General features: G+C 35.5%; 12 protein-coding genes and 1 non-coding gene across 44 annotated transcripts; 7 read left to right on the top strand and 6 right to left on the bottom strand.

Moving 5' to 3' along the window:
* Nucleotides 1–16,399: 16,399 nt before the first annotated feature.
* Nucleotides 16,400–21,349, top strand: LOC130747367 (uncharacterized). Of its 4 annotated transcripts, none has more exons than XM_057600293.1 (7): nucleotides 16,400–16,529; nucleotides 17,310–17,774; nucleotides 18,006–18,385; nucleotides 19,247–19,284; nucleotides 19,368–19,572; nucleotides 20,147–20,249; nucleotides 21,101–21,349. In XM_057600293.1, the coding sequence occupies exons 2-6, from the start codon at nucleotides 17,327–17,329 to the stop codon at nucleotides 20,147–20,149; spliced, it is 1,074 nt and encodes a 357-aa protein (XP_057456276.1). In that variant the 5' UTR covers nucleotides 16,400–16,529; nucleotides 17,310–17,326; the 3' UTR covers nucleotides 20,150–20,249; nucleotides 21,101–21,349. The 4 variants fall into 4 exon arrangements, with proteins under 4 accessions (XP_057456276.1, XP_057456275.1, XP_057456277.1 ...); XM_057600294.1 differs by having other exon boundaries at nucleotides 16,508–16,529; nucleotides 17,310–17,402; nucleotides 17,477–18,385; XM_057600292.1 differs by having other exon boundaries at nucleotides 16,401–16,529; nucleotides 17,310–18,385.
* Nucleotides 21,350–23,182: 1,833 nt separating this feature from the next.
* TRNAT-UGU (transfer RNA threonine (anticodon UGU)) lies at nucleotides 23,183–23,254 on the bottom strand. The gene has a single exon. It is a non-coding gene; the product is annotated as a tRNA-Thr (tRNA).
* Nucleotides 23,255–24,911: 1,657 nt separating this feature from the next.
* LOC130747362 (eIF-2-alpha kinase GCN2) lies at nucleotides 24,912–41,989 on the bottom strand. Its single transcript, XM_057600276.1, has 29 exons — nucleotides 41,573–41,989; nucleotides 41,415–41,483; nucleotides 41,262–41,321; nucleotides 41,078–41,183; nucleotides 39,606–39,710; nucleotides 38,559–38,948; nucleotides 38,144–38,272; nucleotides 37,973–38,059; nucleotides 37,790–37,876; nucleotides 37,595–37,703; nucleotides 36,115–36,226; nucleotides 35,008–35,062; nucleotides 34,606–34,775; nucleotides 33,645–33,826; nucleotides 33,008–33,153; nucleotides 32,645–32,894; nucleotides 31,278–31,557; nucleotides 31,076–31,169; nucleotides 30,082–30,162; nucleotides 29,781–29,837; nucleotides 29,292–29,423; nucleotides 29,131–29,214; nucleotides 28,876–28,984; nucleotides 28,652–28,788; nucleotides 28,355–28,462; nucleotides 27,442–27,527; nucleotides 26,762–26,864; nucleotides 26,564–26,686; nucleotides 24,912–25,365 (listed from the first exon to the last, which is right to left on the bottom strand). Exons 1-29 carry the CDS (start codon nucleotides 41,713–41,715, stop codon nucleotides 25,255–25,257), a joined length of 3,705 nt encoding a protein of 1,234 aa, XP_057456259.1. The 5' UTR covers nucleotides 41,716–41,989; the 3' UTR covers nucleotides 24,912–25,254.
* A 2,287-nt stretch (nucleotides 41,990–44,276) lies between these two features.
* On the top strand, nucleotides 44,277–45,442 carry LOC130747370 (tetrapyrrole-binding protein, chloroplastic). The gene has a single exon (XM_057600301.1). It carries the CDS (start codon nucleotides 44,419–44,421, stop codon nucleotides 45,235–45,237), a length of 819 nt encoding a protein of 272 aa, XP_057456284.1. The 5' UTR covers nucleotides 44,277–44,418; the 3' UTR covers nucleotides 45,238–45,442.
* An 809-nt stretch (nucleotides 45,443–46,251) lies between these two features.
* LOC130747369 (uncharacterized) lies at nucleotides 46,252–55,837 on the bottom strand. Of its 3 annotated transcripts, none has more exons than XM_057600299.1 (10): nucleotides 55,542–55,837; nucleotides 55,386–55,461; nucleotides 55,156–55,280; nucleotides 54,929–54,990; nucleotides 53,690–53,753; nucleotides 53,213–53,270; nucleotides 53,031–53,117; nucleotides 52,576–52,669; nucleotides 46,891–46,993; nucleotides 46,252–46,661 (listed from the first exon to the last, which is right to left on the bottom strand). In XM_057600299.1, exons 1-9 carry the CDS (start codon nucleotides 55,699–55,701, stop codon nucleotides 46,901–46,903), a joined length of 819 nt encoding a protein of 272 aa, XP_057456282.1. In that variant the 5' UTR covers nucleotides 55,702–55,837; the 3' UTR covers nucleotides 46,252–46,661; nucleotides 46,891–46,900. The 3 variants fall into 3 exon arrangements, with proteins under 3 accessions (XP_057456282.1, XP_057456283.1, XP_057456281.1); XM_057600300.1 differs by having other exon boundaries at nucleotides 46,252–46,642; XM_057600298.1 differs by having other exon boundaries at nucleotides 46,252–46,645; nucleotides 55,542–55,836.
* A 1,004-nt stretch (nucleotides 55,838–56,841) lies between these two features.
* LOC130747364 (protein SEMI-ROLLED LEAF 2) lies at nucleotides 56,842–66,571 on the top strand. 8 transcript variants are annotated; one of them, XM_057600282.1, is made up of 21 exons: nucleotides 56,940–56,954; nucleotides 57,066–57,322; nucleotides 57,458–57,651; nucleotides 58,316–58,390; nucleotides 58,644–58,759; nucleotides 58,964–59,078; nucleotides 59,197–59,325; nucleotides 59,780–59,827; nucleotides 60,085–60,281; nucleotides 60,375–60,571; nucleotides 60,657–60,949; nucleotides 61,021–61,170; nucleotides 61,265–61,564; nucleotides 61,777–61,926; nucleotides 62,449–62,524; nucleotides 62,874–63,001; nucleotides 63,147–63,341; nucleotides 64,131–64,271; nucleotides 64,357–64,485; nucleotides 64,609–64,827; nucleotides 66,094–66,571. In XM_057600282.1, exons 3-21 carry the CDS (start codon nucleotides 57,517–57,519, stop codon nucleotides 66,241–66,243), a joined length of 2,943 nt encoding a protein of 980 aa, XP_057456265.1. In that variant the 5' UTR covers nucleotides 56,940–56,954; nucleotides 57,066–57,322; nucleotides 57,458–57,516; the 3' UTR covers nucleotides 66,244–66,571. The 8 variants fall into 8 exon arrangements, with proteins under 8 accessions (XP_057456263.1, XP_057456262.1, XP_057456268.1 ...); XM_057600280.1 differs by lacking the exon at nucleotides 57,066–57,322 and having other exon boundaries at nucleotides 56,842–56,943; XM_057600279.1 differs by lacking the exon at nucleotides 57,066–57,322 and having other exon boundaries at nucleotides 56,854–56,954.
* Nucleotides 66,572–68,208: 1,637 nt separating this feature from the next.
* LOC130747363 (ATPase family AAA domain-containing protein At1g05910) lies at nucleotides 68,209–75,649 on the top strand. Of its 2 annotated transcripts, none has more exons than XM_057600277.1 (11): nucleotides 68,209–68,379; nucleotides 69,072–69,357; nucleotides 70,727–70,837; nucleotides 70,930–72,774; nucleotides 72,863–73,051; nucleotides 73,200–73,342; nucleotides 73,936–74,181; nucleotides 74,288–74,474; nucleotides 74,630–74,695; nucleotides 74,803–75,052; nucleotides 75,179–75,649. In XM_057600277.1, exons 2-11 carry the CDS (start codon nucleotides 69,139–69,141, stop codon nucleotides 75,556–75,558), a joined length of 3,636 nt encoding a protein of 1,211 aa, XP_057456260.1. In that variant the 5' UTR covers nucleotides 68,209–68,379; nucleotides 69,072–69,138; the 3' UTR covers nucleotides 75,559–75,649. The 2 variants fall into 2 exon arrangements, with proteins under 2 accessions (XP_057456260.1, XP_057456261.1); XM_057600278.1 differs by having other exon boundaries at nucleotides 68,211–68,379; nucleotides 75,182–75,649.
* Nucleotides 75,650–76,606: 957 nt separating this feature from the next.
* On the bottom strand, nucleotides 76,607–88,127 carry LOC130747365 (uncharacterized). 4 transcript variants are annotated; one of them, XM_057600288.1, is made up of 11 exons: nucleotides 87,739–88,127; nucleotides 87,127–87,301; nucleotides 85,645–86,170; nucleotides 84,653–84,809; nucleotides 84,023–84,133; nucleotides 82,600–83,230; nucleotides 79,990–80,235; nucleotides 79,687–79,756; nucleotides 78,651–78,811; nucleotides 77,269–77,335; nucleotides 76,607–77,017 (listed from the first exon to the last, which is right to left on the bottom strand). In XM_057600288.1, exons 2-11 carry the CDS (start codon nucleotides 87,262–87,264, stop codon nucleotides 76,869–76,871), a joined length of 2,256 nt encoding a protein of 751 aa, XP_057456271.1. In that variant the 5' UTR covers nucleotides 87,265–87,301; nucleotides 87,739–88,127; the 3' UTR covers nucleotides 76,607–76,868. The 4 variants fall into 4 exon arrangements, with proteins under 4 accessions (XP_057456271.1, XP_057456270.1, XP_057456272.1 ...); XM_057600287.1 differs by having other exon boundaries at nucleotides 87,127–87,270; XM_057600289.1 differs by having other exon boundaries at nucleotides 78,651–78,808; nucleotides 87,127–87,270.
* Nucleotides 88,128–89,383: 1,256 nt separating this feature from the next.
* On the top strand, nucleotides 89,384–94,449 carry LOC130747368 (endonuclease III homolog 1, chloroplastic). Of its 2 annotated transcripts, none has more exons than XM_057600297.1 (10): nucleotides 89,384–89,669; nucleotides 89,917–89,977; nucleotides 90,524–90,583; nucleotides 91,141–91,259; nucleotides 91,734–91,800; nucleotides 92,673–92,764; nucleotides 92,973–93,110; nucleotides 93,189–93,293; nucleotides 93,674–93,757; nucleotides 94,097–94,449. In XM_057600297.1, exons 1-10 carry the CDS (start codon nucleotides 89,406–89,408, stop codon nucleotides 94,247–94,249), a joined length of 1,143 nt encoding a protein of 380 aa, XP_057456280.1. In that variant the 5' UTR covers nucleotides 89,384–89,405; the 3' UTR covers nucleotides 94,250–94,449. The 2 variants fall into 2 exon arrangements, with proteins under 2 accessions (XP_057456280.1, XP_057456279.1); XM_057600296.1 differs by having other exon boundaries at nucleotides 89,902–89,977.
* A 562-nt stretch (nucleotides 94,450–95,011) lies between these two features.
* On the top strand, nucleotides 95,012–98,436 carry LOC130747371 (gamma-secretase subunit APH1-like). The gene is made up of 6 exons (XM_057600302.1): nucleotides 95,012–95,173; nucleotides 95,298–95,453; nucleotides 95,616–95,701; nucleotides 96,943–97,068; nucleotides 97,385–97,512; nucleotides 98,036–98,436. Exons 1-6 carry the CDS (start codon nucleotides 95,061–95,063, stop codon nucleotides 98,174–98,176), a joined length of 750 nt encoding a protein of 249 aa, XP_057456285.1. The 5' UTR covers nucleotides 95,012–95,060; the 3' UTR covers nucleotides 98,177–98,436.
* Nucleotides 98,437–98,970: 534 nt separating this feature from the next.
* LOC130747366 (calcium-dependent protein kinase 24-like) lies at nucleotides 98,971–103,078 on the bottom strand. Its single transcript, XM_057600291.1, has 8 exons — nucleotides 102,323–103,078; nucleotides 101,483–101,606; nucleotides 101,230–101,373; nucleotides 100,966–101,118; nucleotides 100,486–100,601; nucleotides 100,237–100,404; nucleotides 99,689–99,922; nucleotides 98,971–99,556 (listed from the first exon to the last, which is right to left on the bottom strand). Exons 1-8 carry the CDS (start codon nucleotides 102,875–102,877, stop codon nucleotides 99,410–99,412), a joined length of 1,641 nt encoding a protein of 546 aa, XP_057456274.1. The 5' UTR covers nucleotides 102,878–103,078; the 3' UTR covers nucleotides 98,971–99,409.
* A 5,547-nt stretch (nucleotides 103,079–108,625) lies between these two features.
* Nucleotides 108,626–116,261, bottom strand: LOC130747361 (probable E3 ubiquitin-protein ligase ARI7). The gene is made up of 15 exons (XM_057600275.1): nucleotides 115,826–116,261; nucleotides 115,490–115,614; nucleotides 115,046–115,151; nucleotides 114,837–114,927; nucleotides 114,502–114,674; nucleotides 114,015–114,119; nucleotides 113,833–113,921; nucleotides 113,272–113,379; nucleotides 112,916–113,006; nucleotides 112,702–112,791; nucleotides 110,401–110,448; nucleotides 110,050–110,121; nucleotides 109,712–109,811; nucleotides 109,492–109,621; nucleotides 108,626–109,368 (listed from the first exon to the last, which is right to left on the bottom strand). The coding sequence occupies exons 1-15, from the start codon at nucleotides 115,991–115,993 to the stop codon at nucleotides 109,095–109,097; spliced, it is 1,770 nt and encodes a 589-aa protein (XP_057456258.1). The 5' UTR covers nucleotides 115,994–116,261; the 3' UTR covers nucleotides 108,626–109,094.
* An 8,071-nt stretch (nucleotides 116,262–124,332) lies between these two features.
* On the top strand, nucleotides 124,333–126,418 carry LOC130747359 (uncharacterized). 15 transcript variants are annotated; one of them, XR_009022376.1, is made up of 4 exons: nucleotides 124,351–124,749; nucleotides 124,935–125,012; nucleotides 125,362–125,510; nucleotides 126,052–126,410. XR_009022376.1 is itself a non-coding variant. In XM_057600268.1 (2 exons), exons 1-2 carry the CDS (start codon nucleotides 124,620–124,622, stop codon nucleotides 126,225–126,227), a joined length of 306 nt encoding a protein of 101 aa, XP_057456251.1. In that variant the 5' UTR covers nucleotides 124,373–124,619; the 3' UTR covers nucleotides 126,228–126,407. The 15 variants fall into 15 exon arrangements, 1 of the variants encoding a protein (XP_057456251.1); XR_009022377.1 differs by having other exon boundaries at nucleotides 124,352–124,749; nucleotides 124,951–125,012; XR_009022371.1 differs by having other exon boundaries at nucleotides 124,355–124,812.
* The last annotated feature ends 2,543 nt before the right edge of the window (nucleotides 126,419–128,961 follow it).

Genomic DNA, 128,961 nt, shown 5'->3' with positions numbered 1-128,961 from the left:
TTGTAAAGGTACTTTTGAGGATTTCCCCGAGGACCAACACTTTGAGTGCGAGGAAGCACTAGTTGATCATTCTGGAGAACTTTCAGGTGAGGGCTTCTCACTGAATCTCTAGTTAATGCTTAGGGTCGATGTTTCAACATTGTTTACTGTTTATGCACTGGAATTGTGTGTGATTGGAAAATGTTTTCTGAGGCTTCGGCTGACAATGTAGATGATTCATCTACTGAATGTTTTTGAGATTGACTTACATGCTATGTGCTATGTGGGTAATCTAGGATGTGTGGTGCATGCTTTATATGCTAAGTGCTAAGTGTTTATGATGCGATTTATTGATATATGACATGTTGTTGATTGTGATGATTTAAATATGCTATGTACTGGAATCTGAGATTCTGAATGGTGAGAATAGCGGGCAGGTCATGCCGATTTTATTTTGAGAGTTTTGAGAAAGTTTGATAGGACGAATGAGATTCGGGCCTTGTATAGGGTTTATGGATCGAGACATTCTCTGGAGTCATTTGGGGATTCGAAGATCCCGAGAACTTATAGGATTCGCGATAAGACTAAAGGGATAATTATTTTGTAAAGAAAACTCATAAGACATTAAACAACCTGTAAATCTTTAAGTAATGGTATAAATCTCGAAAGGAGGCTTTGGATGCAAATCATAGTTTTGGAAAACGAGAAGTGTCGTCGGATCCAAGTGTTGAGTCTGTTGTTGATGTGCTGTTGGAGCAGCGTTGGTTGTTGTGCTGTTGGAGCAGCTATGTTGTGGGGCTATCCTGGGGATAAGTCCGGGGAACCGTTAGTTCCCGAGTATGTGATACTCTTGTGCTGTTGGAGCAGCTATGTGTGTTGTGAAGTGTGTCTTTTGTCGCAGAATCGACTTTGCCTTAGGGTAAGATTTTAGAGACTTTAATTTACCTAGAACACGTGGCGACGTGTCGAGTGAGGACGGAGACGTTGTTTGACTAATCATCCTGCATTCATGCAACATTAATGGGGTATTAACACAGGACGTACTCTGGACCTCGTCGGATTCCAAAATGGTCATAAGACCCGGATTTCCGTGATAGAGCGTCTGTAGACGTCTCTTGTAGCAGACCGAAATGGCAGACCTACGGGTTACGGCTGATCTGACTACCGTTGTTGTTGGAGTAAGAGGCACGCGGGCCGAAATGGCACCACCGTGGCTGGTGAAGGGCTGATCCGTTGATGTCCATCCGTTCCGGATTGCATATTGGTTGACTGGGTTAACCTGCATACATATCACGCAACATGCATACTGACTTAGTTGATGAGTGTGGTTGCTATTTGATAAACTTACTTGGAACATGCTAATTGTTATTATTGTCGTTATGATTTTGTGGAACATGCAACCCTAGGAATGATATCTCTAGTTATAAGCCTAAGTGGCTATCTATTATTTGTACCTATTGGGTTTATTATCTACATAGTTCTTTAGAGTTGACCCTCGCGTCTTCTGTGTGTGTTTTGGCGGACAACGCCTTTTGTCAGATGAATATTGCGGATTGGTTCACCATGGTCCACCCTTCGGGGGGGATTAGATATGAGATGATCGATCAGGACGACCCCGGGTCGTGGGTGGTTGACCCCGCGAGCCATCGAGCGACGTATTCGGGGCGCATCATGGAGGACCACGTGGACAGTGGAGGACTCTTGAGGTCAGGAGTGTTGAGGCGATGCTCTATCAGCTTCAACTTGCCACCGGGCGTTCACTGCGGACCAGGATTCGGAGGAGCACCGCCGCCACCGTCATCTTCAGAGGAGGAGGATCCCTCAGAGGAGATTCCAGTGGGAGTGCCTTCGGCAGGGTCTAGTGCACCCACCGTTGCGATCATCGATGATCAGGGTTCGGGCCCTAAGCCCGTGAGTCCAGCATCGGAGCGCACTGCGGTTGCGAGGGGAGGACGGATAGGGTTGGTCGACTTGGTCGTTCTGGATTCTGATTCAGACGACGATCATGCTAGCACATAGTTTTGAGTGTTGGTATAAGCTCCTCGAGTTAGGATTAGTGTAGGAGTAGAGTTTTAGCTCTGACAGTCTTGCTTCATTTGTTACTTAGGGGACAGGGTAGATCCGCCTATAGCTTTTTGTGTGGTTTCCTTACGGGAATCACAGAGAGTTGGTTGGACTTAGGAAGTCTTATTTTCAGGCCATTGGGTCAGCTGATTTTCAGTTTTGAGGGATGGTGTTGCGAGCACTTCACCCTTTTCATTTGGTTTGTATATATTGCCTACGGGCGTTGCACTTTTCCTTCCGTCACTGGAGGTTACTCGTGACGAGGTTGCTACTACAGCGGGGGCTGTTTATATATTGTATATTAGTTCTGATTATTGTTATTGTTGGGTTTTATTTAATTCAGTCTTGTCTTAGTTATTATCAAAAAAAAAAATATATTCACGTTTTTCCGCATTAAGTTTATTTTGGTTACTAAAGTGACGCCACCGAAATCGGGGTGTTACAGCTATGCCCTTCCAAGGTGAGAATCTTGACATGCTTTTAATTTTGCCTATGCTTGTGAGACATTGGCCAAAAAATTGTGGTTCCAACCCACAATGTTATCAAGGTTTCATTAAACTTGATCTCACTATCGTTAGTGAAAAAAGGGAGTCGCATATCATATATATGAGTGTTTCTTGATTCACTTGTTTGTAATATATAGAACTTGTTCTTTAAAGGCTTCCAATTTTTTGGGTGGGGCTAGGGCCCCTGTGGGTCACCCTTGAATCCAATACACCTACTTAATTGCACCTGCCAGAATTTCAGTGACTGCAAGAAGAGAAAAGGTTGGGAGGTCATTCAAATAATGAGTAGTGACCCCCCCAATTTACCTTTGACCCACAACCATGATCTCCAATTCATCACCTCCAAAATTGACGGGATATCCACATCCCCACTCCAGAATATTATATCATTTCACACTAACCAAATTGATCACACAACAGATAGGTAGATTGACATTGCATTCTTTTGCTGCTGCTGATTCCAACCAAAACTGAACTGAAGAAATGGTCATGACGATTCATGGGAAACGCGGTGAGAACACCCAACCACCAGTAGAATCCTACCAAAAGACAAAGGAATTAGCATAAAACAATACAAATGTTATGTGATTCAACTTTCAATATCCAATTAGGTGCTTGCTCACAACCCAACAATGGTCTGGGCTTTAAAAATTTGAAACTTTTATGCCAAATAACTTAAACAAAACAAGTAGTCGAGTGAGGGAAACCTGGGAGAGCCCGAAAACGATACAACAGACAAGAATGTGAGCGCAGAGGAAGCTTTACGAATATGGCGGAGTAGCAAAGAAGCTGCCATGGTTGAAGCTAAACACGAAGAAGAGAAAGAAGAAACATCATTGCTTATGGAGTGTGTGCTATTTCTCTTAATGTGCAGCACCTTCATTCGATCGGCTCAGTTATAGAAAATGCATGTTCTTAATCTTACGGGCCTATGTCAATGTTGAAACTTGTGCTAGAAGAAAAAAAATTGTCAATCTCACTTGGATTAATACCTAATTATTGTCCAATGGCAGTTACATTAGTATTAGTGGTTGATACTATAATGCAAACAAATAAAAGTTAAGATGTAAACATGATCACTCATGTTTATACAAGTAATTAACATACTATAAACCATACAAAATCTTTCTAAACTCTTATGAACTACCGTGTACCAAACTATTTTTTACGGGCAATTAGTAATTTGTTACTTGGTTCTTTGGTAATCTATTATCAAATTTTTTTTGTCAACAATCTCATAATTACAACAAAGGAAACTGATTTTAGCTAAATCAGGCCATGTACATACTCCACAATATGACAACGTTGCATGGTGGTGGAACTAGAAGTCACGGCGGAGCATTGAGTTCCATGGAGAAGAGGGGATCCCTTCAGAAGACACTTTGACACTCAAGTCAGAGTTTGTGTGAGAAAGGTCGTAATGAACTCATATAGAAATCCAAGTATAAATACTCATAATGAATTGCATGTTATGTAAATAAATGATAGAACTTACACTTATAGGGCTAGAGCCCTTGGCAGTTGTCTCTGCAAGTGTAAGAGAAGTTCCTTAAACAAGGTGTTCGGGCAAACAAGTGGCCTTGAGTCGGCTTGCCTTGACTTATGGATCTCAATCCTCTTATGGGCTGGGCAGACATTGTTGGGCAAGGTGATCCTTCCCGAGCCATTATGCCCAGTGTTGTGGGGAACGCTTATTATGAATATATTAAGCTAAGGCATCCTCAAGAAGATGACAGAGAAGCCGACTAGAACAAGACAAATTAGAAATAATGAATATAGAGTACCAATTTATCAAGAATACATAAAATCCCGAACTTTCAAAAACCATAAAATCAAGGAAAACTTGAAAATTAAAGGATAAGAGAATATCACACCAATGAACTTTATCCTTATTTATTTTCTCCTATTTAAAGGTATATTCCGGCCCCAACGTGCAATGAGATTTGCCGAACATTAGTTAACAAGTTAATAAATGGACCTAATAATCGGTTAATAAGTTAATATATTGAATAACAAGTTCAAACTCTAAATAAAAAACAATCAATAAGTTCTGAAAAACTAGCCTTTTTTAAAATGAAAAACTAGCCTTAAAATACTATATTGTTTGGTGTCTTGCATTTTCATATAAAAATATTATTAGTCTATTATTATTCAGACAATTGTGATTGAAACATGCACAAGTCGTGACAATCTAAGGTCCAACGTATGTTTTCTTTGTCACGTCCTCTTTCAAACATGAAAATGGGCCAACGTTTTCATACAAAAAATAATATGCACATGGGAAGCCTGCTGGGCTCATGAACTCCAAAAAAACGTAAATAAAAAAAGGACCATCAGTAAACATCTCACTAAGGCCACAAAACCAAATTTTGCAAGGATTTGACAAAAAAATATTGGTTTCACAAAATTCGACCTATCAATGATTCAACTAAAAAAACAATAGTTAATATTTTATCAATTACTCTCTCTAATCCAATCTTGATCTTCTGTTGTTTTGCAAACCCAATACATTTTTTTTCTTAATTTATTCAATGTATACCCTCATTTATTATTATATCTCTTACCTACCACTTTTTATTTTCACCAATCAAAATCATGGCAAGTTTAACCAATAACTATAAAAGAACATGTACCAAAAAATAACTATAGAAGAACTACCTAAAATAAAAGTCTTTACTTTTTAATTTCTTCATTACTTATTTTTTTAAGTGATGAACTAATTTTATTTTTTTAATGAGATGAATGAAACACGACACTAATTTTAAGTGATGAACTAGTTCTCGACATGTTACTACTAACTTGATTGGGCGAACCAATTTTTTTAGGGTGGGTTGTAATTTTTATCACCACCCAATAGATCACCCAAATGAATAAAATTCAAATGAACATAAAACCCAAGTTTTAGAGAGTGAAAACTGAATCATCCTTTTTTGTCCTCACACTCATCTTAAATAAATTAACCCTATTCTCATTGCTTTCTTCCTTATACCCCTCAACAATAACAATGACCAAATCTTTTCTCATTAAACAAGGTTGGCTATATGTGATATCTATACATAAGAAATAAAAATTGAAATTTCACTACTGCTCATTCAGGGGCAAGGTTTATCGGCATAATATGAGATGAGATGTGATCCGATATGATATGGGTGCGATTCCTCATGATGTTGCATCATACCATATCCTAAAGTCACCAAACTTTATGTACAATTGAATGAATTGAATTGAAAGTTTTGAAATCATTAATTGCTATCAAAGAGCACTAAAACCACTCATCTTCATCATTCTCTCAAACTCCTCGTAATCAACCATCCCATCCCCATAACATCCAGCTTCATAATCATCTTCTTGCATTCTTCCACTCCCTGTTTGAGTCCCAGAGAGGACAGAACCACATTGAGTTCCTCAACAGCGACGAAGCCATCATCATTTTGATAAAAAACATTGAATGCTTATCTCATGTCCTCCTCTTCATTATAACGCTCATTCACGATTGACTGGTACAGCTCCCCGAACTCCGCGCAGAGCCGCAGACCATCAATAGAAAAAGTAAGAAGAATTAATTTACAAAAAAATTGAAAAGTAGCAAAGTACCGAAGGAGTAGAGAATTGGACAATTCTAGTGTAAACCATTCAAATAATTAATATCCTAGTTTCTTAATCAGAGAAAAAAGTCTACTAAAGACAAGGTTGCAAGACAATCTAATTGCTAGCTAACCGATGCCTATCAGACCTCTCCTTTATAATTGAAAGAACAATTTACAACCAATAAAGTTTGTTAGATGTATCAATAGGACAATATAATTAAGGACATGTATTATTCTGTTAATATGCTAGCCCATCAGAGCAACTCCAACGCTGGTTTCTTAACCAAGCTGGAGTTGCTAAGATACGGTTTCTTATTTTTTTCAGCATTGGAGCTTGCTCAGTTGGCAGGTTCAGTTTCTTAGCTACAGTGCATGGTTGCTTCTGCAAGCAACTATGCTTTTTGGTTTCTTAGCATTAAAAATTATTATTTTCTCTCACTTTCTTCAACCGAATGCTCCAGATTTCAGAGGGAAAAAAACAGATTGAAGGAACTTGGAAGAAGATGAACAACAGAACTCCAAAACAACAATTTGATTACAACAAAATTCAAACTTTAAAATAAAAATTATTACTTTACAATAAAAATTAAAACTTTACCCTCAAGATCCTGATTACATGAAAAAAAAATAATAAGGAAGAGGGAGCAAAGTGAGCAGCAAAAATTTCTCTCTTGGACCACCGATCAAGCACCTTGCATGTCTGATCCAGAAGCTTGAGGGGCGATTTGGGTCTTGATTGAAGCTTTGGTGGCGGCTGGGGTAGGTTTTAGCTGCGGTGGTGGGTGTTTGGTGGTGGTGAGGTGGGTTTCGATGGGTGTGAGGTGGGTTTTGGTGGCGGTGGATGCTGCATCGTGGCCGGTGGTGGGTGTTTGTTGGCGGTTGAGGTTGTTTGTTGGCGGTGGTGGGTGTTTGTTGCGGTGGTGGGTGAGAGGAAGGGGAAAAGGAGACGCTGCAGGTCCTGAAAGAGGAAGGGGGAAAGAGGAAGGGGGAAAGAAGAAGGTGAGTGAGAGCTTGAGGAAGAAGGTGAGTGAGAGAGGTTGAAGAAGAAGCTGAGCGTGAGAGAAGAGAGGAAGAAGAGAGGAGCGGCTAGGGTTGAGGGTTGGGTCTGAGGGTGAGAGTGAGAGTGAGGAAAAATAGATTATATAGTGGGTGACCGGCTGAGCCGGTCATCCCACCGGCTGGAGCCGGTTTTCTGCCCGTTTGGGCTTTTTTTTTTTGAATTTTTTTAAATTGACCGGTTTTCTGACCGTTTTTTAATTTGCAGCTTCTTTACCGACCGTTTTTTCAATTCTCAGCTTCTTTACCTTATATATAGTGCAGTAGACCATTTGAAACACCAACATTTACTCTCACAATTTCTCTCTTGTCCAAAAATTCTCAAATTTCTCAAAATGTCTAATCCTTATGAGCAATATTATCCACTGCTCGACAATGAAACACCTCCTACAAGTGAAGGTTTGCAACCTTCGCCTATGTTTCCGCCACAAAACCAACCTCCGCAGATGATTCACCCGCAAAGCCAACATGTACTTTTTTATTTTTGTTTCAAGTTAACATGCCGATATTTAAATTTAATTGTTTTAAATATTAAGTAAAATTAAATTTAAATTAAATTCGTATTAATTTTAATTAAATTATTTTTAAGTTGAAGTATTGATTTAGTATTAAATGTTAAATCTAAATTGAGTGAAAATAAATATTATTAATTTATGTTGTATGGTGGGACACGGGTGGGACCCTTCATATAGTAATTTAAGAAACCATGGGTTGGAGCAAAATCTGGTTCAGTTTCTTAGGAGTTTCTTAAGTCTGATGTGGCAGTACGGGCCCACAGAAATAGTGCTGAATAGTGCTGAATAGTATGTTAAGAAACCAGATAAGAAATTGTGGGTTGGAGTTGCTCTCAGTTAGGTTAGAAGTTTGATAGAAGGTAAATAGGTAGTCAAATGGGTTTGGTTTGATATGAAACTTTGTATGGTCAAATATTTGATATCTTGATTGTTAAATACACTTGTAATTGGGTATGTCCATAAACTTTCCCGTATCACTCAATCAAGAGGCACAAGATACAGCTCATGTTGCGTGGGAGAGGCAAAACTTGTCTCATTCACATCTCCCTACACACTATTTATGAAAATCCAGTAACCACCTTTAGGCATGGCATTTTATCACATAAAGCACACACATGTTGGAAACATAATGACATCAGGTTGAATGCCCACTATACCGTTGTTGATATGAGAATCACTTATGCACAATATCTATCTACTGATCTTATGGAGGATCAGCCCAATATACAATTAACCCCTTGAGAAGTGCTAACATCACATTCTTATGAAACTCATTCAGTTGAAGAAGAAACATCTGATAAGGGCTCTCAAAGAGTTGAATTGGAGCAAACAAAGACATACTTATTAAACTTTTCTATCAAGCTAACTCTCATCTAACCATTTTGTATCCTTAAAAGGATACACCATCATGCATCTTTCCCAAAGTCGCAGTAGTATTTTAACTAAAACCAACTCATAGTTCCACACACACAAGGTTCAAAGTTCAAACAGCCACTAAACACAATAAAATTCTCCGATGAATCACTTGGCTTAACTGAAAATAAATAAGGATTACTAACAATACTAATCACTTGGCAGTGGCAGCAGATTTTGCGTCCCTGAGGCTCTTCCTAGCTAAGAATTTTTGCCAGATTTCAACAGTAACAACCCTCCCACGAGGGAGTTCCTCCTCACTTCGATCAGCAAAACAGTTGGGGCCGAAGCATTGACCTCCTGGAGAAAAATCGTGGTTGCGACGAGTCGAAAATTCAAGCGCTTCCCTGAAGCAACCGTACCTGAACAGTTTCTCTTCTTCGGAAGGGTATGTTCTGCGATATACCTTGCACCATACTTGGAACATTCCTCTAGCTTCCGTTTCAGAATGGTAATACCCATCTGGGTGGATTCTGGGTTTTGTCCACCTTGTACGGGTACAGAGACGCCGGACGCCGACGCCGACGCCAAGGCGTCTGGACGTGGCGGAGACGGAGGACAGTGAAAGCAGCACCGGCGACCACCATATTTTTTACAACAACGGCTTCTCTGTTCTTTTCTCCTAACCTAACATTAAATCCTTGTCAAGTAAATCAAGCCCACAAGCCCACAAAACCAAATTTTGTTGAAACATTACGGGAAGACAATTATGTTTGAGTCGTGGCTAAAGATCTAAAATTCTATCAATGACTCAACTAAAAAAGTAATAACTAAAAAAGTAATAGTTAAAATGTTATCAATTGTTTTTGTGTAATACGAGTATCATGAAATTTATGGGATATAATTACATTCAAGTTTTTTTAATGTTTTATTACTAGTGAAATTTGAATCATGAACTTGAGAAATTGTGTACCATCAAGTTTCAATTAGGCCATGCATACCACTAGTTACTTTCAAGTTGAAACATTCATATTGTGATGAGGTTAGCTTTTTAAGCATGATTTTTTTCATACAAAAAATCAAACTTAAGACCTTACCGAAAATCAAACATTTTATCAATATTTCAGCTAAAAATTAATTAAATATCAGAAATTAATATGGTCTGTAAAAATTAAATCTAAAATTAACAATAGACTTCAAATAAGAAATATTTCCACTTTTTTATTAATAGCTCAGGAAGAGAAAAAACACACACATATTAAAAAATGTAATTAATTTTGTTAACTTTTATAAAAGTATTACTACATTCGTTCCTATTTAACGATCCATCTATATATATATGAAAATAAGGTTTTCTTCTAGAAGACCAATGCCACATGTCCCTTCCTAAATGATTCATTTTCCCTCCAAAACAAAAAAAAACTCATTTCCACTTTTTTTGTCACATTAATTGCTATGTTCAATAATACCCATGACAACATACACACTAAATTAATAATTTTGAAAAAGAGTTTATAAAAATATAAACTTAAAGAAATTTATTTTGAAACCGGTAACTTCATTTTTTTTTACACTTAGAAGTAAAAAAAATTAAGAATAAAACATCAATATTACTTATGAAAACTATATGGTATGGATATTAGTTCTTTTTCTAATTAAATTTTTAATTTTGGTACTCCCACGTTTTTTATTTCATATGATCATCTCGGCAAATTTCAAAAAAAGAGCATATGATCATCTCTCACCATATTTAATATCCTCTACTATTATAAAATTTCATATTTTTAAAGTAAAATTTACTTGAAATTATTTTTAAATATATCAAATATTATAAGAAATTCGAAAATATCAACATATAAATATGATGTAATTTATTTAAATTAAGTTATAAATATTAAATAATTTATATAAGTAAATTTTTTAAAATTTAAATTCAAATTAGTCAATTAAGGAATATAAAGAGCAATCAATCTCAAATAATTATTACTACATTTTATGACTCTTATTCTTACAAAGATATATCTGCATATATTGGTCAAAAAATTATTAATGCCCCGTATTCAAGTTCTCTACTTCTACTTTCAACAAAAAAAAGTCATCTACTTTGCATATTTAAATTATTTAGTTAATTTTATAAATACTTTAAACATTTAAATTAGCAAGTGTTTCAAATTCAAATAATTTATTTAGCACAATCAATTTTGTGATTCAATTATAAAATATACACTTTTAAATGTTTTCCATTATTCAGTTATATCAACTCCTAATCATTCCATGGAATGGAAAAAAAACTCTTAATAATTCCTTATTTAGTTATTCTAATTAATACAGTATAATATAATAATAAATCAAATCAGACTATATTTTTTGTTAGCAATTAAAACACACTAATTTAAATTGTAATTCTTATATGTTTACTATTAATTATAAACGCAAGACCTTCTTATTCGTTGTAACTCACGATTCTTCGTTATTTTTACTCATTCATGTTTATCTTTGGTATCATTAAGGAGTTTGTTTAGATGCAATAACAATTTCTTAAAGGTATATTCTTTTTCACTCACGTTCTCTTCCCCCATCATTCACTCTACCGTACTTATGTTCGCTCATTTCCTTTTGCTCCATCATATTTTCTTTCAAGGTTAGTTTCATTCATATGCAGGGTTAATTTTCTATAGGTACTTTTAAAATGGTTTTTTTTTTGGATAATATACCCTTAAAATTAGTGCCATACAAATATTTCCTCTTTAATGTTTCTTCTAGGTAGCAAATGCTTCATAATAATTAACTAGATGCTTTGAAGAAAGTGATTCTTTCCTTCAGAGTTGATTTTAAAAGCTACGTTTTCCAAATAATAATTTATCTATATCTATATTTATATAAATATGAAAAGAATGTAAGAAAGTTTTATTCTAGAAGACCTATGCCACATGTATCCTCTTAAGTAATTTATTTTCCCTCAAAAACAAAAAAAAATGATTTCAACTTTTTTTATCTCATGAATTGCTAAATTTAGTAATATTATGGCCACATACACAATACATAAATAATTTTAAAAAATGCTTATAAAAAAATAATATATCAACAAAAGTAAATTGCTACATACCAGTAACCACATTAATTTTATTTTTTGTTACACTCAAAGGTAAATTATTTTTTTAAGAATAAAACATATGTAATACTTATAAAAACTATCAAAGTAAGGATATAAATTCCAAATAATATTATTTTCACCCCGTCCAAATTTTCGAAAAGATGATACAATACATGAACATCTCTGAACCTATTTCATTTCATCCATTATAAAAAATTCCACCTTAGATATAATTTTTGAGTTTAATGGATATGCACTGACAGTGTAAAATAGTTTTACACAGACATCCAATTGAATTCTGCCAAATCAGAAAATATATTATTCTTTTAATTAAAATTAAAGTCAAATTAATTATCTCTCCTATGTGGCATGCTTTGATTGGATGACTGTGTAAAACTATTTTACACTGTCAGTGCATATCCATTAAACTCATAATTTTTTTGAAAATAATCAATTCTGATTATAAAAAAAATCAATTTTTATTTTTCCTTAAATTCTTTTTTAAGATATATCAAATATTAAAAAAATATTATAAATTTGAAAATACGATTCATAAAAATAATTGGAATCCTTTTTATTTTTAATTTTTTTTTGGAAAAGCCATATATATATTAAAAGGGGCAAAGCCCAAAAGAGTTCCAGCAACAAACAAGAAACCAAGAAAAAAAAAAAACTAAAATCAATGTATATTGGATCTTTTAATTTTTAGTTATAAAATTCATTTATCTGTTTTCCCTTAATATTATGGTTAAAATGATTTTAAAATATAAATTAATTTTTTATGAAATTCGAAGTTCCTTTAATACTAAATTAATTATAAAATGTGTGCGATGAGCAAATGAATTTTTGAAAATAAAATAAATATTGAATTTTTTAATTTTCAGCATCATTAATTTTTTATTTTGAATTTTTCGAAAATTTTCCAATTGCATAAATACTTCCTATTTTAGTTACTACAAATTTTATTAGGAGTGCAAGCGGGTATGGTCTGATCCGCGATTCCGACCAAACCGATCTGAACCGAAACACATTACGATGGGTTGGATTAGATCATTAGTTCGTTTCAGATTTATTTACTGAATTCGATTACCATCGGATCAGGTATCATATTTGTGGATTGAAAAAACGATCAATCGGAACCAATCTAATGAATTGAGAATTTTTTTTACATTAATCTCAAACATTTTCAGCCCATTACATTACATATTCATATTTGTATTAGAGGTGTTATTTTTATTTAGATTATATGATTTATGTCATTATCGAATGTTCTGTTCTTTGAAAATGTTAGATTTTTCTATATTTTTTATAATTTTTCACGTTTTTAGATTAATTTTCGTGCATATTTCTAAATAATATTTTTTTATTGCAAATCCGACCATCGGAACCGAACCAATCTGATTGAGATCTGGTTGGTTTTGTTCGAATTTAGAATTAAAAATCATGAAATCTGAACCAACCCAAACCGAACATGTTAGATTGGTGCAGACATTTAAACACCATAAATTTGAACCAATCCGGTCCGATTACACCCCTAAATTTTATTTCTTATAATTGAAATTAATGCCTCTAATTAATTCCTATAATTAATAAGTATAATTAATTATCATTTTTAAATTCAAATTTTAAAAATGATGGTGCTCAAGAATTGATAATTTATTGGAATAATTAAATAATTTGAAATAAATAGCGAATTTTTTTAATTAGATTAGACAAGATTGATTAAATAATTGAATTTTCAAAATGGAATATTCCATATTTTCAGAATTAAATTGATATAATTTAATTAATGAATCATTTGAACATCTTTGAGATTTCTTATGAAAATAACTGATCCTGTTTTGTTTTTCTCCATTCGTCTACTGCATGATAAGTATTTTCAACCTTCTTCCATATTTCCCGTACTCCTCTATTTCCTCCCTTTCATTTTTCAGTTTCTCAATTCGTTATTCGATTTCATGTTAAGGATTTCACCTTCAATTTTTCTTTCATTTAAAACAATTATAGAGAAAAATAATTTATCAATCATGTGTCAGGTAATACTTTTTATCTTAATGCAATAATAATTAATTTAGCTATACATTCACGTTGGTTAGAATTCATTTGCTCTTTTGAGACATTCCTCACATTGTTTTTTTAATCTATAACATTCTCTTTCACCCGTTCTTTGTGACATTGTGTTTACCTTATTTTGATTTATTGTTTTCAGAGTTTTATTCCATTTTTTATTTTATAATTCTCCACCACCACTGTATGATCGCAATATTATAAGTTTATTATTATGCTCTTATAGTCTTATTCACTCCTTTTTATTTGTTGTGTAAAATGATTTATTTCATGTTTCATGATAGGGTGTTCGAGGTTCGGTTTTAAAGGACAAATTCATCTGATCCGATTGTTTCAGTTTTATAATTTAATCATTCAATTATTTTTTTTCAAATCCAAACCAATTTTTATCAGTTTGGATTGGATTGCATTTCAGTTTTTCAAAGAAACTAAAAATCTTGAAATAAATAACGAAATAGAAAATAAAATCATAAAACAAGTAGCAATGTACAGAGAGAAGATCTCATGCTAAGTGATGACTGTGATTTGTAACACTACTGCATTTCATGTACAATATCTAATTAACTCTATCTAAGTTGATTTTCAACCAATTTTACAAACGTATTGTTTTGAGTAAGAGGCAAAGAAGCAGAACATTGATGGTTTCACTTTCGCTGAATGAAAAGAAGACATATGTCTCCTAACTTGGAAAAGTTTAAACACATTACTGTAAAGGTTTGGGTATACATGGAATAAAATATCATAAGTATGGTTAAATGGGTAATTATGTATGTCAAAATTTAAATAAATAAATACTTTTGGTTTGGATTGTTTCGATTTTAACATGGGAACTGAAAACAAACGGATCCATTCACAAAATATCGGTTTTTGCGGTTTTTCGGTTTTTTTGGTTATCAGGTTTTTTGGATCGGTTTGAGCGGTTTTAATTCATTTTGGTTCGGTTATGAACACCCTCATTTCATGATCCTATTATTTGCTCATTCTTCCATTTTTGATTCACCATTATATATTGTTTCACCTCTTTTTTTAAATCATGAAGGGGAAAGACATGCAGAAATCCTTCAATTTATCTGCTTGGATTGATAAAATGGATTTCTCCTCCATCGTCCCTGGTAGGCGGTGGTTACCAAAGGTATGATCGAAGAGTCAAAGACTAAAAAAGGGAATGAGTTCAAACTTAAAAATAATAGCCACGTGAGACTTTAATAAAAAATAAGAGAAGCCTTTCGATCTAAATAATTTTCGTATATTATCTATTATTTTACTTTATTTAATCTGATAATTTTTTCTATGATTTGATTTGAGTTTTAGTAAAAGTGGGGTTTCATTTTGTTGTTACATATTGATTTCTCTTCAAAATTAACATTTTGAATCAAAATATATATTATTATTATTGTTATTGTTATTATAAATAGAAAGATTGATATGAAAAATAATCAATCAAATATTAATAATGAGTACATGTATTAAAAAAATTAAAAATACTAATTTAATGTATATACAAAAATTTGCGTGATACAAAATTTATAATTTAAAATACAAAATAATAAGTACATCTGTACATGTCTTATAATTTTTAATTTTTAAATTTTTTCATATTTAAATAAGTAAAAATTTTGAAGTAAAAAATCATGGTAGATTAATCCACAATTATCACTATTAAGAACATATAATTGAAACAATTTTTAAAACATATTTACTAAAAAGATACAAAATATAATATTACACGAAATTTAAATTATAAATAACAAAAGTCACCCGTGCAGGGCACGAGTAATTCCGCTAGTAGAGAGAAAAATCACAAATATTAAGGAGTCCATGCTCGTTAAATTGATAACAAAATTTGGTATATATCATCCACATACAATTGTTAATAACAACTCGTTACAAAAAAAATTAAGTTGTCTAAATACTCAATATAAAATTTTAATTAAATCACTCTATTCATTTTTTGAACTAAAATATATATATATATAACCCAACTCAATTCAGCTCACCAAGAGTTCTTGGTAAAAATCAAACTCATTTCTCGGTCTAATTCGACCTAATTCATCTAACCTATGTTTGAACTGAATTGTTTCACTCAATCCATGTTTATTTATTTAAAATCTAAAGTTGTACAAAATGAAATCATTTTCTTATATTTTTCACCATTCATAAAATTTTGGTAATTTTTTAAAATCAAATAGGTTAACCTTCAACTAACTCACCAACTCATCGTAGGTTGAGTCAAATTGCAGTTTTTCATCATCAAAAAGTGAACCAACCGGACTCATCTCCCTTCCCCCCAAACCTGTGTGACTCACTTTGATAGCTCAACAAAAGGGGTCAATGGGGGAGGAGCAGAACATTGATTTGAGCAATAGAATTAGAATCCATTATTCCACAAGGTTTTAAGACACATTCTTTTCTATCTCATTCCTACCAACTTTCTCATCATTTTTCACTTTTTTTTTTTTTTTTTCTTTTCTATTACATCATATATAATATTTGAAAATAATTTATACACACTTTGTACACAACAGTTTTAATAAAAAAATGTATTTAAATTGAATGTCCACCATATATGAGTACTAAAAGTCATAATATTTTTACTATGCCTTTCCTTTCCATTCCACAAGGAGGCAAATTGGATGATAGCTGTGAGGGAGGTGTGGGACCCAATCTTGTAACACGTGGCCCAACCAGCAAGACGGCTCCGGTGGCTTATTGACGAAAGTACCCCTCCCTCCCTCCCTCCGTGGATTTTGAAATCGTTCTTCTTCTCTCTCTCTACATCACAATCCAAATCCCTAGTTTTCGCATTCAGGTATCGCTTCTCTCTCTCTCTCTAGGTTTGTTTCCATTCTTGTTCGTCTATGCTATTGCTATGCTATGATTCTCAGTTTCCAAACACAACATTAATCATTCTTTATTTCTGACTGATTTTGTGTAAAAATGCGGTTTAGAAATTAATTAATTAATTAATTGCAAATCTTAGCTGCAAGATGTATAATGAACCATTTCAATAGTGCTAATTTTTCACTCCAATGCATAGGTCTGAAGGTTTAGGGGTGAAAAATGGGTAAATTTTGATTGGAGGATTTTACATGGTGTTATTTATGTTCTGTTCCGTGCTGAGTTGAGTCATGCTTGCTTGATGAAATGGTTGGTTTATTAGTTATTACTTACTGATTATGATTTATGAGTGATGATGGATGACCTTGTAATATGTATTGGAGGAAAGCTCAAAGATAAAGAATGAAGTCAGTTACAACTCCATATTTTATATTTCAATTCTTTAACAAAAAAATTATATCTTCTTTAGAACTTTTTTATTTTATACCAAGTCACGGGCCGAGTGTTTCTTTTGCACCTGTTGATAGGAATGCGGTACAAGTTTCAGTCTTCTATGAATACTTAACTAATAGTTTGGAAGGTTTAAAACTATGATTTGCTTGACATCTGCGCAAATAACTTCATGATATGGATTGCACACTTATGTATTTCTTCTGTTATCAGACATATATGTACACAAGGTCAATAGCAAATGATATGGATTAGTGTTATTCAATCTTTGACTGCGTTTTGGATCCTTTGATACGTGCAGGTGGCTTTAGCTACAATATGTATCAAGGAGCTTTGAAGAGGGACAAGTTCACTCGAAGGAGCTCTCGTATTCTCGCTGGTAAAATAAAAGCAGGTGCACCTTCAGCAAAGAAAGATTTTGCTTCTTCAATTAAACCAGCTACTGAAGTTCCTCACTCTTCTTTTCAGTTCCATGTCTGCTCAGATGAGGGAATTAATCTGCATGTTGATTTAAATTTGTCCCCATCAGATTGGACTAACAGGTTTAGAAAAGAGGTTCGCATAAGTGAGAACTTGAGAGGAAACAAACCATGGAGTCTTTGGCAGGATCTCCATGGATTAGAAGAGAATTCCAAAAGGGGGAATTTTTCCTTATTGTCGAATACAAGCTCTGGTCAAATAGATAATTGTGATGAACAGGTCAAATCTTCCTCAAGCATGAAATTGATAAAAGACAATGTTGCAGAGTTAGATCAACAGAACAGAGGTAACAGACCTTTAATATCTCATTGCTTAGCTCCATGTAGCATGAATTCAAAACAGGAAGATGATTTACAGGAAAATCAATCAGCTGTATCAGCTGAGCTGACTGTAAATGCGGTTGATAATGTAATGCAAGATCAATCAACTGTTGAAGTAAGTTATGGTCCACCGAGCAGTTTTATTTCTGGCGCTGAATCTTGCGCTAAAGATATGTCTAAGAGAATCCATGATTCAGGTGCTGCCAATACTACATTCAATAAGTCACTTTGTGATTCTGTTGGCAACTCACTGTCTGAGCCTGGAACACTGGAGCTTCAAAATTCAAAGCCCGACAATGAATATTATGAGGATTGTGCTCTGCCAAATAGTTCTTTCATTGTGAACCCTGGTGTGAGTTGTGCTGGAGCTTCATTAAGTAATTCTGGGGAAATACAAAATTCAGAAGTTGCAAGTTGCAATAAATATACATTAGTTTCACTCTGTGACAATGACGGATCCCTGGAGTTATGTTATCCAAAGAACACCTCGGACGCAGAACAGGGTGGACTAGTAAACTCAAGCGAGACTAATTTCATTATTGATGGGAACGATTTCCCATCACTTATTGAAGAATGGGTATAGTGCTTTCTCTAGCCTTTGAGATGAATGTAACACTTTTTCATTTTTCCTTATTTTTATTTGGGCATAATTTAGATTTGAAATGGCTGAATTATTCCAGTTCCAACTTATGATTGGTGGTTGGTATAGTATTTTATTTTACAAATGCAAGTTCAAAGATCCTTTTCAATAGTGAAATTGAGTCTATTGAGATGTAAATTAAAATATTGTGTATGTCGGACATTTGTGGTTCTAATTTATTAAACTTCCATTTATAATGCTTTGCACGTAAACAGCCCTTGCTAAAATACATGTGCAGTAGACCGTTGAAGCATTTAAGAGGTCTACTTGTACAGAAAAAGAATATCAATGATTCTCATCCTCACATGATTGATATTATTACTAAATGCCATGTCTAAATGGATATGCTTCTTCAATACTTCAGATTTTGAAGCTGTCAAGAGATTTAGAATTTTTACTAACTGACTTGGTATATTTTCATTGCTGGTTGATCAGTATATGCGTGTTGTATTATATCATTATCTGTTGGTTATTTACATAGGTAGCTATTTATACTTCTATGTCTTGTCCTTCATCTTCAGAATTGTCCATTTTTTAATTCACTGTTAGACTCCTATCCCATGAACACAATTTTTCACTTTTCATGTTTGTAATGTGTTGCAGAAGATATAGGGATTCATATAAAAAGAATATTGATTATTTAAATATTGGCCGCCTAAAATGTTTAGATGATGATCTTTACAAGCTTCTTGACTTGTTGCTCTTATGTGCATAATATTTGTCTCTTTTTTTTCTTTTGTTTTTTGTTTAAGTGTCATCATTTGTGTCAATGATATAATGGCATTCTGTTGTTTGCAGGAGGTGGGCAAGACTGTTGATGGAAGGGAGAGTTCAGCGTAATTACTGTTCTTAGTAACAGTTTTCAGCGTTCTTTAGCTTTTCTGTGACTGATTTGAGAATATTTATACTGTGCTTTCAGATGCTCCCAATTTGACGACCCGCTTATGAAATCATGTCTAGAGTCTACTGATCAGGATTCTAAAATGGAGCTTCGCCGAAAGAGGAAAAACAGAGACTCTGAGATTCAAGATTCTAGTGATACACCTGCTACCAGAATTTTAAGAAGCATGAAGAATACTGCTGTGATGGTCCTGCGTAGAAGATCCACAAGGCTAATCTCCAAGGTGCTTTGATGTTTTGTTTTGGCATAAAAGTGAAATTATATACAATGAACACAAAACCTGAAAAGTATTCAACTTGGTTGCAGTGTTCCATTCCATGTCTTAAATAGCATGATGAAAACATATTAACTCCTACATATTGGTTGTTACAGTATTTACCTGATGTTTGAATAAGATATAATAGGACTATAAATTGCATTTCGTTATGTTTTTTATTTTTTCAAATATTAAAACCTTGACTGAACTGCTTTCTAATTGTTTTTATTGCTCAAAATCTTCCAATGCCCCCAAACGAAGTAAAAGGATTACACTTTTTAGTACAAACTAACAACCTTTTTTAGCATATTGATTTTTTTTTTGTTGCCTTGTAGCTTCTGTTGTTTATTTACTGACACCTGCAAAAGCTATTTTGTTCATCTTTTCCTTTTTATATAGCTACATGAAGGTAGGTCTGGAAGCTGGCTTGTGTGCTGCATGCTTTAATTTCTAGATTTTTTTGGGTTAAAAAATAACTTCAATTGAGTTTCTAAATATTTGATTCGACCACGTTTTTATACTGTCTGCTTTTGTTGTTCAGTGAGTTCATGAAGTGCTTTAGTGCGCCATTTGGAGGCATTAGTTCCAGTTTTTTGGGTGATATTATATCCAATGCTCCAAAGTGGGAAAATGACATTCCATAGGTATGAACTTGAACTATCCCCTCATCCTATTTTTGTTTGTGTTTTGTAAATCAGCAACTTGAATATGTTCAATCTTTGGAGAATCACTTTAAGAATTGTCTTGTGTGAGCAAGTTTTTGTAACACATGGATCAGAACTTCGAAATAAACTAAGTTCCAATTCGACTAAATTCTTTTTGTGTTGCTGCTCTATAATTTCTTTTTTTAACTTGAAGAGGTTTAGCTTGTTTACATTTCCAAATAATATGTTTTCACTAATAATTACAAAAGTGATGTTTTTTCTTTCTATTTCTTGTTTTCAACATCTACGTAGGAATAAAGTTGCAAGATGATTTTTCTTAATTATCAATTAAAAGATATCAATTGAAGTTGAAATTAAAAAACAAACTAAACACTCTCTTTGAGTATCTTTTGTTTGGGAAAGCATTTTGTAATTCCATTTCGTATTTTTACTAATAATTGCACCTCATACAGTTTGTTTTCACCATATCCTATTAGAATTTATGAAAATAAGCGGTAATTTTGAAATTCTCAGTAAAACTTTAACTGAAAAAAGATGTTTTTCAAACCAAACAGACTTGGGTTTTCTACATTTAAACGTCCAACTATATGCTGCGGCCTTCTAGCCTCAACAGTGTGCTTAGCTTACCTTGATGACGCTGTTAATCGTGTTAATTGGTTTAGTGGTATGATTGGTCGCGTTGTGTGCTATATCAGTTCAATTTGCCCAACAATCCTCCTGAGTGTGAAATCTTACTATTATTTACTGAATCCACTTAATATAGTAAAAGGCTTTTGTTGTTGCTACTGCTATTAATACTACTGCTAATCATGTTAACTGATTGCTTGCAGGTCGCGTCATTCTTTTTGAAGAGTTATACCACAGTTAAAAATAATGTAGTCATTCAGTTAGATTTTAGTTACAGTTGAAGAATGAGCCATATAGTTCTTTCTATATTTGGTATGTAAAAATTATGGAAGTATTCTGTTTAATATGCACCCTTTAAGATACTACTATTTCCAAGTGTATTTTTTTTCCAGAGCCAACAGTTCAGATTTATAGAATATATCCAACAACCATGGTCAATAAGTTTGATGGAAGATGAGTGCTTGAGCTTCTTATAATATATGCTGATATTTCTTCTCAACAAACCATTTGTCTCGATGCAAGAAGTTTGCTGAACCTTCAAGTTGCTAAAGGCAAAAGGTTTAAGTTCCAATCAATTGTCTGATTTTGTGGACATAAGTTTCTTGTCATTCTGAGTTTCAACCATGGATGCAAAGGATTTTATAAGATCAGAGCTTTCTAATTTATTCTTCTCGAATAAAACCCAAGTTAACCAAGAGTGGCCTAAATATTTGCAATTATAAACTGGAGGAATAATAGGACAGCATGTTTCAATGTGAATCATGTCAAAACTTTCATTAGATTTTGCACAACTAACAACTATCTTAACTATTGGGAAAGGGATACATATCCTTTTTGAGATTTTGAGGATAAATCCTACATTCCTTCTTCACCCAATGCCATATCTCAGCTCATAATCATCACTTTCTTCTCATTCAGCTCATATATATATTTGAATAAATCTCCACATGCGAGACATTCTTTGTAGATATTTGTCCTTAGCGCCTTGATGTTGCTGTCGCTTTGTTTTTCAACAAATACATCAAATGACTTAAAGGTGTGATTTTTTATTTTGGCTTCAAAAAATATACCTACATCTTTTTGTTTGAATCATCAATAATCAATAACAATAAAAAATACCTGCTACTACCTTGTGTTAGAATCTCAACTTTGCATAAATTTGAAAGTATAATTAATTTCTAGCATCTTTCTTGCTCTCCAAGACTTCCCAGTTGGAAAAGATTCAACATGCTTCTTACCAATCTCATGAGTTTCACAAACTCCATCAAAAAATATTTACAAAGGGCAACACAAGAAATATGTTCTTCTTTAGACAAGTAATTCAATCTAGGAAATTGGTAATGCTCAAAATGCATGTGTTATAACTTATAATCAATCACCATTTGATATAACAGAACTCCAGCAAGAAATTTTTTTCATATTGAAATTTCAAACGGAATAGGTGCTTAGGAATTATTTTCACCTTAGAAATTATAGATCTGTCATTTATGTCAATCAACGTGCATAACTCATGATGAATCTGCATGTTATAACTTTTTTTTTATTACAATTGTCTCTTTTTTTTTTTTGAAATGAGACAATTGCCTCATACTTAATAATATGTGATGAAAACTAGAGCATATAAAATACTCCCTATACTAATAATAAATTTAAATAATTAAGTACTTTGTGACAGGCCAATGCATCATAAATTTGTCCCCCTTCCAAATTTTCTGGAAAGTAATGCACTACCTCATGTTTTGATATCTTTTGTAATAAAACCTATAAAATTTGAATTAATTTCTCAATTTGAACATAACTTATTAACTAAAAAGTAAAAAATTGAAATATCTACCCGTAAATCAAAAAGTGGGTCGAGCCTACAATTTACTCACTTGACCCAAAGCTTCCATACCCTTAACAGTTAACACACCTAAGAAAGAAAAGAGCTATTAAAACAAGAGTTATGAGTCACTCATACTTTATATTTTTTTAAAAAATTCTTTTTGATCTCATACTTTATCTTTTTTTTTTTAAATTCTTTTTCATCAGAATTGTGTGCAGCATGGTAAAAGCTTGGTCAAATCCTAACTAACTGCCTCTGCATAGTGCCTAAAATCTTCCCACAGAGAGTACTGATTCATTGATTGCATTCAAATACACGTGATCCTTATCAAATCTATCTCGTTGATTTTTCAATCTTGGATAAATTAGACGTGTTGGTTGTTAGCAGACACTGTGGATGTTGATATTGATAGAACTTCAACACATAAGTAAGAAAATGGAAGAAAAAAAAAGGAAAAATATGCCCTCACGCAGGATCGAACTACGGACCTTCAGTTTACAAGACTGACGCTCTACCACTGAGCTATAAGGGCAACACGTTGTTAGGTTCAGTGTTTTCAAAATATAAGTATTTATTAAAGAGAAAGACTTCCGCCTATAACCCACTGAATTTAAGATATACCTTTTGAGTGATGATGATGATAGAAATCCTTAAAATGATAACAGCATTTTCCAAGATTTGAAAACACTTTTGACACTGATTAAGATTCGTTTATGTGAAAATTCTCTCTTGTTTTCTCGAAGTTTTTATGTATATTTCTCTTATAAATATTCACATGATTCCACATATGAAGAGGGATTGAAACTTCAACAAGAGAAAATATGAGAGATTCGTCTCCCCTTTTGATACACATAGGAGTTTAACATTTAGACATTCTTTTGATGCTTATTTGATCTTATCAATTGAGTTAGCCCTTAATCATATAATATTAAATTTTAGTTAATTAAATGATTCATGATTTTTTTATTACATCATCTTTGCTACATCAAAGTAATTTTTTTGGCATATATAGGAAGTAGGATAACTCTATATATCGATCAGTTCTTGCAAAATAACTCTTTATGCCTTTGATTCTATATCTAAGGCTGTTATTATAAGCACTTAACCTTTTTCAATTTATAACCTAAGTCATAAAATTGAAATATTTATAATACTATCTCAGTTTTAGTATGTTTGTTGTTTTAACATTTTCCATTTATTCTAACGTATTTGTTATTTTAGAAATTGAAGACGTTTTATCTCATTTTATTCCACTTATATCTCCATTTAACAATTTTTATCTTACCTATCACACTCTATCTTGACCAACAACGGACATACTTTTAAAACTTCCTAGGTAAACCACAAGTATTCTCCACTGATGTGATCTTTCTTTGATCTTAACTATTAGGTCAAATTATAAATGACTACGAGTCAGCCTCTATTCAGCTATTGCCTTTTACTTCTTATTCACCATAAAAGGGTATTCATATTATAGTCTAGCTTAAATAAGGATGATATCGAAACATCATATGCTCACATAATGACGGATAGAATAGACTTTATCTCAACCCCCACGCGTTTTATTTTAAAGTGCATGCTAACATTTTTACACAGTTGGAATCTATATTACAACTTTTATTCCAGCGTCAACAACCATGATTTCTCTTCATTTAAAAAATGAATAGTTCTCTGATTGTGAAACCATATTAATAGTTCTCTCACTCATTTTCTTCTCTCAGCCAAAGGTGAAATATAATGTAATAATTCGACAAAAAAATGCAATGTATAAAGAAACAAAACATCTGTGTTGCACGGGTACGGGTACGGTACCCGGTACGGTATTGGGTACGCGATTTTTGAAAAAACAAGGGTACGGGTACGTTAGATATATGTATATTTTTTTTAATATAATATATAATAAAATATACATAATATTTAAATATAAATAAATTATGCAAAAAAAAAGGCAAAACGTCGTCGTTTTGAGCCAGGAAAAAAAAAATATAAAGGCCAAAACGACGTCGTTTTGAGCCAGGAAAAAAAAAATAAAAAAAGAAAAGCAAAACGTCGTCGTTTTGAGCCCAGGAACCATTTTTTTTTTGGAACGGGTAGGTACCGGGTACGTACGCACAGTGTATGCGTACCGGGTACGTACCCGGTACGGGTACGCGGCCAAAACAGTCGTACCCATGCAACAGAGCAAAACATGAATACCAACTGCTCTCAATATAAGAACAAGAATAAAATTTCAGTTGTTCAACAACAGCTACTTTATGCACCTAAATAAATTAAAACGAGTTTAATACTATATACAAATTTCATTTACATCATCAAAACTAACCATGTAGAGAAAAAAAAAACTGAAAAAAGCAAGATAGAGAGAGGCGGGATCAAATAAAGCTGCAAAACTGATATACACAATCTATTCTACTCTCAAAATCTTCGTTCAGCTGCTGAGTGAAGCATAATCATCATTATCAACCAAGAACAACTCCATCCTCTATTGATGTTTGAAGGCAAAACAGTTGAGTTTCAAAAATCAATAACAGATCAAATCCAGATGGAGGGGTTTCTAAATTGTGTTGCCATAGCATCCGATAGAAACTTGACAAGGTTTTTTCTCTCGATACTTTTCTCCTTCTTAAGTTCAAGGTGTCGAACCTGCAGGCATTTAAATCAGTTAATGAAGCATTGTCTTAGGATCAGCTCACACGCTCTCATGTAGGGTATGAATACGGTTAGGGCAAGAAAAGCAGACCCCAGTGAATACACACAAATAAACAAACCAATATTCAAAGGTAAAATTATTAGATAGCTGTTTCAAGCCTTCAATAATAATAATAATAATAATAATAATACTCTTTCTCTTACTAGTTACTACTATTATCTGTTCATTTATGCTATAACCATTGGGAAGTTAACCATATCAGAGATTCAAAGAAAATGCCAGAAATCAATGATAAGTTATCAGATAAAATTTCGGATGCGGGCCTACAGGGTACAGAAAGAAGAGATCATTCTAGGATCGAACTGTAATAACAGAGAAGGATAAAGAGCCTATTACATCAGTTATAAAGATCAGTAGGAATTAAAGTTATTATTAGAATTCAGGGTTAGCATAAATCTTCCCAAAAAGCTAGTTTAGGCGTGAGGGTTGTTCTATCCTTTATAAGAACTATTTTGGCTATATCTCTAGTTAATGTGAGACTTCTCAACACACCTCCCCGCACTTAAGGCTGGACATCTGAAGCGTGGAATTTGCAGGAATGGACACATCTAAGATAGACTCTGAATAAGGAATACCATATTAGAATTCGGGTTAGGCATAATTCTACCCCAAAAGCTAGCTTAGGAGTGAGACTTATCAACTGTTATGATGAACTCTCAAAGAATTTTTGCATTCGTAACAGGTGTTTTACACCATAGAAAAGAAAAAAATAGTATCAATCTTGATTCCCTTGAAAAATCATTCATCAATGTCATTCATTATCAAAATCCTCCATAACTATCATATACTACAGCCACTTCATCCGCCCTACCACTAGACAGCTCACATCCATATTTTTTCTCATCACTGCTGCTATAGTCATTCTTGATCATATTCAATTCTTCTAACTGGTTCTTTCCGTTGCTCACCAGCAGAATTATTTGTATCTTTATCTAGAATAACCTAGTTCAACTTGCATAATTCATACAAATAACAGTATCTGATGTACTAGATGGAGGAGGAAGTCATGCAGTGGAGTTCTTTTGATATGACATTCCCTATAATTGTAGTATGTATGTAACGTAAATTTCAATAGAAAATCACTATAGAATCCGAGAATGGAATTGCAATTTGGAAATCATCCCACAATACCTTAACAGAATCTGTCAGAGAGAAACCGGTATCCGTCATAATGACAAGACACTTGATATCGTGTTCATTAGCATACTCATACTGCTCCGTAAGACTAGGATCATGGGTGGGCACAAATTCAGCCTGATGACATGAAAGATGAGTGAGCATAATCTTGAGTAATAATACTCAACTATGCAGATTAAAATTGTTATCTACCTTGAAGTTCTCCTCCCATAATTCAGCAACTAGTTCCATGCGCTCCTCCAACAGACCGCCTCCTCCTTTTGAACAGACAAGAATATTGGTGCTGGCTTCATTTCTGACACAGTTGAAAAAGTCATGTGTGTATGTTTGTAGACCACCAGCAAACAAGCCTTACCCCACAATATGTTTGGTTTGGTATTGGTGCAAACGCGAATGTGATTTCACGTGTCTCAAGGTATCAACGGAGAAGCCAGAATTTGCCACGTTGAGTTTAACTTGGATCGGAGAAGCAAGATTTTGCCACGACGAATTCAATGTGGATCCACATTGAACTCGACATGGCAAAATTCTGCTTCTTCGATTCACAAGTGTGTTTGAATTTCCGTTGAACTCAACGTGGATCCATATTGAACTAAACATTTGATCCATATTGAACTCAACATAGCAAAATTTTGCTTCTTCGATCCACGTTGAACTCAAAGTTGCAAGTTCTAACTTCTCCTTTGGTACCTTGAGATACACAAAATCATGTTTATGTTTGCAGCAACGCCAAACCAATATACTAAGTGTTTGTGTTATATGTATTAAAAGGAAAAAAGAAATGAAAAGAAAAGACAATAACCTAAGTGGCAATGAGTTTATAAACTCTTAATTAGCAAAACCAAGGAAAGCATGGGTTGAAAGACACTGACCTATTGGGCCGAAAATCTACTGGACAGTTCTGAATTATTGTCTCTAGTGCAAGACTAGTCCCCACACCAGTTGGAGGATTCCCTTTCTGGATAGAAAATAAGAAAAGTAGTTAGAAATAATATAAAATTCAGACGAAAGAAGATTCAGGTTGTCTAAGACTGCAAGAAAGCAAAGGCCATCAGGAAAGATAGTTGAAACCGATATGATCAGGGAAAATGTACCAATAAATATTGAGTGCGAGAGACAATCCAGCACATATCAAAACTAATCAATGTTTTAAAAACATGACCAGTCATTGAGCAAGTAGTATTGGTCAAGGTTAAATGATTCAGTGGTAGTCGAACGATACTTGAATAGGTGATAATTAAGTATATTTTTATTATATAATATATTAAGTAAAAAATTAGAATGCTATATTAAGAAATTAAGTCAAATTAAAATTAAAATAATATAGATCATATAAAAGATTAACAATAAAAGGAAAATAAAATCAATGTATAGGGGTCGTTTACACAAAAATCCTTTTAAATTGACAAAAAAAACTACCGCTTCAAACCAATTCTTTACACAGGTTTTTTTACCGGTTTAGGACCGGTTCTAATCAATTTTGAGATCAGTCAGTTTTTTGGTTGAACATATTCGAACACTTGGCTGGTACCCGGTTCAATCGATCAAACTGCCTGGCCCTGGTACTTATTCAAATTCAGGCAAACGAGTTGAAGCATAAGGTACTAGCACACTTTGTGATATGCAAATAACAACCAAATTATACAATGGTTATATCAAAGGAATACATTATAACATTCTAAGCATGTTCAACTGTAAGGGAAATAAAGAGAGAGAAAATAGTATAAAAGATACAAGCCATGTAAATGACAATCAGAAAAAATTAAATTTGTATGCATAACCTACATAGTCATTATTCCACAACTGATGAAGCAAATAGTCATATCGGCCACCAACAGCCAGCAAGACACCTTCAGTGAGTGATCCGGGATTGTTTTCCTTCCTTAAGTATACCTTCCAAGAAAAGTTCAACTTCATTGAGTAAAACATTGCATACATATTCTAGCCTTTTTTGCTTCCTTAATATGCAATGCCAAGAATTATCAGGCAAAATAAATAATTCAAATATTAAAATGTGCCAATAAATAGATTCCACAATGGTCTAATCAGTTTTAAAACAATAAATAGACAAATATATGGTACCTGAAAAAACATATCTCTATGATAACTTTCAGTTGGTGGCATTAATGCATCTATATAGACATTTTTATCAATCCTCCAAATTCTCAAGAGACTGACAAGCTCAGACAACTCATCAAGGGCCTTCAATGTACGCTTATCTGCATTAGTTTACTATTTTCCGATAAGCAAGAATTTCCTCATGTAATGTGTAATCTTATATTATATCCTGACCATAACAAAAGTACCAGATGGAAGAGCTCCTCTTAGTCTGGGAAGAGCCTGATCAGCAGAACCACAGAATCTTAAACCTACTGTCTGCAACCTATTTACTGTAGCTTCTGCCAAATCCAGTTCCTGGAGAAGCATTAAAATTGCAAATAAATAAATTTCAGTTAGAATTTGGTTTCTTTGAACATTGTAATTACTGAAATTGAACTATGACAACCACGACAATACTTATTGCAGCCAAACATACAAGATTCCTTCATAATTTTGCTCACCTGCAAAAGCTGCCGCCTTATAACTACCCATTTTGATTTCCTTTCTGAGGATTGTGGACGCAAAGAACCCATCATTGAAAGAAGCTTCAAAAAATTAAGCACCATTCATACTATAATCTTACAAACTTAATCCAGCTTTCATAATTGCACAGCTAACATACCTCTGCTACTTTAAGTCTGTGTTCTACCTTGACTCCAATCCATGACCAAATTGCATCCAGGAGGTCAGCATGGTTTAGATGAATGTCACATAAGTCTGCATGGAAAAAACAAGTGACTATGTCCCTTGTGACCTGTAATACAATTAAAAAGGTAATTTTAGTGCCACAAATGACCAACATCTTTACAAGACACAGAAATGTATCAGAGATACAATGAACAAATCATAGGTTGTGTTGTGAATACTCTAGCCTCTGTATTTTATTTTGAAAAAAATATGAAAAAGTAAAGAATTATTGACTATGATAATGAAATCTACATGTTTAAAAAGATAATGAAATGTACGACTTGCCCTTTTATAGCCAGAACCAGAATTTATAACTACTTAGCAGCATAAAGCTATCATGGACAACTATTTATATCACCATGCCTAACTAAATACAGGAAAGGGAAATACAACCAGTCTAAAAATATACAATACAAAATAGTACCTTAATGACCTCTGCCTCTGTCAAAGCTGAGGCACCACCAATAATGTCAAAATCTCCCTGTGGACAATGGTGACATATTATATGGGTTTGGATATGCAATACAACTTGTTTGAAAGATTTATGGAAAGCATCAAAAACCATTACAGAAGTTCCAAACAGATTGTTATGGTATACAAGAGAAAATTCCATGACAGTTTCATATTCTTCTTCCCCCAAAACTACTAACATGGGAGAATTATCAGTTATAATTTATTTTGCCCCTTCAGATTGACTCAACCAATAATAACATGTAAAACCGTACCTGAAGGTAGCGGTTTGGTGCTGAGTGTCCAACTGCTCTTCTGTAAACACATGATATCTCATATCGTTTGAATGAAGATTTCTACACATAATTTAAATATATCTCTCAGAATTCAATCTTTATGCCTTGCTGAAAGCCAGCTAAAATAATAGAGAAGCAATGCAACATTTTCTTTCTTTCTGATGTAGATCAGATATAAATCACTTTTTCCTTTCTCTACACTATTTTTTTTTGTTAGGCAGGCTGAAGATCTGATTGGCAAGACTACTGATAAGCCAATAAAAAATCTTTCCAGAAAACTCTAGTTTTAATATTTTAAGTAAGCTCTTTTCTTGAACATCAGTATAGGTTACGTGCAATCAGTTTTCTGCTTTCTCTGTTTTCCATTACCATGGGATTTAAAAAAAAATTAAAACATTCCAAACACAAAATTTGGTTTATAAACCAACTCAAATCCCATCTCTTTACATTCCAAACACATGAATAAGAACAACGAAATCAATTTGTTAACTCTAAATCTTAATTGATTCTCATTTAAGCAGAATATCGCCTAGATATTCTCTTAGGAGGAACAACTCCAACAAAATTATAAGCACTATACAAGAACAAAGGCATGCTAGAACAAGCATTATACTGTAGGTATCTAGGTCTCATGTTTTATATTATCTCATTGACCACATAATGCCATCTAATCTTACTACAAATAGTCCAGAAAAAAGTTATGATGCAGAAGAATTTTAAAGTGAATCTTGAAGGATATTGTGATAATATCAGTTTTACAAATATCATGCTGTTCTGTTTGAAGAACAGGATTTATATCTATAAATCCAGTATTACAAACTACAAAGCATACATTTCTCTATCTATTAAAAGCATTATTGGAAAACTCTAACACCAACCCATACTACAAAGAGAAATTTTATATTTACAAACCTCCTTACTTCAATGGTACACCAACTACTACAAATAAAACCAAAGCTAACATATCCAGTACCTGGTTGGATATAATCCAGTTCACAAAAGGCAAACGCAGTTCATGGCAAAGTTCAAGCATGTCTCCTCCATGGGTCAGAAGTTTAACTGCATTTCTGCTCAACAAAAGTCAAAACCAGAAATCTTTTATTTAGGCTGTCAGTCCACAAACATCTATGCCAAGAAGTAGTAAAGCTGTAGAGTATTTAAATAAAGCTATTGACCTATTAAACTGTGGGCAATCATCCAATAATCGCATTGTTGATATTTCTAGATGCCTTGCACAATGCTGTCTGAAAATTTCCCTGTGGATGTCTACAACATAATCCCGAACCTCAGTTACAAAATCTGCATACTGAAGGGATGAACTGTTATCTCCAACTGAGCTCAATCTACCAATCGGACGAATGTGTTTTGTGCTTAACATCTCTTCATCAAAAATAGCATTTAAAACTTTGTCGTAAATGCTTGTATCCTCTGATTTCTGCATTGTTCGTAGGATATCTGAAATGGAGAACTAATACTGCATCAGAATAATGCAAAAAAACAAACCAAACAGTAAAAATAACAATAAAAATTTAAAATGAACTCAAAAGAAGGAGCATACAATTCTTAGATATTTGTAGTCTAAATTAATATGCCTATTTCACCATGCCATTTTACTTCGCATTATTATTAGTAGTACTTATCAAGACCATCTGATTGTTTTTATATGTTTAATTGCACTTTTGGTTGATATCTCTATCTTCTTCGGTTCTTACCAAGTGTATTGGCTGTACTCACTCATGGCAACTTTGGGACAAGGTTCACAATTATTTTCATGCTCTGACCAAGGCCAAAACAATGCAACTTAGGTCTGAGCTTCGTCACACCAAGAAAGGCACACAACAATTTCTGAGTACCTTCTTCAAATTAAATCAATCATTGATTCGTTCACAAGTATTGGAGATGTCATAACCTATGTGCATGATCATATGAACATTAGTAACTTCCATAAATTTTTAACCACCGTTGAACACAAATTGATGGGAGTCCATGAAGTTCATATGCTGTGTCAGTTATTAGGCTGGTCTGCTGCAATCATTATTAAGCAGATTATTAGGCCTAATTGTAACCATTATTTTACTATGTATTTATTGTGTTGTATAGCTGTTATATTTTCTGCTGTAATTAGATTGTAACTGTAATTTCTCTTGTAACTACAGAAATTGATTATGTCTATGTAAGAAAGCAGAACCAGCTAAGAGCCAGACAGTTTTCCAGAACAGCTTTCTTGTATTCTATCATGTCATCTTCTGATCTCTGACATGCTGCACAACATATTATATAAATATATATATGTATATATATATATATATATATATATATATATATATATATATATATATATACTCATGAGTCGAGTCTAATCTATAATTTTCCATATCTTTCATTGATTGATTGCCTTATGGGGTTAACGTTATTTGATCGGCGTAGCTGGCCCCACATAGTGGGATAGGGAAATGAATTCTTTTGCTGGATAACATGCACTATTAAGGTTCTATATAAGAATATAGTATCAGAATGCACAAAAAATGTCACAATCACTTGCCATCCAATAATTCAGACTCCATCCGTGGGGGAAATGCATTCCGGAGAAGTTCTGTGGCAGAAGGGCGATCTGAAGGACCTGGAGACATTAACCGCCTCAATAAGGATTCCTGTTCTGGAAACTCAGCAACCCAAGTAGGTGGAAGTTCCCCTTTTTGTTTCAGATCAGATAAAACAACATGTCTCTCCATTGCTGTCCCAAATGGGTGCCAAAGCTCAAAGAAAACCACCCCTAAGCTGTACATATCAGCCTGTAGTTCAAGTAAGCACAAGAATTACGAATTTTTGCTTAAAACAGACAAAATAAATGGCTGTAGAAGATGTAAACATAAAACAACTAGCTAGAATAACCAATGTTCTACACCTTTTCATCAATCTTGGGCCATCCTTGCTCAATTTCAGGAGCTGTGTAGAAATATGTTCCAACTTGGCCAGTACCATCAACGGAAACTCCAGTATCAGCCACATGACCTAGATCCTGATCCAGCTGCTCCAACTTCAAGAACTTGGCTGAAAGGAAAAGGAGAGTAGAAAAAATGATTTTCATCTACTAAAAACCATTACTCCCTACAAGACTAGAAGTCTCAGACTTTAACATGGGGTCATTTTATATGATATTTAAATCGAATTCAAAAACAGGAAAAACACAGTAGTAGAGGTAAATAATGTTTTTTACAAGAAAGACATGAGCATAATGTCACTGTGCACACAAATGGAGAAATAATAAAAGAAAATGTGCTTATATTTGCAGATGTTTACCACTGAACTCAACTGCAAATATAAAAATGCAATACAATGATGACGAATTTCGCACATGCAAATCAAGATGCAATTGGAAATCTTACTTACTATTTCCAGGAGTACATATATTCCAATTAATTCATAAGCATCATCCATTCATATTAAAGTTATCCATTGTCACAATAAACAAGATAAAGAAAACATTGGAGAACATACATGAAGAGAAATAAAATTAACAAATAATGGATTCAGAATCTTACCAAGACCAAAATCACCAATTTTAATATCATTGCGAGCATCAAAGAATATGTTACTTGGTGTTAAGTCCCGATGAATTATTCCTTGTCCATGTATGTGTGCCAATCCTTCCACTATTTGGCGAAACAAATGCCATGCCAGTTCTTTGTCAAAATTATATGATTCAAACACCTGGCGAAGTGTCCTTTAATCGAACAACCCACCCCCACAGGAAAGTAAAAGGAATTAAATGTAGTGAAAACAATATAAAGGACAACAATGAGTGTGCTTGTTATGCATGTTAATGTAATATCCAAGGAATTTCAAAACTAAATCTTGTATCCCCAATCTACTCCAATTAACTCCATTTGTTGTTGCTGATAATTTTGAAATTCCATAAAAGAATAATTACAGAACCCAGTTAAAAGATAAAAGAAAAAGCGAAAAGTTATGTATATTAAGTTATCATTGGACACATAAGATATTGCAGAGCATATAACTTTCTAGGCAGTGGCCAGAGTTTGAGAGAGTAGAATTGTCTGAAGACTTAGAACAACTTGTTATTAATATGCAAATATAATTATCCAAGATCTAATTGATTAGTGAAAATTTGAAAGGTTCTTTATTATGTGGTTATCAAATTTCTACAGAGTCAACAAGGCAACATAAAATAGCCTGCCTTAGCCTGAGTCTATGACACCATCATCACTTCCTGTAAGAACATCCTAATCTGAGTGCCTATTCACTTCAAGCTTACAATATAAACTAGTACACTCCCCGGTAAACCCATGATGGTAATAGTGTTATCAAATATGTGCCATGGCCCATGGAAGAACTCATGGCGGGTTTTTGCCTCTCCGTCTTGGCTGATATCCCGCCATAATCCGTCATCACTATTTGTCAAATATGGCGGGGTTTTGGCTCTCTGCCATCCACCATAAACAACATTGGCACATAAAGAGTGTAACTCACTGAAAATCTTACCTGGGACAGTACTCCATTTGTATGTAGAGGTACGTTGATTCCTGCTGATTTTCATGCCCGGTGGCATTATTGGAGCTTGCAGCTTTATAGCTAAAAGTAGAGCTCACTGGAGTCGATGAACCCCAGGAAAGGTCACCATCAGAGTCTGCAACTCCAGTTTCAAACCATGCCTGAAAGTTTTACAGATATTAAAATCATAAGCAAAAAGATTGTGGAAATTAGAATCATACTCTTTCGTAAATGTGTGCCTCTTGGAATATAATCATAAATTATTTACTACAAGTTACCATGTCCAAAGACCAGGGTGGGATTACAGTTAATGTAAAAATAAAAGGAAATAAGGAGACTGATATAATAAACATCTCAACAATAAACAATTAGTTCAAAAAAAAAAGTTTTTACCTGATAATACCGAACAACATGTTGATGCTGTAAACGAGAAAGTGTAGCTACTTCCCTGATTGTCTCACCAAAAATAAATGGATAAGAAATGGCAATAGAGAAATAAATGCACGGGAAAGAGAAAGAAAAGATAAGAAAATGGGCACAACTGGCAGTAGTAGAATAGTGACATTCCTTTTTTTATATTTTCCAACACATGAAAAAAGAAGTGAGAAGTGGAAGATTACAAAGGAAAACTTATAACATCAAAGCACGAAATAAGACAACAAAAAAGACAAATGAACTTCGATTTATACTTACATAATCGAATTGACCTAGAAAAAAGTCCTTGTAGGGATGTGTCATGAACCAACTATTTCAAAAACTTAAACAGGTGGGTGAAGATATATGAATGATTTTTATATTATATTTCTAACACGCCTCCTCACAAGAGCCCACTAAACTTGAAACGTAGAAAATGCATGCCCACCCACCTTATGCTGAAATTCAATTTTTTTCTTAGAATAATGTGGGTAGTAAGGATTGAACTCCATACCACTTGGTCATAGGGGCTTTGGTACCATGTTATAAACCAACTATCCCAAAAACTTAAGCTGTTGAAGACACATGAATGGTTTTTATATTATATTCTAACATAATGCAAAGAGAAGGTATATCGCACTGAACACTAGAAAACATATGCTATCCTCCTCTTATTCTTCTACTTTTCTTTAATTCTCCTTTGCAAGTCATTTCCATTATATGTAGCGGAACCGTATCAATCAAGTAAAAATGACCAGAACATCTTGATCGTTTCACAATTTTATTTCAATTCACTTTCACTTGTCCTTTATTTTAGTTTAATGATCTATGTTTAATAACATCTCTCTTTTCTTTTGGTCATCAACAAACACGAGCTCTAATTTTAACCTTGATTCCTTTAATGTAATTTAGCATACAACTATAAGACAAACTATTTGTTAATATTAACCAATATGATTGTAAGGCATGGGCTATAATTATTTAATCATGCATTGAACCATTGACATTGGTGACAAAATTACACATTAAAAAGTGACAGTTTTGCCAAGACTACAACGAGTTCCTTCCAAGTTAATTTAAATTTACCTTAATATTCGGTCACGCATGCTTTTGTCTTTAAGGCGAATTTTCTTTACCGCATACTGCCTTCCGTCGAGTTTATTTTTGCACAGCAAAACACGACCAAAACCACCATGACCTATTTCCAAAACCAAGCAAAACCTATTAGTAAAGGATTAGAAAAATGAGAAACCTCAGTTAACTATCTTACAATATACTCATCAAAAACTTTAACCAATAAAAATAAAGCACCATTTCCAAAGAAGCAGTTAAACTATAATTATTAAAATTTTCTGTATACATATGGGGAGACAAGTAGTCAAGTTCTGAAGGAGTGGAAATTGGACCTTTCTAGCGTAAACTCTTCAAATAACAGGCTAGGAAAAAAGGTCCACTTTGCAAGACAATCAAACTGCTAGCTAACCAAGGTCTACCAGACCTCTCCGTTGTAATTGAAAGAACAATTTACAACCAATGAAGTTTGTTAGGATGTATCAATGGGACAATATAAGGACAAGTTTGATAATAACAGATTAGTATTAAGGAATAATTATACAACTCTGGATGTGTTAGAGCCAGACCTCTCCTACTAATTCTGGAATTCGAGAGCCAGTTCTCTCCTACTAACTAGACAGATTTTATGAATATCTAAACTAACAAATACACTTCCTATTTAATAACCACCCCTAGGCAGTTTTGGTAGAATAAACTGATGTAAATAACTAGCAATAATTAACCCACTAACTGCACTTAACTTCCTATAGCAGTTTGCGCCTCCACTGCTTGAGCTTATCCTGGCTGTGTCCTATGGGGGTTTCTCCCTATCAAAGTATGATTTATGTTAATAAGTTAGCTCAATAGTTAGGCCAGAATTAGAAGTTCTCTAGAAGGAAAAGAGTTAGTTAAATGAGTTTGGTTAGATAAGTAGAGGGAAATCCGATTGGGGAGGGTCATTCTGTAAAGTTGATAGTTTGAGAGTTAAAGGAGAGATCCTTTGGGAAGGGGGAAACCGCTTGGGAGGAATTATCCTCTCCATTTCCTTGCAATAAAACATTGTCATTCTTTATCTAGGTTTCTATCAATCTTATCCGACTTACCAGGTCTGAGAATGAGAGAATGATGGAGACACACATGGACTGTTGCTAATAGAATCAAAGAAAAAGATACAATTGAAGAGAGAGAGAGAGAGGATGAGAAAAGTTTGATTGAATCGCATTGCTGAACTTCGATTCTGATATTATATCTTTATATAATGCTAACTACACTCTAACTCCCTAACTACCAGGTTAGTTAGACTGTTACTCAAAAGCTACCAACCAATAACATAAACTAACTTCCTCCAAGGGCAGGATCACATACATCCGAGTAGGCTGAGATAAATATGAACACATTGGAAACCAATAGGCTGAGATAAATATGAAAAAACTCAATACCACCACGGTAAACATATAGAACTATACATAAAAATGTATATAATTCAAACAGAAATTCAAGAAATTCCTTTTACCAAGAGGTTGTAGCTCCTCAAAATCATTCAAATATCGAGAACTATGGGGAGTCCTATTAGAGCCTCCAAGATCAGATGGTTTCCAAAATTGTGATATTCCGGATGATGCCTAGACAAAATAATCAAACCAACAAATAAATAAATAACAAATTTATTGGTATGAAAGAGAATATATGACCCCATGGATTTTCCAACCAGGTGTTTCTGGACGACACGATCAAAGGATTTGTTAAAAAGGGAAGGCGGCTTAGATGCCATCTCACGTGCCGAACTAGAAAAGATCTGGGAATATAAGTCACAAGAATTAGGAACATTGTAGAACTGATATTATTAAAAAATGAAAGAATAATTTTATTTGATAAAACAATATTTTTATACCCCTAAATTGTACATCTCTGTTGCTAATTGTGGCAAAGAGTCAGCCAATGTTCCATTTGAAGCACAAACAAGACGAAGGATGTGAACCTAATGCAAAAGGAAGAAAAACCAAAGTAATGCTAAGCAGAATTGTCATGTGACAAACTGATAATGATAAATTTTTATTTTTACCATTATTAGATCCTTTTCTACTGTTTGAGATGCTTGCAGACGAGGGGAGGCAGAAGACACAGATTCTGAAGACTCACTTCCATACATATCTTCGTTATCCTCTGTTGTATACTCATCGCCAATAAAATACTGCAGGTGCATATATAGAAAATAAAGAAGTTGGCATAAACAGATGTCTCAAACAGAGGCAATGGATTCAAAGATTTTCCTGATAAATATAGAAACATCAATCAATTTTGGCAGTTAGCAAAATAATTCTGACCTGATAGAAATAATGATGATTACATACAAAACTATTGCCCTAATCGAGACATTAATGTAGACTATATAGAAATAAAAGAAAACAATAGCCTGATGTCAAACAAACAACAGCACACAGACACTTACAAAATGCAAGCCATGTCCTTCATATTACCTCTTTCTCACCTTCACTGTCGCTCCCTGCATAATCCTCCACCAGAGATTTGCTTGAATGAGTCAAAGATAAGCTAGTGTTGTCATCTTCACTAACTTCTCCAACAGTATCTAATTTGGCAGGAAGTTCTGGCATTGTGTATAGTTTTTCCTTACTATTGGATTTCTTTTCCTGAACCTCAAAACGTGGTTTTGAGGCATCTAACTTGGAGGGAGGAAGGGAAGAACTTTTTCCAGAAGTTTCACCTATTCCAAAACCCCAAGTCCATGACTCTCCATAGCCACTGAAAAGGTCAATGAAGCCATAAACAAAAGACCTATTCTTATTTGAAGATGCGATATCCTTGAGAAACAATTCTTCATTGCTTTCCGTAGTTGAGTGTAAATGCTTCTACAATTGGAGGATATAAACATATTACCATCAGTTTAAATAGAAAAATAACTTGTTCTTAAGAATAAAAAAGATCAATCAAACATAATAAATAGAGTCTCGCTTTGACTAGATATGGCTACATAACTGAGCTAGCTTTTCGGGTAGAGTTAGGCCTAACCCAAATTTTAGGATGGTATCAGAGTCTACCTATATTTGTTTATTGGGCTAGCCATAAATGGGCCACCTGCAGATGTCTCTGCAAACTTCACGCTTGAGATGTCCAGCTCCGTGTGTGAAAAGGGGTGTTGAGACTTGAGAGGTCTCACATTGACTAGATATATGGCTAACTAAGTTCTTATTATGGTAGAACAATCCTCACCCTTAAGCTAACTTTTTGGGTAGAGTTAGGCCTAACGTGAATTCTATGAAAGAATTATTAAAGAAATTAATAACAGTAAAATTTAGCAGCAAGCCAGCAATGAGGTCAGAAGTGTTTCCAGTAAATAGGGAATTAATGAACATCAACACTGACTTTTTCAATCTTATTTTTCTATTAAAAATAAAATATTAACCAATATTGAGTTTATGATAAAAAGCGTCAGTGAATAATAATAAAATGAATGAAAAACAATTAGTTATGATAGCTTGGCACAAAGCATGGAATAGTAAGCTCACAGATTCAGTTGACTTGGCAATTGGCTCAATTCCAGACAGAAATTCTTGAGCAGCCTCAACCAAATTAAAGATCATTACTCGTCCCTCCCTAGCATTTAAATTAGCCTGTAAAGGACAAGAAAAAAATACAAATGCATTTTACTCCTTCCAAAGTAAGCAATCTAGAGGTTAGGGAGAAAAGAAAGATGCAGGAAGAAAATAGTAGTTATCACAAATCTTTTCCTTTCCTAGAGAGAGCAAGAGAGAAGGAGAGAAGGGGAAATACAACTCGCGGGACATCAAGACTCCTCAAAAGCATGAAAACGGGGAAGAGGGGATCAAGAGAGTGACAAGGTTTTACAGCCTCTTCGCGGATTAGAAGTACCCAACAGCAATAAGTTCAACGTAAAAGAGAAGCCATAGGTGAAGAGATAAAAATTTATCCACTTAAACTTGGAAAAGACAGCAAAAGACAAGTCATTGAAAGGCCAACTGAATCACTCATTAAAACCTCCACCAGAATAACTACTTTCAATTACTCTCCGAGTGTCCAGCAAGTGAAACAATGACATTATGAGAAATTAAAAGAGAAAGTGACACTGGAAAATTCAAAATAAAATCATACACCAATATACTCAATTTAGTAATCTGCATCCTGCCTTTCTGGTTCCAATGTTCCATGCATCTCAATATTCAAGCCTACCTCAATTTCCCATTAGAAATTCAACAACGGTTTAAGGATTTTTTGCTTTATTTTCATATATTGTTTTTTCAATGTTTGAAATACTCTTCTAAGATTGAAATACTCTTCTGAGATTGATCTCTTTCATTTTCTTTTGTAAATATCACTATGATACAGTGTAATTATTAGGACAGGTACTTATTTTCCCTTATTTCCATTAGCTGGAAATCATGTACATTACCCTACAAATATTAGACCTCATATAGTGAAAATGATCACTGAATAAAATTAATATTATTCAGATTGTTTCAACTTCCACCTTGCAGTGACGGGTGACTGGTGCGGATTAGAATCCTATCAATTGTAAACTCCCTCAAGTTAAAATTGTGTTTATCTCTCTCTTCATATGTATTAAATAGGTAAACTCTTTAAATATTTATGAAGAGATGGATAGACACAATGTTACAACTGATATAGTCAATTCACTTGAGAGGATCCTAATCCGACTGGTGTCCTATCTATCAACCTTCGCATCAAATAACAAACCCACTCCATATTTCTACCTGTATCCACATTTAGGCCACAAAATTTTAATTTATTACAACACAGGATATTATAACATTGTGTGATCTACATAGTTAGCCCAACTTAATAGGAAAATGCTTGGTTGTTATTATCCAAATTTAGGCAGAGGATTAGAGGAAGCATCTACATAGCACAACACTTTCATACTCAACCACCACAATGCTACGCAAAGAAAACGTGCAATCTATCAACAACAGGACAAGAGCTAATTCCCAAAGAACGGCACCTGATCGTTAAGGAGTGACAGGAGTCTATTAGCATCAGCTTCTGATAAGTCATTCTCAGGAGTAATCTGCAACTTGGGAGATTTATAGGGATACCCTGGCAAGCACCTAGCGAATCGATAAATAATGAGAAATAATCGATTACTGTCTTTGCAGGAACAACAAAAGAAAACATCACATACATACCTAACAACAAGAACAGCAGAAACATCTAAATCCTCATAGCCCATGTCCTTGGAGTAAGGCCTGTTGAAATTCCAATTTCAAGCAGAAAACAATCAACAAGAGAATAGGCATTGATAATCGATAACGCTATGATACAGTTATCAGAAAGCAAACCTGATCTTGACAACTATTTGAGGATGCGAACCGGGAACAATTTTGCAATCCTCTTCGAAAATTGCACATCTGAAGAAACAAGTAAGAAATTAAGGTCAATCGGATTGAAACTGTGTTGAGAAACGAATAGGAGGTTAGGTTAGGTTAGGTTAGGTTACAATGCAGTAATCTCCTCGGCGAGTTGCTCGTTATCATCGGCGGCGAAGGGAGAAGCGTGGTCTTTGGAAGGTGTTCTTCCCTTGCTCCGGCGACCACTGCCTCCGCCTCCTCCGCGCTTCTTCTTCTTGGAACTGTGTCCCATTGATTCGTCGCAATTACAAATCAGCGTTTTCGAAATTCAAAATCCATTGATTGAAATTTGAAACTAGTATCTATCTGCGGAGAACACGAAACAGAGAGTAGTGAATGATCGAGAGTGAGTGAGTTCGCGAGATTTTGATGAGAAATTGGAGATAGTGAATGTGAATCAGAGATACGAGAGAGTCAGAGATGGTGGCGCTTCTTCTCTTCTTTCAATCTTCCTGCAGAAGAAAACGGTGCTAACATTCACAGTCTCACTGTGACATCACCAAAATGGATGTAAGTGTTATATTCAAATTAATTTTGGACTAGATTCAATCTTTTTTAGGGTTAAGTATCTTTTTTGTTGCCTGTAAAATAGCTTTGTTTTCTTTTTGTTACAAGTAAAATAGGTTATTTTAATTACTTGTCTTGCGAGTGAAGTTATTAAAGTGTTTAGGAAATAGTCTGATTCTTCATTAGAAGTCAAGCTTCGACAACGGTCATGTGTTTGGTTCGGTCGCTCAAGTGTTTAATGAAGCTGGTGTGACATTTTAAAATAAACTTTATTCACATATGTAATTAACAATTAAATTATTGTTTAAAAAATAAAAATTAAATTAAAAACAAAAGAAAAGCAATTAAAATATTTTTTAGAAAATAAATATTGCAAAAAACTCTTGATAATCCAAATTTATGAGTGTTCTTCAAACCAAAACCCAACAAGCACATTACCCGGCCCAAAAATATATGAACAAACCCCAAAATTCATCAACAAGCCCATAAATCCCAACGCATTACTTTCCCACGAACAACCCATAAACTCATCTCAAAACCCCAAACACATTAATCATGTATGGAAATATGTTATAGTGTGCATTGTCATTAATATGTGTGCTCGTTATCATCTTGAAGCAAACCCGATCTTCACAACCATTTGAGGACGCGAACTGGGAATAATTTTGCAATTCTCTTCGAAAATTGTACATATGAAGAAACAAGTAAGAAATTAAGATCAATCGGATTGAAAATGTGTTAAGAAACGAAAAGGTGGTTAGGTTACAATGCATAATTCTCCTTGGAAAGTTGCTCGTTATCATCAACGACGAATGGATATGTGTGCTTGTTATCATCCTGCACACATGCAAATCTGTTATAATGTGCATCTCGAATGGATATATGTGCTCATTATCATCCTGCCATCACAATTAATAATGTTTTTTCTTATGCTTCCTTAATTCCTCTGTATATTGTTGTGCTACGTGAGATTTCGTTTGATCTTAACATGGCTTAATATTATTTTTGGTGTAATTTTTCTTCGAGTTCCTTTACAAGATGAGAGTAGAAGGCTAATGCAAGACACGGGTAAAACAAAAACAGAAAAAGAAAGAAATGACATAGTCCCCGACTCCCTACCATTCCCAGACTAGCACAAGTGAAAAAAAAAAACTCAATACTTACCATGCACCTAACCTATGTAGGTTTTTTTTTTAAACCAAAAATTAAACAACCCGATGGGTAAACCCAACCCGCCAATTCACGAGTTAAAACTATGCGTGTTATACGAACTAATGTGTTCATTATCCCCAACCCAACCTGCCTGAAAATATTGATGGGGTGGGGGCTAGCCGGGTGAGCCAAACCCATATTGTCATCCCTACTTAAGAGAGACACAAATAACGAAAGCTTGCTTTTTAGTTGGATTTAAATGAATGTAGATCTATTAGTAACCCTTCTATGGTGTCTAGTGCTTGAGAAAGTGAACCAAAGCAAATTGAATGTGCTTTCAAGAAGACAAAACTAAACACACACAAACAAGAACGAAGGAGAAGAAGTCAAATCACTGGAAATGTTAGGGTTCGGAAAATTATATGCAAAAAGTTACACATTTTAAAAAATTAAAATAAAAGGTAAAAGTGATAAATGTAATATTTAATGCGATCATTAATATCATAATAAAAATAAATATTAGAAAAATAAAGGTTGAATAATCCAAATGTGTTGATTTACCCTTAGGATTTGGCTTATTATAGTACTCCCTCCGGTCCTATTTATAAGCAGCAAAAAAAAAATCACATAGTTTAAGAAATGTAGTTAAACTAGATAAAATGCATTAAATATGTCTTGAATCAAAATAAACTTCCAAAATTACCCTTTGTTATTAGTGTTGGAAAGTGGGAAAGAGAGAGAATAATTAATGAGACACATTTTACAAGCTAGAATTAATAAGGGCATCATTGGAAAAAAATAATTAATATGGCTCAAACTTTCATTTGGTTCTTATAAAAAGGACCAAGATTTTTCTTCTCTTTCATGCTTATAAATAGGACCGGAGGGAGTACCAACTTAAAATTGCAAACAGAAGTTCTAGAAGGTACAAAGCTACACTTGTTTGTTTACAGTTAAAGGAAATATATGTCTATTTCATGGAGTAAAGAAATTAATTGCTGTGCTATGAAGTGGAAGTGGGGACAGATGGGGGTGATCTAACCTCACCCCAATTCAGCCAATCAGAACCTAGTATTATATTACTTTTGATGAGCCCTTCACAGCCCCTCCCCACATATACCTTATCCTACCAAGTACTCAAGAAACGTTTCCACACGCCCTGCCCCATATCAAAGGCCTTCAAACCCATCACATCACATTCATCTTCTACTACACCTTCAAACCTTTCTCTCCATTTGATTTCCACAAACAGAGTAAATTGCAGCCTCTGAACTAAATGGCTACTAATTATCTCCATTCCATTCACCATTCTCTCATCAAACATCACCACCATTCTGAGTCCCCTCCTTCCACACTCTCTGCTTCACTCTTCCTCAAACCTACCAACACCAAAACCAGCAGCATCACACTTTCTAACTCACTGTTACCTTCTCCCACTTCAAACTCCTCTGTCACATTCTCTGTTTCCCAGACAACTTCCTCCACCACCCCTTCCACCACCTCTAAGTCCACCTCCCTTGACCTCCTCCGGGAGCTTCTCTCAGCCAGAAACTTCCGGGAAGCGGATGATGAGACCAGGCGCCTCCTCATAGCCCTTGCAGGAGAACCTGCTATCAAACGTGGTTATGTCTTCTTCTCTGAGGTTCAGTTCATCTCAGAAACTGACCTGAAAGCCATTGATGAGCTGTGGAGGGAGCACAGTGATAACAGGTTTGGCTACAGTGTGCAGAAGAGGATATTTGAGAAGGTTGACAAGGACTTCACCAATTTCTTCATCAAGGTTGGTTGGATGAAGAAGCTGGACACTGAGATGGAGCAATTCAACTACAGGTCTTTCCCTACAGAGTTCATTTGGGAGCTCAATGATGACACCCCAGAGGGTCATTTGCCTCTGACAAATGCTCTGAGAGGAACACGGTTACTTGGTAACATTTTCACCCATCCAGCTTTTGATGTAGTCGAAGAACAAGAAAGTGGAGATGCAGTTGGTGACAACAAGGGAAATGGGGCACTCACAGAGTTAAAGGATAATACCAGCAGCTCAACAAAAAAGCCATTGGTTCAGAAGGCCTTCAAACCAGACTATAGTTTCTGAGTTCAGACAGGTTTATAGAACACACCATCTGAGTGGACAGATAATAATACAACTTAATTTGGGATTGTAATTTAGTATATAGTTAATTGTTAATTTATCACCAACCAATGAAAGTGGTTGCTTGATTGTACTTTTCTATCATTTTCTTTTCTTTTACCAGTGTCCTTTTACATTCTTCATCTGGAGCTTGTTTAATTTTTCTTGACCTAGTAAGGCCATTTTATAAACTCCTTAAACTGGTGTTGTCACAATTAATTAATCCTTGTTCACATAATAGAAAAAGTCAAAACTTTTGCCTGGCTTCTTGTTTAAACCATCCGTTTATTACTTCTTTCTATATGACAAATTCAGTTCCAACTTGCAAGAGGCCAAGACAAAAATTGACTGCCGTAGCTCGTGCATTTTCTTTACTTATTTATTCTCTTTTGTAATTTACCTCCATGGCCCTATTTCATTTACTTACATCCCCATAAAAAAATCACTTAACATCTCCACTCCATATAACGCAGGAATAATGACGTGTTTGATTATGTGGGTAGAAATTTCACAATCACTTCCGGAAAGAAGCTATAATGTACAGATTCTGGAGTTACCGTGCATTATATTATGCATCCCAGTAAATTGAATTCAAGCACACTATAAGGCAGGGGCATCACCTTACAAGGCCTGCTTGAAAGTGAATAGAACAGCTAATGATGCATTGATGCTAGTTTGCTACAGTTACTTCTGAGTTTTTATCTGGACTAATGCCAGTGCACAACTTTGAGGTACACATCACAATGAGGTGTTCACGACAGAGAAAAAAATTAATAAAACAAACTGCAACCAGCTAGTGATAAAAGTTACTCCATTGTTTTATTAATTGAGTATAGCTATCCTAGTTGAAATCCAATAACTTCTTCGAAAGAAACAGAAATGGGGAAATAAATGTTGCATAGAAATTCCCAAGTTTATTAAAGGGAGGAAAGAAAAATGAAGAATCATTCTCCCTGGCACTTTCTGTTCTCCGCCAAATTGAAAAAATAAAGGAGTAACTTAATTTTTGTTTAAAAAGTTTAGTATTTATATACTTGTTCCATAAGCTAATAAGAGCTTATATTAAAATTTATACTTACAACATTTTACCTTCTCATTCATTCCTTTCCTGATCCATCCAAACATGAGGAAAGTAACCTTCTGTGTCCTCATCTAGCCTATTCTCTTTCCCAAATCTCTACGTCATTTTTTCTAAAACTTCTAAATGCTGCCGAAAGTAGTTTTCTTTGAAAGGAATGGCTAATGAGCTAAATTTTACAACATAAAGGCAAATGGATAATAACATTAAATATCCAAGGGTTGATGCTTTCACGAGTTGCCACCTTCATTCGTAACACTGAAACAAGAATTGTCTCTTCTGATACAGACCCTTCTGGCGATACAAAAATCTAGTACATCAGATAAGAGGAAAGAAAAAGTGCAAAGTTGGAGCTGTAACAAATAAATTAGATAGTTTCCAACGCAAGAAACTCAATATTACAGATGAGAAAACACCATACTTGATTTTACTTCCACTGTTTTTTTTTTCTTTTTGTCACAAGCTGATAAACAAAGCTATCTTAATTTATGACATAATGTAGACGCAATTTAACCATGTTAAAAGGGAGCATGACTTACTAGGCAAACACTATGCACAGGGGCAGAGTCTCTTTGTGTGCTGATGTGAACCATCACAAGAAAGCACAGATTCTGTTTCAGTGTATAAACATGATCCTGGATTCTGAAAATAACGCAAAGCAAATATTAGTTAAAATATACTGAATTTGTTTTCTTTGGTATAGGTTTAATCAGTTTTGCAGAAGCTGAAACTAAATATTTCAATTTTCAGCCATGCATGTTCTGTTTTTCAACTGGCATGCTCAAGTTTCCGAATAACAAGATACCTACAAAGTTTAAATGGTCCAGAACTCCAGATATATAACAATTCAAAGGCCATCATAGTGACTGACTACATAATAAGCAAGAATTTAATTCAATGTAGGATATTAAAATGTGGGAGAAATCTTAAATTCTAAGTATTTCCAGCCTATAACTGCTGCAGTGGCACTGGATGAGAATGACAAAGCAACATCCACTAGAACCACTGCCATAGCTTATTGATGATCAAATGGACATCACTTCCAAGTTCCAACATGGAGTTTTGAAATTAAAACCATCAATTCAAAATGGTTCGGGAAGGGTGTGACACGTGAAAACAACATTTTAAAGAGCTAGCTACACAGAGTAGTCAAATGACATTAGGATTTAGCACTAGCAGTTTCAGAGGACCTATCAAATCGCATGCATGGAGTTCTGTGACACCATATCATCTTATTCCAATTTATATCGGAAAAACTTACCTATAGGTTAACCACTATTCATCAGTTTCTGGAATATAGCATGTTCAGTTTCATAAATCATAACACAAGTACACAACTATTACCAGATGCTTGGGAGCATCATAAACAACTTCAGCACAGTTTCTAGAATATATCATGTGTCAAACTCAGGAAAATATGGAATGAAAATACTGTCTTGATGCTGAGTACACAGCATAGAGCTAACTTTATACTGATAACATATTACAAATATGGAAATAATATCTCTCCTAATTATGGGAATAATTTCCCTGATCTGTAACAGCTAATCAACAATTAATCCTAATTACAGGCTTGGTCAACTACAATTATATACAGCAATTAATCTGGTCAGTAACTGTTATTCAATTGATTAGTCAATCAATTCCTTTGACATCCCCCCTCAAATTGATGCTGGTAAGTCTACAAGCATCAATTTGCTAGCTAGGACATTGTGGCGCTGACGTGTCAAGGATTTGGTGAAAATATCAGCAATCTGAACAGCAGTTGAGACATGAGGTAGAGTGATAACTCGGCGGTCATAGGCTTCTCGTATAGAGTGACAATCAACCTCTATGTGCTTTGTTCGTTCATGGTATACTGGATTTGCTGCGATTTGTATGGCACTGGTGTTGTCGGCATGTAGTGGAATTGGTTGTGTTTGAAGGAACCCAAGATCTGCAAGAAGACCACGCAACCAAATTATCTCGGAGCAAGCAACAGACATGGCGCGATACTCTGCTTCAGTTGATGACTTTGAGACCGAATCTTGTTTCTTACATTTCCATGAGATTAGAGCATCACCCAGAAACATACACCAACCAGTAGTAGATTTCCTTGTGTCTGGACATCCGGCCCAATCAGCATCACTGTATGCTTGGAGCTGAAGTGATGATCCAGTAGGAAAGAATAAGCCACGTTTAGAGGTACCAATGAGGTATCGAATGATGCGGTGTACTGCTGAAAGGTGCAAATGCCGAGGTGATTGCATGAACTTACTGACTGTGTGGACAGCAAAAGAAATGTCAGGTCGGGTGGTGGTGAGGTAGATAAGACTACCTACCAGCTTGCGATATAAAGTGGGATCTTCTAGAAGGTCACCTTCATCCCGTCTATACTTCACATTAACTTCCATGGGGGTGTCAACTGAGGTCACATTGGTGAGGCTAGCTAATTGGATCAGGTCTTGAATATACTTGTGCTGATTTAAAAATATTCCTTTGGGCTGATAATGTACCTCTAACCCCAAGAAGTAAGTGAGCTGTCCAAGATCTTTCATGCGAAAAGTTGAATGCAACAATTGTTTAATTGTAGAAATAACCTCTTGATCAGACCCTGTCACCACAATATCATCCACATAAACTAGGAGTACCACGATACCTTTTGAAGTCCTTTGTAAGAAAAGGGATGGATCATATTGGCTCTGTGTGAAGGAAAATCCAAGTAGTGTGGATTGAAACTTCTCGAACCAGACTCTTGGTGCTTGTTTCAAACCATACAAAGAGCGCTTCAGTTTGCAAACTTCATTAGGGGAGAGTGTGGGCATACCACTCGGAAGTTTGATGTAAACTTCCTCCTTGAGATCACCGTGCAAGAAGGCGTTTTTGACATCCATCTGATGTAATGTCCAAGACTGGGAGGCAGCAATTGCAAGAATAGTACGCACCGTTGTCATCTTGGCGACAGGTGCAAAGGTCTCATCATAGTCAAGTCCATATTGTTGCTTATTTCCAAGAACAACCAGTCGAGCCTTGTACCGGTCTATTGAGCCATCCGAACGAAGTTTTATAGAAAACACAAACTTGCTGCCAAGAGGCTTAACAGATGGTGGACACGGAACCACATCCCATGTCTGATTTTCTTCTAATGCTAGAAGTTCTGTTTCAACAGCATTTTGCCAACATTCATGCTCCATTGCCTGTTTATAAGAGGAAGGGATAGAAACAGAAGATAAAGTTGCTGTCAAAGACAAGGGAGAGGTGAAACCATACTTTTCAGGTGGTTTACGAACGCGAGAACTGCGTCGTAGAAGGTCTGGTAGTGCAGCCTGTACTGGATCAGCTTGCAGGGAAGGATCCTGAAGAGGCCTTGGAGGTTCTGGTGGCAAATTTGGAGCAACATTACCACGCCTTTGATACGTCAAGAGAGGTCTTGCTGATTGTGGTCCTATAGCAGAGCTAGAAAACAATGGCAAAACAGAAATTGAAGGAGAGCTATGGTCTAGGTGAGATGCAAAAAAATATTTATTTTCTTGAAAGATGACATTTCTTGAGACCCGAATCCGACATTGACTAGGATCATAACATAGAAAACCTTTATGGTGAGTAGAGTATCCAAGGAAAGCACATTCAATAGATTGAGCAGTGAGCTTTGTGCGTTCTTGGGGAGGAAGATGAAGGTAACACACACAACCAAAGGTGCGAAGGTTAGTATATGTGGGTGGATGACCAAATAACCGAGTGAAAGGAGTGTCATTGTTCAAAGATGGAGAAGGCAAGCGGTTAATGAGATACACAGCAGTGGAGAGAGCTTCACACCAAAAACGAGTTGGCACAAAAGATTCCAGCAAGAGGGTGCGGACAACATCGAGCAAATGGCGGTTTTTTCTTTCTGCTACCCCGTTTTGTTGGGGAGTTGAAGGGCAAGACCTTTGAGATAGAATACCATTATTTTGCAAGAACTCTTGAAACAAATGAGATGTGTACTCCCCTCCATTGTCAGAGCGAAGAATCTTAATTTTTGATGAAAATTGGGTTTGAACATAAGCATGGAAGAATTTGAATGTAGAAAATACTTCAGCTTTTGAGCGCAAAAAATAGATCCATGTGAAACGACTATAGTCGTCAATAAAAGTGACAAAATATTTGTCATTAGCATGAGATGTAACAGGGGCCATCCCCCATAAATCACTATGGATCATATCAAAAGGTTTTTCTACATTCGAATGATGAGTTGGAAAAGGTAGAATCTTACTCTTGCCAAGTTTACACGAACTGCAATCAAACTGAATAGTACTAAAAGATGGGATCTTTTTATTTTCAAGGAAACCAGATTTTAGCAAGTCATGAAGTACAACTGAGTTTGGATGACCAAGACGTTTATGCCACGTTTGGCAATCAACATTAGCAGAATTACAAGAAACAGAAGGCAATGAAAGACATTGAGACAAAGGGAAATGGAGTGGAAAAAGACGTCCAACTTTAGGCCCCTTCACGATCATCTTCCCCGTGTGTTGATCCTGCACAAGACAACCAGATTTTGAGAATTCTACCCGACAGTCATTGTCAACTAACTGACCAACAGAAATAAGATTACTAGTGAGACCAGGGGACACAAAAACATCTGTTAGAGTTGAAGAAATATCACCAGTGGCTGTAATAGGTAATTGGTTGCCATCAGCAGTATGAATCATGAGATTTCCAGAATATTTGGTGACATCAGTAAGGAATTGAGCATTGTTTGTCATATGGTGGGAAGCCCCAGAGTCAAAGTACCAAGGGGAAGAGGTAGAGAAAGATTTACCTGAGATTCCCAAAGCAGAAAATGCGGAAATGATCATTTGTTGAACTATTTCAGGAGTCAGAGTTTGAACAGGGGCAGGAGCATTTTGTTGGACAAATGCTGAATTGGCAGAATTGCTAGGAAAAGAAGAACCAACCGAGGCAGTAAATGCTGTGACCGGTCGCTTTGGAGGTCTTATTGGGCATTCTTTGATAATATGTCCATTCTTTTTGCAGTAATTGCAGTACTTTTTTGAACAATTTGCAGCAAGATGTCCAAAGCCTTTGCAACAAAAACATTGAACAGCACTCATGTCTCGCGCTCTTGGCTTTCCTTGTGCTGCATATGCCACTGGAACAGAGGTGAACTTTTGTTGTTCCATGGATGTTTGAGTGAGGAGGCGTTGTTCTTCACGAAGTAGCTCATTGAGACATGAATCCAATGAGGGTACAGGGTTCCGATTCATGAGATTAGACCTGATGCCTTCAAAGTCAGATCTCAATTTCATAAGAAATTGATCTCGTTTAGTAGTTTCATGAACTAACTGTACCGATTTAAGACCATCAGCAGTCAAGTTCTCATGGACTATGTCAGTATATTCAGCCCAAAGATTCGTGAAATGAGAGTAAAATTCAGAGATCGAGAGACTTTCCTGCTGAGAAATGGCGATGTCATGTTCCAGTTGGAACCTACGAGCAGCGTTATTCTGACTATAGATTTTCTTTAGGAAGTCCCACATATCGGCAGCCGTCTTGAACGGTCGAAGATTAAGAACGATGCTGGGATCAACAGAGCTGATGATCCATGTCTTGACTTGAGCATCTTTTACCTCCCACTTGGCATGTTCAGTCTTATGTTTGTCTTTATCAGGAGCTGGGTCGCTGCGATCAACATGACCCCAAAGGTCCTTACCCGTGACAAATATTTCGAATTGAAATGCCCAGGTTGAGTAGTTCTTGCCATTAAGGCGAACAAATAAGACATCAAATTTTTCTGTAGCCATGAGGTTGAGAAAAAAAACGAAGACAAAGGGTGTATCGAGGATAACCACGAAGGAACGTGGTCTGAACTAGGACAAGGCTGAGAAAAAAAACATGGTCTAGGACAAGAGACTAGGAATTTTCTGGCTAGACTAGGATATGATCGAAAACCAGCTCTGATACCATGTCAAACTCAGGAAAATATGGAATGAAAATACTGTCTTGATGCTGAGTACACAGCATAGAGCTAACTTTATACTGATAACATATTACAAATATGGAAATAATATCTCTCCTAATTATGGGAATAATTTCCCTGATCTGTAACAGCTAATCAACAATTAATCCTAATTACAGGCTTGGTCAACTACAATTATATACAGCAATTAATCTGGTCAGTAACTGTTATTCAATTGATTAGTCAATCAATTCCTTTGACATCATGTTTATTTTCTTAAATCATAAGAAAAGTACACAACTATTACCAGATCCTTGGGAGCATCATAAACAACTTCAGCAGGTTGATCTGTTCCAACACTTGCCAAGCAAGATCCCTTGCAACTCATATATCTCTGAATACTGCCACATAATCATCAACAATTGATTAGATCAGTACATTAAAGAAAAATAAACAAAATATTAGCATGCACGCATGATATTCCCTTCCTCATTGCTATTTGTCCCAAGACATTATACATGATATGTATGTTGCACCGAGAATCAACAATAAGGACCCTAAATTATTTGTCCAAAGGAAAAACAAAGAGAGCCAATCCAAAAAAGACGGTACATTGTACATATGGCTTGTATAGATGAAAACTGTGCGAGGCAATAAAATAAAATATCTGATACAAAGTTTACCTAAATTATACAAAGTAAAGAATACTATTGAAATATACCATCAAGAGAACTCAGTACACAAATTCAGCGCATCACTTACATGTCACAATTATTAAGCACCACAAGTTTGTTTGGGACACATGATTGTCCCCTTAATTTGCAAACTGAACTACATGATTCACCTTGCCTGCCAAACAAGTAAAAATGTTTAACTCCTAGGCTACAGCAAGAAACTGCATATGTTATTAAAAGCTAAAAGAAGAAATCTGGGTAATAATTCACCTTCCAACAACAACATTGATGCCATTTAATCTTGCTTCTGTTAGAGTAACATTTGTCCCTGTTTCAAAACATAAAAAATAAAAGATTCCAATTAAATAACTATAAATAGCACAGAAGTCCTACACCTACAACCTTTCAATTACAAGAGTCAAGAACATGACTGTAACATATGTAACTAAACATCTTTTATAATACAAATTACAGTGTCATTTGAATGAATTGTAGCCTGCAACAAATAACAAGTTCACTACACAATATTATTTCATCACCATCATTTTTCCCTCTGTCTGAGGAAAACCTGTATGCTACTAGTCTACTATGATTATCATTAGGCTATCTGCAGCACTAACTATTTAGGTTTAAGAATCTGCACTTTGGTAGGTCAAAATAGGAGTACGAAGTAGGAGCTTAACAGTTGATACAATTACAAGGCATTAAGCCGTTAACTAATATAACAAACTTTCTCACAAGACTTACCAGAAGAATTTGATGGAAGAGAAAAGCAGTGGTGGAAGTCACTAAGATAAGCATTTTCATGAACCTGGAACATTAGACCCCAAAATAGAAACATTAGCCACTCATCACAAACAGGATTTTCGGACTCTCAAGTTAACTCTTTAGACTCTGATGAGTTACAATCCTAGACTCTAATAACTTGCTGGCAAATCTTTTGGTTAAACTCGCATGGTTTTAAGTAAACTTTGACAAATCAGTAAAATCTCTGAATCTACTATCAAGTTTACAAGTCTAAATTTACACAATTACTCATAGTTTGGCTTCCAAATGCACAGTTTGGTTGATCTCGCTGGGTACTTGAGCTGAGCTGCCTCTGTTGTGCAATACTGCAACGTGTATTGTGTTTATGAACCTAGTGATATTTTGTTCTGCTTAGTCAAAGTGCAAAATAATGTATCTGAGGAGCCATGTCTAGTGTTAATAGTTGTTCAAGTATTGTATTGAGTTGTTTGTTAAGTTTCACTTACTTCTTTCATTTGCTTTGTTATCAAGTTGGAATTTTGAATATTTATAACGAATATACTATATACTTATTTGGTTAATAAGATTCTTTTGAAGTTTCTAAAATATACGACATAGAGTTTACAGTTTGAGTCTACCGCAGCTCCATGAATTTATATAAAATCTCAAATTTGCAACCTTGATCATAAATATTAAACAGCTAGAAAACATTAAGATCTTAGAAACCAAGATATCAACATGTATTTTTATTAGACCCATGTAACAAGATAAGCAAAAGAGCCTGTTGAAGGTAGTATGTTGTTGTCTATTCTCCATACACCTAAATGTAAAAACCATATGAGCTCCTATTACCCAAGCCTACAACTGAAATAGTAACCACAATCCGACTCCATTTTAGCACGTCTAAAGGGTGAAAAGAGCTATACAGGGTAAAACAGACTAAAAGGTAGCGATCCCATACACCCAGGTAATTTAACAAAAAAGTGTGCTTTAATAAATTGGTGTGCTGATTGTGAGATAGAAGCATCTCAAAATACAGTTAACCCCTCCCTCACAAATTCCTAGAACTAGACTATTATGCAGAGCTTGCAAACCATGAAAAGGGTTTTTTAATAGAATGAGTCATCTTGTTAATTTGGGAGTATATGTTATTTAAGGCATAACAATATGAGAAGATTTCTAAAACAAAGACACAATTCCAAGAACAAGAAGACAGCAGGACTGCAGGAGTTTACTCACCACACTCTCAGAACTGTGACGACATCTCGCAGCACAGTAGTCAAAAACATTTTCATAAGTCCCTGCCAAAAACCAAATGATGTGTGTTTAGAACCAATAAATCAAACACTCCCTTACTACATGCAACAGTATTAAAATTGTTAGTCTGGTCAGTGGTCAAGGCAAGGCTCTAAACACAAGTTTACCACCACATAAATTTGCAAAAAGTTATGAGCTAGAAACATTACTTGCAGTAACAGGTTTGCTAATCTTCATCTTCAGCACTTGTTCCTTACTAGTCAGTGCAGGATTGAGGCAACAGGAAACACAATATTCATAAGAGTTGCAACACTGTGAAAGAACATTGCACCCACTGCAAAAAAATGAACAAAATTCACACAGTGAGATGGCAAAACCATTGCTTGTTTGTTCATTCATTTCAAAGCAATTGAGTATGGAAAAAGGAAATCAAACTCACTGACAAGAGAATTTCTCCCTAGATTGAGGACAACAGCGAGACATTGAATCAACAGAAAGTGCACTGCATACAAAACCTAACACAGCAACAAATGCAAATTTCAATTAACCTAACAATATCATGATTGAAGAAAAATGAAAACGATTTTCACCGTACCGTTGTCGTCGGTGAGATGGTATCTTCCTTGAACGGTGGTTTTGCAGGTGGGGATGATGGATTGGAATCCAATGTCCTTCCTGATAGCAGTGATTGGGGAAGAAAAGTGGAAGAGGAATAGTAGAAGTAGCGGTGATGTTGAAATTGCGGTGGTCTTCATCGTCGTGGAATGGTGTGCTTCGATTCAGTTTTCAACGGCCACCGTCAACGCCGCGGTAACTCGACCTTCACCGGTTTCAGGTTCCCAATGGGACGAGTCACAGGTGGTGATTCATGGTGGTGACTGGTGGGTGTTTCTAGTGGACCCACGGTATTTTTTGTCAACAGTCACAAATTTGGGTTAGCCAAAATGGGCCAGTTTGGTGCAGGCCATAACAGGTTTGGACCCTACTGGGCTGAATTTTGTTTGGCCCAGCCCTCACGCCTCATTTGTTCTCGTATAATTTTTTGACGTGTTACGATCAGGTCTTTCCGTTAGAGGTTCGTCCAATTACTAACGAATAGTGATATGATGCAACATTGGGTAAAACTTAATTGACATGTTACTTTAATGATAACTCGCACTGCTAGGGGCGCAAGTAACATGTTGGAGAGGTCAGCAGAGACTCACTTTGATGTGAGAGCGCTTAAGGGATTGAAACAAAAGCTTGGCCTAACCCAACCTAATTTCATTGTCACTTAGCATGTGGAGCTAACATTTTCCGCCCGCTACTTTTTATCGACCTTACTACCTTACATTGTTAATGAGTTACCTACCTTGGGTGAGATTAAAATAGTAACAAAATGAGGTAGATTAAACAAGAAAGAAACTGAGCATATGCTTATGCCCTTTGCTTCATCATTTGAAAATAACGAGGGATCAAACAAGAAATGTGTGAGTTAAAGTAGAGCCAAAACAATCTTCCAATCTGTGTTTTTCCTTGTTTTGTTGTAATTGCTTCCTTCCCATGAAATATTGCCGTCTTAAGTAACTTCATTTTCTCATAGTAGTGTCATTTTGATTTATACCACACACTCATAGAATTCATAACCTTGTACACAAAACACCACAAATTGACAACATAGACTGCATTGGCTCATAGCTGTAACATAACAAGCAGTCAAAAAGAGAGAAAAGAAAAAAGAAAGCAAAACTTTCCCTTTTCATAATCCATCAAATTGCCCACCGTTGGCCCCTTTTCGGTGGCATAATCATTACTATATTGCAAATTTGCAATCATCCATAGTAATAATAAATAAATAATTAAATACACCAATAATTCTACTATATGCTAATATTAAAAAAATAAAACCTGTTATATAAACCTGCCATTTGCCACCACGACGCCGAAACATTTGCGCGTAAACGATCACGAAACGCAACCAAGTCATCGTGCAGTCAAGTTCTCAAACCACACCGACGGTGACGTTAGCGTTAGCAATTTTGATTTTCCATTATTAATTATTTTCTTTATTTATTTATTTATTTTTCTCACCAAATTGTTTGTATCATAATTGATAATTTCAATTTCATCGTTTTGATAGCAACTGAGAACGAAAACGTTGTTGTGGGTGGAACCAAAAAAAGGTTGTTTTGGATCGCCGTTAATGTTCAACTGAAAACCGCACAAATTGTCGGGGTAGTGATGAACCACGTGACCCCATTGCAATAATTCCCTCGTTTAATTTCCCTTTCAATCTGTTAAACCCTTCAATGCCGCAAAATTTTGTTCAGATCGCGATTGCAGAACCTTGATTCTGCAACAAAGTACTAGAGTTTGCTCTTGTTTGATTTTTTTTCTGTATGTCATTGTAGCTCAATCTCAAATTCTTAGCATGTAGTAATTCTGTTTCTTTTTTCAGCTTTGCTTTTAGTTTTTTGATAAACTTAGTGTGAATTTAAGTTGCTGTTTGTTGCTGGAATGTGAATTCTGCAGAGTGGATTGTTGTTTGTTAAGGAGATTTTGATTGTTCAAGGTTGTGATTCAGTAACAACATGGGGGTTATGTCCAGGCGGGTTGTGCCCGTCTGTGGCAACCTCTGTTGTATGTGTCCTTCCCTGCGAGCAAGCTCGAGGCAACCGGTCAAACGTTACAAGAAGTTGCTAGCTGATATTTTCCCTCGTAATCAGGTGCCATTTCCTAAACTATGCACCCGAGTACTGCAAAAATTTGCTATTAGTAGTACATTGATGATTACCCCCTTTTTCGATGCATACTATAGTAGTATCTTGATGTGTTGTTAAGCATCTCTTGGCTGCTGGTAATATTTGGTTGACTTTGAACTTTTATTGTTAAACTCAGCAACTATTCAGCCAATATATGATTGGTAACTCGTCAAGGCACGCGTACCCTAGTGAAAATTCTATGTTGATTGAGTAGTTATTTGTGAATATATGCATGAGATGGTTTTTAAGTTTTCTTGAGGCTGTTGCTTTATTGTTCAAATCATGCTTCTATAATCTCTACTACATGACTTCATTATGTAGTTTGTGATCTAGGTTTTGCATTTAATTAATCATTTCCTTTAGCTCTTTGACGGCTTTTGTTATTAATGATCTTAGGGTTCACCAGGGCTAGTCTTAGTAACTAGTGCTTCATTATGTAGCGAGTTGTAAGAATTTTTGGTTTTCTGAAAAAAATGGGTGCTAGGGGTCTTAATGATGAAACTTATTTTCTATTCTGGATTTCTGGTAAACATTATTGGAATTCAATAAATATTTTAAATTATTTGGACACTTTGTCTCTCCGCTGCTCTTCCCACCACCTGATGTGCATGATGGTTGTGTTTGGCAGGAGGCTGAACCTAATGACAGGAAAATTGGAAAGCTATGTGACTATGCTTCTAAGAATCCATTGAGAATTCCAAAGGTAATATTATTCTTGGAATCTTTTATTTTCTTTGTCACTTCTTGTTCAATTGCACCATGTAATCAAGACAGATTATGACTTGGTGGAGAGAATTAGGATAATGATTCTTTTGAGTCTTGAGAAACTATTTGCTTTGATTAATATGATAATATGGATTATGGTGAAACCGTTTCCTAGTGGAAGCTATCTTTGCCGGGGACAAAATCATTGGCTTCCATTCCAACTAAGTCTTTCTGGTGTTTTATCTTTACAGGTTACTGATAATTTGGAGCAAATATGTTACAAGGATTTGCGTAATGAAGTCTTTGGTTCAGTGAAAGTTGTCTTGTGCATATACAGGAAATTCTTATCGTCATGTAAGGAGCATATGTAAGTTTAATGGCATAAAAAGCTCCCGCTAATAGACTGTCGTCAATTCTGACTAATTCACTTCTGATGAGTATTCTTTGATTAAAGGGAAAAACTGGGGCTATACGATGAAGTTGTTATTCCATTGTTTTGTATTGTTGGATTGCCACATCTTTTTATTTCAACTATGTGATGATATTCAAGTAATGCTTCTAAATTTTGCAGGCCACTTTTTGCTGGTAGTTTATTAGAGATCATTCGGACTCTTCTAGAGCAAACTCGAACAGATGAAATCAGGATCTTAGGCTGCAACACTCTTATTGATTTTATAGATTGCCAGGTATTTGGTTAAACGTTTCATGTCATCTTTCTGACTTGTTGCAGTTAATATCACTCTTTTCCCACTTTTGTTTTTAATTGAATGTTTTTGCGGTCCTGACTTTTTAAGTTCAAAATAGACAGATGGAACATACATGTTCAACTTAGAGGGGTTTATTCCGAAACTGTGTCAATTGGCTAAAGAAGTGGGTGAAGATGAACGAGCTCTGCGTCTACGTTCAGCTGGATTACAAGCTTTATCGTATATGGTACCGATCCTTTCTGTGATTTGTTTGTTACTTACTTTTGGACATTGCATATGCATTTCCATAATTTGAGGGTCAAGGGCTTGAATTCTTTCTTTTTTGATCAAATACACACCAGAAACAGCACATTCAACTATTTTTGATGAATATGAACTCTCTGCGGAGGAATGGAATGTAAATTACAGGATGAGGAGAGGATAAACTTATGGTCCCTAGCAGTTTTAGTGATTAATGATCATGTTAAATGGTTGTTTAATTTAAGCTGTAGAAGGCTGGAAGCTTTGATTTTGCAAATGATCATAGGAGTTAGACATTTTGATAATTTGATGCATGCATAGAACTGGCTAATAGTTACCTTATTCACACCTCAGTATCCTTTTGTCATTTACCTTTTAGGCCTCTTATACCTTCTCTAGTTGATACCTTTTGCTCATTCCCCCTATGTTTTGTGTGCTAGGTGCGTTTCATGGGTGAGCACTCACATCTTTCCATGGATTTGGACGAAGTGAGTATTATTTCCGTACTTTTACTGTTTTAGTTATTGTTCAATGATACAAGAAGTGATATAAACGAAAGAGCTGCTTTTATTGTCGAAGTTTGGTTTGTTTTTTGATCTATTTATTATTCCAAAATTTGAATCAAAACTCAGGTGATGAATTTTTGGGGCTAGCTTGCACTTGTGGCAACAGAGTTTCTTTTTCCCCACCAAATCTAATTATTTCCTTTCTTTTTTGTGACCTTGGTGTGTGGGCTCTGAAATAGATTATGTCAGCGACCTTGGAGAATTACATGAGCCCCCAATCTGTCTCCAAGCCTTCCAAGGAACATAAACTGAATTCAGAGTCTGACGACCAGTTAGTACAAGAATTTTCTAAAGAAGAGGACCACTCTTTACCGGTTATCACTAATAAGGGTCCTTTGTCAATGAAAATTGTGACAGGAACTGAGATTGATATGTTGTATGTCTTACTTAACTCTTCTCTCCCAACATTTATTTTAAAGCAAAATAGTTATCATTCAAAATAGCCCTTATGTGATTACCACTTTTGTAGGGATACCTCTAAAGATCCTACATATTGGTCCAAGGTTTGCTTGTATTATATGGTAAAATTGGCAAGGGAAGGAACAACTCTGCGACGTGTCCTTGAACCTCTTTTTCATCATATTGATACTCAAAATCAATGGTCTTCTGAAAAAGGAGTGGCTGCTCGTATTTTGATGTATTTACTATCTCTTTTAGAAGAATCAGGTAGCCCAAATTTAGTGAATAATTTTCCTAAGAAAGTGAAATCTCTCTCCAATTTCAGTGTAATTGATTGTCTTTTGCACACCAGGAGATAAATCCCATCTTCTGTTGTCCACTTTGGTCAAGCACTTGGATCATAAGAATGTTGCCAAGCAGCCTATTCTTCAAATTAATATTATCAACACTACAACACAACTTGCACAAAATGCGAAGCAACAGACTTCAGTTGCAATAATTGGTGCTATATCTGATCTCATTAAACACTTACGGAAGTGCCTGCAATACTCATCTGAAGCTTCAAGCATTGGAAACAATGGGTATAAGTTAAATGCTGAACTTCAATCTGCCTTAGAAATGTGTATATTACAACTTTCAAACAAGGTATGCATAACATTTTGTTTGTCTCCCATACTTCATTTTGCTTCCACTATATAACATTTTGAGAATAACAGGTTGGAGATGTAGGACCCATTCTTGATTTGATGGCTGCAGTGTTGGAGAATATCTCGAATACTACCACTATAGCAAGAACAACAATCTCCGCTATATATCAAACTGCAAAATTAATCACATCCATTCCTAATGTTTCATATCACAAGAAGGCAAGTATTCTCACTTTGACGGGAAATGGGCTTTTCTATATGCTCAGCTCTAATAAAACTGCTAAACTTTTGGGTAATCTTTTGTTATTTCCAGGCTTTCCCTGATGCCTTGTTTCATCAATTGCTCATGGCAATGGCTCATCCTGACCATGACACCCGAATTGGGGCACATAGTGTATTCTCTATTGTGCTTATGCCATCTCTGTTCTCTCCCCGTTTAGATAAGAAAACAAAGATGGCTCAGAAGGTACCGAGTGAAAGTTTGTCCATTCAGCATGAAAGCTTTTTAGAAGCACCTGAGGAAGGAAAGGCAGTAGTAGGTATCAGTGGGAAATATGCAGTTCATCCATGTCGCGGTTACAGCTTTCCTTGTGCTCTAACTGATGTAAAAGATGTATGATATTTTTTGTCACCCTTTAGTCTAACATATTAATTTAATATCTCATTGTTAATTGTATTAGTAGACATGCATACTTCAGTTATATTACTAATATTAGGCAGTGCTTCCGTTAGTTTGGATTTTCAATTTTCTTTTTCCATTAGAGGGGATCTAGATATTTCTTTTCTGTAATTGCTAATCAAATATTACATGTCTTAATCTCACAGGAATTAAGTTCTTTTCGGTTAAGCAGTCACCAAGTGAGCCTATTGCTTTCTTCAATCTGGGTTCAGGCAACATCAATGGAAAATAGCCCTGCAAATTTTGAAGCAATGACTCATACTTATAGCATTGCTTTATTGTTCACTCGTTCAAAGGTGAGATTGGTACAACACATGCCTGGGTTCATAAGATTCATAATCAGTAAAGACAATACACATTTTCATTCATTTCTATAACTGTTAATTACTTATAAGTTATAACAATCTACATTTTCAATTGCCACTTTACATTTATAGCTGACTATTGTCTCTTACTCTTGTGTTGAGTTGCTACAAAGCAGCCTAGTTCCTATTCTTAAGATTGCAATTTGAACACTTCTACCCGATCAGTTTCAACATATTATTTCTGTATTATTGGCCTGTAAATTTTTCCACGGTTGTTGCAAGCAAACTTATTCTTGTATGGACAAAGCTACACATGAGCATTTCAATTTGATATGAAATTGTCACCAGTGTTTAGTGGTGGTGGTGGCCAGCATTTTGACTGTTTTAATCCTTCCAGAATGAAACATAAGTATTTTCATAATATGTTTTATTTATTCTGGTAGCTTTTGAAACCAACTAATATTATCTAATAGTATTGTCTAAGTTCATGATGATGTAAATTGCTTTCCTCAGACGTCCAGTTATATGGCTTTAGTAAGATGTTTCCAACTGGCAATCTCCCTCATGAGCATCTCTCTGGACCAAGAAGGTGAGTTAAACATATAAATGATTTTTTTATCTTGTCATCTTGAAGTGCTATCTTCCTAAGTCCAATTAATTTCTATGTCAACTTCGTTTGGAATTATTATCAATCACCTTTCTAGCATAGTATGTGGCCTTCTGGATAATTTTGTGGAATTTGTTTTACTTTATAATACAAGTAATCAAATACAGATTCCCATTCTTGATTCACAAAATTTCCCGGCTTGTTATTCTAAAACTTTGTATTCATCTTTATCTGTAATGCTATAAAAGCTCTTTTATGGCTTAAACTACTTAGATAGTTTTTTTCTCTTGCAAATTTTCTGACATGTTTATTCTCTACGTGTCTGTTAAAGGAGGTTTACAACCATCTCGCAGGAGGTCTCTTTTTACCTTGGCATCGTACATGCTTATATTCTCTGCTAGGGCAGGCAATTTCCCAGAGCTAATTCCAAAAGTGAAAGCATTCTTAACAAAGTCAACTGTTAGTTTCTTCCCCTAACAACTTATCTTGATCCCCATTACATGTCCTCGTTATTCAGCTTCCAAATCAAAATTTATTGTTATTATCTGTTTGCTTTTTCTTTAATTAATTATTAGCTAAAATGATTAGTCTTGCAAATCCACAGGTAGATCCTTTTCTTGAGTTGGTCGATGATGTCAGACTGCAGGCTGTTAATATCGAATCAGATAATGTAATTTATGGATCTCAGGAAGATGATTTTGCTGCTATGAAGTCACTTTCAGCATTAGAGTTGGATGACAGGCAGTTGAAAGAGACTGTATTATCGTGCTTCCTGACTAAATTTTCAAAATTATCAGAGGTAATACATATTATTTCCCTTTTGCTTGGATTCATGATTGGGACTTGTCTAGGGTCAGGTTGGAATGCTATGAAGTAGGCACTACTGTATTTCAGTTTTCCACTTTTTAGCACATCAATCAGTAAAAATCACATTAAAATTGGTAAACGGTGAATTTTATGCTCAAGCTCCACAAATGAGTTTAAGATGGTTGAGTGCCATTTTGGAAGTGGAGATGTTGATAGAATATCAACTAGCTTTAAATTCTCACGACAAATTATGACAAGGGGGGCCACAACCTTACCATAGAATGAACTAGTATTAACATAACTTTTGTTTCAAGGATAGTTTATAAACTAGCTTTATGTTATCACTTATCAGTTATCACCAGAAATTATGATCGGGCCTCAACCGTACCATAGAATGAGTTAGTAACATTAGTAACCAATAAACAAGGGAGTGCATTGTTTTATCCCAGATTGAAAAGCTAATGTGTCCAGCTTACTTGAGCTGACAAGGAATATTGTGATATGCAACAGGCCAACAGCTTATTGGCTGCTTTAGGTTAAAGTTATTCTATTTGAATTTGTATGCTGTATGTGTCTCGTCTGTTCATGAACAAACATTCATTTCAGAAACTATCTATAAACCAGCCTTATTCTTTGCAAAATGCAAAGAGATACTTGCAAAATTTATATTCAGTGTATGCATGATTTGGAATGTCACGAAAAAATGTGGTGGAATTGCTTGCAAAGGAACGTGTGAGTAGTGGGTAAGAGGAAATAACATTATTTTTTTGTTATTAACCAGGATGAGTTGTTTAGCATAAAGGAACAACTTGCGCAGGGGTTTTCCCCTGATGATGCATATCCATTGGGACCTCCTTTGTTTATGGAGACACCAAGGCCATGTTCTCCACTTGCTCAGATTGAGTTCCCAGATTTTGACGAGGTAAAATTCCCCAAAATTGCACCTGTAATTAAGTGGCTCTTGAAAACTTCTACGAGTTACTAGTTCTGTTATGGTTTGTTTCCAGATTATGGGTCCGGGAGCTTTGATGGATGAAGAGACCGGGTCTGAACCAAGTGGAAGTCAGTCAGATCACAAATCATCACTATCTATTAATAACCTGGACGTTTTAAGTGTCAATCAACTCTTAGAATCGGTAAATTTTGATCTGGCTGTATGATTATATTTTACATAAAATTTTCATACTTTTGTTGGAGAGTGGAGACTGTTTATTCTTTTGTTAAAGATACTAATACCATGGGGGTTATTGTATGGATAGGTTTTGGAAACCGCACGACAAGTGGCCAGTTTCCCCATTTCCTCAACTCCTGTACCTTATAACCAAATGAAGAACCAGTGTGAGGCACTTGTTATGGGGAAGCAACAAAAGATGTCAGTTATTCACAGTTTCAAACACCAGCAGCAGCAGCAGCAGGAGACTAGGGCTATAGTTCTTTCAAGTGAGAATGAAATAGAAGTCTCCCCTCTACCAATTAAGGTTAGTGCCTTTTTACCAAGAAAGTTTAAATTTTCAGCAAAAGAATAGTATATTGTGAAAGAATAAATTTCATCTATTTGACATTCGATTGGTTATACTGGTAATTGATTATTTGGAGTATTTACTGTCTTGATAAAGTGTTTAGGTATCAAATCGTCTTTATCAAATATGGAAGTCAAGTCTCCCACAGACCTAAACGCAGCATACACTCATTTATGTGAGAGAAATACTAGCAATGCACTCTTTTAATGAGCTCTTTAACACACTGCCTATGATTGCTCAAATTTTTAGAAGTCATCACATTTTTCTGAAGTGATCAATTTCGAGGCAAATTTGTTGACTTTTCAAAAATTAGACAAATCATATGTAGTAGTATATTAAAGAGTGTGTTACTACTTGCTAGTATTCAGGGACGGATCCAGAAATTTGATGTAGTGAGGGCAATATATAAATATAAATTCGTAATAAAAAAAATTAACATATACTATTAGAAGTGGAGGAATTTTTTTTACCAAAGGAAACACAAGTGAAGACATTTTCTCCCAAATGAGCCATCAAAAACCACATACTTTTACTACTCAAGTGAGGGCACTTAACAATGTGAGACACAAGTGAGGGCATTTAGCAATGTGAGACATAAGTGAGTGCAATTTTTATCAAATGAGTCATAAAAAACCATACTTTTACTACTCAATTTTTTTTCTAATGTATTTTTTCTAAATTCAAGTGAGGGCCCTCATAATGCTCTACTTGCATCCGTCTCTGCTAGTATTCCTCGTTGTCAGATTAGAGTAAAGGATATTTCCGCTTGAATATTATTATTACCACAGTAGCCTATCTGCTGAATCAGGATTCACAGCAATGATTAAAAAAAATGGCATAAATGTTTTTTGCCCTTATCAAATTGACAACATTTTATTTTTAGTCCCTATTAAAGTTATTCGGTTTTAGTCCTTCAGAAAATACTAAAGTCATTAGGACTGAAACCACTTGTTTAATCTTCAACATTTGATGCTCTTACCTTTATTTTGTTAGCTTGCCTTTGCCCTCGTAGACACAAGCTAACAAAATAAGGATTGGAACTTCAATACTCTCAGTATCTTTTGAATCTTAGTAACCGGTTTTATCATTAAAAAGAAATCAGTAGCTCCAATGATGAATTTGGAGAGCGTTTGAAGATATACTGTAGGTGTATATTTGTTTATTTTGTACAAATTGCTTAAACTAAACGGTCATATATTTGCATGTATGCCATTCATTGTGTAGACACTGGAGTATTCAGAAGGTGATATGAAGTTGGTGTGTCAAGAGCAATTTCAAGCACGCCCCTGTTCATATGACTACAGACAGCAAAATTCATTCAGACTACCACCAGCAAGCCCCTACGATAAATTCTTGAAAGCTGCTGGATGCTAAGGGTACACGATTGTGTATGCAACTATATATATATATATAGTGTTGTTGGTGGGTTGTCTTTGTCTCGTTCCCAGTCAAGTTGACCATTTTTTCATTCATTGAGTTGATTAAACTGGTTGTTTCTTTAGCTGCTTCCTTCATGCCCAGGTGTGTAAAATCAATGTGCAGCACCAGCACATTCTTTTCTTTTTCTTTTTGTCGGGGCAGGACCATGTTTCTATCAATCAAGTGTATGGTTTTAATCGGCAAATTGTCATGGTACTTGTCAAATATGTAAAGGTATTTATTTCGTTTAGTTAGCATTAGCAAATAGCAATGTTTTCACCAAGAGGGTGTGCGTTTCTAGTCCTATCAGTGCACATTTCAAGGCAGTTTGAACATGGTTTTGATGGATTCATGCCTCTTATGTTGTTGTTGGAGCCAATGCGCTTTAGGCCAACTCGAAGTTAAATACTTATTCATTCACGAAAGTGCATTGCTTTGAAAATTGAAACCAATGGGTTTGACCGGTTTGATAGGAAACTATTCAGGTGTCCGAATTGTTTAAGAAAAATTAGCAGAACATAAGACTGGTGAGAATCAGTTAAAAAACATGTTAAAACAAGTTGATCTTGTCAAAATTTCAATTAGAAAGTAGTACATTTCTACTAGATAATAGTTCAATGGCAATTTATAAATAAATTTAAATTATAAATTTTATAATAATTACGTTTGGGTTTTATGTTAAGGAAATCACATTATCAACTCCTTTTATTCAATATAATTTTTTTTTCTAGAATATGAGTTTAATAAATACATCAGTGCTTCACCCCATTTTTTTTTGTTACAAGAGGAAAAGTAACAATACTACAAAAAAAAAGCTAGCTAAAAGAGTCCAAATAAAGAGAGGCTAGAGCAAAGGGAGGTGGATCCTTGGACGCTCCCATTGCTTCACTCCATCTCCCATTGCTTCACCCCATTTGATAATTGATGTTTTTATAAATTTAAAATATGATTAAAAAATATAATTATATTTAAAATATAATGAAATAACAAGTATATTATTGATAAAATAAGTAGACCGATTTTCTTTTAAACAACTTTTTTTTTTGAATCATTGAAACAAGTTAACAAGTACAAATCGTGTGCGGAAGCTCATGCGCTGCGTGATGGACTTCGGTTGGCTTCGGGAGAAAGGATTCCGTAAAATCGTTTGTGAATCAAGACAACTTAGAGGTGGTTAAGGCAGTGCAACAAGGTGGCAGCCTGGACGCCCATGTTCATTGACAGATTCTGAGTGACATTCGTGAGCTTCTAAACAGGAACTGGCGTGTGGAGCTTGGGTGGGTGGCTCGTGAGGGAAATATGGTTGCGGATTGGCTTGCAAAATAAGGCTCTCTTCTCCCTTTATCTGGTTTTAAGGTGGTTGAGACTACTCCACCTGGGTTAGGGCTCCTTCTCTTGAAGGATTCCCTTCTTTTTGTTATTTTCTGATGTATCAAATAAATAAAAAAGTTAACAAGTACAATTGCATTGTATGAATCTTTACGTAAATTAATTATAATAAATACAACAATGCTATTCAACACGATATTAAGGAGCACGATTATCAAAACTGATCAATCAGAATTGATGAAAATAAAAGGGGAGGAGACAAAACAACACTAGTCGTGTGGTTTTGACGACCTGCTAGTCGTGCTAATAAGCATTTCCCTAATAAATAAACTTAACCCTTTTAACTAAGTGAATAAACATATTTAAAACTTGAATAAAATGATAAAAAAAACATTACTCATTGTGTGAGTTTTCAAAAAATAGTGATTGGGTCATGTACTCATGCCATATTCATAAACGGATCCAATGTGGGTATATGTTTACGGACCCGGGTTCAACAGAAAACAAAAAGAGCGTTTTTTTTGCATCTAAAAGGTGCGAGTGCGAGTACCAAAAAATAAAAAAAGCGAGGGAAGAAGAAAAATAGTGAAACACCACTAATAAACAGAACAGAAGGGTTTTGGTTTGGACTGAGAGTTGAGACTGTGAGAGGAAAACAAAAACAGCGTTGCGTTTCATCTCCTTCATTCTTCAACCTTCTTCTCTGAAACCCTAACCTAACCTCCCTTCACACACACACTTTCATTCATTCTTCTCGATCAGGTTCGTTCTTCATTCTCATTCTCTCTCATCGTTTCGCTTTTCACTCTCTCTCTTCCCAATCTTGTTCTCGAAATCCACACCGAAACTCAATTTCACACTGATCACTGTTTTCCCCTTCAAATCTACTCTGCAATTTCCTCCTCGTTTGTTTCCTCCGCTTCACTCGAAAACCTAGCCTCTGTACTGTACTGTTTTTTATTTATTAATTTTATGATAAATCATGAATGCAGTGTTGGTTTTTGGTTTAATTTCATACTTGCATGTTAGATCCTTTTACCTGTAATCACGTGGAATGTTGTAATTTGTGATTCTTCATATTTATCTAGTTTTAGTTCCTAAATCTTCCTCAATCCTCAACATGTTGGACTTCTCAGAGTTCCATAGAGCATGGAAAAGTCCTGATTGTTAAACACGCATTCGATGCCGTTAAAATGCTTTAATGCAGAAGAAAATATCCAGGAATAACTAGCCTAGTGGTGTTTGACTGTTTTCTTATTAGCTTGTAATCTATGTTTAACTGTTTCGTGCTTACGAATTCCATGACGTCGTCAAAATGCTTTAACGCAGAACAAATTATCCACGAGTAACTAGCGTATCGGTGTTTTTTTATGTGCCTTTAATATATGTTAGCCTTGGCTCAGTGCTTTGGGTTTCAAATTTAATGTAGACTCTGGTTCTGCTGGCTTCTGCAGGTGTGATTGACCGGGATATGCTGATCGTGTGATTTTTTTTTTCAAATTATAAAGTTAGTGTTTTTTAATGTATCCCAAAAGGCCTAGCCAAGATAGCCCTGCTGCTGGGCCGGTGCGCACAAGTGATAGGATCAAGTCGAGGCCAAATGTTTATGGCCGGCCCTTCTTATATTACAACTCAAATCTTAGGCGTTCTAGGAAAACCAAGATCAAGACAAGGACTGCTGCTTCGCAGATTGCTAAGATATTGCGGCCAGGAAATCGGAAAGCACATGATTCAAATAATGTATGTATCTCCCTTTTAAATAATGTCAAGAAGCATGGTTGTTTATGAAGATGGCTAGCTATTTTATTGCTTAATTTGCTTAGATCTTACATGTAATAAATCTTGGACTATGAGGCATGTTACTGTATTCGCAATTCGCATCATGCATTCTTGCCGCACTAAGTCAATTTTTGGATATACGGATATCAATGGAATTATTGATAACATTTTGTTATTCATCAAAACTTGAGTGAAGCAACGACAACCAAAGTTTTCTGTCACTAAGTAGGGTCTGTTACACGGAACATATGACGCCAGTTTAAGTATTTTCCTAAAGATTGTGTATTTTATTTCTGACACAATTTAATTCAATCACTAAATTTCAATCAGAAAAACATTTATTTGCATTTTTTCAATTTAACTTTATTTTATTAAAATTAGCAAGTTGATTGAGCCTGTTGTTAGAAAACTATATCTTAAACTGCTTCTATTTGACATTTTCCTGCTTCTGTACTGACCGGTAATTTTGATCAGAGATTGAGCTTTTCATTTTCCTCTTACTTTTACATATATCTCAAAATTCCTGTCTTTTGTTAACCTCAATGGTAGAGGAGCTGATGAACCTGCTTTGGTTCTTTCCATTGTTATTCTTGGCTTGACTGCTGGCTTTGATCTTTGGATCCATCTGCTTCTTATACATGTAAATCCTTATTCCGTTTTACTGATTCTCCGCTGACCAGTTCAAAATGTTTCTCTATCTGCCTCTTTCTCTCAATTATCAAAGTTATCACTAACTCAATGCTTTTGTTTGGGTACTTGATACTATCAAACAAATGATCTACCTACAGATTTGTTGGCCTCATAAGGCTCCTTCCCTTGATGCTTAGGTTGAGTCTTCAGACGAATCATTATCTTTTATTACTCCCACAAAGTTGTTTTAAAGGCTAGCAAATTGTGCCTCAATAATATTCTTCTCCGTACATCTTTTATACTCAAAGGGTTTAGGTGGATCAGATTCAGAATCCCATCCCCATCAATAAATTTGTTTGTCCCCGTGGAGTGAGTTTAGATTGTTACTAACTAGCATGAAGATCATTAACCTCAGCTTCACTGGATATGATTGCGTATACAGATAGTACAGTAGTTTTCTGTCCATCGTTGTTTTGTCCTTTTGACATCTTTGATGGATGCAACTAAATGTTTTTGACGATTTGTTATAATTTATCGAAAAGACTGAGAAAGCGAGCTTACCAAGTAAAAAGAGTGGATTGCTTATAAATATAGTCATGCCATTTGCTGAAATTGATCAGATGATAAGATTAATTCTTCCAGTTTATTATATGGGACATTTTAAATCTCTGAGTTGTGTTATCTGTGCCGCCATTCACAGTCCGGCTCTGTCAAAGGCTCTGCCAACCTTCGGCGCTCAACTAGGAAGAGAAAAGCTAATTTGCATTTTCAAGATTTCACAGACAGCTCTGGAGAGGATGAAGACTTAATGGTGAGATATTATATGCTGTTAAATGTCATATATTTTGGTGATAAGGTTGAATTATCTGTAATTTTGACTGAATTTATGTGGCCATATTTCAGAGACCCACATATCGACAATTGAGAAACCGGATTAACAAGGTCAGTCGGAATGATTTAATGTCTTCTAAGCGCAAAAGAACAGTGGAGACTAATGCAAGACCTCTACGTGAAGGTTTACGACCTCGTCGTTCAAAGGATGCTGCAAGAAAACAAATAATTTTAGAGTCAGATGATGAGCAAAACCTTTCAGAAGACAAGGTTGAACAAGATGAAGCAGAAAATGGAAATGATGTCGAGGAAAATGATGCAGATGATGGTGAAAATGAGGATGAGGGAGATGCTGAGGGTGAAGATGAAGGAGAGGATGAAGGTGATGAAGATGGTGATGATGAAGAGGGTGAAGATGAAGGAGAGGATGAAGGTGAGGAAGAACAGGATGGAAGAAGGCGCTATGATCTGCGAAATCGTCCTGATGTCCGCAGGTTCTCTATGGATGAAGGGAAGGCCCAGCCAAGATCTCCTAGAAGAGTATTGCATCAAGGTATGGGAACTAAGGTCAGCAGGGATGTAAGAAAGGGTGGATCACGAGTTCATAAGCGTCACCGCTCAGCTAGACTTGAAGATTCTGATGACTCCCTTCTCGTGGATGAGTTGGACCAAGGCCCTGCTATTCCATGGGGGCGAGGTGGCAGTAGATCTGGCCCACCTTTTCTTTTTGGGGGCTTGGACACGCATGGAACAACAACATGGGGATTAAATCTTGCTGCATCAGGTTGGGGTCATCAGGCTGATGCTTTGGCTTCTCTAACATCTGGGATTCAAACTGCTGGGCCAAGCTCTAAAGGAGGGGCAGATATTCAACCCTTACAGATTGATGACAGTGTTAGTTTTGATGATATAGGTGGGCTCTCTGAATACATTGATGCTCTAAAGGAAATGGTTTTCTTTCCATTGTTGTATCCAGATTTTTTTGCAAGTTACCACATAACTCCACCTAGGGGTGTGTTGTTGTGCGGGCCCCCTGGCACAGGGAAAACATTAATTGCAAGAGCTTTGGCTTGTGCTGCTTCAAAAGCTGGACAAAAGGTTAGCTTTTACATGCGCAAAGGAGCGGATGTGCTAAGCAAGTGGGTTGGTGAGGCTGAAAGACAGTTGAAACTACTCTTTGAGGAAGCACAAAGGAATCAGCCTTCTATTATCTTCTTTGATGAAATAGATGGACTTGCACCTGTGAGGTCTAGCAAGCAAGAGCAAATTCACAATTCCATTGTGTCCACTTTGCTTGCTTTGATGGATGGTCTTGATTCCCGTGGACAAGTTGTTTTAATTGGAGCTACCAATAGGATTGATGCCATTGATGGAGCCTTGCGACGTCCTGGTAGATTTGATCGTGAGTTTAACTTTTCCTTGCCTGGTTGTGAGGCACGTGCTGAAATATTAGGCATCCATACTCGTAAGTGGAAGCATCCTCCTTCAAAGGAACTGAAAGGGGAGCTTGCAGCTAGCTGTGTAGGTTATTGTGGTGCGGATCTAAAGGCTCTCTGTACTGAAGCTGCCATCCGTGCTTTCCGTGAAAAATATCCACAGGTTTACACAAGTGATGACAAATTTCTCATAGATGTTGATTCTATCAAGGTAGAAAAGTATCATTTTATTGACGCAATGTCTACAATTACTCCTGCTGCTCATAGGGGAGCTATTGTGCACTCTAGGCCATTGTCTCTAGTAGTTCAACCTTGTCTTCAGAGACATTTAGAGAAAACTATGAGCATCATATCTGATATTTTCCCTCCAGTATCTGTTGCATCAGAGTTGACCAAACTTTCAATGCTTTCATATGGGTCTGCAATTCCACTTGTGTATCGGCCTAGACTTCTACTTTGTGGCGGTGAAGGTACAGGGCTGGTAATTATCTTGGAACCTTTTAATATTATTGAAAGTTTTGCTTCACAACAACTGAATACTGAATATACTTACTGATCTAGTTTAACAGGATCATCTTGGGCCTGCTGTTTTACATGAACTGGAAAAATTTCCTGTACATTCATTAGGACTTCCATCACTTCTGTCAGATCCTAGTGCTAAGACACCGGAGGAGGCATTGGTACATATATTTGGTGAAGCAAGAAGAACAACACCATCAATTCTCTATATATCGCAGTTTGATGTTTGGTGGGAAACTGTGAGTGCATATCTTAGTTATTTGTGAATATGTTTGCTAGATGAACTGATATGCATGCTCAAAATTTGCTTCTCAGTCGGAGAGGTTTCCTAATATTGTATTGCTACATGTTTGTGGACTGGTTTTGATTGGTTTATCAATCTTGCAGGCTCATGAACAGCTCAGAGCTGTTCTCTTGACTCTTTTAGATGAATTGCCATCTGACTTACCTATCCTACTACTTGGGACAACCTCAGTTACACTTGTGGAAGTTGACGAAGTGCCCACTTCAGTCTTCCCTCATCGCTCAGTGTACGATTGATATAATTTACAGGAAATATTTGATTTGAGTTTCACGGCAATTTTATTCTTTAAACCAATTTGGTTCTATACAATTACTTTGTTCTAAATGGATGGTATTGTATGGTGGAAATTAGCAATAACATGGCTCAACAAGAATGTGTTTTTGTTTAGAAAAATAAATCTTATGTTTGTTGATGTGGAGCAGATGTTTTGGGAAGCTTTTCTTTCTTTTTTTCAATCTAAGTTCCTGATTAATTTTTCTCAACATCGAACTATATTGAAAAATAGACCAAAAGTCTACCACATTACTGTCCATGCATCTCCTCGCTATTAAATGTATTTCAGATGGCTAAGCAATCGGTAAAAATCTCATCATTGCAAAATGCTAATGTTTCTGATCCGTATTTAGTGCCATTTTTCTTTACCCGAGTTTCTATAGTTGGTTGTTCTCACAAATTTTTGAATAATAATTGTAGGTTTAAAGGTCAAAGTTGAAAGTGTCTAAGAATATCAGTTCATCATTATTCTATAAATCTGGAAATTTATTCATGCATGAGTGTTGGTTTCTGGTTATATGCTCACCCTCTTTTCCTTTTGGACAGTTATCAAGTGAACTTGCCATCTACTGAAGATAGGACTTTATTTTTCGATCGTTTAATAGAAGCTGCCATGTCAGTACTGTTAGAGGGAATCAGCAAGAAATCCCAAGATACAAGATGCCATTCTGAACTTCCGAAGGCTCCAAAATTGGTGAGTGGTCCAAAGGTGTCCGAGCTAAAAGCAAAGGTGGAAGCTGAGCAACATGCACTTCGTAGATTGCGAATGTGTCTTAGGGATATTTGCAACCGGTATGTTAATATATGTTTAATGTACAATTTTTTGCTTTACTTGCATATCAACTTTAATTATGTTAATCTCTTTCTCTCTCTCAGTATGTTTTTGTCTGTTTTGCAGGATATTATATGACAAACGATTTAATGCGTTCCATTTTCCAGTGTCTGATGAAGATGCACCTAATTATCGCTCAATCATACAGAACCCAATGGACATGGCTACTGTCTTGCAACATGTTGATAATGGCCACTATATCACATGTGCTGCATTCCTGCAGGACATTGATCTTATTGTTTCCAATGCAAAGGCATGTATCTAGTGCCTAATTGGTTTTTTTTTTTTTTTTAATTTTTGGTTGGGTTGGGTCCTATGTGTGTGCTTGTGTGTGACTTGGAGAATGCTTGATACAATACTTCAATATTTAAATCATGTAACAACTTTGATCTTTCTTTTGCAACTCAGACTTACAATGGAGAGGACTACAATGGTGCTAGGATTGTTAGTAGAGCTTGTGAACTCCGTGATGCGGTGAATAGACTTTCTTTTGTCTTAACTTTTACATTGCTATGTTTTTTATGTTGACCATTATTGTCTGGAAAATGCGTCTCACTTACTCTTTTTATTACTTTTTTCAGGTGCAGGGGATGCTCTCACAGATGGATCCAGCACTGGTTGCATACTGTGACAAGATTGCTAGCGAAGGTGGTCCAGTTCATTTGCCTGATGAGTTAAGAGATTCTACATTTCCTGTTACTCCTGTGGTTCAACTAGGTACTGCTACTACCAGAATGAGTGCTCGACTTCGTCATGTCCAACCAGAGGTTAACATGGATAAGAGTTATGAAGCACTGAAGCGGACTAAGAAGACAAGCGATTTTCCTGCAGGTATAAAATGGCTATGCAGTATATGATTTCTCTCTCAATGGAAATCAGTTGTAATGCAAATGGTTTTTTTGATAAGCTTCCATTTCAAATGCTGATTGTTAGTTTTTTCTTTTTCTGTTTTTTAAGCAGAAGACAAATCACAGGAAGAGTCAATACCATCAAAGTCCTCCCAGGAGCATCAGACAAGTGACATGGATTCTGAACGGCCGGAACCTGTAACCATTGATGGAAATTCAAACGGAACTGGAACAAATAGCTTTGCTGATGATAGCAGCCTTAATGATGTCACAATGCTTGATGATGAATTTTCAAGCCAAGTGGAGTCCGTCAAGCAGCATTTTGTTAAGCGCAGTGAAAATTACAGCCTTCCACAGCTTGAAAGGATTTACACGAGAATCATGAAGGGTGTATTCGAAACCAAAGAAAAAGGAATGAATGATGATGATATTAAAACTTCAGTTGTGAGGTTTTTGTTGAAATTTGTAGAGGATGATGCAAATTTCTGACTAATATGGGTTTTCCCTCCCCCTCAATGAAGGAAAGATTTTACTGTAAAGTCGGGATTTTTTAATTTCAATGTTATTTTATTGAGTACAAGAGTTCCTTTCCTCCCTTTTTCCCTGAGAGCCAGAATGGTCCCAACCAATGTATAGTGGAGTTACAATTCATTCTTTCTATATTGCTTAAGATTGTAAATTACTGGATATTAGGATTAGATGTATATGCTCACATGCAAAAGTCTAAGGGTAGCAAGAGGAGCTTGAATATGGCAGCCAAAGTCGTAGATACCTTTTTTCTTTTATTGTTGTCACCAGCATGTTACATTTTCTTAAAAACCAAAGCTCGTGCTACATTTTCTTTAATGTGAACTATCTTTCACTTCATAATTTGGAAGGTTCCATTACAATCATGCCTACAAGTTTGAACTTTTAATCACTTGTACGATGGATTCAGCTAACAAATCACCATAGTTCGATTTCTTGTCGTAATCTATGAAACTTAAAATAATCTAAATACACTTAAAGCTCGTTTTCCCCTTAACTATGGTATCTCAGATTTAGTGGAACCACTATATCTCATATGGGGGGGGGGGTAGTTTGCCTAAAGAATGGTAGAACTAATAATGAGTTTTCACCGACTTGGGTTAACAACTAAGCATAAGTTCGGGGTTTAACTCATCCCCATCGATAAGTTGGGGGTTCAAATCCCCTCGCATCTACTAAAATCTTAGTTGGTGGGCAATCCTAGGTTCTCTTCTTCATTAACAAAAAAAACTCCATGTGTAAGTTATATTTTCATGATCATGATTTCAATTTGAGCATAGTTAAGCTATTCAATTCAGGCATCCATGGGCTCGTTGACAAAAAAAAGCACATATAAAAACGTTTTTGTATACATACCCTACTAGCTTTCTATGCAATTTTATTCAGCGTGATAAACTTTAAATTTGGAGTGAACATTGACATTGCAGCACTATTCAATCCTAACTCGCAAATATTACGTGTTGGTCTTTGGTAAAAAAAAATATCCTTCCACGCCAGAAAAGGAGAAAAGAAGTCAAAAACTAAATGATGAAATTAGATAGCTAAATGTTAATTTTTCAAGGAAAAATAATGTAAACAAGAAGTCCCACCATGAAGAACTTTCGTTAATTCCATCTAATCTAAGTCACCTTTGTGAGTTTAGCATGCCGTCAAGCACTAAACTACTCACTTGTAGTTGTACTACATCAAAATATAGATTAGTTCACAAGTTCCAGTCACGTTATTATAGATTGATTCATAAATTCCAGTTACATTGTTCCATACTTCCAACATCACTTGGCTGATTTTGCCATACTTCTCAAGTTAGTCAACATCTTAGCAGCAGCTGACTCTCTTGCTTCTTGAGAATCGGAACACAAGTCACCCGCATATGAACACTGAAACTCCACTCCTTTAACAGTTACATTAGCTTGGAATCCACCTTCAAAAGTAAAAATAGTTAAATGTGGTGTAGATCAGACTACATGATAAAATATTTCCTCAACATAGACATAACTACTGGTCAACAAGCATCACAAGGTGAACAAAAGTGCAATGATCTGGGGAATGATAGAATCTCAACTGTATCACATTTAATGTAATTAAAAGGTATGCTGCTAATGATGCATTACTCTATTAATGAGGAGAATTTATGCTGCTCATGGATTCTACATTTAGATTAGATTGTCTTACCAACTGATTGAAAAAGATGATAAGTTGGAAGGAGCCAGTTGTTCTCACGACATACACCATCAAGTTCCTGCAAGATTAAATAGTGTTCTAAGAACTTGCTTTCAAAGAAGATAAAGGGGATGGTTGGCATGTAGTGCTAATTAAACAAGTCATGTTCTAGTATGTTTCTTGAGGCAAGCAATATACCATGCCAAAAATAATATAATATATAAAAATGTCACTTAAGAAAAGAGACTTGCAGTAAGTAACTAAGTAGTATGTTAAACTAAGGTGCTTGACAAAATATGTATGCAAAAAGAAACCTCTGACATTCAGTCTTAGGAAGTAGCTGTGCAATATGTGGTCATATATTTGGAGAGTTGAATGAATTAATAACCTCTCCAATATTAATAAGTTTTTTGTTATACGGTAGAAATATGAACATTTGCAAAGATGAAACCGAGCACATGTATAACTACGCTATCTGAGTGCCATTGTTGAAATAAAGAATTTACACTTCCAACAGATCTTCCCTTTATAGTCAAATTTCATACTTATAGGGTGTGTTTGAGTAAACAACTTAAAGCACTTATGACAATATGCGCTTAAAAGCTTATTGAAATAAGCTCAAAATATAGTATAGGTAGGTATGAACACTTATAAGCTAACTTGAGCAGCTTATGGAAATAAGCTTAAAACAACTTATGGGTAGGTCGTAAGCTATATACATAAGCTCTCTCAGACACTTGTGTAAACGCTTATGCTACAACTTAAAACTCGAATAAGCTCTTTCAACCGAGGCCTATGTAATATACATCACTAAAATGGCTTGATAATTTAAAGCTACAACAGAAATTAATTTTAGTTCTCTTGTGTGAATGGAGTACATGTGCTTTATTAGGATGAATTTCATCTCCCTGCGACCCTGCTGTGAATAGTTAGAGGTGAATGACCTATCTTCAGCCTTAATTTCATGTGTTTTGTTTCTATTTCACCCTTACATTTTTATATCATTTTTAAGAATTTTGTTTGTTTATCTACTGCACTGTTTCTTATTGCTTATTAACTAATGCATCTATCTGGTTCCATACCCTAACATTAGTATTTTTATGAAATCACCATATTAGTTTCAGTATTATTAGCAATCATGTCTCTGCGAGAAACAATGCTTCCGTAAAACTCGCAACAACCATTTGATCCTGCATGTACAGCGCTAAGTAGAACAATAAAGCATCATATACATGGCAAAATTCTCAACCAAGCTTAAGATTATCAGGGTGTAATGATGTGAGTGAATGTGACTCTCATGGTAACTACTTTTCTGAAAAATTGAGGACAAGTTTAATGAACTACAATTACAAACACCAATTATAGACCTAAAATGTAAGTAGAAAATGTCTTGCCTGGCATGGACTTAGCGCGATAAAGACAGCCTCTGATAATCTTTTTCTCTTAAGAGGGAAGCTTTGTTGTCCACAAGTCCTTTCCTGATTCCTTACCCATACATCATTACAGCCCTCTATAATGGATTCTATCTTTAATTCAAACTCATCTTCCCCATCTACTTTTGTCAACAAGACACAAAAGTAAAATCAATGATTGTTCATGTTTGACATCGATACAGATTAAATAGAAAAGGAATAAATTACAGTTTACATAAGTTAATTACTTTCTCAGGATTTAATTCAAGAAGCAAAAAATTCATCAGGATCGTAGGATTGAAGTGATAAGAATATACCTAGATGCTATGCAGTTTTAATCTTCTTATGTAAAGGCTAAAGAGCCAATGTCATTAACAAATATTTTTCACATGCAAATCTAAGATCTCCTGGAAGCTTCAGTTACTGTTTACGGATAAATTGAGTTGGAGATCATATTAACAACAAAGATAACCAAACATAAATAACTTTAAATGGATTTCAAAAACATTATCTTTCAATATTGCTTCTTGCACCTAATATGCTTGTTGAATTCAGAATATCTCAACAATGCATGTATGGACATAAAAAAGAGTTGCATGGTTGTTGACTTCATGAGATCCTGGCACCATACTATAGGATGTTAAACTTATATGGTTATCAAATTGATGAGACCCTGACACGACTCATATTCCGTAGAAAAAATCATGCTAGTAGAACCCACAGATAGTCACCAAGAAAAAAACAAATGTGAGGACAAACTTATTGAACCAAAAACTTGCTGATGCCACAGAATGATATAGTCGGCTTTAAGCATACTGGGGCAAGCTGCCATTTAGAAGCTAGTAATCACTGCTTAGACCAGTATATCAGATCTGCTTGAGAGTTCCATTGATAACAAAAAAAAACTACTAAAAATAATGTATAGGATAAACCCCACAAACTACATAAAGAGAAAAAGTTTAACTGAAAGAATAATGCCTGGAGAAAAAAAAAATAACAAAGTGAAAGGAAAACATACCAGTTAACACTCTCTGAATTTTTTTTTCGCAATTAGCAATATCATCCTCTATCTTGCGTTGCTGAAGGGCCTGCAGGAAATAAGTCAGATGAATGCAAATATAGAGTTTCTGAGCATTAAAAATAGCCGTAAGGTAATCTTAAAATTAACCTAAACCAGTGAAGCAATACAGCTTAAACAGCAGTCAATGGGTGAAAGCAGTCATTTACAGTAAGGATTCAGTCAAATTAGTAGCATAAACATGCATATTTTTAGGATAAAAGATATTATTATAGCATAACAAAAGTAATGATAAAGTTTTACCAGCTCATTCCTCTTTCTTATCAAAGCAGTTAGGGCAGTCTGTGACAGTATCTCTTTTGAATCTACAAGAATATGGAGCTTCTCTACATCTGAGTTACAATGATTTGCAATCAATTTACAGCCATCTATTGTGTCTTTTTCAGATGAGGTATTGGGCCCATTGGCACAAATCTTGTGGCAAGAAGCAAGATTGTTGATTTCACTTTCAGTAATGTCCATGCTTGTCGAATCAGCCTGCATAGCCTGCTAAATCAATGATATTCAATTAGATGGGAGATAATAAACAATTGAATTAAACTCAAGAATCATGATAGCAGTGAGGTCCAGCTCATTTAGATTGAAACATAATTATGATGAGGTATAATAAACATTGGAATACAGCACATTCAGAAAACTATTTCTTGATCAGCAACATAATGATATATATTTTACAAATAGTTATACTAGGAGCAACAACGAAGTCTTCTCTCACCATCTGGGTCATTTTACATGCATCATGCGCTCCCATAATACACTGTCATGTATCACGTCTAAACACTCTATCGATAACTCACTTATCCCTAAATCTCTCTGAATTGTCTGACTAAGAGCATCTACATCGATAACATTCATTAAAGTTTCTACACTTTGTTTTATATTATTCTTTACAATTTCCCATGATGCCACATCATCTACACTTCTTTAAACATCTTCACTAACTTTTTACTCCAACCCAACAGCTATAAAAAATATCTTTTGTGGACCCCATGTTTTACTCAAACTTCTATTACTGTTAACATTTTATTACTATTTTGTACGTTTTTTTACTTTTTTATAGAGACACCGTTGCTTACTGCATGCACACACTCTTGCTTGTCCACACTGTGCATCCGTTGCTCTCCAACCATGATAAACTCGTGTCAGAGTGTCTTAAAGATTGCATCTCCGCAATGGAGATGCTCTTATAGTTCTTCTTCGTATTCCTCTATCTTTATCTAATTTACTATCCTTTATCTCCTCCATTTGGTCAATCCTTAGAAGCGGTTCTTTGACAGGTTTTCTCCTTACATGCCCCCAGACCACTTAAGCCAAGACTAACATATTTTCCACAAAAGGAGCTATCCCAACTTTCCCTCTAATTATGGTATTTTTATTCATATCTTGTCTTACAGAACAAGCTCATCTGATGTAACATTCTCACCTCCACAATACTTATTTTGTTCTTTTGCTGGCTCTTAACAGCCTAACATAAACAAATATTCAACATTTTGACAATTGCCAGAGACTAAATTAGCTGAATTCAAGAATAAAACAGATTTATTGCTAACGATTTGCAAAAAGTATAGGAAAGCAAGATGAAGTTCGATCTCAAGGGGATAGCAATGCATATAAAGAAATATTTTTGGTACATGTGCAGAGGAATTTTTTAATAATTGAAGTATGGGAAACATTTAATTAATTTGAATTAGTATAACTAGATCATTTTTTCATACTTACAGTTCGGAAATCCTCTTCTGGAATTTAACATAATTATTGCAGACCTGAGTCTTTCTGCTCTCATGGACGCATATGGTTTAGTTCAATTTGTGTAGGATTATAAACAAGTGTCAACGAAAGATAGTAGATATATTGATTGGGTAATCCAAAATTAGATAGTTCTGGAAAAATGATCATTTCGTAAGTAAATTTGATTGCAACATATCATTCACATAAATATCAATACATTTTTTGTTTTGTTTTGAGTATTCCTTTTCCTCTTTTATACCTAAAAAACAAACCCGGTAACTTCAACATGTTATTAGAGTGATACCATCCTTCCATGACTTGTCCCATTATAATTATGCTGCCAAGTTTCCAGAAAATGAAACTCTACCGCAATGATGTCATTATATCCATGACTCCTTTCTTATCATTGCCCGTGCACAAATTCTAGCCACCCTTTCTCTCTTCTGTTCTCTTTTTGCCTATGGGTTTTCTGTTTGTTACTCAGACAATCTGTCTTAAAAGCCTTGGATCAGTTCATCTCATTATCATATTTTTCTACTGCAACCTCTGTAGCCTTTATAGCTTATATCCTCTTTTGTCCTAATCCTAGACTAGATGCAGTCTGGTAGCCCTAGCTATCCCAATGAAGTTTGGTCCCAGGCTGTCCTAAAATGTGGTCTAGTCACAGCTGTTGTCCCATATACAGTTTGGCACCATCTCTTGTCTCAAATGCAGTCTGGCCCTAGCTATTGTCTCAGAATCAGATAACATTTGTCCCCAAGCTTTTCGTCCTAGTTGACTTTCCACTCATGTTTTGTGGAGTCCATATACATTTTTCGTCTAAAAGGGTTACTGTGCAACAAGATTAAAGCTTAGTAAGCTTTAGCCTGAGGAGGAGTATTAGAATATATTATACTTGATTGTATTTTAAGAGTAACTTATATTATCTCAAAGTATTATTGTCCATATTTCCTTATTTATCATGATTTGCTTCTAGTATTTAAATGAGGTTAGCGTTTTATCATTTATAATAACATGCAACATCTCATTGACATAAGATCAATATAGTTTCATTATTCTTATAGGTAAATCCCTTCCTTGGTTAGTTAGTTAGTAGAATAATCAGCATAAGTTCAAAGTTCAAACCTTAACAGTAATTGCAGAGCAATTTGAGTTATACTGCACAGATGGCTTGTTGGCATCCAATTCATGCGGCTCCTTGATAGAATCCGATAGTCTAAGTGTACAGATTTTATTGTTCTCGTTCTGCTTTAGCATCTCAATGATTGGCTGACTATCAAAATCAGTGAAGGAGAACTTATTTCCAACCTTAACAGCACTTGCGGAGCAATTTGAGTTATACTGCACAGATGGTTTGCTGGCATCCAATTCATGCGGCTCCTTGGTAGAATCCGATAGTCGAAGTGTACAGCTTTTATTGTTCTCGTTCTGCTTTAGCATCTCAATGCTTGGCTGACTATCAAAATCAGTGAAGGAGACCTTATTTCCAACCTTAACAGCACTTGCGGAGCAATTTGAGTTATACTGCACAGATGGTTTGTTGGCATCCAATTCATGCGGCTCCTTGATAGAATCCGATAGTCGAAGTGTACAGCTTCTATTGTTCTCTTTCTGCTTCAGCATCTCAATGCTTGGCTGACTATCAAAATCAGTGAAGGAGACCTTATTTCCAAGGGATTCATTCACTTCAGGGATGTCCAACATGATATTTGTCTGTGTTACCCTTGAAATTTGCAGACTATTTGAGAATGCTTCTCTGCCATGGTAGAAGATATTACACAGATATCAGCCTCGATATGTAAAACAAATAGTAGCCAAAGAAAGTATAAAATGGAAACAAATGATAACTAGAGGATCATTATGTTATGTCAATGAGACTTCCAATAAGAAGGTGAACTTGGAATCTATTTCTGCAAACCATCCAAACATACATATTACTCTGAGCAACAGTGTTCATCATTATTTGGAACTCTCATACATTAACCTCTAACCTCACTTTGTTGCTTGCGGCACATCCGCACATGGTAATTCTAAGTAAAATTGAATTTGAACAATTAATAACCTCTTCAGATTCTGTCGGGATCAAGGCTTAAGAATGCAAGAACCAAAAAACTTTTCGAAAATTTCAGGTCCTTAGCAAATCCTACTGTAAGGATCCCACATCAAAATGGGTATATTATGGCCAAAGTGCTTTGTACGAAGACTTGGACATCCTCGCCCCTTGAGCTCACTTTTGAGATTGAGTTAGGCCTAGATTATAATACCGCAGCAATATGTATTTAAGATTGTAAAAGCACCAAGTAGCCACTGAAATTAGTACTTTTAGATGTGTCTATGATTTAGGCACAAAATAAAATTGGTTTTAAATAGCAGATATTAGTTGCGCTTTTTTATATTCTCAAAGGATGCCAAACATATGAGCTCAAGACAAGAAGTATACTTGATGAAGCCACGAAGCATAAACTGAAACAGCATCACTTATGGAATTTGGGATGCAACATACTGCTAAATTAATCTAAAGTATTTTAGCAAGGAGAACCCCACCAACCTAGAAATCCACTTTGAGATTATTTCAGAATAAGGGAGCACATGTAAGTAATCCACAACAGGAGTGATCGTCCAACTGCCAGAACTCTTCTTGACCAAAGGACCCTGCAAGCTATGCAAGAAAAAGACAAATTTTATTGAGAAGCATATGCAGTTTTTATTAACAATCAGTTTTACTTCTCTTTGTGATGATCATTTAAAAGTCTAGAGACAAATATCAAAGATTAAAACCAGAACAACCATTATTTCAGGGAAAATGGAATTGGCAGCTCTACTTAGTGTGAAAGTCATTCTATGATGCTCTATTACACCCCTTACGATAATATTGCAACATTTTCACTAGCAAGTGATATCCTGTGTTCAGATTTTTTATTTTTTAATATCAAAATGAAAGGTTAATATACCAGTTAGTTCTCAAAGATTTACAAACTAGTTAAATTTGATTCAGTAATGATTTTAATGTGTAGTGTGAACATGAGTAATATTTGATTTTGCAGCAAAATAGTAGATGAACCCATCTGAATGACAGACAGAAATGGGCACCAAAGGAAAAAAATGGTGACAGCAAGGCCAATCACCGTTGAGACCTGAGCTACCATCCAATAGAAAAACAATAGAAATTTAAGCGAACCTTTCAATTACATCTTTGAGAGGAAATGGATTAACCTCCTGACCGACAGACTGGGACTGGGAGCACTGCATTATATAAAAGCGAGAAGCTGCCTTCTCTTTGCTTTGAGAATAGACAGTGTAGCTATCCAAAAGCTTAACATCAGTAGAATCAATACCTGTACCACAGTTAAAGAATCATATTCAACTATTCATGTATCCGAAAGCAGCTGTAATAACTCAAATTAAGAGATAATGATACATTAACTAAGAGGAATTAAAATATGAGGCAAAGGTATTTCTAGTATACAAAATAAAATTTTTTAGAGAGAGAAGGACAGAACAAAGTGATGACACAATAATAATCTCAAATTGACATGAAGAGCAACCTTAGGTATAAATACAACATGATTCAGGTCTTATTTTCCCCATGCCATATTGTCATCATCACTTGGTAAAATAAATTGGAAAGCGGAAAATCCTATAAATAAGAATGTCTCTTGATCTGTTCTGGGAGAAGTAGAACAAAGAAATCCCACATTAAGTTGAAATATGGCCAAAGTACTTCTTATAAAGGATGTGGTAGGTAATCCTCATTACAGGAGCTAGATTTGGGGGTAGCACTAGATCCAAACCGAAATCCTAATACGGTATCCGAGCCTATCCCAAGATCTAGAATCAGTTTGCTGATTTTTGAGGCCTCCAAGACTCAAGCAGCACAAAATCCGGCAGTAAAAATTAAGATTGACTTGTGGCCTAAGGTTCAAACTAAAAGATCAAGTCCAAACTGGAGATTTAGAACAAGCCACAACAACTAGAGATATAGCCAAAGTAGTCTTTATAAAGGATGGACAATGCTCTCCCTACAACCTAGCTTTAAGAGTTGACTCAAGTCTAGTCAAAATTCTAAGAATCCATGATGCGAATTCATGCATAATGACTGAAACACAAAACAAAATTACAAAAGTTGCAACGAATGCCATGAAAATATTTTCCTATAATAAGGATAACTACCTGTGGCTTCTCTTACAGCGGAATACCCAACTTGCAGAAGTACATCTTCATTGACTTTTAATTCATCTTTTGTAGTATTTCTACTGGCTCTTTTCATTCTGTACGTCAATTTTGTTCCTGATGCAACTTCAGAAACTTGGCTAGAGGTGTCTAGACTTTTTTCAACCACAGACCATACCCCCATAGTAATAGAACCAAACGGCAAAAAGCAGTACTCCTTCTTGCTGTCAATTAGAAGGATAGCAACTTTCGAAATGGGCCATCCCTCTATATTGGGAGCATTCTTTGATGCATCTAAATACTTACATACATTACATGCACCCATAATCGTTTTTTCTGTCAATGATAGCTGCTTCTCCACATTAGTGAGATCATCTTCATTTGACCCTAGCATAAATTTCATATACGCTAGTAAAGGTGGCTTCAGAACCACAGTCAACTTGCAAAATTCATCAAATGGAAGATATGCTAGCTCTGGGTGCAGCTTCCTGTGGTAGTAGTTGTACAGTAAGACAACAGAATGCACCTAAGGCCACAACCACAGACAAATCAGTAAATCGAGCAGTTGGCCAGAGGTATTCATATAAAATCTATAAGCATATATATTCATGTGACTGCTAATTTGTAAATCATAATGAAATAGGAACCAGGTTTTTTTTTCTTTCCATTTTATTTTGTTGAGTTGCATGGAAACAAACATAAAGGTACCAGAAAGCTGCATAGAGGTGCTCCCCAAGGTACATTTCATATTAAGAAGTGGAAGTGGGAGATGCATTTCATATTAATAAAGTTTATAATATAAACTAATAAAGCAATTCAGCTTATTTGTTTTATTTATTCTGGACAACCCTGACAAAGGAATTGAATCATGAGGGTTACTGAATGATCTGAAAAGCATTTAAAAATGTAAAATATCTTATCATTTAAAGTTGCGATGTGGAGTCTTGGATAGGGATATGATGTATGTAATCATCATAGCATTTCAAAATGTCATTTGAACATTGCTATATATTATGAGTATTCGGAAAGAATATCAAACTAATATTTATTAGTTAGAGTACCATGGTTAAATTAAAAGGGTGATGGATGGTTAATGGCAGGATAAAATACTGTCTAAAGTCTAAACAGAAACTCGCTTGAGGTAAGCAGATCAAATATCATAAGCAGCGGATTGCAAGCTGTTTGAAGAGTTCAAAACATTGTGCACAGTATAACTAATTGGTTTCATTTCACTTGGAGAAACTATTATACTATGCTTTCTGTGCTCCTTGCAGGGAAAACACATACTGTAACTAGAATCTGGGCTATGAGGAAATCATAAAAGTGAGAAGAAAATCCCTAAAATCATACAATCATCCTCCAAACAATGAATAAAACTACCCAAAAAAAGAAAAACAGAGTAGCTCAAACCAGTATCCAAGTAAATCACATAGGTTAATCCTTGACTGTGAAAAGGAAGGGGGGGGGGGGAAAGATCCTAACCTGCTTGACAACTGAATCCTGTTGAGAGAGTGTTGGATTATCTCGAACAGATGATTTTGCTGGCAGCAAAGGATCAACCAAATAATCAAGGAATAACTTAACTGCATCCTCAGTTGGACACACATCTGATGAAGCCATGTTCTCCTATCAAGTGATTTTCAAGGCCAGTCAGTTGCTACATACATAGGATAAGAAAACCAACAAAAACACCAATTACTATTTAACACAACAAGCTTGCAAGACAAGTGCTGTTGCATAAGTCCTTTTGTGCCCTTGTGTGTGAAAAAAGGGAAACCCTAAACCATCAACATTACTCAAAAGCATTTTCAAAAATATATTGATTAAGAAAACCACAAATTTTATCAAAACAGAAAGAAACTTTTTAACCACACAAAAATCATTATATGAAAAAAAGAACTATTTATTTTTATCTAAGTGACAAGAAACTCAGTCACACAAATAAACAAGCACATGGAGGGCTTTGCCTTAACACTGCATGACTGAACAATGAACATGCATGCTGATGTGCTGTGATCCTCTAAAACCAAACTTGAGGAATATGGATTTCAGAAATAGAGAAATCCATTCCATTTCTCAGAAACAAGGTGTTACCTGACAATGTTAGAGAGCTGAAGCAAGTGCTACAATGTGAATGCTGTGTTTGAGTGTAAAGGCGCCACCTTTATCACCTTTCCTTTGAAAACTCAATACAGGAGAGAAAACCCAGATATAAATAATCGAAAAACCCAGAAATGCAAATGCAGAGAGAAATTGAAGAGAGCTCAGACAGAGTAACAGTCACAGACAGACAGTGTCGTAGGTGAGGAAGACAGAGTCAAATGAATTCGAATAAAAAATCCATTCTGTTTGATTGATTCGTATAAAACACTTTTGTTGTTCTGCAAAAGGATTTGCATTTTGGGAAAATTTGTCAGAATTCAGAAAGGTTCACATGGGTTACGTTACGTAGATCATTCATTTTGTTGAACCTTTCAATTGGGAACTTGTTCTAGCTTCTGCATACTTTACCATTAATGTTTAATATTTAATTATTAAATAATATTTTTTATTTTACTTGAATATAAATGATAGAAATATAGAAGTTTGGCATCAATTGTATAGAGACAGCTCAAACACCACATTTTTTGTTTTTATCTCAAATGGATAGTGGCTCAGTTTTGGATGAAGAAAAGTTTGAGTAGGTAGAATTCTATTACTCAAATGATAGTTTCTCTTTTTTCAATTAGATATGATATATTCACATTCTATTTTCTCTCATATTTCATTTATTTTCTTTTTGTTTCTCTTTCTTTTGTTCTTACCTCATTTATCACATCTCAATTTTATCTCTCTTTTTCCTTTCTTTGTCACCTAGTGGAGTTTGAGTGGTGTTAAAATAACATTTTTGTTTTTCAACTGAGAAAATTGGGAAAAAGTTTAGGTTGATTCAGCTCATGTTAAGCTTGCAAATTGGTCATCAACAAAGTCTTCACACCAACAATAAGAGTGGAAGTGTGGAAGACACAACTTTCTAAATCAAGGTGATTCATCCTTATCAAATAAATCAATATAGTTGAGTAGAGACTGACTCACTTAATACATTAAAGGTTAATATCATAAAAGCTTATTTAATTAATTAATAGTATGTCATATCTTTAAAATTTGATTAGTTCACCGTGTGAAGAAAATTTCACGTGACTATCGGGAAGAAAATTTCATGTGACTACCAACAACGTCTAGAATAGTCAATAATAGTTGTGTTTCTTAAGCATCTAATTGATAGTTCGACCCCTGAACGATATGTATTTAAGAGAGGCTTGTAAACATAATATGATCTCAAAATCTCGAGAGGATTAATCTCATGACTGTTGGGATACATGATGACAAAAAAAATTACATGTAAGTGTATCAAAATTGAAGTGTTACTTTCTTTTAAAGAATTAAAGTGTTATTATAACTGGTAAGGTGAGACGTAGTGATTAACTCACTTCATTCCTTAATCGTGAGGAAATAAAACGCATATTATAATTGTTTGCTTACCGCTTGTTATGAGCATATGCGGTAAAGAAGGGATAATTAATTCCTCTCATCAATGATACCATTGCTATGAAGTTAAACTACTAATGATAATGATGTAGTTTTCCAATGTAAAAAAAATACTAATACCAAAAAAAAGTAAAAAACTAATGATGTGAGTTAATGCAAATAATTTATTAATTAATTAATAAACACCTGCACCATGCTTCTTATGCAAGCACAATCTATAGTTTCAAAACCAAATGTTGGTCGTTTCCGCTCCTCCTCCCTTGTCTGGTTTGAGGAGAATCCAAGCTTTGATCATGTCTGAGACACCACGACGATCTTACAAAGCTTCTCTCAGCAATACCAACACACCCACCTCGCTTGTTGAAGGCTCTGATTCCTCCAACGCCGCTTCTTCAGTGTCCCAACTTCGTGTCTTTGTGAGAAAAAACAAGAGACCCAGAAAAATGACTATGGAACTTCAACAAAAGGAGCCTCCTCCACCAACCCAGGACCATAAAGTAAGCACGTTTTCATCATTGATTGCTTGTTTTGGCATAAATTGATCAATGGGGTGATGGGTGTCTTTATGAATAAAAGTTCCATGAAATGCATAAAACTTTTTCTTCATATCAAATTTATTATTCCCTAGTTTCCCATTTTCGTGCTGTTATGATAAAGTTTCTGACTTGCAATGTGGGTATTTTTAGTTTTTTAATGTGATTTGCAATGAAGAAACTTATCATATATTAGTTTCTGTGTATGCAGAAGCTTGGTCCACCTGAAATTGAAGACTTTGCATACAGTGGAGCAAATGTGGCTGAGTGCAGTAAGTAGCACCTCTTTCCTTAAGTTTGCAGTGCTGGTATTACCTATTTGGTTATTTCCCACCTTGAACCATTTATATAAGATGTATTCTTGTATATGCTTGCATATTTAAATTCACTATAACTGGCATGGTCCCTCCCCAGGGGTTTAATGAAGTGTTACAGAAATTACTATAGTTATTTCCAGGTGATTAATCCTATCTATGGTAAATATATGAAGCAGAAATAAAAAAGGAATAGGTAAAGACTAAAGAGTAATGATTTTGGAAGGGTGCAATAAATTAACATTAGTCAATGCTGATACTTGTTTCATTAGTTGGTTTGGAGTAGCTTGTAAGTAATTAAGAAATATTAATGTTCTTCTGCCTCCTAATGGAGATTGGAGAAGGTAACTGCTGGCTATTGTGTATTGGTCTTGCTTGCCCAATCAGGAGTAGCAGTATGTGTGCATGTGTCAGAGACACTCACTGCACATATCAGTCATTTTCATCTTCTCTTATTCTGATTATAGGACTCAGTTCTTATAGAAATAGCTTTCCTTTTTCCAGGAAAAACAGAATCGGTCTCAGATGTGGTCCTAGCAGAAGTTGCTTCTCCAACACCCAGCGGTAAGAACTAATAAGTGATACAGTATGTAGTTGCAAAATGCTATTGTTTTAGGTGTTTTAATTATTTTTCCAAATGTTTCTCCTCTTTTGGTATTGCAAAATGCTTTGAAAATCATTAGATCAGGAAACCTAGGTAACAATTAATGTAGCCAAGCAGGCTCTCACTCAGTAATTTAACAATGCTTGCTCTTTATAACTCATTTGTTGGATTAAAATATGTGTACTTACTGCTTAGTGAACACGGTCAATTAAAAATAGGATTTCGCTGACCTTCGCAATTTTTGTCCCGCCATATTGCATCTAGTGTACGCACCCAAGTACAAAATGTTTGTGTGTTGGTCAAAAACCATGCCTTTTCTCGGAAATGTATTTAATGAATTGTATTTTATTCAATTTGTCACATTAACCATGTACATAATGATTCAATCATCTTGTCACCATATTATTCATTTGAAACTGATAGTCTAATATACTTCCAGTTCCATCTATTTTGTCTGATAGCATGGCCCCACCTTTAGTCTAGGAAGCTTAAATTATTTAGTTCATGTATGATATAGGTGAATTACCTGCTCACTGGGAAAAGGTGCTTGAGGGGATTCGCAAAATGAGGTGTTCTGCAGAAGCACCGGTAGACACTATGGGATGTGAGAAAGCTGGAAATACTCTACCTCCTAAGGTCTGACTCTGTATATACTGCTGTCATTTTGATCTAAAGGGGTAAAGAGAAGCATTTATTTGTTGGTTTCTGTCTTGGTTAATTTAAGAAAAAGTGGTTATGAAATATTTGAATATTGAATAGAATTTGGCTCATCACACAACCTTTTGTAACAGAACAATGACAGCAGGAACACTGTTGATTTGATAAACCGATAGCCATTCATCTACCAATGCAGCTGTTACTTTTTCAATTAGTTGATAATAATAAATTAACAATTGAACTAAACCATTCAACCCCTTGTGTGCAATCTTGTATCGAATTGAATGGTTGGCTTGTCACAGGGTTTTTTATCGTTCATTTTATATAACTATTCTTTATGAATTGTTATGACTTATGATCATGGGAGCATTGTAGTTCTTTTAACTTCTATATATTGTAGAAGCACAATATGAATGAATTTACCCTTATCTAAATTCTTATGTGTATGATTAGGAAAGAAGATTCGCTGTCCTGGTATCTTCTCTTTTATCAAGTCAAACCAAGGATCATGTTAATCATGGTGAGTACATATGCCTTATGAAGTTTATAGTAAAGATGATTGTTGTCAAGTTTCCTGGCTTTTGTGCACAGAGATGCATTCTGAAATAATATTATAGTAGTGCTGTTTTGTTGATTTGGTCAAATGCCCTGAGGCACACAAGCTTCATTGAAGTATGAGATTAGCAGCTTTAATCTTCAATAAGAAAATGTATATTATCTCAGAGCACCAGAGGCAGAATTTATCTCATATTTACTTATTGACATGGCGAGTGAAGAGAAACTGAAAACATTGGTTGTCATGTGATATGAGATTATGTGTCTAGATAGTGATGATTTATTGTGGCTTGTCTTGTTTTGAATTGAGGGAGTTTTGGATTTGGGCAAATAATACTGAAAGTCTGAAACATGATAAGATAATATGCCAGTGTTTTAAGTTCTGAACCTTGGAAAATTGGTAGGTTTGCCACTGTGTTAAAACCCATCCACTAAGCTGTTGAAAGTGGGATTGTGATTCATCTGCAGAGAATGCTTTTCCACAGCTAAAGTAATTTAAATAAATGTAAACAGATAATTTATTGTGATGGTAGAAAGGTGTTGCCCACCACTTTAAAGAGAGCAAACATGTATTCTTATGAAACGTGATATAACTCGAAGAAATGGTAGAAGGAAAAAGGAGGAAACATAAGAAAAAATAGATAGTTTCTGTGGTTCTTGATATAAATGAGATTTGACAAAAAATTATGCAGCCATTGTACTTTCGGCCCCAAGGTGTTGTTTACTTTGGTCTTGGTGTATGTGATTTATACTTGGGGTTGTTGCTGAATTATGTTTGTAATATTTCAACTTATGAAAAGGTTCTAGTTCAACTTACAAGTTTTTTGTTAAGAATAGGAGCAATCCAACGTCTACTTCAAAATGATTTGCTTACGGCTGATGCAATCAACAATGCTGATGAAGAAACCATCAAAAAGTTGATTTACCCTGTATGTCCCTTGTTTCTTTTATAGATACTGCCTCTCGTGTTATTCAAGTAATTTAGATTTAGTGGCAAGTTAAGGAAATATACTTATGAAACTACCGGTAATTCCTTAACTTGTTTGTCATCGTGTCAATTTCTTTTAGTGTTATGTTTGTTTTGTAATATATTAATTGAATCTGTGCTTGTACCTTTGGATATTCTTTTTTTTCCAGGTTGGGTTTTATACAAGAAAAGCTACTAACTTGAAAAAAATTGCAAATATTTGTCTCATGAAGTATGACGGAGACATACCTAACTCACTTGAGCAACTACTTTTACTTCCAGGCATAGGTCCTAAGATGGCACATTTGGTATGCATAATGGCTTTTCTAATTCAAACCATATGTTGCATTAGTTTTCTAAACTTCATTTTGTCACTGGCACTGTAGGTTATGAATGTTGGATGGAACAATGTCCAAGGCATATGTGTAGATACTCATGTCCACCGCATTTGCAATAGGCTTGGGTGGGTGTCAAGATTGGGCACAAAACAGGTACGTTGGTGCTGTTGCAGATATGATAGTTAGGTGGCATTCGTTCATGTATGGTCATTATGTCCTAATTTATTTGTTGCCTCAACATCTTGGTGCTGTTGCAGATATGATAGTCGTGATGATAGTTTGTAATGCACAGTACTTTACTTGTTTTCTATTGTTATTACATTTTGTTTTTGGTATACTTTATCGTTAATCTGCAACCAATATTCATTCATATGTTCAATAAGCTACCATATCACTCTTATAGATCATATGAAATTCTTCAACGGTAGTTAGCAAAATCAAACCAGCTCTTTCAAGACTTGGGTTTAGCTTGTTCTATTACTGTGCTTCTAATTGTGACACTTGAATATTACTAATCCTTTTCAATTTGGCAGAAAACTTTGACACCTGAACAGACACGAGAGGCACTGCAAAGGTGGCTTCCAAGGGAAGAATGGGATCCCATAAATCCTCTATTGGTATTTCCAACTCTGTCCAAATCATACTTGAACAATTTTACTGTCATGTTTTGCTATAAACGCTTTGCTTCATTAGGCAAATTAGTGCAATACTGCAATGCAGTGTGTTTGAATTATAGAATAATAGTTGAATGTAAGCTTTCATCTCAATCCATAAGAAAAGTTTTGTTCACCTTTTCTCTCGAAGTGAGGGTAATATCCGTTTGCACCGGTGTGTCAACGAGTACCCAAACATAGCAGTAGTTATTTTGCATAAGGAGTTTTCACTTTGACTTCTTGTTTCCTACAATATGGTATCATATCCATGACATCCTTTTGTTGCTTTTTTGTTATGCATAGGTTGGATTTGGACAGACAATTTGTACACCTCTAAGACCTCGTTGTGGAGAATGTGGCATAAGTGAGTTATGTCCATCAGCGTTCAAGGAGACCTCAAACTCAAGCCCTTCTTCCAAGTCCAGAAAGTCCAGACTCAACAAGAAGAAGCTTTAACATTGTCCCAGAAACAAGCCAAGAAACTTTAACAAAACTAATTATTTTGGATTTGGGTTCCTTTTTTTGTCCCATATTTAACATGAGATGAGATATATTAGGCTCACATTGCAACCAGCAGCATATCTAGATATGTATATTTTGTACAAATACTTGTATTTGGACCTTGAATGCTTAGTGGACCTGAAACTGTTTTCTTTATAGAGACTTTATCTTTTTTTTATCATTACTCTTTAGATTCTAAAGAAAAAAAAGGAAACAAATGTGAGTTTGTTGGTAAAAATTGTGTAATGCTCCAGATTGTTCTAAACAGGAAAAAAAAATAAAACAAAGGGTTATGATAATAATTATGTGTAAACTGTAAAGCATGTTATGTGGGGAGATAACTAGTCACCCTCGTTTGATTTCGTGCATGCTAATCTCTTTTCTCATAGAAATGTGACTAATTAATTATGTTTTACATAGCATGACTCGGCTCCTTGTATTGAGTACTATCTCGGTTTTTGAATACATACGAGTGCAATTTATTTTCCCGATGTACCAAATATTTTTTAATTTCCACGAGGCTTTGGGCTTTTTTGCATTATTGAGATGGCTCAATCCATATAATTAAGTTGAGTTTCTTTAGCACAATAAATTTGACTATTGACAAAAACAACACACTAACAGTAACTGGGCTTAAAATAACCGGTCCGGACCAAGGATCCGGTTCGAAAGAACGAACCCGAACCGGGTCGTTCCTGCAATTTTTGTCTTGAGTTTTCTTCCTTCAATGGAGAAAGGTGAGTGAAGCAGTGAAGAAAAGAGAAGAATGACAGTATCAGCAGGAATCGGTTACGCTCTGGTAGCACTAGGACCATCACTCTCCATCTTCATCTCCGTCATCTCCAAAAAACCCTTCCTCATTCTCACCGTTCTCTCCAGGTTCACTTCGATCTCAAAATTCACTTCGATCTCACTGCTTTTTGTTTCAATTGTTAGGGTTACTGTTACTGACTTCAAATTATGCTGCTGATTCGGTTCAATTTGTGGCTTGTTGATGATGCAGCACGCTGTTATGGCTAATCAGCTTGATTGTACTGTCTGGAATTTGGAGGGGGTTTCTTCCACTGAGTACAACAGCTTGGTGGCCTTACGCGATTCTCATACTCTCTTCCATTGCTTTCCAAGAAGGGCTCAGGCTTTTCTTCTGGAAAATATATAAGTAAGCAAGGTTCAATTGCATCATCATCATTATTGTGTTGTGTGATTTTAGGAATTTTTACAATATCATGAAGAAATTGATGACATTATGCTGAAGCTGATTTTGTGTGTGGATGGATTGATGTTTTTATTGTTTCCTCCCCTGTTGGTTGTTGTTGTGCAGGAGGTTAGAAGATATATTAGATGCTTTTGCTGACCGAGTTTCGAAACCGCATCTTTTCCTAACTGATAAGATGCTGATTGCCCTTGGTAAGAAAATGGAGGCTTTCTCTTCCTTAATATTGCATTTATTTCTAGAGAATTTGGTTGAGTAACTTTGAATGCGGATTGTTTTAAGTAATTGAAAATGTAGAGAATAAGTGAATTTACCCGTGTTTGGATAGAGAATTTTAAAATCGTTGAGAATTTAAAATGCACGGAATTGTAATTGCATTAATTTAAATCCTTGTATTTGCCACCATCAACCCTATCATTCACAACCGCCACCCTCACTCCCACAGCACCGACCACGAAGCTACGCTCTGCCACTACACCCATTTAGTTCTTCTTCTCTCGCTACAAGAACCAGTTAAGTCCCTGCTGTGAGGACCCTCACAGGTGCTGAGGTACAAATGGAGTAGGATGGTAGACAGGAAGAGGTACTGTCCTGAACAGGACGAGACACTCTAGTGTCGGGTTCCGACACTGCACTGCTACTGAATCTGTTAGAGAGGGAGAATTGGGTCTGTCAAAAGGAGGTATATGGGGTTTTCAGGAACATGGACATTGTGTTCACCTGTGCAGAATTTTGGAAATTCTCACTGTAATGATGTTATTTTAAATTCCCTTTGTTTAGTTTAAAATGAAATACCCGATTGAAATGCATCTTATTTTAAATTCTGTGTTTTGAATATCCAAACAAGGTATTTTGATGTGATTCATTTTAACTACCCTCTTTAATTACATTGCCTCCTAAAATAACTTCATCGAAACACACTGTTAGGGTAGGTATTGAGTGTCATATGCTTAACAAAGCTAATAATATTGAAAATAGTAATTTATGTTTTTGATCTCTAATGTTTGGAAAAACATTCTTTGGGAACTGATTTGAGCTTATGTTACAACAGAAGTACTTAAAGTATCTTATGATATGCTCTTTTAAGCCGATTTCAATAAACTTCTCTATATGCTTATGGATAAATGCTTTGTTTGCATAACTCTCATACGATAAAAGCTTATTGAATAAACATTTAATTTACTATCTGAAAAAAAATTTGTTTATCCAAAAGCACCCTAGTATGATTTTGCTTGCTTCTCGAACAATCTTGCTGATACTGCATACTCTTTTCCCCCTATCTGTTGGAATTTAACCAGATCCTTAATTGAATTACGATAAAATGAGTCATTTGTTAAATACTATTTAGAAAGGGAAATGGTTTATTTGATTTAGATATATATTATTTATAATAACCTCTGTTATTAATAGATTATCTGTTGCATATTTTTCACAGCTGGTGGTTTGGGCCATGGTGTAGCCCATGCTGTGTTCTTCTGCATCAGCCTATTAACTCCTGCATTTGGTCCAGCTACATATTTCGTTGACAGATGCTCGCAGGTTCCATTTTTCCTTCTTTCTGGTGAGATTTCCCTCACTGCTGGTTCCTATATACATGTATGTGAATAGCATGGAATACTACTTCAGAATTTCGGAAACTTTTGTGCCTGAGGTTTATAACTGCAAATTTATTTGATTAATGTGAATCTATAGAGATGGGTTAGAGTTGATTATTGGAACATTGAGTTTGACTTTCCTATTAAGCCTCAGTTTTCGTCCTTAAACAACCATAGCTATACTTTTTGAAATTTGAAATTTGAATTATATAGAGATATTGCGTTTGAATATTTCATTTATTTTCTCAGATTTGTTCACCCTTTTTTTTATACATATTGCAGCACTTATTGGTCTTGCATTTGTCACGATTCACACATTCTCAATGGTCATCGCGTTTAATGGGTATGCAGAGGGCAACAAAGTGGATCAATATTTTGTTCCCATTGTTCATTTTGTTGCAGGAGCAGTGGTAAGATCTCACACCTTGAAAAATATATTCTGCCCTATAATTTACAACATTAACTTGTAACTAGCCTTCTTTCTTTCTGTTGTTCCCTTACCTACATCAACATATTAGCTATTATCCAGCTAATATCTATAGCATTAAGCCATGCATTGACCTCAGGAAAAAGCTGTTCGTCTGTGTCATTTTAGCTATACAATGAGCATGGTGAATTCCTTATTTATTTTATTAGCAATCAAGCCAAACAAAGAATAGCAAGTCAACCTTGAATAGCTTGTAGATGACTCGGATTTCTGTGGACTTCTTTACAGTGCAATTTGTTGTGTTGTTAAGTTAGCATTCTGTGAAACTTATCTGCTTGAATTTGGATAAAGTTCAGAAAGAATCAAAAGGACCCCTGGATATAAATATACTTTCAATTATTGTTGTTAATTTGGAATTTAATTATGATTTCTTTATGACATATCTTTTACTTCAATTATTGCTCAAATTTTTACCCGTTTCATTGACCTGATGTTTCCCTATTCAGACAATGGTAAATTTGGCACCTGGGGGTTGTACTGTTGGCATTCCTCTCCTTTACTTCGTAACGTTCTTGACCTTGATTCATTGTGGGAGGATGGCTTGGAGAAGATTGACAGAAAACTCAATCAGGCTGAGCAACTCTTAGTAGTAAGTGATAATCTTTTGTAAAAAGTCCTGTCTTAGATTGCTTCAGTCCTCGCCATTCTGGTTGGAATGTGTAGAATTCCCATTTCTTTCATCGTCATTGGGTCAGGGTTATGGAGGTCTTGGTTGCACAAAAAGTTTAATGAAGTCTAGGACGTTTCATCATTTATGTTCAGGGAAAAAATGTAGATCAATCAGAGATTCTTGTATACATGTTAAAATTTGAATTATGAAATTCTAAAATCCTTTTTTTCTTTCTCATTAATGTAAGATATTTAATTAGATTTTTTTTGTTAATTTAATTCATAAAATGAAGTAAATATAAGAAACATACACACATGTAAGTTAGTTAGTTTGTAATTTGTACGTATGTATGCAGATATTTGAATTCGATATGTATATATTAAAAGATAATTAATTTAAATGTGAATTTGATTTGCAGACACTAGTGGTTAATTTGAATTCTAGAAAAGAATCTAAAAAATAATACGGTTGTGTGGGGATTTTTTGAAAGGTCATGTGGTTGTTTGTGAGAAAGAGTAAATGAATACTTCATTCATGTTTAATGTGTAAAAGTTATCATATCCTATCATATCCTATCCTGACCACCAAACGGGCCCTAAGTATATAGGATAGGATTTAAGTTATCATACAAAAATATGGAGTTCTTTTTCCCCTTTTATGTGTGGACCAAAGATATGCTCCGACCGATAATCGAGACTAATTCCCTTGAATTTGATATATTTAATTTGAGTACTTAATTTCTAATGTATAAATTTAATTTAAATGTAAATCTTCACAAATAGCTGTCTTTATTTTGTCAACAAATAATAGTATGTTCTAAGGCTAACAAATGGAAGAAAAATCTGTACATAACCCATTAACCAAAATGTCACTAGTTTTCTCCATTATTCTCCTTAAAACATCCCATTTTTAAGACCAACTTCAATGTCAATGTCAATCACATGATTATCAATTAGTCGATGAAATCCAATAAATAAATAAATAAATCAATTGAAGTTAACAGAGATCGCCACATGAATTGACAAGAGCCCCTCACTTTCTCCAGATGAGGCCTGTTTTCCATTTCCACTCAAGAGTGACCAAACTAACCACAGCTCAAAATATTAACAGCATGCAGTTAACTGCACACTGCTTTGCATCACATCATATGAGTTTTTGACCAATTTGAGGAGGCGTGAACTGAGAACCTGGCCAAACCTCTTCATGAAATTTAGTTAGCTGCTCCTACAGAGTTGTCTTTGAACATCCTGAAACTTAATGCATTTAACATTGCTCTTGAATACTGCCGTGAAGCCATTTTCCAATCTCCTCCTGTCTTCATCATTGCCTTAAACTCCTCAAAACTGATTCGTCCATCCTTTAACAAAACAAACCAAAATCTAAATGTGAGAACTGAAGATATAGACCGCGTTTGGAAAAGGTTATAAGTTCATCATAAGTGTTTACTGCATTTTAGGTGCGAGGTATTATGGAGGAGAGATTTTCTTACCTTATCCAAGTCCACATCGTTTAGAATGTCCTTGACCACGTGATCGTCACAGGCTTCCGCGCCATCATCTGATAAGGCTTCTTTCAACTCCTCAAACTCAACATATCCACTTTGATTCTTGTCAAAGTAACTGAATGCTTCAGAAAGATGCTCATCACTTCCTATCTTTCTCAGGTGAACACTCATTATGATGAACTCTTCACAATTGAGGGTGCCATTTCCATCAACATCTGCCTGTTATCAACCAAGTTCAAAGAATTTGTTAAACTCTCAATTTTGAAAGAGTTTTTAATTTTTTCTGGAGAATGAAGGAAATAACTAATAAGCCATATCAATTTTCTTTTCACCTACAGAGTTATATTTGGCTTCTTATTATATTGCAGGGGAATTACTATTCCTACCGCGGGTTTCTCTCCCTGCACCTGTCACATACTCACATGGTTCCGGTGCAGGGAGAAAAAAGAGCGGAACGAAGAGTCCCTTTTATTGCAATCAAACACTGTTCTGTTGCATTCCTTTCTAGCAACTGTTTATTGTAAAGAACTTACAGCATCCATTAACATCTGGACATCAGGATCAGGAAGAGAGTGTCCAAGCATTGAAAGGCCATCTTGAAGCTCTTCAAAGGTTAAGCTTCCATTTTTGTCCTTGTCCATCAGATCAAACATTTGCTTAAACCCATCAACTTGTTCATCCGGCAATATATCAGCCACCACCTAAAAGAGAAAACCAATTTAGGAGTGAACATTACCTTGAAAGTAGCATAGCAACCCCTATAGAGAGATGCTGAAACTTACTCTGAGAACTTTCTTTTTGAATCTGTTCATCAAGGAGAATTGCTTGATCCTCATTCTCACTTGGTCCCCAAGAGAAATATTTCGTCCATGCTCCCTATGTTGTATCCAGGAATGTTCTTTGCACAAAAGAAAAGAATTATTAGCACAGGTTTTCCGCGCAATCAAAATTTAACTTATCAATCTTCAACACAGATTGTCAGGGGCAACTTGTATGCTTAAGTGTGTATTTGGATCTGTCAAAATTGATTCTGAATAAAATTGATTGTGGTAGAAGTGAGTGGAAAATTAAGTGACTTATGTTTGCTTACACTCATGGAAAAATGACATTTTAGGGCAATATTGCGAAGTACAGTTGTAGATTTCACAATTGATTGATTTTAGGACTAAAATCAATACTCTAAGATGACTCTCAACCACCTATGTTGTCATTCAAAAGTGATTTTAATCTGCGAGAATTGGTTCTGAGGCTAGAGCACTTACCTAGTACTTCTTGAACTGTAATCCGGGTATAAGGACTTGGATCAAGCATACGCTTTACTAGGTCCTTTGCTTCATCTGAAACTTTGGGCCAAGGATCTCTTGTGAAATCTACTTTACCCTGGATTATTGCCTGTGCAATCCCTTCTTCAGTTTCTGCACTTGTTATAATCCCATTATTAGAAGGAACCCCATGAAACTAAGTTCCTGAAAAGGGACTTGAATTTTCAAGTTTTCTTCACATAGATTAAGCAAAAGGGTATTTACCTGCCCAAAAGGGTGGAACTCCACAAAGTAAAATATAAAGAATTACGCCTGTGCTCCATATATCAACTTCTTGTCCATAGTTACGTCTTAAGACCTCAGGAGCCATGTAATAGGGACTTCCAACAATTTCACTGAATCTTTCACCTGTCACCACCACATTTCAAAGTTTGTGATTTCTTTTTATCTTATTTCACTCTTAAAATCCCACACAACACAACAATACTAGTACTGCAGTAGAATTATAATTTTTTACCAGGCTTATAGAATGTGGAAAGGCCAAAATCAATAGCCTTTAATTGTGAAGTCTCACTTCCATCTGCAAATAAGAAGTTTTCTGGTTTTAAGTCCCTATGTATTACACCATGTTCATGGCACACCTGCAAAGTGTATAAAAAACTAGTTTAAACAAATGAGCAATATTTCTTGCACACTAAGCCATATGAGTGAAAGATGAATAGGAGTTTGGATTTGCATGCACGAACAGAAGTTTTGACAAGTATTTCATATATACTTCTGTAGCATCTCATTTTCTCTAGTTAGAAGCATTATAATATAAAATTCAGTGTATCTCCATCAACTAAAACTTTTAGGATAATTGGTTCATTTATTATAGCCTCTATGACTACTTGTGTGTCTTCCCCAACAAAATATTCCTCTATTAAGTAATGTCAAATAAAGCATATAAAACATATGAACAAACACAACACCATCCTTCAAAACCATTTCTAACAATTTCCAAGCTAACATAATCAAAACAATTAGGTTGAAGATTAAATAATCAACATATAATGGCAATTACTTTCTTTTTTATCTCATTTTCATTCATTTCCTCTTTCTACATATCTTTCCCTATCAAGTATCCATACTTCTCTATTTTGAGGGTATGCAACCACAACTAACGGGTGTTGGAGTCTTTGCATCAGCATCGCGGCCACAATTGCAGCCGCATCAACCCGCTTTTGTTTGGAATTTCTTGACACAATGGCAAACGAGACCGCAACCACAATTTAAAACCTGCTATTTTCTATTCTCATCTCTCTCTAAATGTGGAGGTGGAAGGGATGTGAACAAAAAAAATTCCTTAAACAATTACCTTGCAAACATCAAGTATGGTCTTGGTAACATTAGCAGCAGCACGTTCTGTATAATGCCCTTTAGCAACGATCCTATCAAAAAGCTCACCACCTTCACAGAGCTCCATGACAAGGTACACAGCCTCTCTGTCCTCAAACGCCTCCCTGAATGCCACAATGTTAGGGTGCTTTGGCAAGTGCCTCATGATCTGCACCTCCCTCTTCACATCCTGTACGTCAATCTCCGTTCTCAGCTTCGTCTTTGATATCTTCTTGCATGCCAACGCCTCCCCTGTTTTCACGTCCACGCACCGGTGCGTCACGCCAAATTCCCCTCTCCCTAGCTCCTTCCCAAGCTCATACTTGTCAAATATACTCCCGGGGCTCGGGTTTGTCACAACGGTCACCGCACGCGCCGTCACACTCGACCTACGCGCCGTCGGGGTCCCCGGTTCATGTTGCTCTGTTTTTCCCCTGTTTTGATGGTGCTCTGTTTTCGCCCTGTTTTGATGGTTCAGGTCCTTGGACCTCTTGCGAATCCCTGTTTTACCCTGCGTTGATACACAGCTTCCCATGGAAGATGATGACCCTTCAATACAGAATTGTTTGTTTGCTATTGTTAATTGGATTATATAGTTGATTCATGCGTTGGTATATAATATAATCCAATAGTCTCCAATGTTTGTAGTTTTTACCCAATCTCCATGGGCAGATGAAAGAACAGGGGAAACAGGGGAGAATGGGAAGTCTAAATTGTGGAGACAGAGAGAATGAGGAGGAGAATAGATGCTATATTTGGTTATGGGAATTGGTATTGAGCTGGAACATTGATCATAACACATAGTTGGTCCCGCCATTTTCTTAGGACTTTGTTAAATCTTCCATTAATGTTGTTGTGTTTTTCTTTTTTCACACAACTAATTATGTGCCAATTTGATGTGGTGGTTAGGTAAAAAAACAAAAGACTTTTTTAAGACATGCATAAGATATTATCTCTAGGTTGTTTTGTGAGTTAAGGTTGTCAACTTGGGTTTTGGATATGCAAAATTCGTTCATTTAATGAGATATTCATTTACTAAAAATAGATGAGTGACCTAAAAGGAAGGGCAATAGTTTTTCAACTCTATAATATCCCTTGGTGGTGGTCTGGTGGACTTGAAGTTATGTTTTGGGGAAATAAAAAAGGAATTAATGAATGAAAAGGAAACAATGGATGGATCATGGAAGATTATTTGCCATGAAACTAACCAATGGAATGGTAGTAGGGAATTCATTAGGAGAAAAGTAAATATTTACCTTCTAAATATGTAATTATCTAGAAATTGAGTTATTTTATTAACTTTTCAAAATATGTAATTAATAGTTGTGATAGCTTACTTTACTTACTTTACTTTCTAAAGTAACTTTAGGAATCAAATTTTAAAATAACTTTCTCACTTGAAATCCGCGATGTCATATGGTTGGAAGGTATTTTACTCACACACCAAATCCATTCAGAGAAAGATAAGAATAGAAGAAAAAGAGATAAATGATATGATGAATGACATGCTATAAAAGGAGAGAGGTGATAAAAGAAAATGGGTGAAAATAATGTATAAGAGGAAATGAGTGTGAATGTATCAAACACTCTATATGGCTAGTGAGTCTTAGTATATGAAACTCTAATGCTTGGCTACACCTATAACATCATTATTGAATCTTTAGATACATGGAAGATTAAGTTTTTGGTATAAGCACATAATTCTTTACCGAGGCAATCACGTTCGATCTAGGTATGACATTATGAGGAGCAAAGCTCTCCCTACCAAGTATTTTTTAACGCAACTGCATTCAAAGATACTCGAACCCGAGACCTCTGTCGTCACATTTTGTTATCTTCATTCCAGTCTCACCAATTAAAATTTGACACATCATTTAAAACAGTATTTGTTACAATAACAAGTTAAGATGAGCGAGAAATGTTAAATTATGTGTGTTCACAATCTAGTGAAACGATGGCAGAGATTAAGTCAAAACCCCATCGGAAGTAGGAGTTCTTAGAGCCTAACCTTCATATTTGTTATTCAAGTGAACATGGACAATACAATAGGTTATCTCCGCTTTTGTAGAGGCGTCTAACCCACTTAGGGCAAACCTCAATAACGCTGGGATGCTCTGGAAATTAAAACAGCAAGCAAGCATTAATTTGTGAAAATGAAGAATGAAAGAATGGTAGAAAGCAAAGTTATATACCTTGAAGTAGATGAGCCTTGTGAGGAGGAAAATAGGCAAAGAAGCCATCAGGCTTATGATAAAGGTAAGCCCATTCTGCAGCCTCATGACTGCCAATGGTCGGGCTGACAAGTGAAGATGTAGTGAAGTTGATACGCGTCGTATTCAGGCATGGCTAGCAAGAACAAAACTGAATAAATAAATATAACGCTGAGAGAGAATCAAAGAAACCTACCTGGCCGGCGGGAAAGAAAGAGCCAACGATTGCCAGACATGGCTGACGGCGAATCAATGGAAGGAGGTTTTCTCTTTAGGGAGGCGAGCGAATCAATGTAACAATATACTTTGCATTCATTTTTTTTATATAATTAAACTGCATGCATTAGTATAAATCAATATTTGAAATCAATGTCCAATTAGTATAGTTTTTATGTGTTGTCAATATTAATGGGATATTACAATTATTATGTACGAAATTAAGTGAAACTTAATTGTAAATTTCAATGAAAATTAATAGTGAAATAATCAATTAACCACTTACAGAAAATTTAATACGATATTTATGGTAGTCTATTGTTACAAATCAGATATTACTAATTTTATTTGAAATGTGTTGATCATCAATCATAATTAATGGACAAAATCAATGTAAAAAAATTTAATCCACCATACCCCTTCGTATTTTAATTGATTGAATTATTATGGAAACATAAGTGTATCTTTTGATGGGAATATCCTACAATAGCCTTGAACGAGATCAACACAGTCAAACATATTTTCACTAAAATAATTACATTAATGATTTAATTTTATGTATAATTATGATGATCATTTAAAATTAATTGATTAGTTTTTTTTTTTAAATATTGAGTGTTAGGAACTTAAATAAGGAAATCTCATTAAATAAGGAAATAAGATTAAATGATAAAAATTAAAACTGTTTAGTTAATTAAGAACCTTTGATTTTTCTGGTGCTAAATAAAACTATTTTAATTCCTCATATTGTTGTTTTTATCTATGAGGAGTGTCCGAAGGCATTGCTTGCAGCTATATTACCCTTCACTAGTAAACTCTTCTCTGTATATAACTCGCAGGTTCATACATAGGTCCGTCAATCCCTTTCTTTCTTCCTCTCTTTTCCTCTTCCCTTTCTTTTTATGCAGTACTGCTTCAAGAGAAAGATCAAAGGCATCATCTCTTCTCTTGGGTTTTTTTTTTACTTGCCCCAGCTTTACTTTAACATGTATCTTGCCTACCTTTTTTTAGTTGTTAGTATTCATGTTCAATTGAGCTGCCTTTTGTGGGATTTTTTAATTCAAGAAAAATGATAAATAATCTGATATGTTCATGTTTATCATTATTTCTCAATTTCAAGCTTATGTTCTAGCAATTGAAGATAGGAGCATCGTGAAATTTCACATTTTCTGCGAGAAACATTAATGAGGTGTGGTGGAATGAATTCTATTCTATTTTGTTTCATTACATTCCATCATTTTTAACAAATTAAAACAACGTAAACATAATATGATTGATTTCTCATTCGATTTCCCTAAAATCTATCACACTAGTGTATCTCCATGATAATTTGAGTCTTGTGATTTGCCTAGATGGAAAAAATAAGAGAAACTAAAGTGATACAAAGGAAAGAGGAAGGAAATTAAGATGACTGTTACGCTTTATATGAAAGAAAGAGAAAGGAACTGAAAACAGAGATACATTTTTAGATTGTTTGGTATAAGAAAATATATAGAAGGGAAAGAAACGTGTGTTAGATAATTATTAGTTTACCATTTTATATATGAAACTTAATAAATAATTTATATTTAACTTCTTAAAATGTATTTTAAATTACTTATTTTCAAAATGAATTTATAAAATATTATGATTTTAAAATATATGTTAACTTTCAAATAATTATTATAGTATAGTATACATATTATATTAAAATTATAGGCTTAAAAGCATTTGTTGCCCCTGATGTTTCATGATTGTGCAACTGACACCCCTCATTTATTTTTGTCAATGTTTGTACCCCCAATGTTATTGAAAAGTGTAACGAGTACCCCTCCGTCACTTTGACGTTAAAAATTAACGGAAGGGGCTGATGTGGCTTTTATTTTTATTTTTTTTTGGAGTTGCCACGTGGAAATAACTTTAAAATTTGAAAAAATAGGAGAAGGAGATTCGAACCCAGGCTCTGTAAGTGGCAAAACCGCACTTTACCAATTAAGCTACATAGAGAATTGATTTATTTAGTAACACAATTTTATTAATATCATTAACCCTCCTTCCCCCTCTCTCCTTCTCTTCATCTTTCACCCCCAATTTCTGGTAAAACTCCCTTTGAGTGGTTACCGATTGGGTTTCTAGGAAAGGGGTGGGGTGGGGTGGGTTGCGGTGGTGGTTGGAGGTGAGTGGGTTTCTGGTTTTTGGGGTGGGGGTGGGGTGGGATGCGGTGGTGGCCGATTGGGTGATGGCGGCGGAGTAAAGCGGCGCGACGGTGAGGCTGGGGATTGGGTTTCCAATATGGGGGCGGGGGTCGATTTGCGGTTGTGGGTTGCAGTAGGGATGAAGTGAGGTTGGGTGTGGTGGGTTTGGGGTTCGGGTGAGTTATGGTTTGCTGGTGTGGGTGGTTCTGGGTTGCGGCGGGGATGAGGTGAGGCTGGGTGTGGGTTCGATGGTATTGGGGTGTGTTCTGGATGAAGATGAGATGAATATATGAAAAGTCTGTTTGAGAAGGTTTGATTTTGCAGAAAAATGGGATCTCTGGGTTTGTTTTTGAGTTCGATTTCTGGATTTTGTTTCCAGATCTGAGAAGAGAAGCACAAATTGATGGAGCTTTGGAGGATCACTTCAAGAGAAGGTTGTGCCCTGGTTCTTCACTGTATCCGCTTGGGTATTCTGGTTCAAAATCAATCCCTTTTGAGTTTTGTAATTTGGCTTCACTCAGGTTAAATTACTGGCTGGTACCATTGTTACTATTTTTCATATGCAATAAACATCGCTGCTTTCAAATTCCACATTCTGAATCTGCAACCAGCAACCCTTTCTTCTCTGCAGTTTGAATCTCCGCACAGGTACCTCGCATTTCAACTCTCATTCTCTTGAACAAAGATCAAATCACGCTTCAACTTGTTGCAATTCTCTGATGGTTTCTGTTTTCAATTCGTTCGAATCAATCATGCTTTCGATTTTGATATTTTACACTCAGAGTTAGAGATAAACTTGCAATGTTAAGTTCTTTCAGAATTCACATTCAACTAGTTAGCTAATCAGAGTTTTTTTGTATTTGCTTTCTTGTTTCGGTTTGATTCGTAGGAAAATGGAGAGACTCAAAAAGATGAAGGGAATGAAATAGTGGGAAGTATTTTGGGTTTATGTTTATTACATTTTGATGAATAAACATGATATAAATAAATCTTTGTTCATAATATTACTAATTGTTTGTGTAGCTTAACTGGTAAAGTGTGTTTTGCCACTTTCATGTCTTGGGTTCGAATCTCCCCCACCCCTTTTTAAGTTTCTGATTTTTATTTAATGACGTGTCATTTGAGGAAATAAAAAGAAAAGCCACGTCAGCCCCTCCGTTAGTTTTTTAACGTCAATTTGACGGAGAGGCATTCGCTATACTTTCTCAGAACATTGAGGGTACAAACGTTGACAAAATTAGAAGAAGGGTGTCATTTGCACGCCCCTAAAACATCAGGGGCACAAAATTATAAGAAAGATGACTAACGGTTAAGAGCCCCTGCATTCTTCAGTATGGACTATGGAGGAGAGGGGCAGATGTATTTGTGGGCCTCACCTTTCCTTCCTCTTTTATCCAAAAATGGCAACATTGTTTTTTCACCCATAATCACTTCTTTTATTTTCCTTCCTTGATAGCGCGAGTAGTAAATGACTAGAAACAAACACAAGAGGCTGATTCATATGAGATAAAGTGGAAGGAAAGTAAATAATTAAAGGAAACAACAACATACATATTCTCAAGTAAAAATGAAATGTATAATTAATTAAGCATTTGGATAATTGTTATTCTTGAAATACATACACACCTATATAACTGAAAACACACATGAGTGCATGTTAAACCAGCAAAACAAGAGGTGCTATAATATGAAATGATATGGTATGGCCTTTATCTCATTTACTTCAAGATTTCTTAAAAAGTAACCGAACCCTGAGCTTATAGTTTACAGTTACACACGACCATCCCTATGTATCTCAGAAAAGCTACCATCAACTGAAAGAAATAAGGTTACAAACAAGCATATTTGTGTTCATCTACAGCATCTGTTGTGTTATGATATATCCAGTTACAAAAGCCTGTAACAGAAACCCCATATTTAAACATTAAGACACAACACTATATACATCAAATTGGGTTGTATTGAATAGTAAGAGTGCAAGGAGGGAAACCTTATTTCTATGCTTACACCTTTCATCCTGTTCACAAACTTACAGCCTCATTAAGTGGAGCCAGTGTATAAACAAGACAGTAGGAGGGATAACTCCAGCTTGTGCTGCAGTGGACCTTAGGCCGGCAGGAAGCAAGGGTTTTGAAAAGGAGAACCCAAATTTTCACCAACGCGGTTGATTGCAAATCTGGCATGCAGTGGAAGATTTGACATTTGCAAAGGTACAAACCTCGCAACTCCAATGACTATCATCAGTCGTTCTGCTGGACATGCTGCTGGTTCGAAAAGTTCCCTTTCCTCTTCCGGCTTTCCCCTTGCTGCTCCCTGCCGCATTTCTTGAGCTCGTTGCCTTGCTGAACGCAGCTCCATCACTGTCCACATCAGATAGACCATTCTCTAATGCCCTCACTAAATTCTCAAAGTAGTTTTTAGTCACACTGCCAAAACAAGCATATCAGGATATCAATTTAAAACCAAACTCCAATTCGAACCACAAAAAAAAGAGAGAATAAAAACAAGAGTATAAGGAAAATGCTTAACAAATCAGGAGCAACGTGTACCTAGTCAAGCCAGCTAGCTTTGTACGAAAGTCATTGAATTCTCTAGATGGGCCATCATCAGCACTGAGGAATGGCTGTAGTTCTTTTTCAGCACATTGATGAAGCCTCTCCAGACCAGATTCTGCTTCACCTGAAAAAAATTAAGCCGAGTATTATTTATGGGGAACCACCTAAAGCACAACAACACATTTCTGATTAAACTCAAGTTAAGAAATAGAACCTTGCAAATACTCAAAGAACTGTTTTTTGGCACGCTCTTCTTCATGTAAATAATACCCATATGCATATGTCCATTTCAGCACTCGTCTACACTCGACTATCTGAAAAAGTGAAACATTGATGGCCACGTGATTGAAATTCCATACAGTTATAATAACAAAGACCATCATAAAGATTACCAACACTAAAAAAAACTATAATGAAATGACCAGCTTCAGTTCAATGAATAGCAGCAGCATTAGGGGAGGGGAACTGGTCTACCCAAAAATGTAACTTGTTAAAGCTTCATAACTCATTATGAAGCAAACTGAACAAAACCATTAAAAAAAACTCATTTACCTGCAGCCAGGCCTCAGTTATGAACTTAAGCTGTGACTCAGGTTGGCACTGTGTGTCACTAAGCTTCTCAATCTGGTCCCAAAACAGGGGGGAGAGAAAAGAGATGAGGATTAGCAAGCAATTATATGATCCCTAGGAACATATACAAAAGACTATACCACAAAAAACTAATATTTTCTAATAATTTACAAGGAAAAATATTGTACTATTTTAGAAGCGGATAATCCAGAACATTGCAAAATACATGCTTGAAAAAAAAAATTGCAATTACAATATATATTTTTCAAGCATGTATTTTGCAATATGTATTTTGCATTAAAATAGTACATGATAAGTGTACGTGTAGCTTACATGAACAGTATGCATCTGCTGTAGATCTGAAAGAGCTTTTTGCCTTGACTGCAAGACCAGAAAAAGTATGTGTACATCAATAAAGAATACAATCACATAAGAAATATTCTTAAAAAAAGATTCTCAAGATGATTAGGTAGATGCTGGCCTAAATGCATATACCTGGATAAATAATAGTAAAACATAACACATTTTAAAATCGGCAATCAAGAACAACTAACCAACGTCCATCATGAAAGAAATCACTAAAACTTAGCCAGTCAGCCTTCCAAGGGGTGGGCATTTTTAAAATAAGGAAAATAATAAATATATCAAAATACTCATCACTCAGGCATTCAACATTGTCAATTGACTGTGTTTTAAGATCGCAGCCAGTTGAATGAAATGGAAGGATTCCTTCCTTTCACATTCTTCTATTGAAATCTGTGTTAGTCTGCTGATTTTGCTTTGGAAACTGGAAAAACGTAAAAATGGGGATCTTCCAAACATACTCAAAGCTGTTAGGTGAAAACACATAAATGGTTCTTTCATATTGCATCTATCACACCCCCTAATGCAAGAACACTTAAGTTTGAAGCATAGGGAGTGAACAAACACACCTATGTAGCGTAGAAATTCAACATCCAGTTAATGAAACGGAAGGATTCCTTCCTTCCACATCCTTCTATTGAAATCTGTGTTAGTCCACTGATTTTGCTTTGGAAACTGGAAAAACGTAAAACTGGGGGTCTTCCAAACATATTCTAAGCTGTTAGGTGAAAATACATAAATGGTTCTTTTATATTGCATCTCTAATCTATCACACCCCCTAATGCAATACCATTCTACGTTTGAATCAAAGGGAGTGAACAAACACACCTATGTAGTGCTGAAATTCAACTTTGTTTTTTAGAAGAATGAGAGTAACAAGAATCCAGCTCTAGGCCTCTTAGTGATGCAGAATAGATATAGAATCATTTCTATAATTTTTAATTTATAAATTTGATGATAATTAAGTTATTTAGGACATTCAACATTGACACCTTTCCTTAATTTTAGAGATTCTATCTTTGATGAAATTCCTAGTTTAAGGAAATTAAAATTTTATTGAGATCATGTATCTAATTAGATTTTATCAAGAATTTTAGTTAATTTAGGATTTTACTATCTTTTCAAATACCCTTAAGGCACCTTAAGCAGTTTAGGCTTCAGATGATTAATGATAGAACTTTGCATCAATGTTGTCAGGATCGGGATCCTACTCAGAATCAAGGTGAAGGATGTAGATCGGATCATAAGATCCTACTACATATGCAAAAGCATACTATGTAAAATATACACATCGAAAATCACATAGATAAGGAAAATAACTCAAGATTCATGTCATTATAGTAAACTTAAACTCAAAATTCATAATGCAAGTGCCTACACTGCAGAACTAAGACCATGACCAAAAGCCATTTTCTCCAAACCAAACAGAACCAGAAAGGCAGAAACAGAGGGAACAGAACACAACATAGAAACAGAGAGAGAGGTCAGAGAACGAAGACCAAAAACTCGTGCACCGGAGAAACGAGGCTCAGACCAACACGTGGCAGTCAGTTGCTGGGATCATGAGCCAGTGCGTGGATGTCGACGGTGGAAGGAAGCAACAGTCCAGGTCGACTTAGGGTCTGGTCGCTGCAGAGACGAGAAAGGCTTATGTAAAAAATGGGTCATCTTTTGGGCCGAAACTTGGAAGCCCGCATCGCAAACCCTATTCTGAGAATAAGATTGAATTGAGATCCTACGATCCTATCCCCAAAGGACCATGATCCACACGCTTCTGTGATCCCAGCCACGATCCAGATTGCAAACCCTAAGAGAGATCGCACGATCCCACGATGACAAACTGTTCTGCATCTAAATGAGTATATCAGGTTTATCAAGGGACTGCCCACCCAAGAGGCCAAGAACAGTGCTCTAGGGTTTTATCAAAAGAACACCTCAGCCAGAAGGAGCAAGAGCACTCTCGGAATACCCATTCTACATCACTTGGTCAAAGGGTTCCTGATAGAGCAACTATACTAAAAACTTGACCTGTTACGAAATATTACTAAATGGTTTTCTTTTGATTTACATCTCTAACAATAATGAACAAATAGGGCTGAAGCTTATGATTGAAAACACCATGCAATGAAATAAATAATAATATAGTTATAACTAGTCATTTAGCTGTCCATATACAAACTATTGAAGAAAGAATTCAGAAATTGTAGAAGAAGACAGATTCCTAAATTCTAAGACATGAGTAGTGAACATTAAGTATAGAGTGGTGCATACAGTTTGGTTGCTGGCCCACCGCTCATAATAATGTGTGTATCTCTCCAATGAATTCTTTGCCATATCTCTTCTTCGTTCAGAATCATCATACTACATGTACCAAAATTTAGTTCATAAGCATATATAATTATCCGAATGCATGTGGACAGAACAGTGAGCTAATTGTAGCCCAAAACCTGAATCAACAGAAGCACAGTATTTTTATGTCCCTTACCACTCCCTCTTGCCTAGCTACTTCATAACGATTGCAAGCATAAAAACCACCAGTTCTTTCACCATGGTCTGACCATGCACCAAGGCATAGCCTACATAGGTAAAATGTATTAAATTCATATAAGGTCAATTTGTTTGAAAACATGGTAATACGTGTTAAGGTGCAACCCCCAAAAAAAATCGGAAACTGTTCAAATTACATGCCCAGGAAAGAAAAATAAGCCCAAAATTTGCATGATTAACATTCAACAAATGATAATGGGCAAACAAGACGAAAGATAAGATCTAATTGCAGCATCAAATTTAATTATGTTAAAAATTATGAGAGTGGACCCAGGGGTAAAGGAAATTGCATACCAGCAAAATTCATATTTACATGGAGGAGTGCATGTCATGTGCATGCATCCTTGATTTTTTTCAATCGGTCGCTTGCACTTGGGACATGGCTTTGAGTTAGCAAGTATCCTGAAAGTCATTAAATTAACAGTAAGCTCAGGTTCTCAAAACTCCACAATCCAATAAAGCCACAATTTATCCTTGACTGATTAGAGAAATGCAAGTCAACGAAGCAGCTCAATGATCCTAAAGGAGACCAAGAGAATGTAGAGTTCTAATACCCCATGGATTATGGATTGATCTGGTAAATTATAAACAAAGTCCAAACACTAAGCACATAAGTGTTCCATGTTTTATATCTTCCATTCCTACGAATGAAGTAATGACTCCCACGGTCCCACCCCTTTAGCCAACATGTAATTTGATTCAAAAATGAAAATCTGGATAACTCTTCTTTTCACGCCATACTCTCCATTTTCAGTGTCTACTTTAAGTACAAGATGACTCAATTCCTAAGAACACCACATTCCTTCAAGTACTAAAAGAAAACAGTATGTGCAAAATCCTTCCAGAAATCCGTACCAGTTCATGTTTTCGGACTCTGCACTGTTTTTCAAAATCCACTTTGCTACGGTGCCACAGTCCACTGGACGATGAGCCTCCTCGGTGCACTGCAGATCCAAAGACACATTAATCAGCAGAACAAACAGAAGAGTCTAAAATCCAGCACTATAATAAATAGAAGAAATCCATATGCAACTTACATTCCAACAAAAGCCATATGAACAGAGGCAAGAGACATCATAATTTCCGCTACCAGCATCAAAAGTAACTGCATATTCACATCCAGGAGCAGGACACCACTTTGACTAGACAAACAAAAGTTATTATGACAATCAACTAGTGAGACAAAGATATTATGAATGATCATTATCAAAAAAAAAAAAAATGAATGATCAGAAAAGTAGTGTAGGTTTTTAATCACATATATTATCCCACTTTACCAATATATCAAAAAAAAAATATGAATGATCAGAAAAGTAGTGTAGGTTTTTAATCACATATATTATCCCACTTTACCAATATAACAAAGAATTCATTCAATATTCAAAGAATCAGGAACACGTAATGAAAATAAATAATGGGCCACATATAGTTATAGTGACATGGATTTCAATTTGCAGTATAAAGAAAAGTAAAAATTCCCTTCACTATCATTATAAGTGTCATAATTCCATATCTAGTGCATACCTTCTTATTGTCTTCAATATAAGATCTACGAAGGTAACGGGCATACTTTTGTTTATCTTCATTGGATGCTAATAGATCAATCATATCTTGACCAACAGCCGCACTACAAGTGGGATCGGGACATCTCAGCATCAAACACCCAGGACCATCATTAATGGATGTGGTAATATATCCTAGCATATTGAAAAGGACAGAAGTAAGATTATAAGACAGAAAAAACAAACCAAAATGCATATTCTATCACCCAAGATTAAAAACAAAGGCAAAAATTCAGCTCAATGTCCAGATTATAACTAAGGTCACAGAAGAATAGAGTAATAGCAAAGAAAACACACCTTCCCAGCATGAGAAACAGTAGGGATGACCACAAGAAGCCACTTCAATCCTAGCACGAGGATAGTTTTCAAAACAGATGCCACATGTAAGCTGGCCACAGAAGAAACCAAGAACAAAAGAAAATGAAATACAAATATAACCCCAGCAGCTGGAGAAAATAAAAATCCAACTACATTATTGACTTAGAACCAGACCAACCATATCTCACCTCTCTAGCATTAGGATACTCTACAACTGGCTTCTCTAACAAGCCAACTGCTTTCCTAACTCCCTCTTCATCAGCAAACCAAGCATCATGCACTTTACTGACGCTCCTGCAACCCCAAATTCACCAATGTTATATCATACAAATGCCGCATAAAAAGAAATAACGCTTTAAAAGTTGAAGCACTGAACATGGCAAGCACAATCACTGTCATAAGATCCTACTACATATGCAAAAGTATACTTAGTAAAATATACACATAGAAAATCCCATAGATAAGGAAAATAACTCATGATTCATGTCATTATAGTAAACTTAAACTCAAAATTCATAATGGCAACCCAAAATTCACCAATGTTATATCATAAAAAAAGAATGTTTTAAAAGTTGAAACACTAAAGATGATGGCAAAATCACTGTCATACAGAGATACAAAAATGAATTTACCAGTTGTAGTGACGAAGTAGTATGCTTGCAGCAACTCTTGATATGGAAAGAACCCCTGCTACTCTATTGATATCCTCTTCCTGCCTTAGCTGAATATCTGATTCCTTCAAGATGGTAAAATTGTGCTGAAACCCAAACAATTATCCATAATTAGATAGCAATTGGTAGAAATTGCAGGACTCACATCCAATTCATGCAAAACCCAGAAGAAAAAAAAAACTATTTTTTCATCAAAATTCCTAAAATTAAAGGGGAAGAAATCGTGTAAACATTGAAAGCGAACCGCATTGAATGAAAAATTGATGGAATCGGAAAAGGGGGAAAAAGAAATGAAACCTCAGGGCAACGAGACTCAATCCTATCGGAATCGTCGAAGTAATCATCGGCGTCGTCATCGTAGTCGCTGTAGTAGTCCAAGGGAGCTTCCTCCGCGTCGCCACTGTAGAAATCGTCGTCGAAAGACTCAACGTCGTTGGCATCGTGCATATCATCCTCGGAGTCCATGGAAATTGGAAGAAGAAAGAAGAAGGAACCCTAATTTGATAGGCGATGGAAGATGATGAAGAGAGAGAAAATCTAGGTCACTGAAATTGGGAATCAGAATAACAATTAGAAGAAGAAAGAAGAAGAAGAATATGTGTTGTTGGTTGAAGGTTTCTTTCTGTTTTTGTTTTTTTCCCCTTGTTGTCCAAACAAGAGGTAATAAAAATAATGAAAAAGCTTGATGTTGAAGGTTATATATAGAGAGTGTGTGAGATTGAAGGAAGATTAATTATTAGTAAGCAGAAAATGGAAGGAAGGAAAATGAAAGGAAAGGAAAAAGGGAAGAGAGAGAGAGAGAGGTGGAGGAAGTGGGCAAAGAAGTAAGTAGTAGTACCAAACAAAGGTGAAGTGGGCTATGATGACATGAGTTGAGTAGTCAGCGACAAAAAGAAGAAACTGGACTCAAGTGCATTCTGGCCTGCCCATAAAAATCAATGTAAATTGCAAATACTATAAACATTAGACCTCTTATAAGCTTAATTCAATGTATCTAATCTAATCTATACTATAATATGATATATCACTATACTATAAAGCAAAGGTTATAAGAGGAAAATATTACGAGGTGTTACTCCCTCCTGCAATAGGCTTTTAAGAGCATCTTCATCGCTGGTTTAATTTCTTAAATCAGCTGGAGCAGTTAAGATTCGTTTTTTATTTTGATCTTTGGAGAAGGTTGAGTTGGAGAGCGAAAAGCTTTAAAAATAATGAGTAGTTTCTTGCACAAGAAACTTAAAAAACTTTGCTTTCGGAATCTTAGATTAAAATATTGTTATTTTCTCTCATATTCATCAACTAAATATATGTGATATTGTGGACCTAACTAAAAGTAAAATACTAATAAACTGTGGTTGGAGCAAAATATGCATCAATTTCTTATGAGTTACTTATGTCTAATGTAATACTTTGGACCAAATAATGTTTTTAGAAACTAAAATATTAAAGAACCATAGATGAAGATGCTCTAATGGATTCATCTTCTAAGTTACTAGATATAGAAACTTTTCAAATTAAATCGATTAACAATTATTAAGCATTCCCGTTTGTTTATACTTATTTCATGTATGTCACAATAATTATTATTTTCTTCCTCCATGTAGATGATGAGTTTGAAATTTAGGGTGTTAGTTTTATTAGGTAAAAGAACAGGCCTACAAGTATTTGTGAAAGGGCAAACATGTTGGTGGATCTGATGGTTGGTTAGCTCATAGCTCTGTGCTTTCATGACTTTTTTTTTTTTATTTCTATCTGATGTTATGCAAAAATATCGTTTGGAATTCAAATATCAAAGCTACAGCAGAGTGGTAATTTGCAAAAATTTCTTAGTGCAAGTTGATGCCATACCGGAGAGTGAAGCATATGCTATTTTCGGGTATGTGGACATGTGGATGAAAGAAATGGAAAATAGTAATGGCCTTAGAGGCCTTCTGACCCAGTAAAAAGTGTTAGAAAGTTTTAATTCAGCAAACACAAACACAAGGACATATCAGAGGTGAACATAAACCAGCAGACAACAGACAAGGTAGTAAGCAAACAATGCAATATAACAAACAAATAAGTCTATAATTAAAATAACAAGAGAATGAGTTCAGAGTAGTCTGGGTTGAAGCACGCAAGGCGCTGTCCTTAGAGAGAAAACGCCCCAACTGCACTGGGTAGATTAAGAACTTGATGCGCTCCTCTCCCAAGATACGTCAACCCGTTGAATCTGTCATGTGCAGCGAAAGATCCCTGAACTGATGAACAAACCGTGCTCTTTGAATATTGATTAATGGAAAAACCAGTGAAAATTAGGGGAAGAAGAAGGCAATTCGTGTTATGTATTTTTCTGGGTTGAGAAAGCTGTTTCAAGACTCCTTTTGTAAAGCTTTTGTGCCAACGTGCAGCCAGAGAAATAGGCAACGTGAGGAAAAAATAAAGAACGTGCAAAGGGAGTGGAGAAAGTTTCTATCAGCTATAAAAACTGAATTGAGAAACAAAATCCCTAAAAGTAGGATAAGGGTTTTGAAATAAAAATCATATCAGAAAGATAGCTTTTAAAAATAAAATATCACTAACATAAAATAGGATTTTAAATTACCTAGATATGAAATTTTCCAACAATCCCCCACATAATTTAAAATCCATAAATAGTTTTCAACATTCAAAGAGCACACGACATTGTATATTCAGCATGAGGAACCTTCCGGGTTTGAGCCCCACACCTAGTGCATATGTACCTCCGCTTGAGGAGATATGGAGACTTGATTGTCTTGAGCCATATCCACTAAAACCAAACTTTAGAACACAACACATACAATATAGTTGTTCAATCAAAGTTCTCATCAGTGGTTGCGCGTTACGGCCTTGCGCATGTATCTTGTTTCGTGAGTGTCAATTAGAGATTAGCCCAAAATCTCACAAAGGCGGCCCCACCTCCACACTCACTAGGTGAACCCTCAAAGGGTGATCCGTGACCATCACCCCTACAAACCATTGTCATTGGGTCCATTAAGAGGTAATTCCAACCGCAACCTTGAAATTGCCACAGTTTAAAATTCAAAGTACACCATGCCATAGGAATGGGACACGGAACAGCTCCGTCATATAAATATTTTGGTGTACCATAATCAGCAAACAACTTCGTTCTTACCCGTTGAACTCCTTTCATGGGATCACCATTAATTTGGAGACGGGTGTCCGTTGTTGCGACTAATTTATGGGCTTTAGTCCCATTCCCCTCGACGTTTCAAGTACTTGTTGATGTGTCAGGCCTTTTGTAAGCGGATCCGCAAGATTGTTTTTTGACCTGACAAAATCAAGAGAAATAACACCATGAGATATCAAATTTCTAATAGATTTATGTCTCACTCTAAGATGTCTTCTCTTTTCATTGAAATTTTTGCTATTAACCTTAGCTATAGCAGATTGGCTATCACAATGCATTGAAATTGGAGCTATAGGCTTATTTAACAAAGGCAAATCACATAACAGATTTTTTAGAAATTCAGCCTCATTAGTAGCAGTATCTAAACTAATAATTTCAGCTTCTATAGTAGAACGTGAAATAATAGTTTGCTTTGCAGATTTCCAAGATACTGCACCTCCAGCCAAAGTAAAAACATAACCACTTGTTGATTTAGTTTCATCAGAATTAGAAATCCAATTTGCATCACTAAATCCTTCTATAACACCGGGAAAACTAGTGTAATGAATGCCATAATCAATGGTTCCCTTGAGGTATTTAAAAACTCTTTCTAATGCAGTCCAATGAGATTCATCAGGATTATGAGTATATCTCCCTAATCGACCAACAACATATGCAATATCAGGTCTAGAGAAATTTGTCAAATGCAACAAAGAACCAATAATTTGAGCATATTTAAGTTGTGAAACACCTTCTTTTGTATTTTTCTTTAATTTTACAGCAGGGTCATAAGGTGTAGAAACAGGTTTGACATTAAAATAATCAAACTTCTTTAGCAGTTTTTCAACATAATGTGATTGTGTTAAAACAATGTCATCATCTTTCTTTATCAATTTAATGCCCAAAATAACATCTACAGGACCAAGGTCCTTCATATCAAAATTTCTAGACAAGAAAGATTTCACATCTTCAATAACATGCAAGTTGCTCCCAAAGATCAATATGTCATCCACATACAAGCACAAAATAACACATTCACCATCATCAAGTGTTTTCACATACACACATTTATCACTATTGTTAATTTGAAAACCATGTGAAAGAATAACTTGATCAAATTTTTCATGCCACTGTTTTGGAGCTTGTTTCAAGCCATATAAAGATTTAACAAGTTTGCAAACTTTATTCTCTTTTCCAGGTTCTTCAAAACCTTCAGGTTGATTCATATAAATCTCTTCTTTTAAATCACCATTCAAAAAGGCAGTTTTAACATCCATTTGATGAATCTTTAAATTAAAAACATAAGCAAGAGCAATTAAAACTCTAATGGTAGTGATCTTAGAAACAGGAGAATAAGTATCAAAGAAGTCAACACCCTCTACTTGGCTACACCCAAGAACAACTAGCCTAGCTTTATATTTCTCAATGGAACCATCTGTCCTTAGTTTTTTACGAAAGATCCACTTGCAACGAATACTCTTACAACCAGGGGGAAGATCAGTTAAGAACCAAGTTTTGTTAGCTCTTAGGGAGTTCATTTCATCATTTATAGCTTCCTTCCAAAAAGGAGCTTCCGGGGATCTAACAGCTTCACTATAATTTTTAGGATCATCCTCAAGTAAAAGTGTGCAAAAATCAGAACCAAAATCTGTAGCTTTTCTAGTCCTTTTACTTCTCCTAGGTTCATGTTCAACATCTATATTAGCATCATAACTGCAGGACAAACCAGAACTAGAGCACTCATCAACTGGTCTAGATAAGCTACTTTTCATTTGAAAAATATTTTCAAAGAACACAACATCACGTGATTCCATAATTGTGTTGTTAGAAATTTCAGAAATCTCAGAATTTATAACCAAAAATATATAAGTAGTACTATGCAAAGAATATCCAACAAAGACACAATCAATAGTTTTGGGTCCTATTTTCCTTTTCTTGATAATAGGAACGTTGACCTTTGCAAGACACCCCCACACTTTGAGATATTTCAGATTTGGTTTTCTATTTTTCCAGAGCTCATAAGGTGTCTTATCAGAATTTTTATAAGGAATTCTATTAAGTATATGACAAGCAGTATATAAAGCTTCACCCCACAAACTTTTAGGTAAACCTGAACTTATAAGCATAGAATTTACCATGTCAAGTAAAGTTCGATTTTTTCTTTCAGCTACATCATTAGATTGAGGAGCATAAGGAGGAGTAAATTCATGAACAATACCATGCATTTCAAAATATTCACTCATTTCAGTAGAAGCATATTCTCCACCTCTATCAGATCTAAGAACTTTAATTTTCCTTTCCAACTGATTTTCAACCTCTGCTTTATATGTTTTAAATCTGTCAAACAGCTCACTTTTATGATTAATTAAATACACATAGCAATATTTAGAAAAGTTATCTATAAAAGTGTTGAAATATCTTTTACCACCACGAGTTAAAACATCATTGCTATCACATATATCACTATGAATTAATTCAAGCAAGCTAGTTTCCTTTTCAACACATTTATTAAAAGGTTTTCTAGGTTGTTTCGCTTGAACACATATTTCACATTTTTGTTTTACATCAACAAACATCTTAGGAATAAGATCAAGTAGCATCATTCTTCTAACAGAATTCAAATTAACATGTCCAAGCCTACCATGCCAATAATTAGTGCACTCTACATTGGCGACAATCAAAGAAGAATTTCCAGAATTTTTATTAGATGAAAAAGGCATAACATTAAGCTTAAACAGACCATCACAAGTGTATCATTTACCAATAAAAACACCAAATCTAGAAATAACAGCTCTATTTGACTCAAGTACAAATTTGTAACCTTGTTTGACTAACAAGGAAACACTTATTAAATTCCTCCTAAAATCAGAAACATGATAAGTTTATCATGTTTCTAACAAGACTCTTTCCAGAAGAGAACTCTAAACTAATTTGGCCTTCTCCAACAACATGTGCTACACTCCCATTCCCCATGCTCACAGTTCGTGTACTTGATTCCTGGTATAAAGAAAAGAATTTTTTATCAGTACACACATGAACATTAGCTCCAGAGTCTAAAAACCAATCATTTGAGTTAAAAACAAAGTTTAACTCTGGGCCAGTGACATGGTACCTGTCAGATAGGGAATTGGAGGTAGCACCCATAGAGACAACATTGGCTTCAGGCTTATGGGTAGACATTGGTTGACGACGACGTTGAAAACAGTTCTTAGCAACATGATTCGCTCGTTCACATATAAAGCAAAAGGTCTCATTCCCTTGAATTTTAGCCATAGGCCTATTGTTGTTATTAGGAGCATTGTCCTTATTTTTAGAGAAAGCTGGTTTTTTGAAAGACTTATATTTGTTTGGCCCATGCCTATTAAAGGACTTTGAAAAGGATTTACTAGAGCCTTCAACCATATGGACTTTAGCTTGAAAATTCGAGGTTTGCAAATTCTTTTGAGAAAGACGATGTTTTTCCTCAATACGCAGACAGATAAGCAACTCATCAAAAGTAAAACCTTCAGGCTTATGTTTCAAACTTCTAGCAAAATCAGACCAAGAAGGAGGCAATTTTGAAATCATGAAGGTCACAAGCATGACATCAGGCAAAACAATTCCTTTCAGTTTCATGTCATAGACAATATTTTCAAACTCATGGATTTGATCTGACACAGACTTCTTATCAACCATATGAAACTCAATCATTTTTTCACAAGAATAACGACTTAAACCCTTCTCAGCTGAACCATATTTCTTTTCAAGGGCTTCCCATAACTCAACTGCAGTTTTAGTATGACAAAATATTTTATAAATATTATCAGACAATGCACTCAAAATACGACCATGACACAAGATATCTTTATCTGTTGCATCATCTTTAGCATCCTCTTTAGTACTAGCAGGGGTTTTAGTACCATCAATTTTGATGTTGTTTGTTTTCCAGTTTTAGAGCCAGAAATCACAGAGAACAGACTCAACTCAGTAAGCCAAAATTTCATTTGTTGTTGCCAATAATAGAAATTTTCACCACTGAATTTTTCAGGTTTGCTAGACATAGCCTTAAGCATTTCCATAGCAGACATTTTGAACATAACAAAACACGGAAGATGTAGACAGAATTAAATTTTTCTCTCTAAGAATGTTAGAAAGTTTTAATTCAGCAAACACAAGGACATATCAGAGGTGAACATAAACCAGCAGACAACAGACAAGGTAGTAAGCAAACAATGCAATATAACAAACAAATAAGTCTATAATTAAAATAACAAGAGAATGAGTTCAGAGTAGCCTAGGTTGAAGCACGCAAGGCGCTGTCCTTAGAGAGAAAACGCCCCAACTGCACTGGGTAGATTAAGAACTTGATGCGCTCCTCTCCCAAGATACGTCAACCCGTTGAATCTGTCGTGTGCAGCGAAAGATCCCTGAACTGATGAACAAACCGTGCTCTTTGAATATTGATTAATGGAAAAACCAGTGAAAATTAGGGGAAGAAGAAGGCAATTCGTGTTATGTATTTTTCTGGGTTGAGAAAGCTGTTTCAAGACTCCTTTTGTAAAGCTTTTGTGCCAACGTGCAGCCAGAGAAATAGGCAACGTGAGGAAAAAATAAAGAACGTGCAAAGGGAGTGGAGAAAGTTTCTATCAGCTATAAAAACTGAATTGAGAAACAAAATCCCTAAAAGTAGGATAAGGGTTTTGAAATAAAAATCATATCAGAAAGATAGCTTTTAAAAATAAAATATCACTAACATAAAATAGGATTTTAAATTACCTAGATATGAAATTTTCCAACAATAAAAAGATGCAATAAATGTTATAATGTTTTTTTTTTGACATTAATGTTATAATCTTAATACAATATAAATAATGTTAATACAATATAAATTTAACTATAAATATTATCATTATTTAAGTCAACATATCCGCGAGCCTCTGAGAAAATTATTGGTCTACCCTTCTCATCACAAACAACATTCTCTGCATGCTAAGAATTTCTATATATCTCCCTATTTAGCTCGTCAGAATCCGTACTTTCACCTTCATCAGGGAAGAGCCTTTTTTTGAAGTTCAACATAGAATACAAACCTTAGAGTATAGGCTGTATAGCAGCGGATAGGTTGTTCTAAAGGTTGGGAGTGAAAATAAATGATTGTAGAGATAAAGGAAGAGAAAACGACACATGCAATTTTTATAGGTTTTGACTCCGCTTTGGTTCACTCAACCTTGAGCTACATCTAGTACCCTTAACACGTAAGGGGTTTCTTCACTATCTTCTTCCATAAATAGGTTTTGACTCCGCCTCCCTAGGAGAGTAGCCTTTCCCTAGTTACTCCAAGCTACAATTTCGACACCGCTTCTTCAAACAAGTAGTCCTTGATTAGCCTCTCCAACCTAACTCCAAGAAAAAGGTGTAGACATAAACCTCTACTCTGTCATGGAAGGACCGAGTTCGAAGCACACAGATACAGATGGAGTTCAATGACAATCCCTAGAGTAAGAAAAAAGAGTTGACGGTACCTTGACTCTCTTTACTCTAATTAGATGATGTAAAAAAAAATAATGAGGTGGCAAGGTTTAATTAGAAAACTGAATGGCTTGGATATAAGCAACTGGACATAACTTTTGTCCTACATATATATGGTGCCCACTAGGGTGGGCAAGTATCAAAATGGTCCATCAATGGACCACTCATCTCAGCCGTTGATATATAATATTTTAAGGTGGTGGTCTAGATTTTTCACCTTGCACTTGCGAAACAGGTCAAGTTGGTGGCACTAATAGTTTTGTAAAAATTTGCTAAGGCACCCCTCTCTCTCATGTGACCCCACTTGTACTGTGACTTTCACTCGTCGCGCTCTCGCCGCCCTGAAGTCGCGGTGACCACGCCGCACCACTCTCACCCCTCTGACAACGCAGCCATCTTGATATTCTCCTTCTGGTCGCCTTCTTTGTCCGCAATCACTACTGACCCCTCCCGATGCTCGTTGAGGAGCTCCAACTTGGCAGCCCGGTCTGGGAGAAGCGGGTTCTCCTTTCTGGTTACTGCGCCGCCCTGAAGCGCCACGGCGATGAGGTGCTTGAAATCAACAACTTCAATGGCTATGGAGGTATTGTATGGAGAATCCTGGCTCTGTGCATACTAAAATTGCTGGTTTTGTCAATTTGCCTAGGTTTGTAAGGTTGTGATCCCTCAATTACTATTGTGTCAATTTGCTTCTAGCTCAGTATAAAGGTTGAATACTAAGGTCCCATTTTCCCCATCTTGCTTCTGTTTCTTTGTCACCTCTTGAAGCTGGATCCATGTTCAGGATCTAGGTGAAAGGAAGGAATTGGAGAAAACTGCCCTGCTAAGACAAGCCACTCCATCCAGGTATTTTCCTGGACTTGAAGTAAAGTAAAGTTAATGAAGGCAATTTAAGGCGCTTGCCAGTGTAGGTTGCAACTCACGGTGGATGTTAATTGTGAACTCCCTGTAACAAATGTCTGTAATAGATAATTGCATTCTAGGCTCGTTATATTCTAGGCTGTTTTTATGCTTACTGTATTAGGAATGACCATTGCCATTGTGTGCTGTAATAATGATAGCTAATCTTATTGAATGGTGTATTCTCACAGCAATTGTTTCATTATGACAAATGCTTTGAGTTTAGATAGTGGTTTATCGTATTGTGGGATCAAATGTACTTCATGAATTTTACAATTTTTCTGTTTTATAAAAGGTCAACCCTGTATTTATATTAAGCCCAGTAAAGGTCACTATGAATTGGGAAGTGGGAAGGCTGTAACAGCAGGGATGGATATCACATGTTCACTAGAAGTTCCAGAATTGGGAGCAAAAATAAAGGGAAAAGATAAGAGGAAGAGATAGGTAAGGCTTGAGCTAGGAGAAAAGGCTCAAGTTGGTTGGAGTATTCTGTTCAGTTGCAAAATCTTCATTGTTATCTTCTTGTTTCCATCTGCATTTTAGTTTTAACAGAGGGCTGCCTCTGCTTGTGAGGAATTTAGAATCCCTAGTTCCTACTTTCCATGCTAATTTTCAGTTTACATCATATTCTCACTCTTTTCTGAGCAAGGATCAAAACTAAATTGGAACCAACAGCAGTGTTATTATGATTGTTAAGCACCTGGCATCTTGGACTAGAACTCCCAACTTAGTCTCCTATTAACCTCATTTGAACCATGGATGAACAAACAAGCAATAAACCCCCATATGTGCTTCACGAGCAAATGAAAATAACTAATCAAACAATAAACTGATGTTTGTTTTATTGTTGTTGTGTATTTTCCTTTTTCCTTTACATGGTATTGGAGATAGCTGACTTTTCACATAAGATGTTTGTTGTCGTCTGCTTCCCATGAGGAGCTATTGAAATGTTTGTTGTCTTATGTTTCGTGTGACCAAACTTCAGGGAGAGATAGGATAACGAAATACACAAGAAAAGTATCCAGAGACTACAACTATTATACGCCTGTATCATCCAGACAAGAATCATGGAACTGGAAGACGTATTGCAGCTGTCTTAGGAGAGAATCAAAGCTATCTATAGTTTGTCTTGAAGCCACCAAGTGTGTACTGGAGGTGTAGGTCCCAACAGAGCTGAAGTTTCAATATCGAACTTGCAAAGCTAATGCACGAGGATTATGTAGAATATGAATTATGTACTTATTGATTACACACTATTGAACTTTAATGTTGTACAATGATGTAACAATAGTTCTGATTGCAATAAAATGAGACTTTTAAGTCTAATTCTTTGTTTACTTTGTTTTTGTGAATAAAATGGGGTTTTTGTATTCAAATTCTGGTTCCTTCTCCAGTGGTTGTTTTATAGTTTCAAATTAGATCACTGCTTATGAAGTCTATTTGAATTGTAGCTTGCATTGTTACTGTCATTGAATGAACCACTGCTCCCAAATGTGGGTTGTGTTCAAAGCATATGGTAGTCGACCCAAAACAACAAAAACCAAACCTGGGAGCTATCAATTACAATAAAATGATATTCAGAGTTTAATCCATTGAGTGTATTTCTTTTTCAATATATTGGAGCATAGTCATATACCAAGAGTACAACTACTGAAATTCAACAATACATAACTGTCAAATAGTACATAAGTCATATTGTGGATGTTCTACACACTTGACTTTACAACTTTCTTATTAAAACTTCACTTTAAACTATCCTTGTTGCACCTTTGTGAGTTTTTTCCTTCTCTGTCATGCTGGCTTTGCACTCTCCATAGTTTTAGTCTCCCAATCCACATTAGAATCCTCTTCATGGCTTCTGCTATTATTCTTACTGCATAAGATTTTCTCTACTATCCCCTTATTCTAATCATTCCTTATCCGCATCAATATAAAGAGTTCTGCCTCTGCATTTCTTTTCCTCATTAGGAGTTCTTGACTTTCCTTCATCTTCCTGTTTCCTTCTACTAGAATGATCACTGCTTAATTGATCCATCTCCCCAAATCTTGATCTTCTTGAGTGATGCCTGTGAAAGATAATGATACTAAAGGAAAAGAGTATTAGTTGAAAAACTCTACTATTTTAATGTAGCAAGGGAAAAACAATTCTTTATGAGTAACACAGAGGCCAGCAAAGCACTTCTCTATGACTAAACACACACAAATTGTTGGCTTCAAGGAAGTAAAGGTCCTTCTACAAGAAACCACAATATGACAAGCATGATAGGTATATAAGCTGGAACAACAGAATTTGCACGAACAAGAGAATTTGCACATTCTGCAAGCAACCACAATACGACAATCAACGATTGCATATGCTATGTGCAGGTGCACTCTTTTTAATTTCCATGGTGCAGAAGGAGAAAGAAGTAGCCAGAGGCCAAGCCAAATTAGCGAACGAAACACTATCATTACCACTTTTTTCTTGAAACACAAAGAAACTGATCACAGCAGGAACAAAAAGTACAATTGTAGTGAATAACAAAGTAATCAACCGAACTCGTTTATGACCAAGCTGCTTAACGTTGCCCCAATCGAAAACCCTTTGTTCATAGCACCCCAGAAAGCCAGACACAAAAGAAAGCAACAAGGGCCAAATCCTCATACAATTCTGACCCTGTTTGGAAAATGGGAAGCATTCAATTCAATCCCAGCCAAATGACAACATAGACAGCCCCAAAACAACGACACAAACCCGCGTCAACCGTTGCTTCTGCTGGTGCGGTTTATTCGTCGGAACAGGGCGCGAGCGGCGACGGTGCCGATGAACTGGGCGAGGATCATGGCGGCGTTGGTGCAGTAAAGGAGGGCTTGGAAGCGGAGGAGGAAAACGAGAGAGGAGGAAGAGGAAGGAGAGGGAGGGTTTGGATTTGGAATTTAAGGAGAAAGTTGAGAGGCGGTGATTGAAAGGGGTGGGTGTTTATTTGCAAATTCTGCAAACAGTACCCAAAACTGACAAACCTAGAAAACCCAGTCAGAATGAGTGGTCCATCCATGAACCATTTTGATACTTACCCACCCTAGTGGGCACTCATATATATGCCATTGATCGATGATTTTACTTTTTCCTGCATTTTATCCTTTTCTTAATTAGGAAAGCTAATAAAAATAAAGCTCAATCTCTCTTTGTCATATGGGTGCAAGTAGTTTATAGGGATAAGTATTTGATCTTTGAAGTTGATATGATCATTAGTGGAATTCAAAAAGAAAGAAAAGGTAAACATAAATTTTCCATTGTAAAAAAGAATGTGATTTCAAATGAAGGAATGACCCTCAATATAGCCTTAACCTCCCTTATCCTTTACCATAACATCTTCTTCCTTAACAAGAAACGTGGGACTTAGTTAAAAAAAAACTTGGGACTGATTCCACTATTAGAATCAAAATATTTGAGCCATAAGATGTGGCACATTGTAAAGAGATACATACAAGATACAATGAGCCAATGGCATGGGTGCATTGTGATTAAAAAAAAGCTAATATAAAAAATGCTTAAAATGAGCCAATGGTATTGTTTACGGTGATTTTTGGTAAATAAATAGACTCCAAAAGCAATTTAAGGACCGGATTCAGAGTCCTCTTTGGGTTCTTTAGTGAAGACGTTTTAAATGTCAAAACTGGGTTTTTGTGAAGAACGGTATGAACAAAAGAGAAAAAAGAGTAGAAAGGTAGAAGATTGAAAGGAAAAAAGAAGAACAAAAAGTAAAAGGAAATCAAAATGGCAAAGGAAATAACATTGCATTGAACATAAAAGGTGAGAATCACAGCACACTCTTAGTTTCTTTGTAGCCATTTGTCACATGAGACTTGGAGGCATCCATGGAGAGTTTTGAGTAATTGTGTGAGTCTGACTATT

The sequence above is a fragment of the Lotus japonicus genome, chromosome 3, assembly GCF_012489685.1.
Source record: "Lotus japonicus ecotype B-129 chromosome 3, LjGifu_v1.2".
Lineage (NCBI taxonomy): Eukaryota > Viridiplantae > Streptophyta > Magnoliopsida > Fabales > Fabaceae > Lotus > Lotus japonicus.
This window is presented reverse-complemented; position numbering and strand designations above follow the sequence as displayed.

What these genes read in the sequence shown, in the direction of transcription:
- LOC130747367 (XM_057600292.1), top strand. Translation starts at nt 17,327, where the DNA reads ATGTATCAAGGAGCTTTGAAGAGGGACAAGTTCACTCGAAGGAGCTCT. An exon ending in CATCACTTATTGAAGAATGG is followed by an intron (nt 18,386 to 19,246) that starts GTATAGTGCTTT and finishes TGTTGTTTGCAG; the next exon opens with GAGGTGGGCAAGACTGTTGA. An exon ending in GATGGAAGGGAGAGTTCAGC is followed by an intron (nt 19,285 to 19,367) that starts GTAATTACTGTT and finishes CTGTGCTTTCAG; the next exon opens with ATGCTCCCAATTTGACGACC.
- LOC130747362 (XM_057600276.1), bottom strand. Translation starts at nt 41,715, where the DNA reads ATGGGACACAGTTCCAAGAAGAAGAAGCGCGGAGGAGGCGGAGGCAGT. An exon ending in GATTGCCCACAGTTTAATAG is followed by an intron (nt 31,170 to 31,277) that starts GTCAATAGCTTT and finishes TTTGTTGAGCAG; the next exon opens with AAATGCAGTTAAACTTCTGA. An exon ending in ACTGGATTATATCCAACCAG is followed by an intron (nt 30,163 to 31,075) that starts GTACTGGATATG and finishes AATTATGTGTAG; the next exon opens with AAATCTTCATTCAAACGATA.
- LOC130747370 (XM_057600301.1), top strand. Translation starts at nt 44,419, where the DNA reads ATGGCTACTAATTATCTCCATTCCATTCACCATTCTCTCATCAAACAT.
- LOC130747369 (XM_057600299.1), bottom strand. Translation starts at nt 55,701, where the DNA reads ATGAAGACCACCGCAATTTCAACATCACCGCTACTTCTACTATTCCTC. An exon ending in TAGCAAACCTGTTACTGCAA is followed by an intron (nt 54,991 to 55,155) that starts GTAATGTTTCTA and finishes GGTTTTTGGCAG; the next exon opens with GGACTTATGAAAATGTTTTT. An exon ending in ATCAATGTTGTTGTTGGAAG is followed by an intron (nt 53,118 to 53,212) that starts GTGAATTATTAC and finishes CTTGTTTGGCAG; the next exon opens with GCAAGGTGAATCATGTAGTT.
- LOC130747364 (XM_057600280.1), top strand. Translation starts at nt 57,517, where the DNA reads ATGGGGGTTATGTCCAGGCGGGTTGTGCCCGTCTGTGGCAACCTCTGT. An exon ending in TCGTCATGTAAGGAGCATAT is followed by an intron (nt 58,760 to 58,963) that starts GTAAGTTTAATG and finishes TAAATTTTGCAG; the next exon opens with GCCACTTTTTGCTGGTAGTT. An exon ending in CATCTCTCTGGACCAAGAAG is followed by an intron (nt 62,525 to 62,873) that starts GTGAGTTAAACA and finishes TGTCTGTTAAAG; the next exon opens with GAGGTTTACAACCATCTCGC.
- LOC130747363 (XM_057600277.1), top strand. Translation starts at nt 69,139, where the DNA reads ATGTATCCCAAAAGGCCTAGCCAAGATAGCCCTGCTGCTGGGCCGGTG. An exon ending in TTGATGTTTGGTGGGAAACT is followed by an intron (nt 73,052 to 73,199) that starts GTGAGTGCATAT and finishes TCAATCTTGCAG; the next exon opens with GCTCATGAACAGCTCAGAGC. An exon ending in CTTGTGAACTCCGTGATGCG is followed by an intron (nt 74,696 to 74,802) that starts GTGAATAGACTT and finishes TACTTTTTTCAG; the next exon opens with GTGCAGGGGATGCTCTCACA.
- LOC130747365 (XM_057600288.1), bottom strand. Translation starts at nt 87,264, where the DNA reads ATGGCTTCATCAGATGTGTGTCCAACTGAGGATGCAGTTAAGTTATTC. An exon ending in CTCAAAGATGTAATTGAAAG is followed by an intron (nt 84,134 to 84,652) that starts GTTCGCTTAAAT and finishes TTTCTTGCATAG; the next exon opens with CTTGCAGGGTCCTTTGGTCA. An exon ending in ATCTCAAAGTGGATTTCTAG is followed by an intron (nt 83,231 to 84,022) that starts GTTGGTGGGGTT and finishes CTACCATGGCAG; the next exon opens with AGAAGCATTCTCAAATAGTC.
- LOC130747368 (XM_057600296.1), top strand. Translation starts at nt 89,406, where the DNA reads ATGTTGGTCGTTTCCGCTCCTCCTCCCTTGTCTGGTTTGAGGAGAATC. An exon ending in TGCTTCTCCAACACCCAGCG is followed by an intron (nt 90,584 to 91,140) that starts GTAAGAACTAAT and finishes TGTATGATATAG; the next exon opens with GTGAATTACCTGCTCACTGG. An exon ending in CAAGGATCATGTTAATCATG is followed by an intron (nt 91,801 to 92,672) that starts GTGAGTACATAT and finishes TGTTAAGAATAG; the next exon opens with GAGCAATCCAACGTCTACTT.
- LOC130747371 (XM_057600302.1), top strand. Translation starts at nt 95,061, where the DNA reads ATGACAGTATCAGCAGGAATCGGTTACGCTCTGGTAGCACTAGGACCA. An exon ending in TTCTTCTGGAAAATATATAA is followed by an intron (nt 95,454 to 95,615) that starts GTAAGCAAGGTT and finishes GTTGTTGTGCAG; the next exon opens with GAGGTTAGAAGATATATTAG. An exon ending in ATTTTGTTGCAGGAGCAGTG is followed by an intron (nt 97,513 to 98,035) that starts GTAAGATCTCAC and finishes TTCCCTATTCAG; the next exon opens with ACAATGGTAAATTTGGCACC.
- LOC130747366 (XM_057600291.1), bottom strand. Translation starts at nt 102,877, where the DNA reads ATGGGAAGCTGTGTATCAACGCAGGGTAAAACAGGGATTCGCAAGAGG. An exon ending in TTCCACATTCTATAAGCCTG is followed by an intron (nt 101,374 to 101,482) that starts GTAAAAAATTAT and finishes TGGTGGTGACAG; the next exon opens with GTGAAAGATTCAGTGAAATT. An exon ending in AGTTCCACCCTTTTGGGCAG is followed by an intron (nt 101,119 to 101,229) that starts GTAAATACCCTT and finishes TAACAAGTGCAG; the next exon opens with AAACTGAAGAAGGGATTGCA.
- LOC130747361 (XM_057600275.1), bottom strand. Translation starts at nt 115,993, where the DNA reads ATGGACTCCGAGGATGATATGCACGATGCCAACGACGTTGAGTCTTTC. An exon ending in TTGAGTCTCGTTGCCCTGAG is followed by an intron (nt 115,615 to 115,825) that starts GTTTCATTTCTT and finishes TTTGGGTTTCAG; the next exon opens with CACAATTTTACCATCTTGAA. An exon ending in GGTGGGCCAGCAACCAAACT is followed by an intron (nt 110,449 to 112,701) that starts GTATGCACCACT and finishes CTGGTCTTGCAG; the next exon opens with TCAAGGCAAAAAGCTCTTTC.
- LOC130747359 (XM_057600268.1), top strand. Translation starts at nt 124,620, where the DNA reads ATGCTCGTTGAGGAGCTCCAACTTGGCAGCCCGGTCTGGGAGAAGCGG. An exon ending in CAACTTCAATGGCTATGGAG is followed by an intron (nt 124,750 to 126,051) that starts GTATTGTATGGA and finishes ACCAAACTTCAG; the next exon opens with GGAGAGATAGGATAACGAAA.